The sequence below is a fragment of the Phyllobates terribilis genome, unplaced genomic scaffold (genome assembly GCF_046119375.1).
Source record: "Phyllobates terribilis strain yellow unplaced genomic scaffold, ASM4611937v1 Scaffold_5__5_contigs__length_657084704, whole genome shotgun sequence".
Taxonomy (NCBI): domain Eukaryota; kingdom Metazoa; phylum Chordata; class Amphibia; order Anura; family Dendrobatidae; genus Phyllobates; species Phyllobates terribilis.
The window spans coordinates 60,543,245-60,659,178 of record NW_027362765.1 but is presented as its reverse complement, the minus strand read 5'-3'; the positions used below and the strand labels follow the sequence as shown (position 1 = coordinate 60,659,178).

At 44.2% G+C, this 115,934-nt stretch overlaps 1 protein-coding gene across 1 annotated transcript; it reads right to left on the bottom strand.

The window, feature by feature from the left end:
* Positions 1-35,900: 35,900 nt before the first annotated feature.
* Positions 35,901-103,536, bottom strand: LOC141272043 (uncharacterized). Its single transcript, XM_073682330.1, has 8 exons — positions 103,475-103,536; positions 102,777-102,926; positions 102,531-102,647; positions 102,326-102,449; positions 102,144-102,241; positions 99,459-99,549; positions 82,725-83,554; positions 35,901-37,665 (listed from the first exon to the last, which is right to left on the bottom strand). Exons 2-8 carry the CDS (start codon positions 102,852-102,854, stop codon positions 36,790-36,792), a joined length of 2,214 nt encoding a protein of 737 aa, XP_073538431.1. The 5' UTR covers positions 102,855-102,926; positions 103,475-103,536; the 3' UTR covers positions 35,901-36,789.
* Positions 103,537-115,934: the final 12,398 nt, after the last annotated feature.

Sequence of the window (115,934 nt, the reverse complement as noted above, 5' to 3'; positions counted from 1 at the left end):
TCAGTTAACTGTGAGTACATGAGGAATAACAGTATTACTGACCACTATATCAGTTGTACGACCTGGCAATAATTTTGTACAATTGTTTTTAGGAAAAACAATTGTCATTTGAATTGTGAATGCAGAATTAAAAACCTGAGAATGTCAAAGAAGCGTCACATTAAATCAGCTGTATTTGAACATTTCACCATCACTCAAGATAGAAAACATTATGTCTGTCAGTGTATGACAAATGATCCAGACGAAAACAAATGCTGTGAAGCCAAGATCAGTGCATATTCAGGCAAAGATAAAAATGCTCCTACCAGAGCTTCTAATCTAAAGAGACATTTACAGCGCTTTCATCCAGAAGTACTGAAAGCAGTGGATGAGAAAGACTGCATCCAAACCAATGAACCAGTGCCCAGCTCTTCCAGCCAAACGAAGGAGCAGAGAACTTTGCAGCCATCAGTTGCAAGATATTTTGTCAGTGACAAAGTTACTGTGACAATGACAGTAGATACATTTAAAAAACAGATCATAGAGCTTGTTGTAAAGGATAGTGTGCCTATTTCATTATTTTCACGACCAGCTTTTATGTGTCTGAAAGGGGAAATGGCCCGCAAGCTTGGTGTTTCTCTGGAGAGAGAGAGTATTAGAAAATTAGTAATCGAAGAAGCTTTTAAACAAAAGGTAGAACTTAAAAAAAACTCTCAAGGGACGCTTTCTGTTTCTTAAAATGGATGCCTGCACACGTCACAGAGTGAACTATTTTGCCATCAATGTCCGATTTGTTTGTGACAAAAATGAAATAGTTACCAAGACATTGGCAGTAAAAGACACCAAAGCTCATCACACCAGTGAGTTTCTCCAGGTCTTGGTGGAAAAGGTTCTGCAAGACTATGAACTTAAAAAAAGAGCAAGTTCTTTCTGTCGTAACTGACAATGCTTCAAATATGATAAGTACTATTAAGCTAATGAATGAGAGTGATGATGGTGACCAGCAGCTAGAAGAACATTCTGCGTCCACAGACACAGAAATGTTTGAAATAGAGGAACACAGTATTGTAACTGAGGAGCAAACTGAAGTTGCTTCAGATGAACAGCAACATGATAGTTTAGATCAGGGGTCCTCAAACTTTTTAAACAGGGGGCCAGTTCACGGTCCCTCAGACCATTGGAGGGCCGGAATATAGTTTTTAAAAAAAACTATGAACAAATTACTATGCACACTGCACATATCTTATTTTGTAGTAAAAAAAACAATACAGGAACAAATACAATATTTAAAATGAAGAACAAGTAAAGTTAAATCAACCGGTATTTCAATAGGTAGGTAACTGTACCCAATAGGCAGCATAGGTCCTCAATAGGCAGGTAAATGTCCCCAATAGGCAGCATAGGTCCTCAATAGGCAGGTAAATATCCCCAATAGCCCGGTAAATGTCCCCAATAGGCAGCATAGGTCCCCAATAGGCAGGTAAATGTACCCAATAGGCAGCATAGGTCCCCAATAGGCAGGTAAATGTACCCAATAGGCAGCATAGATCCCCAATAGGCAGGTAAATGTCCCCAATAGGCAGGTAAATGTCCCAAATAGGCAGCATAGGTCCCCAGTAGGCAGGTAAATATCCCCAATAGGCAGCATAGGTTCCTAATAGGCAAGTAAATGTCCCCAATAGGCAGGTAAATGTTCCCAATAGGCAGCATAGGTCCCCAATAGGCAGGTAAATGTCCCAAATAGGCAGGTAAATGTCCCAAATAGGCAGCATAGGTCCCCAATAGGCTGGTAAATATCCCCAATAGGCAAGTAAATGTCCCCAATAGGCAGGTAAATGTCCCCAATAGGCAGCATAGGTCCTCAATAGGCAGGCTGTTTCCCCCTTATAATGCCCTATGCAGGCTGTTCCCCCCTTATTATGCCCCATACAGGATTTCCCTTTCTCCCACCATATAATGCCCCGTGCAAGATATCACTCCCCTGTCTTTATAATGCCCCATTCAGGATGTCACCCCCCCATATAATGCCCCATTCAGGATGTCACCCCCCCATATAATGACCCATGCAAGATATCACTCCCCTGTCTTTATAATGCCCCATTCAGGATGTCACCCCCCCATATAATGCCCCATTCAGGATGTCACCCCCCCATATAATGACCCATGCAGGATATCACTCCCCTGTCTTTATAATGCCCCATTCAGGATGTCACCCCCCCATATAATGCCCCATTCAGGATGTCACTCCCCCCCCATATAATGACCCATGCAGGATATCACTCCCCTGTCTTTATAATGCCCCATTCAGGATGTCACTCCCCCATATAATGCCCCATGCTGGATGTCACCCCCCATATAATGCCCCATGCAGCATGTCACCCCCCCATATAATGCCCCATTCAGGATGTCACCCCCCCATATAATGACCCATGCAGGATATCACTCCCCTGTCTTTATAATGCCCCATTCAGAATGTCACCCCCCCATATAATGCCCCATGCTGGATGTCACCCCCCATATAATGCCCCATGCAGCATGTCACCCCCCCATATAATGCCCCATTCAGGATGTCACCCCCCACCCCCCATATAATGCCACATGCAGGATGTCACCCCTAATATTATGTCCCATGCCTCCTTACATAAAAAAAAATAAAAATCCAATACTCACCTCCCTCCTTGCCTGCTGCCGCTGCTCAGGTCCGGACTCCAGCGTCTCCGGCATCGTCCCTCTCTGCGCTGCCTGTGACGGCGCTCGGGAGGGCGCGGTGTAAAGACGTCACCGCACCCTCTGACCTGAGACGTCACAGGGAGCGCTGACCAGGAAGACAGCGGATCTGCGAAGGCACGGGGAGAGGTAAGTATCGGGCTGCCGGGGCTCTGAGAAAGCGGGGGGAAGGGCGGGCGCTGACACCGCTCCCCTCTGCCCACAGCCCGGCGGGCCGGATAAATATCCTCCGCGGGCCGCATGTGGCCCGCGGGCCGTAGTTTGAGGACCCCTGGTTTAGATGATATTGTTGAAACTGTGTCAATACGTTCTTTCATTCATCACATGCGCTGTGTTGTGCATACGCTACAGCTGGCTATAAGAGACAGTCCGCAAGAAGGACATGCTGCTGCACTGATTGGCAAGGTGAGAAAATTGGCTACTGTTGCCAGAACCCCTAAAGTTGACTCAATTTTGAAGAGACGTGCTGGAAAAGGGGCAATTATTGATCAAGCCACACGATGGGGCAGTACTTACTTAATGATTCAGCACTTGCTTGAACTGAAAACCTTTCTTGTAGACATGGCTAACCCTCAACTGACGCTAAATGAAAGTCAGTGGAATCAGGTGACTGAGCTGGAAAAATTGCTAGAGCACCCATTTACAGTGACTAAAAAATTACAAGCAGAGGACTTAACTCCAGGTATTTTCTTAAAGGAGTGGAAGAACCTGATGTTTCGCCTGTCCCAAAGAGGAGGGTTAATTGCAAGTGGCATTGCTACATCAATGAAACGGAGAGAGGAGCTACTATTACAAAATAACATTCTTTTGGCAGCTGTTTATGTAGACCCAATGCATCGGATTCTTCTAGATGATCAACAGCTAACTAAAGGAAAAGAAGCTCAGTTTGAAATAGCAGTAAGGATGAAAGGGTTGCAGAACAGTCAGGAGGAACAAGAAGAATTTGGTCGTCCTGCCACATCTTCACCCTCATCATCAACTGATGAAGAATTTAATTTCGAAAAATATTTGGATCACAAGGACCGTGCAAAGCGTTCCCGCATAGAAGAAGAGTCATCCCCATCAAAGAACAAAGCCAGTACATTTCAGCAGAATTTTTCATGTGCACTAAAAGAAATTGAGAAATGTGACCGTTCATCAAAAATAACAGTGCAACAAGCGATTCCTCTGTATCCTGTCATTGTCAGTGATGTTGCCCAAGTGGTTACTGCTTTGCCACCAACCCAAGTTAGTGTAGAGAGGTTGTTCTCTGCTCTCAAAATAATTAGATCAGATTTGAGGGCATCCATGAAGGAGGATCTGACAGAGGCAATACTTTTTCTGAGGACAAATTTATAGATTTCTTCTTATTAACTGCATAACAGTGTTTATTGCATATTTACTTACAAGAGTTTAGAAAAGTTTATAAAAGTTATTTGCTATATTCTAATTGTACTCTAATAAATATAGTTTTTGCTCTAAGTGGTCTGATTACTTATATGATGGTGAGAAACTGAATAAGCACGATGTTAATATTTTACAACAGTAAATTTATTGTTACGAATTGGCCATTTATGAAGGAGTCGGAGTCGGAACCTGATAAAATCCAGGAGTCGGAGTCGCAACTGTGGCTTACCGACTCCACAGCCCTGCTTGGAAGAGACGTGGAGGAGGGCCTCATAAAAAAAAATGTTCCCATTAGAAAGGAGCGGGCCTCCTATACTTGTAATGCCCATGCACTAAGTCTATGGGCTGACAAACATTTACCCCTGGGGGGTATACATGAACATACTGTATAAAAAAAAATTTTCACGGGCATCATAAACACCCTTTAAAAAATTATGTGGGTGTTGCATCATGGACCATGATCACCCTGGTGATTTGGTGGTGGAGGATGAGGAGAAGGAGGAGGACAAGATCAAATAGACAAAATCAGGAAGCGTATACCCATGTGTGGGTGTGAAAAGGTGCATGGGAATACACCTCCCAAGAAAAGACACTGGATTTGAGTTTATGTTATGCTGCTATCATTCAGTGGTGTTGAGAAGTCTGGCCCAATCCAGCCCTTGTTCATTTTTATAAGAGTCAGCCTGTCAGCATCTTCAGTTGATAGGTGGATGCGCTTATCAGTTATAATTCCACCAGCGGCACTAAAAACCCGCTCTGATAAAACGCTGGCGGCTGGGCAGGCCAGGACCTCCAAGGCATATAGAGCCAGTTCATTCCACGTATCCTGCTTGGATACCCAATAATTATAAGGCACTGAGGAATCACGGAGGACGTTTGTACGGTCAGCAAAGTACTCCCTCAGCATCTTCCCAAACTTTGCACTCCTTGTGAGAGTACCCCACGCCTCAGGGCCTGTGCGATGGGAGGGTCTGAGAAAACTCTCCCAGAACTTTGACAGTGTTCCCCTGCCTCTGCTGGATTGAAGTTGTGTCTCTCTCGCCTGTACTCCTTGGTTGTCCAACGAAGTGTGCCCTCTGCCGCCAGCATTTTCAGGTGGGAATTTTTTTAATAGTTCCGCAACAAGGGCCTTCTGGTACTACCCCATTTTTGTAGACCTGTCCGCCTCAGGAATGAGAGATATAAAGTTCTCCTTGTAGCATGGGTCTAGAAGTGTCACCAACCAGTAATGACTGTCACCCAAAATTTTGAGAGCGCGAGGGTGATGGGAAAGGCATCATAACATAAACTCAGCCATGCGTGCCAGACTACTAACAGGCAAGACTTCCGTGTCCTCACCAAGAGGGTGACTGACCATGCTCTCCTCCTCCTCCTCTCTGTCCTCTGGCCATCCTCGCTGAACAAACGATATGACAGCTGAGCAGGTAGTACCGTCTATAGTGCATTAAACAAGCTCCTGTCCTTCCTCCTCCTCCTCTTCCACATTGGGATGAGATGAGGCTTGGCTGTGTGTAATCACCCTGTATGGTTCCTTGCTCCATCTCATCGTGCCCCGCCTGCAATGCATCCTCTTTGATTGTGAGCAGAGAGGGTTTCAGAAGACAGAGAAGCGGGATGGTGATGCTAATTATGGCGTCATCGCCGCTCACCATCTTGGTGGAGTCCTCAAAGTTTTGGAAGATGGCACATATGTCTGACATCCATGTCCACTCCTGAGGTCTTATGTGTGGAGTCTGAACTGAATACCGACTGCCTTGTTGATGCTGGTACTCAACAACTGCCCTCTTCTACTCACAAATCCTTCCCAACATCTGCAGTGTAGAGTTCCAACGCGTGGGGACATCACACACCAGTCTGTGAGCCGGAAGCTGCAAACGCTGCTGAAACACTGCAAGGGCGTCAGAAGCTGTAGCTGACTTTCTAAAATGGGCACACAGGTGGCGTACTTTAACAAGCAGATCCGGCAGCTCCGGGTAGGATTTGAGAAACCGCTGAATCACGAGGTTAAGCATATGGGCCAGGCATGGTACGTGTGTGAGCTCGCCTCGCCTCAGAGCCGCCACCTGGTTCCGGCCATTGTCACACACGACCTTGCCTGGCTGTAGGTTCAGCGGTATGAGCCACAGATCTGCCTGCTCTTTCAGAGCTGTCCACAACTCTTCAGCATTGTGCAGTTTTTCACCTAAGCATATTAGCTTCAGCACAGCCTGTTGCCGCTTGGCCGAGGCAGTGCTGCAGTGCTTCCAGCTTGTGACTGATGTGGTCATTTCGGATATGGAGGCTGAAGAGGAGGAGGAGGCTGAGGAGGATGAGGTGCAGGAGCTGTAGACTGTGGGGGCAGCCCTGATTGACCTACGGGCCACAATCCTTGGTGTCGGGAGGACGTGTTCCATCCCAAGGTCCGACTGGGTCCTGGCTTCCACTATGTTAACCCAGTGTGCAGTCAGCGAGATGTACCGTCCCTGCCCACAAGCACTTGTCCACGTGTCCGTGGTTAGGTGGACTTTACCGGTAACTGCTTTGTTGAGAGCACGGCTAATGTTTTGGGACACGTGCTTGTGTAATGCGGGGGACGGCACAACGGGAGAAATAGTGGCGGCTGGGGACCGAGTACCGAAGGACGGCCGCTGCCATCAGGTTGCGGAATGCTTCCGTCTCCACGAGCCTAAAAGGCAACATTTCGAGTGCAAGCAGTCGTGAAATGTGAGAATTTAGTAGTATGGCCTGTGGGGCGTTGGCTGCATATTTGCGCTTGCGTTCCAAGGACTGGGGTATGGACAACTGAACGCTGCGCTGGGACAAGGACATGGACGTGCTTCCTGATGCTGCTACTTGAGAGTGTGCAACGACAGGTGCAGGGCAGGAGGCGTCTTCGCATGCACCATGGACAGGGGATTGGCTTGCATGCACAACAGCGGAAGAAGCAATGGTGCTATCCGCAGACACTGTTCCTGGACCCTGGGGTTCGGCCCACAAAGTCGGGTGCTTTGCTGCCATGTGCCTGATCATGCTAGTGATGATCAGGCTGATCGTTTTGCCACCGCTGCTGATGCTGGCCTGGCAGTTGGTTAAATGGCCTTTTTGGGGTTATCGGCAGAGTCTTTAAAAAACAACCAAACTCGGGAAGACCTAACAGTTGTACTGACAACTTCTTTCGTGTTGGTGTTATGGGGAATGGTTGCCTGCCTTCTATCTGCGGCCACCATACTGCTTCTTCCTGCCTGTTGGGGTGCTCTGCCTCCCTCCCCCTGTGTGCTGCTGTCCTCACTCTGCATGTCCTCCTGCCAGGTTGGGTCAGTTACTGTATTATCCACCACCTCGTCTTCCACTTCTGCACCCTGGTCCTCCTCCTGACTTTCTGGCAATTGTGTCTCATCATTGTCCACCCCTTGTGACACTTTCCGACCGTCGCCCGAATGTATAAATGGAAAAGTGAACAGCTCTTCTGAGTGTTCGAGTGTGGGATCAGTTGTCTCTGGGTACTCGGCATGGTGGGAGGAAGGAGAATCAGGGTGAGGAATATGCGGTCCAGACTCATGGCTACTGAGACTTGATCGTGTGGAAGACAGGGTGGCTAAGTGACTAGAAGCATTATCCGCTATACAACCAACAACCTTTTGACACTGCTCTGGGTTCAATAGTGGTGTGCTGCGGTCTCCTAGAAATTGGGACAGGAAGGTCAGGCGAGAAGATGTGGGTGTTTGTTGTGGTACAATTTCGGCTTGTCCTCGGCCTCTGCATGCACCATTACCATCACGTCCAGTTCCCCATCCCTTGCCACGTGCCTTGCCCATTTTAAATGGAGGACAGTATCTTCCACGCTCACTACAAATGACTGAGTTTGAAGCGAACTTATATGTGATCCATGTGATAGAGAAAACAGAGTTTTAAATACCTGGCCTGTAGTTTGAACAGCAAACTGCGGTGAATTGCTTCAATGACACACTAAAGGAAATTTTTAATGGAGGCCAGAAATGGCAGTATTTTCTGATAACGTATATGTGATCCGTTTGATGGAGAAAACACAGTTTTAAATAGCTGGATTTCTAGCGCTCTAATATGGAAAGGACCTGGCTGTATTCTGCAGTGCCAACAAGCAAATGGCGCAGAAAAAATCTTGTTCTCTGGATTGCTTTTTAAGCAAATAATGAGGATTAAGATCCAGAGAAAAGTATTCCTGGCCCCTGAGACCTAGGCTTTTGTATAGAAATATCTAACAGCAGCAGAAGGCAGAATTGGAATGGAGCCTATTGTGCTGTATGCACCCCATCACTCTCCTTCTTGGTAAAATAGCCCTTACACAGCCTGGAGGTGTGTTTGGGGTCCTGTTGAAAAGTAAATGATGGTCCAACTAAACGCAAACTGGATGGAATAGCATGCCGCTGCAAGATGCTGTGGTAGCCATGCTGGTTCAGTATGCCTTCAATTTTGAATAAATCCCCAACAGTGTCACCAGCAAAGCTCCCCCACACCACAACACCTCCTCCTCCATGCTTCACGGTGCGAACCAGGCATGTAGAGTCCATCCAGTCACCTTTTCTGCGTCGCACAAAGACACGGTGGTTGGAACCAAAGATCTCAAATTTGGACTCATCAGACCAAAGCACAGATTTCCACTGGTCTCATGTCCATTCCTTGTGTTGTTTAGCACAAACAAGTCTCTTCTGCTTGTTGCCTGTCCTTAGCCGTGGTTTCCTAGCAGCTATTTTACCATGAAGGACTGCTGCACAAAGTCTCCTCTTAACAGTTGTTGAAGAGATGTGTCTGCTGCTAGAACTCTGTGTGGCATTGACCTGGTCTCTAATCTGAGCTGCTGTTAACCTGCGATTTCTGAGTCTGGTGACTCGGATAAACTTATCCTCAGAAGCAGAGGTGACTCTTGGTCTTCCTTTCCTGGGGCGGTCCTCATGTGAGCCAGTTTCTTTGTAGCGCTTGATGGTTTTTGCAACTGCACTTGGGGACACTTTCAAAGTTTTCCCAATTTTTCGCACTGACTGACCTTCATTTCTTAAAGTAATGATGGCCACTCGTTTTTCTTTACTTAGCTGCTTTTTTCTTGCCATAATACAAATTCTAACAGTCTATTCAGTAGGACTATCAGCTGTGTATCCACCAGACTTCTGCACAACACAACTGATGGTCCCAACCCCATTTATAAGGCAAGAAATCCCACTTATTGAACCTGACAGGGCACACCTGTGAAGTGAAAACCATTTCCGGTGACTACCTCTTGAAACTCATCAAGAGAATGCCAAGAGTGTGTAAAGCAGTCATCAAAGCAAAAGGTGGCTACTTTGAAGAACCTAGAATATAAGACATATTTTCAGTTGTTTCACACTTTTTGTTAAGTATATAATTCCACATGTGTTAATTCATAGTTTTGATGCCTTCAGTGTGAATGTATAATTTTCAAAGTCATGAAAATACAGAAAAATCTTTAAATGAGAAGGTGTGTCCAAACTTTTGGTCTGTACTGTACACCGCCTGCCTATACACCCTGCCTGCCTGATATCTCTGCAGATGGATTAGTCCTCAGAAGGACTGTTTGTTAAGGATATGTGTAATGTACAGTTTTTCTCCCTACACTACCTAATACACGATCAAATCTCTCCCTGACACAGCAGCAGCTCTCCCTACACTGTCTGATCCGAAGTGACTGTGACGAGCATGGCGGTGCCAGGTCTGATATAGACCTGATGACGCTGTGCAGCCAGCCAATCACTGTAATGCCCACAACCAACATGGCTACAGCATTACAGTGCATGGCAGGCAATCCCTGCATGTTCATTGGCTCTCTAAAGAGCGCCAAACATGCAGGGAGGGGACCCAAGTTCCCGCCCAAGCAACCCAGAAATACTCGGCGAGCGCCAAGCATCTCAAGCAGTGAGATGCTCGGGCTAGCACCGAGCAGTAGCGAGCATGCTCGCTCATCACTAATAGTAACTGAATATCTTGTATAACAATAAAACAGCATTTGTATATGGTTATCTCAGCCTTTCAGGCAGGTGGAATAAAAAGACAGGAAGAAAAGAGATATGTCTGGGGGAGGGGAAGCAATCTCCCTGTCACTCTGTCTTCTGAATTCTCTGGGTCTCCGCTGCGGTTCCCTCTGTGGTTGGGGAAAGTTATCCAGCTCGGGAACTTCAGGAAGACCTGGCAAGTCTAGATTCATCACAGTCTGGCATCCGCCCCCTACATTCAACAGAAACTACACTCATTAAAGTGACCAATGACCTTTTGACAGCAAAACGTAACAGTGACTACTCTCTGCTCATTATTCTTGACCTCTCTGCAGCTTTCGACAATGTTGACCACCATCTCTTACTCTCTATGCTCCACTCAATCGGCATAAAGGACACTGCTCTTTGCTGGTTCTCCTCCTATCTTTCTGACCCCTTTTTCAATTAATCATTCTCTGGCTCCACTTCTTCCCCTCTTTCTCTCACTATTGGGGTCCCTCAGAGGTCAGTCCTTAGCCCTCTTCTCTCTCTACATGGCCCCAATTGGACAGACCTTCAGCAAATTTGGCTTTCAATAGCATCTTTGTGCTGATGACACGCAACTATACACTTCATCCCCTAACCTTACCGCCACTGTACTACAGAACACCAGTGACTGTCTGTCCACTGTTTCCAGCATAATGTCAGTTCTGTATCTGAAACTCAACCTTTCCAAAACTGAACTTCTTCTGCTCCCAACGTCTACTTACTACCTAAATCTGGCATCTCCCTCTCTGTATGTAGCACCACAATAACACTGAGCCAGCAGGAGCGCTATCTGTATGTTGTGTTTGACACCAATCTTTCCTTCACCTCCCATATACAATCTCTTGCCCTGTCTATAGAGATCTATGAGTTCTGTCCAGTTCCAACATGGAGTCAAGGGGTAATCCCAAAATTGTGTTGAACAGGAGACATAGGACCTGATCCAGGACATGTTGCTCTACAGTTTCAGGAAGTCCCCTCTTATGTTATTACATCTATCCATATTTTCAATGTCATCCATTAGTTTTGTCAGATATTCCAGCTGATATAAGTTGGAGGAAACAGCCTGCTTATACAGTTAGGGCCATATATATTGGACAGAGACAACATTTTTCTAATCTTGGTTCTAGACATTACCACAATGAATTTTAAATAAAACAATTCAGATGCAGTTGAAGTTCAAACTTTCAGCTTTCATTTGATGGTATCCATATTAAAATTGTATGAAGGGTTTAGGAGTTTCAGCTCCTTAACATGTGCCACCCTGTTTTTAAAGGGACCAAAAGTAATTGGACAGATTAAATAATTGTAAATAAAATGTTCATTTCTAGTACTTGGTTGAAAACCCTTTGTTGGCAATGACTACCTGAAGTCTTGAACTCATGGACATCACCAGACGCTGTGTTTCCTCCTTTTTGATGCTCTGCCAGGCCTTCATTGCGGTGGTTTTCAGTTGCTGTTTGTTTGTGGGCCTTTCTGTTTTCTGTCTGAAGTTTAGTCTTTAACAAGTGAAATGCATGCTCAATTGGGTTGAGATCAGGTGACGGACTTGGCCATTCAAGAATATTCCACTTCTTTGCTTTAATAAACTCCAGGGTTGCTTTGGCTTTATGTTTTGGGTCATTGTCCATCTGTATGAAACGACGACCAATCAGTTTGGCTGCATTTGGCTGGATCTGAGCACACAGTATGGCTCTGAATACATCAGAATTCATTCGGCTGCTTCTGTCCGTGTCACATCATCACTGGCAGCCATGCATGCCCAAGCCATCACACTGCCTCCGCCGTGTTTTACAGATGATGTGGTATGCTTTGGATCATGAGCTGTACCACGCCTTCGCCTCACTTTTCTCTTTCCATCATTCTGGTAGAGGTTGATCTTGGTTTCATCTGTCCAAAGAATGTTCTTCTAGAACTGTGCTGGCTTTTTTAGATGTTTTTTAGCAAAGTCCAGTCTAGCCTTTTTATTCTTGATGCTTATGAGTGGCTTGCACTGTGCAGTGAACCCTCTGTATTTACTTTCATGCAGTCTTCTCTTTATAGTAGATTTGGATATTGATATGCCTACCTCCTGGAGAGTGTTGTTCACTTGGTTGGCTGTTGTGAAGGGGTTTCTCTTCACCATGGAGATTATTCTGCGATCATCCACCACTGTTGTCTTCCGTGGGCGCCCACGTCTTTTTGCATTGATGAGTTCACCAGTGCTTTCTTTCTTTCTCAGGATGTACCAAACTGTAGATTTTGCCACTCCTAATATTGTAGCAATTTCTCTGATGTTTTTTTTCAGCTTTTGCAGCTTAAGGATGGCTTCTTTCACCTGCATGGAGAGCTCCTTTGACCGCTTGTTTACTTCACAGCGAAACCTTCCAAATGCAAGCACCACACCTCAAATCAACTCCAGGCCTTTTATCTGCTTAATTGAGAATGACATAACGAAGGGATTGCCCACACCTGTCCATGAAATAGCCTTGGAGTCAATTGTCCAATTACTTTTGGTCCCTTTAAAAACAGGGTGGCACATGTTAAGGAGCTGAAACTCCTAAACCCTTCATCTAATTTTAATGTGGATACCCTCAAATGAAAGCTGAAAGTCTGAACTTCAACTGCATCTGAATTGTTTTGTTTAAAATTCATTGTGGTAATATCTAGAACCAAAATTAGAAAAATGTTGGTCTATGTCCAAATATATATGGACCTAACTGTATGTATTCAGTTGTTGAGTAATGGTAACTGTTGCATTTCACTCCTTAACCCTCAACTGGTGAGGTGGGGTTTGCCACACCCCAGGGAATTTTTGTTCGGCTGCCATTCATTGAAAAATACTGGTATGAGGATACGCGTCTCGCTAGCTTCCATCCATTCCTGGGTGTCCTAAATTTGTTATACTCATGTGTAATCAATCGCCAATAAGAGAACGATTAAAACAAATGTGATCTTTGCATTTTCTGTAAAAAAAAAAAAAGAGATTTCTAAATACTGGGGTATAGGAAACTCCACATCACCAGTTGCGTGACAAAAAACCCACCTCACCAGTTGAGGGTTTAGGAAAGCGGTTTCTGCTTTGAAAGAGGATTCCAGTCTGGGGACATAATTTTCCATGTCTTGCCTAGTTAGTATAGCTCAAATGCGGGATCTTAAGTCTGCCCATACTCTTTCCTGTTGAAAGGAGTCTTCTTGTATACTACTTTCTGATTGTCCAGGGTAGGAAGGGCTGTGCGCTACAGATGGAAAATGTCAGATGTGGATGGAATAAATTCCAGGCAATGCTGTGATAAAGAAGAGGTAAGTCATACCTAAGCTAAGTCCATCCTGTCCACTGGAATCACAGGTAAATTGTCCTGCGTAGTGAGTGAGTCGCCCGGGATACTGTGAACTCCCACGGCTTAGCAGTCCATCTCCGCTAGTGGAGGCTGCCCTCTACTTGTGGGTCGTAGTGGCAGAAGTTTATCCATGCTGATTTTTAACCCGCCAGCTGCCGGGGAGTGAGAAAACCATTCCGACACCATGTTTGGTTCCTCTGGCACGAACAGCAATGAGGTCGCGCTTCTGAGTTAGTGAATGACAATTGCCAGACGAGGGACAGAGGACCATATATTTGAAGACAATGAGCTCTTCTTCCTTTTTGCCGGCATTGACAGTTGTTCAATTGAGTTTTGACAGGCCAGGCAGGCTGTAGAACAGGTCCAGGCACAGAAGCAGTGAAGCATGTGACTTTACTCTATAGTAGCGTTGAGAAATATACGGCACTCCTAGTATGTGGAAACGTGCCCAAGTAGGGTTCCAACCCGTAGTAATATAGTAGACAAAACTTAGCACTCAGAAGATTGCGGTGAATGAGAACTTGTTTAATAGGCAATCTTTATGTTAACGTTTTTGTCCTACATTTGGACCTTCATCAGAATTGTGCAAGATATATATAAGAAAATAACAATAGGTGATAGAAAAAATAATATATACAAAATGTGCATACAAGTGCTTCTCACTAAATTAGAATATCATCAAAAAGTTAATTTATTTCAGTTCTTCAATACAAAAAGTGAAACTCATATATAGAGTCATTACAAACAGAGTGATCTATTTCAAGTGTTTATTTCTGTTAATGTTGATGATTATGGCTTACAGCCAATGAGAACACAAACGTCATTATCTCAGTGAATTAGAATACTTTATAACAACAGCTTGAAAAATGTTTTTAAAATCCGAAATGTTGGCCTACTGAAATGTATGTTCAGTAAATGCACTCAATACTTGGTTGGTTAATTTTAAGGTACATATCTTTCATTTTAACTTTTGCATAATACAGCAGATATCCCTGTGTCATTGAGCATTATCTGGTCACTAGATGTTTGGAAAACAGTAACAGTGCGAGCTTGTAGAGTGGAAAATTCCAAATCCAGATTAAGAAAACTAACATTGGTGTTATTTATCAGAAGAAGGAGGGGATCGGGATGTGGTTCCTGGAGAAATTGAACGTTATGGTGAGGAAAAGGCTATAATGATATTGACAATAATGAGAAGTAGTGGTAAGTATATCATCTGTAAGGCAATGGTAGGTAAGAAGGGCTACCACAAGCAGTCTATCACTCTGACACCCTTTGGCAATCGGGTAACAACTACAAATAAGTCTACTGATCCTTGTCTATCTTCTTGTCTGCTATTGCCTTGGAGATGATATACTTACCGCTACTTCTCATTATTGTCAATATCATTATTGTCTTACCATTATTGTCAAAAGCCACGAAGGTACGTCATAGACAGAAGATTTAAACAAACGCATAGTCAGGTCACAGTCCAGGGTCAGAATTCCAAGAAGGTAGCAGATCACGACAAAAAGGCTAGGTAAACGCCAAATTTCCTATAATGAGGCAGATGGAGACACTGTGGACGCCGTCTGGCCTGTGATCCCACGGTGTTCGTCTTTCTATTAGGCGTGCATAAAAGTGCCGTTGGCCACAGTTTTGTGAGCCTCTGAAAAAAGGAAACCGCTGAACAGAGGCCAGATGGAGTCCAGAGTAACTCGGCAGCCTCATTATAGTAAATGGATCCCTCGGGGGTTTCATCTGAATTACGTCACTCGGAGATTTAAATGGAAACCTCAATATCAGTGCTCAGCGTAGAGCACAGGATAAATGGGAACATTTTACATAACATTTTGGATCACAATAAAAGCTTTGACTCAATCCACAAAAAAAGTCCCCTCTCAGGTCCGTCATCTGTTAACGGAAATATAGGGGGCTTCCACATGACTAGTAGCACAAAGGCTCTGGAAAAGCGAAATGGTCATTGCCCCCAAGAGAAATTCAGCAAATTCTGTGCTTCCAAATACAAATGCCTACCTCCCTTTTGAGCCCCACAGTGTGCCTAAACCTCAGTTAGCGTCCACATTTGACATTTCTGTAGCAATGAGAGCCCACCTAATTTACAGGTGCTTCTCTCCAGAAACATGAGCTGGACACAACGTACTGGTTGCTACAACAGCATTTTGCAATTTTCACTCCGACATCCGCTGCTGCTTGTTTCTGGAAAAGACCCAGGGAGTCAAAATCGTCACACCTGTAGATAAATTCTCAATGGGGTATAGTTTCCAAAATGGGGTAATTTGGGTGGGGGGATTCTGCTATTCTAGCACTTAGGGGCTCTGTATATGGAGTTCACATGCTATTCTAGAAAAATCTGCACTCCAGGAGGCAAATAGCGCTCTGTCCCTCCCGAGTCTCGACATGACTAAGCAGTACTGTACAGCCACATATGATTTATTTCTACATTCCGCAGAAATTGTGGGACAAATTTTGGTGCCATTTGTACTCATTTCCCAGTGTGAAAATGTAAAATCTGGGGCTAAAACAAAATTTTAGTGGTAGAAATGTAATTTTTTTTTTCACTGCCCAATGGTATAAAATTCTGTGATCCACCTGTGGTGTCAATATGCTCACTACACCCCTAGATTAATTGATTGAGAGGTGTAGTTTGTAAAATGGGGTCTCTTATGGGGGGGTTCTGCTGTTCTGGCACCTCAGAGGTTCTGCCAGTGTGACATGGCACCCTCAAATCAGTCTAGCAAAATCTGAACTCCAATATGGTGCTTCTTCCTCCTGAGCTTTGCACTGTGCATCAAAAGTATTTTTCAAATACATATGGAGTATCGGCGTACATAGGAAAAATTGCACAACAATTTTTGGTGTCCATTTTCTCCACGTTGTAGAATTCTGTGAAGTACCTGTGGTTTCAAGGAGCTCACCACACATCTAAATAAATTCCTTGAGGGGTCTGGTTTCCAAAATGGTGTCACTTGTGGGGGGTTTCCACCGTTTAGGCACATCAGGAGCTCTCCAAACGCGACATGGCGTCCGCTAATTATTCAATCAAATTTTACATTCAAAATGCCAAATGGCGCTTCTTCCCTTCCAAGCCATGCCGTGTGCCCAAACAGTGGTTTTCCCCCACATATGGGGTATCGGTGTGCTCAGGAGAAATTTCACAACAAATTTTGGGGTCAATTTTTTCCTATTACCCTTGAAAAAAATAAAAAATTGGGTCTAAAATAAAATTTTTGTGAAAAAAAGTTATGTCATTGTTTTCTTCCACATTCCAAAAATTCCTGTGAAGCACCTGAAGGGTTAATAAACTTCTTGAGTGGTTTTCAGCACCTTGAGGGGTGCAGTTTTAGAAAGGTGTCACGTCTGGGTATTTTCTGTCATAAAGACCCCTCAAAGTCAATTTAAATGTGATCTGGTCTCTAAAACATTTTGTTGGAAAAATTATAAATCACTGGTCAACTTTTAACCCTTATAACTTCCTAAAAAAATAATTGGGGTTCCAAAATTGTGCTGATGTCAAGTAGACACGTGGGAAATGTTATTTATTAACTATTTTGTGTGACATATCTCTGATTTAAGGGCATAATAATTCAAAGTTTTAAAATTGTGAAATTTCGCAAAATTTCAAATGTTTTCAGAAATAAACGCCAGACATATAAAATAAATTTTACCACTATCATGAAGTACAATATGACACGAAAAAAACAATCTCAGATTCAGTGGGATCCGTTTAAGTGTTCCAGAGTTATTACCTCATAAAGTGACAGTGGTCAGAATTGTAAAAATTGGCATGGTCATTAATGTGGAAACAGGCTTCTGGAGTAAACGGGTTAAAGGCCCCAATAGTATTTGGCGACCAAACCATAACATTTGCCCTGATTTACATGCGAGATCAGTAAGATGCTTAACGATCTGCGAAAAAGCCCTAATAAACTTTCTGTAATAATTTGCAAATCCTAGCAAACGTTGCAATGCTTATGGTCTGCACCTTCCTAGGAACCATGTTAAACCCTTCAGCCGATACAATAAACCTCAAGAACAATATTTCTTAAACAGAAAAAGTAAATTTGCAGTCCGCAAGGATTTGGATTTCCAAATCACGAAGTGAATTACCTATACGATGGACTACTTGCTAGAGATGGGTTGCACCTTACCAAGACTGGAAAACACATATTTGGAAGACGCCTTGCTATACTCATCAGGAGAGCTTTAACCCCTTTACCCCCGAGGGTAGTTTGCACGTTAATGACCAGGCCAATTTTTACAATTCTGACCACTGTCAGTCACTTTATGAGGTAATTATTCTGGAACGCTTCAACGGATCCCTCTGATTCTGAGATTGTTTTTTCATGACATATTGAACTTCATGATAGTGGTAAAATTTCTTCGATATCATTTGCGTTTGTTTGTGAAAAAATCAGAAATTTGGTTGAAAATTTTGCAATTTTCAAAATTTTAATTTTTATGCCCTTTAATCAGAGAGATATGTTATGCAAAATAGTTAATAAATAACATTTACCACATGTCTACTTTACATCAGCACAATTTTGGAACCAAAATTTTCTTTTTAGTGGGGAGCTATAAGGGTTAAAAGTTGACCAGCGATTTCTCATTTTTACAACAAAATTTACAAAACCATTTTTTTAGAGACCACATCACATTTGACGTGACTTTGAGGGGCCTTTATGACAGAAAATACCCAAAAGTGACACCATTCTAAAAACTGCACCCCTCAAGGTGATCAAAACCACATTCAAGAAGATTATTAACCCTTCAGGTTCTTCACAGAAATTTTTTGAATTTTTTGAAAAAAATTTACATTTAACCTTTTTCACAAAAATGTTACTTTAGACCCAATTTTTTTTTATTTTCACAGGGGTAACAGGAAAAAAATGGACCCTAAAATTTGTTGTGCAATTTCCCCTGAGCACGCCAGTACCCCATATGTAAGGAAAAAACACTGTTTGGGCGCACGGCAGGGCTCAGAAGGGAAGGAGCGCCATTTAACTTTTTGAATGTAAAATTTGCTTGAATAATTAGCGGAACCATGTTGTGTTTGGGGAGCGCCTGATGTGCCTAAACAGTGGAAACCCCCCACAAGTGACCCCATTTTGGAAACTAAACCCCTTAGGGGAGTTATCTAGATGTGTGGTGAGCACCCTGATCCTCCAGGTGCTTCACAGAAGTTTATAACATTGAACCGTAAAAATAAAATTTTCTCATTTTTTCAACAAAAATGTTTTTCAGTCTCCAATTTTGCATTTTCATAAGGGTAACAGGAGAAATTGCACCATGAAATTTGTTGTGCAATTTCTCCTGAGTAAGCCGATACCCCATATGTGGGGGAAAACCACTGTTTGGGCGCACGGCAGGGTTCGGAAGGGAAGGAGCACTATTTGACTTTTTGAATGTAAAATTTGCTTGAATAATTAGCGGACGCCATTTTGCGTTTGGGGAGTACCTGATGCATCCCCACCTCCCGCCAGTGACTCCATTTTGGAACTAGACCCTCAAGGATTTTATCAAGGGGTATAGCGAACATTTTGAAGCCAGAGGTACGACACAGAATTTGATAACATTAGGTCATAATATTGAATAAGTTGTCACTAGTCTTGAGTGCAAGTGCTCGCTATTTGAGTTTACATCGGGTGCTCGGATATGCACCAAGTATTGCGGGTGCTCAAGTGACATGCTCGAGTCCCTGCCCTGCATGTTTCACGGTTATTAGATACCTAAAAAAAAACATGTGGGGATCGCTCGTGCATGGCAGGCAATCCCCGCACGTTTTTTTTTGGCTGTATAACAGCTGCAAAACATTTGGGGCGGAGACTCGAGCATGTCACTTGAACACCCGCTATACTTGGTGCATATACGAGCACCCTATGCAAACTCAAGTAGCGAGCACTTGCGCTCAACATTAGTCGCCATATCGTCGTCATTTTTTTTTCTTTACTTCTGAAAAAGTCCCAACTGTAACCTTAGCCCAACCCTAACCCTACCCTTGCCCAACTCTAACCCGAGCCTAACCCTAAACCAACCCCAACCCTAGCACAACCCTAACCCTAGCACAACCCTAACCCTAGCACAACCCTATTTTTTACGCCGTTCTTCGTGCGGTATAAGTGGTTAGACGTCTTTATTCTTCGGGTTGGTGCAATTACAGCGATGCCAGATTCATATCGGGTTTTTATGATTGACAGCTGTCACACACTAAAAGACAAATTTTTTTGCAAAGACTAGTTTTTACATCGCCATATTTTGAGAGCTATAATTTTTCCATATTTCGGCCGACGGAGTCATGTGACGACTTGTTTTTTGCGGGACAAGTTGATGTTTTTATTGGTACCATTTTCGGGCACGTAACATTTTTTAATCGCTTTCTATTCTGATTTTTAGAAGGCAGAATAACCAAAAACCAACAATTCAGGAATTGTTTTTTTTATGCCGTTCTGCGTGTGGTTAAATTGATAAGGTAGCTTTATTCTTCGGATCAGTACGTTTACAGCGGCACTACATTTATATTTTTTTTAATATTTTGGCGCTTTAGCACAATAAAAACTATTTTATAGAAAAAAGAATTATTTTTGCATCGCTTTATTCTGAGAGCTATAACTTTTTTATTTTTCTGTTGTTGGAGCTGTATTGCGGCTTGTTTTTTGCGGGACAAGATGACATTTTCAGCTGTACCATTTTTATTTACATTCGTCTTTTTTATCGCTTTTTATTCCATTTTTTGTTTGGCGGTATGATGATAAAACATCGTTTTATGTTTAGTTTTTTATTAATTTTTTTTACCGTGTTCACCAAAGGGGTTAACTAGCGGGACAGTTTTATATGTCAGGCCGTTCCGGACGTGGTGATACCAAATATGTGTACTTTTGTTAGTTTAGTTTTTTTTTTTGTCATAAGATTATTTATTTATGGGTACAATATATATATATATATATATATATATATATATATATATATATACATATATATATATATATATATATTTATTTATTTTTTATTATTATTATTTTCATTTTTTTTATATATTTTTACAAAAAATTTTTGTATTTTTTTTTCACTTTCTGACATTTTATTACTTTTTCACATTGTACCACTTTGGGACTTTCACTTTTTGCAGCCTGATCGGCTGCATGGTATAGAGAGCAGCAGATCCCTATGCCATGAAGCCTGTCAGCGCTGCACAGGGAGAAGTTACTTTGGTCGTGCACTGTGCATGACCAAAGCAACTTCCTGCCTCCTGGTGTCCCTGATGTTGTCATGATGACGTCGGGTCACCATGGCAACATCCGGGACCGGACTCAGACGCAGCGAGATGTCGGCAGAGAAGGTAAGTATAGCGCTTACCTCCTCTTGCCACCGGAATGCTGCGATCGATTTAGATCACAACATTTCGGGGGTTAATGTGCAGGGAGCGGTGCAGGACCGCTCCCTGCACATAGCACCGGGTGTCAGCTGTAACAATGAGCTGACACCCGGCGGTGATCTCGCCCGCACCGCTTATGTGCAGGCGAAATCGCCAGGGCGTATTAATACGTATCAGGCCCATAAGGCCCAGGGCACAGATACGTGTTAATACGCCCTGGGCCAGAAAGGGGTGGAAGGGAAGCAAAAGGCCAGGGAAAGCCATACAGGGAACAAATACTATTGAGAGCTCTGCTATTAGAAGTGGAAAGTGGACAAATTTATTTTCCAAAAGGTAGAAGAGAAAACAAAGGGATCTGCTACCTTGGATCTAATCCTCATAAACAGGGAGGAAATGGAGGTAAGCGTGGCTGGAACCCTAGAAGACAGTGATCATGCTATCCTAGAATATTGGATAACTAGAGGAGGAAGACCTGTGAAGAGTCAGACTTCAAGGTTGGATTTCAGAAAGGCAGATTTTAAGGGACTCAGAAAGAGGATGGGAGGAATCCAGTGGCTGGATATCCTTAAGGGTAGAAATGTCCAGGAAGGATGGGAAATTTTGAAAAATTAGATTCTCAAAGCACAACTGTTATTAATCCCTAAAAATGGGAAGCATTTAAGGAAACCAGGATGGATGAACACAGAACTTACCATATTTTTCGGACTATAATACGCACCGGACCATAATACGCACCTAGGTTTTAGAGGAGGAAAATAGGAAAAAAAATTTAAGCAAAAAATGTGGTCATGATGCACTGTTATGGGGGAGGGGTCTGCTGCTGACACCGGTATAGGGGTAATGTCCCCCAATTCTGTTAATATCCTCCTACATGTTATGTATGACCCCTCCTTCCTGATATACGTGGCCCTCATCCCCATCCTGGTATGCATGGCTCCCCTTGAACCCCGATTTTGGTATGCATGGCACCCCTTGATCCTCCATCCTGGTATGCATGGTACCCCTTGATCCCCCATCCTTGTATGCATGGCACCCCTTGAGCCCCCATCCTGGTATGCATGCACCCTCACACAGTGTGACATGCTGTGCTGGAATAGTCACTGCTCCCCACGTCGGGACGGTGTGCGTGGGGAGCAGTGACCATTCAGTCTCTTCAATAGCGCACATATTGTAGCGCGGCTCCTGCTACACTCTGCGGTCAGTGTGCCCGCTATTAAAGACGATGGATATTCACTACAACCCATGGGAGTGGGTTGTAGGGAATATTCATGAACTTTAATAGCAGGCACACAGACTGCAGAGCGGCAGCAGGAGCCATGCTGCGGGTACAGTGTGCCGGCTATTAAGGAAAATGAATATTCATTGCTCTCCACGCCCATGGGCGTAAGGAGCAGGGAATATTCATTTTCTTTAGTAGCGGGCACAGTGTAGGCTGCAGCAGCCGGCTGCTGCCTCCTGTGCCACGCTGATCCCCCGCTGCCGCGACCCACACCCTACCACGCACAGCCATAGTATATAGGTATATAGTATTCGGACTATAAGACGCACCACCCCCACTTTCCTCCAAAATTTTGGGGGAAAAAGGTGCGTATTATAGTCCGAAAAATACGGTAAACACATGTTAAAAAGGAAGAAATAAAATGTTTATCAAATGGAAAGAGGGAGGCATATCTAAAGAAGAATATAATGCTGTCTGCAGAACCTTTAGGACACGTATCAGTTTAGCTAAAGCTGATAATGAATTAAGGCTTGCAAGAGATGTCAAAAGCAGTAAGAAAGGATTCTGGGGTATGATCCTAAGATGCTGTAGGATTTTTACAGGATGAAAATGGTAAAGTGGTAAAAAATTATGCTAAGAAGACCAAACTTTTACATTCCTATTTTACATCAGTCTTCTCTCAGAAAGTAAATGTAACATCAACTGATCTTCACTGTACTATTGAAAGAATAGAAGAATCCACACTTTCAATAAACAGAGAGATAATGAGGTAATACTTAGCTAACATAAATAAATTCAAGTCTCTAGGTGCAGATGAATTACATCCTATGGTACTAATGGTAGACCTCTAGTGCCACCTACAGGAAGTAGCAATCCTAAGAGTCAATAGTGACCCTTTAACGAGCCTTGCATGCCTCACATGACTTGGGATATAAGCCAGAACCAGAAACTCAATTTGCAGTTACTATGCATCGGGGTATTGTCCCTCATTAGCGCAAAGTGTGAATTCTGGTTTGGCTGGCGTCAGGGTAACATTTCTCCTTGCAGAGAGCGACATATTAAGCATGTCACGGTGAGGAGACTTTTAAAGCCTCAATGCTCCTCTGGTAAATATGCAAATTGTCTCTTCAGAGAGGAAGAGGACCGGACCACTAGTGCCACCTACAGGAAGTAGCAAACCTAAATATCCTCTGGGAAATATGCAAATTGTCTCTTCAAGGGTCACTATTGACTTTTAGGATTGCTGCTTCCTGTAGGTGGCACTAGAGTTCTGGTCTGCATCCTAGGGTACTGAAAGAGATAGCAGAGGAAATTATTGAACCACTCTCCATAATCTTTGATAATTCTTGGAGAACAGGAGAATCCCAGAAGACTGGAGAAGAGTGAATGTTGTCCCTATCTTCAAAAAGGGGAAGAAGATGGACCCAGGGAACTATTAGCCTGTGAGCCTTACTTCTATAACAGAAAAGATCTTTGAACAAATTATTAAACAACATGTTTGCAAGTACCTTTATGAGAATGAAGTGATTAACCAGAGCCAGCATGGGTTTGTAACTAAAAAGTCATGTCAGACTAACCTAATTTCCTTCTATGACAGAATCAATGACTGGGTGGATCAGGTTAACACAGTAGATATAGTATATCTTGACTTCAGAAAAGCATTTGACAAAGTATCTCATACCATCCTTATTGAAAAAATGACCAACTATGGAATGGTAAAAGGCAACTGTTAAGTGAATTCATAACTGGCTTAGTGATCGGACCCAAAGAGTAGTCATAAATTGTTGCACAACCAGTTTGAAGAATGTCTCTGTCCTGGGCCCTGTGTTGTTCAACATTTTTATCAATGATTTAGATGAAGGAATTGAGGGTAAACTGATTAAATTTGCTGATGGCACAAAGCTAGGAGGGCTAGCTAATACTAAAGAAGACAGAGAAATTATTCAGAAGGATCTAGATAAGCTTGAACAATGGGCAGTGACTAATAGAATGGTATTTAACAGGGAGAAATGCAAGTCCAACATCTGGGCACAAAAAATGAAAAAAAACATACAGAATGGGAGGAATAGAGCTAAGCAACAGCACGTGTGAAAAAGACTTGGGTATACTAATAGATAACAAACTGAACATGAGTCAACAGTGTGATGCAGCAGCAAAAAAGGCAAACACAATTTTCAGTTGCATTAACAAAAGCGTACAGACTAGATCACCTGAAGTAATTATGCCCCTCTACTCCTCTTTAGTCAGACCTCATCTGGAATACTACGTATGTCCAGTTCTGGGCACCACATTTTAAAAAAGACATTGAAAAACTGGAGCAAGTTCAGAGAAGAGCGACCAGAATGGTGACCTGTTTGCAAATAATGTCCTATGAGGAACGGTTAGAGGATTTGGGAATGTTTAGTCTGTCAAAAAGAAGACTGAGAGGAAACTTAATAGCTGTCTACAAATATGTCAAGGACTTTCACGCTGTAGAGGGATCAGCTTTATTCTCATTTGCACAAAGAAAGACTAGAAGCAATGGGATGAAACTTAATGGGAGCAGATAGAGATTAGGTATTAGAAAAAACTTTTTGACAGTGAGGGTGATCAATGAGTGGAACAGGCTGCCACGAGAGGTGGTGAGTTCTCCTTCAATGGAAGTCTTCAAACAGAGGCTAGACAGACATCTGTCTGAGATGGTTTGGAGAATCCTGCATTGAGCAGGGGGTTGGATCAGATGACCCTGGAGGTCCCTTTCAACTCTTCCTCTACGTTTCCTCTACTCTTCCAACTCTATGTTTCTATTTCTCCAATTTAGTAAACAAAGAAGTTTCCCTAAGCTTTTCTAAAGCAAACCAGACATGTTCATAGTGTGAATCCAAATAAGGGGAAAAAATAGAATGTCATCAAGGTATACCACAATAAACCTTCTAATATTCATAAAGTTTTGAAAATTGTTGGCACATTGGTTAACCCAAAAGGTATGACAAGATTTTCAAATAAACCCTCAGACATTAAAAATGCAGTTTTCAGTTCATTATCATTCTGGATGCGTACCAAATGAGAAGCCCCTCTAAGATCTAGTTTAGAAAACCATTTGGCCTCCATGAGCTGATTGCATAGGTCGGTGATGAGTGGAAGTGGGTAAGTATTTTTAACTGTAATTTTATTTAACTCATGAAAATCTAGGCAAGGACGTAGACTCCCCATCTTTCTTTTTAACAAAGAAAAACCCAGCAGCTACAGGCGAGGAGGAAAGACGGATATGACCCTTTCATAAATATCAGTTTACATGTTCTTTCATGGCGGTACAGTCATGACCCGATAAATTATACAGGCAAACTTTAGGTAATTTGGCATTAGGGATATTAATAGCCCAGTCATAAGGATGGTGGGGAGGTAATATCTCTGCCTCTTTTTCTGAGAACACATTTCTGAAGACTTTCAGGTACCCTGGTAGACCCTCCAGACATACAGAGCAAATTTGAACGAAAATAAGACATATCTTATGACAGTTGGGGCTCCACTTAACAATATCCTTCCAACACCAATCAATAACAAGATTGTGAATACTCAGGCATGGAATCACCAATACCCACCCAGCAGGTAAATTATCCAAAACATAGCAGGAGATGGACTCAGAGTGAAATGTTCCAACTGTAAGTGTAAATTCCATCATTGCCAGCTGGACAAAGTTCTGGAGTAATGGTGTCCTGTCAATGGCAACAATTTGAATGGGTCTTTCCAACCTAACTGTCCCTAATCCTAATCTCAGGACGAGTCCTGAATCAATGAAGTTGGCTGCAGACCCACATTCAATGAAAGATTCTGTTGATAATCACTGGTTTTGAAAAAGTAGCTCCACATCACCAGTACATTATCTGAGGAGTAAAACTGTAACTGGATGTCTGGGTGACTTCCTCGACAATCATTCAAACTTAGGCATTTTCCTGTCGCCTTATTTTCTTGAGGGCATATCGAGCAGTCCTTGAGAAAATGTCCAGCGCAACCACAGTAGAGGCAGAATATAAGATAGTGCCAATGCTACTCTCAATGATCCAATAGCTGGCAGCTCCAACTTCCATCGGTTCCACCACAGGTAGGTAGACCGATTCGAGGAAAATGACCTAAACCTCCTGTCCCTCATAACACCTCTCCCGAATCCTGCAATCGAACCGAATGGCCTGAGTCATGGCCTTCCCCAAGGAATAGGGTGGAGTATGCAGAGCGTCCTTAAGTGTATCTGAAAGGCCTCGGCAAAATTACACCTGAGAGCTGTATCATTCCACAGAACTTCAGGGGACCATTGCCGGAATTTAGTACTATAGTCCTCAGCAGTGCGGCATCCCTGTATCAGGTTCATGATCTTTGCCTACGTGACCTGGATGCTATCAGGTTCGTCATATATTAACTCCAAGCCGCCAAAAAATGCGTCAACAGATGACCATTCTGGTGCTTGGGGGGAACAAAGAAAATGCCCACCTCTGAAGTCCCCTTCCCAGTAAGGACATAATTATTCTCACCTGCTAAGACTCATTTTTTGATGACCGGGGTCACAGGGAACATTCTAAACAGGTCTTTCTCCTCTGAAAATTTGTCAGGAAAGGCCATTACTTGTTAGGGAAAAACCAACTGCACATCAGAGGATACTTACATCACAGCCACTGCCGGTAGTGGTATGCTATGGATACTGACATCACAGCCACTGCCAGCAGTGGTATGCTATGGGAAGTTTTTTTTAAACTAATTATCTGACCCTGCAACTGATATTGCGACAATTCAAGACTCTGGTATTCCTTGGCCAGATCCTGCATCACCTGGTCACAGAGCATGTGAACAGGATTCATACATTGTAATGTGACACTAGTCACTACTCAAGGACAAGACTAGAAGCACAGAGCACACACAACTCTTAAGCAAATATACAAGTGACAGTAATTTAAGGCAGAGAGCTGGCTTACTCAGAACAGGAGACACATGGATGAAGCCGTGGCCCTGATGGACGGTTAAACTGTCACTCATCACTGACAGCTCAGCACACCCCAGCATCCAATTGGACAACTGAGCTGTCAATCAAAATACTGACAGCTCATCATGCTCCTGTCCTAGATTGAATAGCAGAACTGTCATTCACTGTGTCCAGAGACACTGATAGGTGGAATCATGACAGTACTCCCTATTCTAGGAGGGCCACTAGACCCCCAGGTTATCCAGGAAACCTACAATGGAAGGCCCTGACCAGATGATCAGCCTTCATGGAACAAGCTGGAATCCAAGATCTCTCATCGGGTCCATATCCCCTCTAGTGAACGAGTAATTGGAGAGAATTGCTGACCCTTCAAGAATCCATGATCCTCTGCACCTCGTATTCCAAATCTCCATTGACAGAAACTGGTGGAGGTGGAGATAAGGTAGACAACACTGTCGCAACAAACTTCTTCAACAGGGACACTGATACACGGAATCATGACAAATATATTATCAAAATGTTCCTTAGAAGTTTTGACTCATATCATCTAACAGGAGGAAATCAAATTGCACAAGGAACATTCCACTGGCAACGAAGACACGGCTTGTACATAGTTTGTTTTTTTCTGTGGTAACATTCCGGTGCCAAACCTGGACAATAGAGAAACAAGACAGAAGAAGAATCAACATCTTTGAAGTGTGGCGCTGGAGAAGGATGTTGTTATCATTACCTGGATGGATGACGAGAAGAACCAATACATCAATTTTGGAACAAATCAAATCAGACATGTCACTCGAAGCAAGGATCACCAAGCTACGACTTGACTACTTTGGACAAATCATACAAAGACAGCAATTAACTGGAGAAGGACATCATGGTCGGAAGAATAAAAGGAACAAGACAAGAGGAAGGCAAGCAACCTGATGGCTTGATACTATCAAGATATTGGCGAAGAAGACCCTAGTGGACCTATCGAGGCTTGCACTAGATCGATATTCCTACAGATCGTTTACCCATCAAGTTGCTATGGCCTGATATCAAGCCAAAGGCCATTTAAAAAAATCTACAAATTGCAACCCTGTAGGAATCTTAAAGAAATAGATGGATACCACAGAAGAAGAAACCATGTACACTAAAACTAAAGAAAAAACACAGATGCTTCTTCAACCTCAGATGGCTCTGATTCCAGCAGACACAGATCTGATAATTCATCGTTTTCACTCCAAGAGGACTTTTCAAATAGATATTCACTATCTAAAAACGCAAAAGTCAAAAAGGGAGATACCCCCGTTCAGAATCATTATCCTATAAGAAGCAAACAACATTAATTGATGATTCCAGAGAGAGTGCTAAACATGCCTATAATGTTATTGCTCTGTCTCCTTTTGTGTTATTTGACAATTGCAGGTTTTATCAAAGAGTTTTATTTGTATTTCTACTTGCAATTTTTATTTGTTTAAAACTTTTGATTGAGGTTAACTGCTTTGCACGCTTATTAATAGTAAAACGTCATTTAAATGCAAAAAACTTGTGAGCTGAGCAGTGACTATCCTGAAACTACCACTATTACTACTAATGTTTATAGCAAATTATCCTTCAGGGAACAAATAGCATTATCTACTCTAAAGGACTTGTAACTGATATAATTAAAGATGACAAAGTTCACGCTGATCAGTTTAAAATGCTCAATCCAGCATACTAGCCTATACAATCATGAGTTCCTGCACTTGATCAATTTCAAACACTTGCTGGAAAGCAATTTTCAGGCTTATCCAATGCAACCAAATTGGACACTCCCCCAAAAAATACAATCTGAATTATTGTCAATTTGATGATCTTATACAACTAAAAAATAAAAGATCATAATTCTACCTATTACAGCCAATAATTTGTAAAATACCTGTTTTTTTAAAGATAGTTCTGTTGATCTAAGAGCCTTCAATTATTTTCCATTGACAGAAGATTCATCATTGCTGTCTTGTAACATTGTCAGTTTATATTCTTGCATTCTGCACAAACTTGCCCTTATGTCAGTTGAGTACTACCTTGGCTCCTGTAACACCTACAACCTTAAATTACAACAGTTTATTTGATCGCCACCAGGTGTCAGCTGATTCTGATAGCTGACACCCAGCACACAGTGCCAGGTGCAGTGCGTGCACCACTCCCGGCATTTCAACCCCCTAAATGCTGCAATTGATATCGATCGCAGCATTTAGCAGAAAAGCAGAGGGAAGGAGCCCCCTTTGATCTCCGATTGGTGCCCCCGCGACATCATCGCAAGGGACTAATCTTTGCCGTGGTGACCTGATGTCGTCATGATGACATATGGGTCACCAGAGCTAGCAAACTTGCTACACCATGCAGAGGGCATGGTGTAGCAAGTTTGTCTGTCAGTGCAGCGCAGACAGCTTGCAAAGCTTAGCAATACTCCTGCATTGCTATGCTTTACAAGTGATCAGATTGTAAAAGCGAAAGTCCTATAGTGGGACAAAGCAAAAAAGTAAAAAAAAAAGTCCTATAGTGGGACAAAGCAAGAAAGTAAAAAAAAGTGAATTTTTAAAAAATATATATATAAAAAAAATAAAACCACAAAATAATAAAAAAATAAATATATATTGTACCCATAAATAAATATTTTTATGAAAAAATAAACAAAGAAAATACACATATTTGGTATTGCCACGTCTGGAACGACCCGACCTATAAAACTGTCTCACTAATTAACTCCTTTTGTGAACATCGTAAAAAAAACAAAAACAAAACAGGATAAGAACGATGCTTTATACCACCAAACAAAAAGTGGAATGAAACTCAATCAAAATGACAAATGTAAATAAATATAATATGTCTGAAAACTTCTTCTAGTCCCGCAAAAAACAAGCCACCATACAGCTCCGCTCCATCAGAGGAAAAATAAAAGTTAGAATAAAGCGATGCAAAAATATGTTTTTTTTCTATAAAATAGTTTTTATTGATTAAAAGCGCCAAAACAGAAAAAAAATTATAGAAAATCGCTGAAATCGTACTGACCCGACGAATAAAGCTGCCTTATCAATTTTACCACACGCAGCACGTCATGAAAAAAAAAAATCCTGATTTGCTGGGTTTTGTTCATTCTGCCTCCCAAAAATCGGAATAGAAAGCGATCAAAAAATTTCATGTGTCTAAAAAATGATACCAATAAAAAGGTCAACTCGTCCCACAAAAAAACAATTCGTCACATGACTGTCGGCCGGAATATGGAAAAATTATAGCTCTCAAAATACGGCGATGCAAAAAGCTAGTTTTTGCTAAAAAAAAAAAAAAAAAAGCGCCTTTAAGTGTATGATAACAGCCAAACATAAAAACCTGAAATAAATCTGGTATCGCTGTAATCGCAACGACCCGAAGAATAAGGCTGTTTAATCATTTATACTGCACGAGGAAGAGCGTAAAAAATAAAACCCCAATTCTTCACCTGCTGTTGATTTGTTCATTCTACCTCCCAAAGATCGCAGTAAGGCTTGGCTCACATTTATCCTGCGCTCGTACTGAGTGCTTGCTCCATGGTTTTCATGTAAATCTCTGAAATACGTGATTCAGACGGAACCTACAGTAGAAGATTCCCTATGATGAGGCTGATGGAGGCACTGTGGACGCCGTCTGGCCTGTGATTCGGCGGTGTCCGTCTTTTTAGGCATTCATAATTGCGCATTCCGCCACAGTTTTATGCAATTCTGAAAAAAGGACAACGCTGAACAGTGGCCAGACAGAGTCCAGAGTAACTCTGCTGCCTCATTATAGTGAATGGATCCTTTGTGGGTTTCATCTGAATCACGTCACTCGGAGATTTAGATGGAAATCCTGATATAAGTGCTCAGCGTAGAGTGCCGGATAAATGTGATCCCAAATCTTATGTAAAATGTTCCTAACAAAAGCTTCAACTCAATCCACAAAAAAAGCCCCCACTCAGGACTGCCCTCTGTCAATGAAAATATAAGGAGATCCATGTTACTGGTAGCACAAAGGCTCTGAAAAAGCTAAATGCTGTTCTCCCAAATCCAAATGCCCCATTCCCTTCTGAGCCCCATTGTGCCTAAACCACATTCAGCGTCCACATTTGTCATTTCTGTAGCGATGAACGCCCGCCTAATTTATGGGTGCGTGTCTCCATAAGCACAAGCTGGGCACAACGTACTGGTCACTACATTGTACTGATGGCGGCTTGCAATTTTCACTCAGCAACATCCACTGCTGCTTGTTTCTGGAAAACACCCATGGAGTCAAAATCGTCACTACACCTGAAGATAAATTCCCAAAGGCATATGATTTCCAAAATGGAGTCATTTGAGGGGGGGGGGGGGACTCTGCTCTTCTAGCACTTAGGGGCTCTGTATATGGAGTTCGCAAACTATTCTAGGAAAATCTGCGCTCCAGGAGGCAAATAGTGGTTGGTCCCTCCCGAGTCTGTACAGCCACATATGGAGTATTCCTACATTTAGCAGAAATTGTGGGACAAATTTCGGTGCCAATTTTACCCATTTCCCAGTGTGAAAATGTAAAATCTGGGGCTAAAACAAAATTTTGGAGGTAAAAATTTAATTATTTTTTTCTTCACTGCCCAATGGTATGAAATTCTGTGACCCACCTGTGGTGTTAATAAGATCACTGCACCCCTAGATGAATTCACTCATAGGCGTAGTTTGTAAAATGAGGTCACTTATGGGGGTTCTGCTGTTCTGGCACTTCAGGGGCTCTGCCAATGTGACATGGCACCCTCAAACCTTTCCAGCAAAATCTGAACTCCAATATAACGCTTCTTCCCTTCTGAGCTTTGCACTGTGCCTCAAAAGTAGTTTTTGACCACTTATAGGGTATCGGTGTACTGAGGAGGAATTGCACAAGTTTTGGAGTCCATTTTCTCCTGCTATCCTTGTGAAAATGAGAATATTTGGGGCTAAAACAAGATTTTTGTGGGAAAAATATATATTTTTTCATCTTCACAGATCAACTTTGTAAAATTCTGTGAAGCACCAGTGGGTTCAAGATGCTCACCATACATCTAGATAAATTACTTGAGGGGCCTAGTTTCCAAAATGGGGTCACTTGTGGGGTTTTTCCACTGTTTAGATACATCTGGGGCTCTCCAGGCGAGACATGATAATGACAGACCATTCCATCAAAATTTATATTCGAAAAAATCACTCCTTTACTGAGCCCTGTCATGCAGCCAAACAGTAGTATATGGGGTATACTCAAGAGAAATTGCACAACAAATTTTACAGTGAAATTTTTCCTGTTACCCTTGTGAAAATACAAAATTTGGGGCTAAAAATCATTTTTGTGGGAAAAATTAGATTTTTTTATTTTCACAGCTCTACGTTATAAACTTCGGTGAAGCACCTGGGGATACACAGTGCTCAACACACATCAAGAATACATTCCTTGAGGGGTCTAGTTTCCAAAATAGTGTCACTTGTGGGGGTAGTCCACTGTTTAGGCATATCAGATGCTCTCCAAATGCGACATGACACCTACAGACCATTCCATCACGGTCTGCTTTCCAAAATGTCATTCCTTCCTTTCTGATCCCTGCCGTGCGCCCAAACAGTAGTTTTCCCCCACATATGGGGTACCTCCGTACTCAGGAGAAATTGCACAACAAATTTTTGTGTTTCTTTTTCTCATGTTACCTTGTGAAAATAAAAAATTGGGGATTTAAAAACATTTTTGTGGGAAAAATTTGATTTTTTTTGGTTTTCACGGCTATATGTTATAAACTTCTGTGAAGTACCTGGGGGTTCAAGGTGCTCAGCACACATCTAGATAAGTTCTCTGATGGGTCTAGTTTCCAAAATGGTGTCACTTGTGGGGGGTTTCCACTGTTTAGGCACATCAGGGGCTCTCCAAACGCAACAGGGCATCTGATAAGTATTTCAGCAAATTTCACTTTCAAAAAGTCAAATGGCTCTCCTTCCCTTCCAAGCCCTGCTGTGCACCCAAACAATAGTTTGCCTCCACATATTGGGTTACGGCATAGTCAGGAGGAATTGCACAACAAATTCAATGGTGTAATTTCTCCTGTTACCCTTATGAAAATGCAAAATTTGGAGCTAAAAAACATTTTGAGGGAAAAATGTGATCTTTTATTTTCACGTCTCTATGTTATAAACTTCTGTGACGCACCTGGGGGTTTCCTGAGGGGTCTAGTTTCCAAAATGGTGTCACTTGTGGGTGGTTTCCACTGTTTAGGCAGGAGCAGTGCCAGGGCTGGGCAAAACGACCTCCAGCAGGCCAGTAACATCCACCATGTGTCTGCTCAAACTGTCAGACACAGACTCCAAGAGGGTGGTATGAGTGTCTGACGTTCACAAGTGGGTGTTGGGCTCACAGCCCAACATCGTGCTGGGCGATTGGCATTCGCCAGAGAACACCAAGATTGGCAGATTCGACAATGGCGCACTGTGCTCTGCACGGATGAGAGCAGGTTCATACTGAGACGCCGTTGAGAACATTCTGCTGCCTGCAACATCCTCCAGCAAGACCAGTTTGGCAGTGGGTCAGTAATGGTGTGTGGAGGCATTTCTTTGGAGAGTCACACAGCCCTATCTGTGCTAGCCAGAGGTACCCTAACTGCCGTTACGTACCAGAATGAGATCCTCAGACTCATTGTGAGACCATATGCAGGTGCAGTGTTCCCTGGGTTCCTTCTGATGCATGACAATGCTAGGCCTCATGTGGCTGAAGTATGTCAGCAGTTCCTACATGTTGAAAGCCCTGATGCTTTGGACTGGCCTGCCCGTTTTCCAGACCAAAATCCAATCAAACACATCTGGGACATCATATCTCTATACACCCACCAACACCACGTTGCAGACTGTCCAGGAGTTGATTGATGCTTTAATCCAGGTCTAGGAGGAGATCCCTCAGGAGAACATCTGCAGCCTCATCAGTAGCATGCCCAAGTGTTGTAGGGAGATCATACAGGCACGTGAAGGCCACACACACTACGGAGCATCATTTCCTTGTCTTGAGGCATTTCCATTGAAGTTGGATCGGCCTGTAATTTGATTTTCCACTTTGATTTTGAGTGTCATTCCAAATCCAGACCTCCATGGGATATTAATTTTGATTTACATTGATCAATTTTATGTTTTATTGCTCTCAACGCATTCCACTATGTAATGAATAAAGATTTGCAACTGGAATATTTCATTCAGTGATATTTAGGATGTGGTATTTTAGTGTTCCCTTAATTTTGAGTAGTCTATATGGATTTGGTAATAGTGAGCATTGTTATGAACACGCCCGGGCTGACTGGCGTGTGCGTGATTTAGTGATTCCACTGTGCCATGAACCGGAGAGTGCCTGGAGGGGCGTAACTAAGTATCAACCCGATCCGACCAAGGTCGCACGACGACTAACGACGCCATGTACCAGGGAGGAACCGAGCAGAGGGACCAGGTGCTACTCCAGGCCAGACCCCGGACACGGCTGTTGACCCACACCGGGGAATACAGGAACAGTCAGGTTAGGCTGGCACACAGACAGGTGGGTATTGGCAGGCACGACAGGCATGCAGACAGGTGGGCACTGGCAGGCACGGCTGGAGTGCAGACAGGAGGATACTGGCAGGCACAGCTGGTATGCAGACCGGAGGGTACTGACAAATACGGCTGGCGTGCAGACGGGGAGGTACTAGCAGGTTGGAGCACAGGCTGGATAGGGTCCAGGAACAGAACCGCAGATGCCGTAGACAAGCAGAGCAGAGAGGTACCGCCAGAGCGGTGAGCAAGGCAGAGCAGGCAGGAACCGCCGGAGCGGTGAGCAAGGCAGAGCAGGCAGGAACCACTGGAGCAGTGAGCAAGGCAGAGCAGGCAGGAACCACCGGAGCAGTGAGCAAGGCAGAGCGGGCAGGAACCGCCGGATCGGTGAGCAAGGCAGAGCGGGCAGGAACCGCCGGAGCGGTGAGCAAGGCAGAGCAGAGATACACCGCAGGAGCGGTGAGCAAAGGCAGAGCAGAGGGGACAGGGCTCTGTTCACATGGAACAGACTGGAAGGGAAAGGCAGAACCAGATACACACAAGATACTTGCAATGAAGTAGCGAGTGGACTCTAAACTCACAAACGGAAGTACAGCGACAACGAGCAGGAGTTAGGTGCAGGTTCAGACTCTGCAGAAAAAGGGAAGGTACGGACATAGAGAAAAACAGGTAACAGACTAGGAGAGTGTTCAGACAGGAACTGAGTGTTCAGACAGGAACTGACACTGCAGCGAGATACAGGAGTGGATCTGGGTATGCGGCCCCCAGAAGGCGGGACGAACAGGCTAGGAGCGTGTTCAGACTGGCCTGGAAATACAGCCTCCAGGAAGGCGGACATACAACAGGCTAGGAGATAGTTCAGACAGGCCTGGAAATACAGCCCCCAGGTTGGCGGACAGGCAAGAACAGAACAGGACCTGGCACATTCAGAGTCAAGGAGCACACTGAATGTTAGAGTTGCTCAGGCACCAGCTTCCAGGTGGAGCAGGTTTAAATATCCAGTGACAGACAGCAATAGGCTGATGACGCATTAGGGGTGTGCCCACAGCAGCTACAAGAAACAGGAAGTGACCGGGCCGCCGCCCTAAGCAGTCAGAACAGAGACAAGCAGACAGCATGAATAGAAGCCAGACTAGCAGACTGGACCGAAGATCAAGTTTGCGATCTTGCATAGTGGGAGATGGTGCACTATGCAAGCCCGCCACCAGGTATGTTACAAGCATATGTTTCACAATTTTGCACTTTATTAACCTTAGTTAGTCACGCCAAAATACTTATACTATTAGACGCGTGGGGTTAATTGGACCCCAGTTTTCATATAGAAAGTTAAATAAAGTATTAAAGAAGAATTTTTACTTTATTTAGGAACTTAAGCTACAGCAGCTTAGCTAAACGAAAATATAACATTTTCAGTAATCAACAAAATTTAAACATCTACTTACGTACTATGAAAAAAACAAGCAATTATTTGGCACAAGAATCTTCTTATTGTGCTCATTGTACATACATTTCTTGCAATTATTACATTTGGTTGTAGTTTCTCGGTCACTAGATCTCACATACAAATTACATGGACCTTTCATAGGACTTGGGCTACCTCCAGAATAAGAAGGCTCAGTGTCATCATTGAGTCATCTTTTCAGGAAACGTGACAAGGTGGAAATTTCTTCTTTCATACATTTATGAACTCTTACAAATTTCGTTGACAAAAGTGTCAGAAATTGTCTTGGGGTAATTTTAGTATTATTAGTCATATTATAAATAACATATGTATTTCTGATACATTGAAGAGTTGAACAAATGTCACCATTGATGATCTCCTACTGTGCCAAGCGACGTTTTAAGTTTCACACCGTTCGAAGTTTGTAACAACGCCACCCTTGGTTTTATTGTAAAACTCTATCATTTCCGGCTTGTCACCTTCACATTCAAGCTTATCATGATGCATAGTGAACAGTACTAGAAATGCTTTGGATTTTTTTTCACTGTGGAACATGTAGTCTCGCGATACACTGATGAAGAAGCTAGGAAGCTACCAAAATGGATGGTTACCCACCTTCCATACTTGCGGAAAGATGACGAAAACAAACAAAGTCCAACGGGACTAATTAAAGGTTAAATTGCACATACAAATGTTAAATATTTTAAAGACATTAGGATTGTAATTACTTTTTAAGAACAAATAGTCATTGGTAATTATATACATTTTCTAATAATCATTTAGTGCTCTAATATGTTTTCCCTTTCTCTATTAGACAAGTGACTTTATGTGATTATAAGTTTATAACTTGACATTTATTTTTTACATGTTGACAATGTAATGATTTAAAACAACAGTGGCTTCTCCCCTGTGTGAGTTCTTTCATGTTTAACAAGATGATATTTCCGGGTAAAACATTTCCCACATTCTGAACATGAAAAAGGTTTCTCTCCTGTATGAGTTCTATTATGTCTAACAAGGTCATATTTCTTGATAAAACATTTCCCACATTCTGAACATGAAAATGGCTTTTCCCCTATGTGACTTCTCCGATGCTCAACAAGTTCAGATGTATTTGTACAACATTTCCCACATTCTGAACATGAAAATGGGTTCTCCCTTGTGTGCATTCTATGATGTCTAACAAGATCGAATTTCCGGGTAAAACATTTCCCACATTCTGAACATGAAAATGGCTTTTCCCCTGTGTGACTTCTCTGATGCTTAACAAGTTGTGATTTATCTGTACAACATTTCCCACATTCTGAACATGAAAATGGTTTCTCTCCTGTGTGAGTTCTATGATGTCCAACAAGACATGATTTCTTGTTAAAAAATTTCCCACATTCTGAACATGAAAATGGCTTTTCCCCTGTGTGATTTCGCTGATGTTCAAGAAGTTGTGATTTCTCTGTAAAACATTTCACACATTCTGGACATGAAAATGGCTTCTCCCCAGTGTGAGTTCTCTGATGTCTAACAAGATTTGATTTCTGATTAAAACATTCTCCACATTCGGAGCATAGAAATGGCTTCTCCCCTGTGTGAGTTCTCTGATGTCTTAGAAGATTTGATTTTTCTTTAAAACATTTCTCACACTCTGAACATGAAAATGGCTGCTCTCCAGTATGAGTTCTCTGATGTTTAACAAGATTTTTTTTCTTTGTAAAACATTTTTCACATTTTGAACATTTAAATGCTTTATATCCTGTGTGAATTATCTGATGCTTAACAAGATGTGTCTTCTGATTAGAACACATCCCACATTCTGAGCATGAAAATGGCTTCTCCCCTTTGTGAGTTTGTTGATGTGAAACAAGATGTGATTTTATTTTAAAATATTTCCCACATTTTGAACATGAAAATAGCTTCTTCTCTGAGTGACTGCTCTGATGTGAAAGAAATCTTGATTTAATACAGCAGCATTTCTCAGTTTCTGAACATAAAAATGGCATCTCCCCTTTGTGAGCTACTTCATGTTTAACAGTACTTATGTGGTTTTTGTTTTTCATAATTTCCTGTAAAGAAGCAGAAGAAAGGACGGCTTGAAAGGGATCAGATGATAGATTTTTCCTAAGAATGGCTTGAGGTGTATCTGGGATAATTACATGTTCTTCATGTTTATCTGATGTGATACCATGAACGCCTGCTGCAAAATCTGAAAATATCAGATGTCCCGCTGAGCTCCTGGTAAAGCCATCTGCCAAGAATAAAATTATTATTTGTCAATAACACTGCATTGAAATTATATTAATATTTATATTAGTCAATATTTTATACAATTTCCATATAAACTGAAATATAATTCATTTTTAGAATGGTTAAGACAGTAGACTACTACCCATGGACTAGTAGATTATGATGTTAGGCCACCATGTTGTGGTTTTTCAATATTTTCTTTTCTCTGTTGAAGAGGTCTTCACTATGGGTTCTGGTTTCACTTCACCTGTCACCAATCATTTGCAGTTTCTTGTTCAGTGGACCCTCATAAAGTCAACTTTTTCACTTTTCGTTTCATTGCAGCCATTTGGTAAATTCTATAAAGTTCTTTTTTCTTTCTCATTAAAGTACACTCTGCACCCCATCTTGACTGAAAAAAAACAAATGTAGAAATTTTTGCAAATTTATTAAAAAAGAAAAACTGAAATATCACATGGTCATAAGTATTCAGACCCTTTGCTCAGAACCTCATATTTAAGTCACATGCTGTCCATTTCCTTGTGATCCTCCTTGAGATGGTTCTACTCCTTAATTGGAGTCCAGCTGTGTTTAATTAAACTGATAGGACTTGATTTGGAAAGGCCTCACAGCTCACAATGCATGTCAGACCAAATGAAAATCATGAGCTTAAAGGAATTGCCCAAGGAGCTCAGAGACAGAATTGTGGCAAGGCACGGATCTGGCCAAGGTTACAAAAGAATTTCTGCATTACTCAAGGTTCCTAAGAGTACAGTGGCCTCCATAATCCTTAAATGGAAGAAGTTTGGGCCCACCAGAAGTCTTCTTAGTCTTGGCCGTCCAGCCAAACTGAGCAATCGTGGGAGAAGAGCCTTGGTGAGAGAGGTAAAGAAGAACCCCAAGATCACTGTGGCTGAGCTCCAGAGATGCAGTAGGGAGATGGGAGAAAGTTCCACAAAATCAACTATCACTGCAGCCCTCTACCAGTCGGGCTTTTATGGCAGAGTGGCCCGATGGAAGCCTCTCCTCAGTGCAAGACATATGAAAGCCCACATAGAGTTTGCTCAAAAACACATGAAGGACTCACAGACTATGAGAAATAAGATTCTCTGGTCTGATGAGTCGAAGATAGAACTTTTTGGTGATAATGCTAAGCAGTATGTGTGGAGAAAACTAGGCACTACTTATCACCTGCCCTATATAATCCCAACAGTGAAGCATGGTGGTGGCAGCATCATGCTATGGGGGTGTTTTTCAGCTGCAGGGACAGGACGGCTGGTTGCAATTGAAGGAAACATGAATGCAGCCAAGTACAGAGATATCCTGGATGAAAACCTCTTCCAGAGTGCTCTGGATCTCAGATTTGGCCAAAGGTTCACCTTCCAATAAGACAATGACCCTAAGCACACAGCTAAAATAACAAAGGAGTCACTTCAGAACAACTCTGTGATCATTCTTGACTGGCCCAGCCAGAGCCCTGACCTAAACCCAATTGAGCATCTCTGGAGAGACCTGAAAATGGCTGTCCACCAACGTTCACCATCCAACCTGACGGAATTGGGGAGGATCTGCAAGGAAGAATGGCAGAGGATCCCCAAATCCAGGTGTGAAAAACTTGTTGCATCATTCTCAAGAAGACTCATGGCTGTACTAGCTCAAAAGGGTGCTCCTACTCAATACTGAGCAAAGGGTCTGAATACTTATGACCATGTGATATTTCAGTTTTTCTTTTTTAATAAATTTGCAAAAATTTCTATATTTCTGTTTTTTTTTTCAGTCAAGATGGGGTGCAGAGTGTACTTTAATGAGAAAAAAAAACAACTTTTTAGAATTTACCAAATGGCTGCAATGAAACAAAGAGTGAAAAATGTAAAGGGGTCTGAATACTTTCCGTACCCACTGTATTTATAGACATCCACTGAGTGTCCTGTATAAACAGGACTGTGAATACAGACGTATTTCTTCTGCATCAAAAGTGGCATAAACAAAAAGAATGAAAAAGGTTAGGTGCATGATGTGTCATGGTACCAAAAATGTGCCATGAATACAGAGCTATAGCATTAAAAAACAATACTAATTCAGTAACAGAGTGATTTAAAAACTATCAATATCTTTTATCACACATGTAAAATATAAAGTAATAAAAATAGATCAAGTGGAAGGAAAAAAAATCACCATAGGGAAGATGTCAGAATATAAGAACGTGATTGTACAAAAATGAGTAAGGGAACTAAAATCAATTTAAAAGATTTGAAAACAACAGACACATAATGAAAACATCTAATAAGGGGAAAAATATACTATGTAATGATTAGAGTGGGTGGTAGTAGGTTTACAAAAAACAGGATAATATTAGACATTGCAGAAGTCTGCAGTAGATCACCATATAATGTTATAAAGTAATTATCATGTGCCTCAAGACTGATAATGTAAACTGACCAGATATGTGCATGAAATGTCAGAAATTGTCACAAGAATAATCATATATTATTATGTTCACAATCATGGAGCATAAATAAGAAATACCCACAATGGAGGTATGTTCTCTCAGGGATGGAGACAACCACGATGAGCATTTCTGGCACTGGTTGTTTTTTAGGTTACACTCACCTGTGCTGTTATCTGTAGGAATCTCCTCTTTACACCGCTCATTATCCCTCACATATGTCTCTGTAATATGGGGCAGATCTTTACCCTGAAATAAATATTGTAAAAGTCACAGAGAGATGGAGAATTGACATGAAATGATTCAGAAGAACAGAAAGGATCACAAATTAACATGACGATAAAAAAATTGCAGCAGTTGTTATCACATAGCTGTAGATCTCCAGTATAAATCCAACCTCTCGGCTCCTAATAGTAACCAGCAATCTTTATAACCAGAAAATTGTGAGAAGATCCAGACAACTTCTAATATCTACAATAAATTTTTTATTCTAACATCTCCACCAAGTTTAAAACATACACTGAAACGCCACATTATAAGAGATACCAATCTACTGACTTTTTGTTTTCAGAACCTCAGCTATTCATCTTGTAATAGATTCCACTAGAGAAGAATTAATTCTGCAGGAATAGTGGCCCATCCAGACAGGATAGCTTCTTGCAGTTGCCACAAATAAGATGGAGAAACTAACATGTTGTGAACAGTCTGTTGAGATTCTCTATAGGATTAAAATATGAGGACTATGAAGGCCGGGGAAGCAAAAAAATCTCTCTAATGTTCCTGGAATCAATCTATGACTAGTGGACCATTGTGTCATGGCGCATTGTCCTTCTACCGTAGTTTAAACAGCTGCCATGAAGAGATGAACTTGGTTGGCTTAAGTGCTTATGTAAGCCCTAGTGTCCAAACATCCATCCACAGATAACAAAGGACCCAGGATGAGCCAAGAAAAGATCCCCCGCCATTACTCTACCTCCACCAGCCTGAAATGATGACACATGACAGAAAGGATACATGTATTGATGCTGCTTGCATGAAATTCTGACCCACTACTCAGCATGGTGCAACAGAAATCTGGATTCATCTGACTAGACAATGTTTTCCACTGCTCAGTGATGTAATTTTTGTTCAATTAAGTTTTTTCTTTACATTTCCCTCAGAAAATGGTGGCTCTGGAACTGTTCATCTGATGTTATAGCCTACCTGTGCTAAGGACCAACGAGTGTATTTTAACACGTTAATTTGACACCAGTTCTGTATTCAGAAAAAATGTGCAACACTGTGCACTACCTGCTCCTCAGCAAAATTATTGATATCTTCCTCGATGAGTTGTTTAAGTCCACAGGATCCCCTTTCATTATATTTTTTCCTCGCTCACAACATTCTCAATACTTTTGGCAAAAAACTTCTTGAGGTTGGGAGTTTTTCAAGATTTGGGCCTTACCTAGTTGAAGTGCTCAATATTCCCAGTCTAATGTGGTTTCACACTGAAAAATTATCACTTCATTTTATATTACACTCTGGGGTTACAGGTCTAATCTCTATACAGGAAAGTTTCATTAAAGAAACTGACGGGAAATCTCATAACACCTTCTTTCTATCTACCTGATGACCCTGAGGAACATTCGGATTTTCTTGTTTACAGTCTTGTAGAAGAAGAGGTTGGGGACATCTCTCTGGTGTTGTCCTCTTACTGGATAGAACTGGGGGAAACACATATAGGGACTGAATTCATTTTTTAGATACACATAATTATAGGCTGTGTGGATTTAGTTCTATCTATTACCTGGTGATGTGAGGGGCTGGGGAACCTCCATCATGACATTCTTGTACAGATCTTTGTGTCCTTCTAAATACTCCCACTCCTCCATGGAGAAATAGACGGAAACATCCTGACACCTTATAGGAACCTGTCACATACAATGATACCATCATCCCCCTGATCCCTTCATAGTGTTACTGTATAATTTCCCAGCAGTGTCACCTCTCCAGTCAGCAGCTCAATCATCTTGTAGGTGATTTCTAGGATCTTCTGGCTACCGATGTCCTTGTGTATCTGGGGGTGAGGTGGAGGCTCTGTGATTGGGCTCAGGGGTCTTCCCCATCTCTCAGACACAGGGGCCTGACAGCGCTCACTAGAGGTCTTCTTCACTACTGTGTAATCCTGGTTATGGAGAGACACATTAATAAATCTCCCTACAGACATTTCCAGAGTCCTCACCACTCCAGTTCTGTCCATCTGTTATTCCCATAGATAAGAATGATGTAATGTGAGGTCATCAGAATCTCTCACCTCTCCAGTAAACCAGAAGAGGATCTCTAGGGTGAGGTGTATTATCCTCTCTGCCATCTTGTCCCTGTTCCTCTCCATCTTTGACGGGTCAATCAGGAAACTCTCTTATATAGAAGATCTCCACTGAGAGGATCCGATATTGTAGAGACCTGAATGGGGAGAAGATAATGATGTAACATCATAAAGATGCCATGTAAAAAATCTCCGGAGCTGTTACCGGCTTCACATGATCACTACATCCAATCATCGCCCTGTCCTGCCCCCGGTATAACACACAATCAAATTATTAGAGAGATTTAACTCAGAATATCTCCAATCTACCACCAAAAACTCAGAATCCTATTTGAAAAAATCTAATATATCTAATAAATCTTTATTAAATATTTCATAAAAACAAGACATAAAGTTATAAAGTACAAAAAACATCCACAGAGATCAGGACGGCAGAACCTGGGACGTCAGTAACAGATAATGATAGAATATAGAATATTAACCCCTTAAAGACCAATGACGGACATAGCACATCATGACCAGGTGTCAGTTCTCACATCATTGATAAGGCTGTGAGCCCACGATGCGTTTTTCAAGCGTTTATGCTGCGGAATTTCCGCAGCGTAAACGCTTCAAAAATGCTTGGTAATCCGCCCCCCATGGTCCCCAATGACAAGCCGCACTGTCAATGCCCATGCTGCATTTTTTTCCGCAGCATTTATGCTGCGCTCAAAAATCTGCAGCATGTCCATTAATTTTGCGGAATTGCGGCGTAATCACCGCCATTGACTTGCATTGAGACGCATATAATCCGTGTCAGTACATTTGTACTCACGGATTCCATGCGTTTCAATGTGCGGATGGTACCCAGTTCTGGAGGAGAGAAGACTCTCATCCAGACCTGGGTACCATTGTACCTGTAAAAAAAAGAATAAAATAAAAAATAAAGATTATATTCACCTTCCGACGGCCCCCGGACTCCCTTCCGACGGCCCCCGGACTCCTTCCCTGTGCTTGCGGGCAGGACTGAAGGACCTTCGGTGACATCACAGTCATGTGACCGCAGGCCCTTCAGTGCAGTGTCCCGCGCTATCCCGGCAGCCAAGAACGAGCGCAGCTACACACCCTGGGCCATCGGAAGGTAAGTATAGTTTTTTTTTTTTTAAACATTCTTTCGGTCACACTATATAAATCCATGCTGTTTGCATGGATTTATATAGTGTGACTTAGTTGTCAAGCACTTTCCAAGTGATGCTAAAATCGCCTGGAAAGCGCTTGTCAATCCGCATGCGGAAACGCATGTGAATAACGCTTCAAATCCGCATGTATTTGGCAGGAAAAACGCATGTACAATCCGCATGTACAATCCGCATGTACAATCTGCATGCGTTTTTTCTGCCAGGGAGATGCAGAAATGCTGCAGAAATTTTCTGCTTCATTTCTGCATCGTGGGCACATAGCCTAAGAAGGATTTGCGGATAATCTGCACTGCTGGTATCCAATATAATAAATTCAACTCCATACCGAAAGTACATGCAGTTTTTCTTTATTCTGTCAACGCGTTTCTACAGACTTCTTCATCAGGACAAGAAAAGCATAGCTCACACCACAATGCAGTTATAATCTATAAGTCACTATAGATGTAAGTCACTGATGACCCATTGGACCTGCAGCAGCTGGATTTGTAAATGATTGAAATGTTGTGTATACATAACTAAATCAGGTTAGTATAACCTTATTCAAACACCTTTATCTCCCTTGGAAAAAACCCTATTGTGCTGTCTTTTTCCTCCCAGTTTTATTCAGCTCCCACATCATGACGTGCTATGTCCGTCATGGATTAAAACTGTTACTGTGTGAAAACACACAGTGATAGTTCTGTTCCGACAGCGGTCACTGACAGCTGAGCGGCACGGCCATTTCAACTATGTGATTTCTGTGATTGCTGCGATCGGTCAGTCAATATGACTGATCGATCACAGCATGTGATCGACGGGAAGTGCTGAAATATCAGCATGATCACCGCTGGGATCTTGGCTCAGCTGACTGCCGAGCTCCTGCGGTAACAGCCAGGGCCAGTGCTTACAATGCCCCAGGCTGATTAATCCTCTTGATGCTGCGATCGATAGCGATTGCGCCATTTGGAAGGTTGTGAAAGTGGGCTCCCTCATTCACTCCCATAGACACCCCAGCGACAAAATCACAGGGAGCCGATAGTTGTCATGGCACCCGGAGCTCAAACAATGATCTCCTGATGTGCCATATCACAGATCTCATGCATTGCAGTATATCTGTATTACAATGCATGAGACCAGTGATCAGACTGAAAAAGTTAATGTCCCATAAAGGGACTAAGTAAAAAAAGTTAAGAAGATAACTGAAGAGGTTATTAAAAATGAACAAAAAAAAAACACACAAAATAAAGAACAAAAAATATTACACAAATAAATACACATATTTATGTAAAAACAAAAAAGTACACATATTTGGTACCGCCGGGTCCAGAACAACCCGATTTATAAAACTGTCACACTTGTTAAACCCTATAGTGAACGCCGTTAAAATAAAAAAGGTGGCAAAAAACAATGGTTTTTCATCATACTGCTGGAAAAAAGTGGAATAAAATGCGATCAAATAGACCAATGTAAATAAAAATGATATAGCTAAAAACATCATCTTGTCCTGCGAAAAAAACAAGCCGTCATACAGCTCCATCAGCGTAATTTTTTTTTTATAGCTCTCAGCATATAGTGATACAAAAGCAATATTTTTTTCTATAGAATAGTTTTTATTGTGTAGAAGCGAAAAATATAAAAAAATTATATACAGTACAGACCAAAAGTTTGGACACACCTTCTCATTTAAAGATTTTTCTGTATTTTCATGACTTTGAAAATTGTACATTCACACTGAAGGCATCAAAACTATGAATTAACACATGTGGAATTATATACTTAACAAAAAAGTGTGAAACAACTGAAAATATGTCTTATATTCTAGGTTCTTCAAAGTAGCCACCTTTTTCTTTGATGACTGCTTTGCACACTCTTTGCATTCTCTTGATGAGCTTCAAGAGGTAGTCACCAGAAATGGTTTTCATTTCACAGGTGTGCCCTGTCAGGTTTAATAAGTGGGATTTCTTGCCTTATAAATGAGGTTGGGACCATCAGTTGTGTTGTGCAGAAGTCTGGTGGATACACAGCTAATAGTCCTCCTGAATAGACTGTTAGAATTTGTATTATGGCAAGAAAAAAGCAGCTAAGTAAAGAAAAACGAGTGGCCATCATTACTTTAAGAAATGAAGGTCAGTCAATGCGAAAAATTGGGAAAACTTTGAAAGTGTCCCCAAGTGCAGTTGCAAAAACCATAAATCTCTACAAAGAAACTGGCTCACTTGAGGACCGCCCCAGGAAAAGAGGACCAAGAGTCACCTCTGCTTCTGAGGATAAGATTATCCGAGTCACCAGCCTCAGAAATCGCAGGTTAACAGCAGCTCAGATTAGAGACCAGGTCAATGTCACACAGAGTTCTAGCAGCAGACACATCTCTTCAACAACTGATAAGAGGAGACTTTGTGCAGCAGGCCTTCATGGTAAAATAGCTGCTAGGAAACCACTGCTAAGGACAGGCAACAAGCAGAAGAGACTTGTTTGGGCTAAAGAACACAAGGAATTGACATTAGACCAGTGGAAATCTGTGCTTTGGTCTGATGAGTCCAAATTTGAGATCTTTGGTTTCAACCACCATGTCTTTGTGCGACGCAGAAAAGGTGAACGGATGGACTCTACATGCCTGGTTTCCACCGTGAAGCATGGAGGAGCAGGTGTGATGGTGTGGGGGTGCTTTGCTGGTGACACTGTTGGGGATTTATTCAAAATTGAAGGCATACTGAACCAGCATGGCTACCACAGCATCTTGCAGCGGCATGCTATTCCATCCGGTTTGCATTTAGTTGGACCATCATTTATTTTTCAACAGGACAATGACCCCAAACACACCTCCAGGCTGTGCAAGGGCTATTTGACCAAGAAGGAGAGTGATGGGGTGCTACGCCAAATGACCTGGCCTCCACAGTCACCAGACCTGAACCCAATTGAGATGGTTTGGGGTGAGCTGGACCGCAGAGTGAAGGCAAAAGGGCCAACAAGTGCTAAGCATCTCTGGGAACTCCTTCAAGATTGTTGGAAGACCATTTCCGGTGACTACCTCTTGAAGCTCATCAAGAGAATGCCAAGAGTGTGCAAAGCAGTCATCAAAGCAAAAGGTGGTTACTTTGAAGAACCTAGAATATAAGACATATTTTCAGTTGTTTCACACTTTTTTGTTAAGTATATAATTCCACATGTGTTAATTCAGTTTTGATGCCTTCAGTGTGAATGTACAATTTTCAGTCATGAAAATACAGAAAAATCTTTAAATGAGAAGGTGTGTCCAAACTTTTGGTCTGTACTGTACATGTGGTATCACTGTAATCGCACTGAACCGAAGAATAAAGTTGACTTATCAATTTTACCAGACTTTACATTTTCACAGCCCAATGATATACAAATCTGTGAAATACCAGTGGGTTTAAAATTCTCAGAAATTCCCTAAAGGAATTCTTTTAGACGTATAGTTTCCAAATGTGGGGGTTTCTGGTTTTCTGGAACCTTGACGGTTCTCCAAATGCGACATGGTGTCCACAATCTATTCCAGACAATGTTGCACTCCAAAAATCAAATAGCGCACTTGTAGGGTATCCTTGTAGAAATTGCACAACACGTTATATGGTACATTTTCTCCTGTTACCTTTGTGAAAATAAAAAATTGAGGTTAAAACAACATTTCTGCAGAAAAAAACATAATTTTTAATTTTCACTGTCCAATGGTTTAAAATTCCGTGAAGCACCTGTAGGTTCAATATGCTCACCACATCTCTAGATAAATTCCTTGAGGGGTGTGGTTTCCAAAATGGGGTCATTGTGGGATATTCCACTGTTTAGTCAAATTAGGGGCTCTGCAAACGTGACATACAGTAGTATCCGTTATGTATTCCAGACAATTTGGCTCTCCAAAAATTTACTGGTGCTCCTTCACTTCCGAGCCCTGCCGTGTGCTCAAATAGTAGTTTTACACCACATATGGGGTATAGCAGAAATTGCACAACAAATTGTATGATCCATTTTCTCTTGTTATCCTTGTGAAAATGAAATCTTTGTGGCTAAAGCAACATTTTTATGGAAATAATTCATTTTTCCACTTTCACGGCTCAGTGTTATAAAATAATGTGAAGCACCTTTAGGTTCAAGGTGCTCACCACACCTCTAGATAAATTCATTGAGGGGTATAGTTTCCAAATTGGGGTCACTTGTGGGGCTTCCACTGTTTAGGCACATTGGGTGCACTGCAAGCTCGACATGACATCCGCTATCTATTCCAGCCAGTTTTGCTTTCCAAAAGTCGAATGGTGCTCTTTATCTTCCAAGCCCTGCCATTTGCCCAAACAATAGTTTTTGACCACATATAGGGTATAGACTCTCTCATAAGAAATTGCACAACAAATTGTATGGTCCTTTTCTCCTATTACCCTTGTGAAAATGAAAAATTTGGGGTTAAAGCAACATTTTGTGGGAAAAAGTAAAATCTTCACATTTCCTTCCACACTGCTTTAATTCCTGTGATGCATCTGAAGGGTTAATATTATTCTTGAATGTGTTTGTTGGCACCTTGAGGGGTGCAGTTTTTAAAATAGTGTCACTTTTGGGTACTTTATGTCATATAAACCCCTCAAAGTCAAAGGGCCCCTAAGACTTTTTGTAATTACCTTCCATTGCAGATACTGCCTGTGAGCGGCGCTATCACTGGCCGCTCACAGGCATCACGTGACCCCCGGCTGCAGTGGGCGCTGACATCTGCTCATGTCACGACAAGTCCAGGCTGCAGCCGAGGGTCTCTGTCTTCCTGGTTCCACGGTGGATGCCAGGTTGTGGGTGGGGTTACCCCCCCACAAACACATCACACCCAGCATCCACCGAGCGCTCTGCCTCTCCCCATTCATTGGGAAAGCACGCTGTGGATGCTGGTTGTGACGCGGGGGGGTTAACCCCGTCCACAGCCCAACAGCCACCACGGGGACCCCAGCGCTGAGTCACGCCTCACTTGTCGTGACGTCAGTGCGGGATCACGTGATGCCTGTGAACGGCCACCGATAGCGCCGCTCACAGGCAGTAACAGCAGCGCAAAGTATTTACAAAAAGTCTTAGGGGGTATACATTGGGGGAATAATATAAAGTACTGGACAACTTCTTTAAGGTATTAATATCAACATGGAGCGGGCGGACGGCCATAATGGAGACTGTACAGTAACAGAGCAGCGAGCGACGTCAGGAGGGAAGTGACCCAATCTAATCCAATACAGACAGATCCTGATATAGAGACACAGACGGGACCACGTTCTGTCTCCTGGAATGTGACCGCAGCACTGAGGGGGTTAATAGTAATGGGGGATCTCCACATACCTCCACCTGCAGAGCCGCCACCACATATATGGCTGTTCTGTGCGCACAGGACCTGTGATGAGGTCACAGGAGGGGAGGAGTCAGGGGTCACATGATCAGGGGCCTCAGTGGATGCAGGACTCTGCTGTGCTGGTTGTCATGGTGCTGGATGAGGTGAAGGTTATGTGTGGGGTCAGGAGGGGTTTACAGTGTGGATGTAGCGGAGCCGCGTGTGTACGAGGTGTAGGGAGCGGAGCCGCGTATGTACGAGGTGTAGGGAGCGGAGCCGTGTGTGTACGAGGTGTACGGAGCGGAGCCGTGTGTGTACGAGGTGTACGGAGCGGAGCCGTGTGTGTACGAGGTGTACAGAGCAGAGCCGCGCGTGTACGAGGTGTGCGGAGCGGAGCCGAGTCGCGCGTGTGCGAGGTGTGTGGAGCCGCGCGTGTACGAGGCGTACGGAGCGGAGCCGCGCGTGTACGAGGCGTACGGAGCGGAGCCGCGCGTGTACGAGGCGTACGGAGCGGAGCCGCGCGTACGAGGCGTACGAAGCAGAGCCACGTGTGTACGAGGCGTACGAAGCAGAGCCACGTGTGTACGAGGCGTACGAAGCAGAGCCACGTGTGTACGAGGCGTACGAAGCAGAGCCACGTGTGTACGAGGCGTACGAAGCAGAGCCACGTGTGTACGAGGCGTACGAAGCAGAGCCACGTGTGTACGAGGCGTACGAAGCAGAGCCACGTGTGTACGAGGCGTACGAAGCAGAGTCACGTGTGTACGAGGCGTACAGAGCGGTGCCGTTTGTGTACGAGGTGTACAGAGCGGAGCCGTGTGTGTATGGAGTGAAGCATTGTGCGTATGATGTCTACGGAGTGGAGCCATGTGTGTAAAACGGATACAGAGAGGAGCCATGTGTGTACGACATGTATAGAGTGGAGCCGTATGTGTACAATGTGTACGGAGCGGAGCCGTGTACTATGTACAAACGGCTGATAGACCTGTCAGTTATCTGGAGTGGGATGGAGAGAATCTAATTGGGGGCCATACTGGATTATCCAGGTCTCTGTATCGTCTTCGTCCTTCTTTTCAATCTATGGTTTCTCTGAAACACCAGAGCATATCGCGCAGACAGGCTTAGATTCATGCTGCTCAGGGTTCAGGAAATACTTTATGAATTTAAAGCATTTTAATTTTTACTTAATAATAATAATGTAGAGCTAGCAATTTTAATCAACTTTCAAATATACTTTATAAATGAAATCCGAAAGAAAACCTTTCAAAAACCTTCTAGAAGATGTCTCCCTATGCTGTTTCTGAATCAGACAATTTGCTCATTGCCCGGGTAACTCTGTATTCAGTTCCGCAGATACTCAATACGGCTTTCTATGGTTGATTCTCATGCACTGTTTACCAGTGCAGCAGGTTTCCTCAGTCTTTGGCACAGTGCTGAGCTCTGTCAGTTGCTGGTTGTCGGTACACAGGAAGGGAAAGCGGGATAGAAAAAAAAAGAGTAAAAAAAGCAGGGGAATGAAATAAAACAAGGGATGAGAAAAAGAAGGCCTAAGATTATGTAATTAAGAATGGTCGCCTGGCCTCGTAAGGTCTCCGAAAGAATATGTGAGCATCAGGGTGTCCCTTATTTTTCGACTTCAATTTTTTTTAACTCAAACCCTCTTGTTTTTTTCGGCTAATGTCAATACACTTGGAATACACTTGGAAATCTAATGTTGTTTGGTGTATATTAATCCGTGCCGAGTTGTATTTAAATACTTAGTACTTGGGGGGGAGGGAGACATGGAGTCATCTCTCCAAAATTCCCCCCGTTGATCACTAACCCCCTAGCATAGGGGTTTCTATAGTTTCTTTGTCCCCCCTCTCTTTTGTATGCCTTGGGAGAGTGGGGGGGAGCCTAGCACAGGCCGGTGCTAAACAAGATGTGATAGTGGTGGCACAGTCCATCACTTAATTGCTGGACATGTTTCATTCATTCATTATATATAATAAGTGCCTGGGGAGCCAATGAGAGGTGCTGTACTCTTGTTCAGTTTTCCATCTTCTCTACTTTTAGTGGGTTCCCCTTTGGGAGACGTATACTCCCATCCCTAGTTGGTAGTTAAAGAATCTTTCAGGGCACCCTCTCGAATTAATTAGTTTAACGGGTATTCCCTTTTTTCATCTATAGTTTATTAGTGAATACCTGGATAGTTCCAGGGGGTTTCACTTTAAATTTGCCTATTTGTGGGCTCATTTTGTGCTACAGGAGGGTCCCCCTTTTTCTCCAGGAGATATCCTGGGAACAAGTATATAGAACGTAGAATTTGGTGTAGTGTCAATGTGTTTAATGCATATTTTGTTTTTTCGTCAGTGTCTTCCCACTTCCCTCATGTGTCTCCCCTCCCTTCCTTTAATATGCGGGCTGAGGTTTCTTCGTCAGAGGATGGGGGATTTCAGAGACTCCCCAGCACAAAGGTTTCCAGATGGAGAAGGTGTTCGGAAGCGTTCCTTGAGTAGAGGCACATTAAAAGGCACATTCCATACAATAAGATATAAACATGGCACGTATAATTTCACTTAATGTAAGGGGTCTTAAATCCCCTAGAAAGAGGCGTCTCGTGCTTCAGGAGATGAGATCCCTGAGGGTGGATATAGTCTTCCTGCAGGAGACCCACTTTGACAATAAGAGCACGTTCAATTTTGCTTCCCAACAATACCCCACAGTATATTCGGCCCATAATAACAACAAAAAGGGAGGGGTAGCAATATTAATAGCCACTAACTGCCCGATACAGGTGAAGGCAACACATGTGGACCCGGGGGGTAGATACATTTTACTAGAATCCTCATTACAGGGTAATCGCATAATTTTGGGCAATGTTTACGCACCTAGTTCTGGACAGATAAATTTCTTGCGTAGGGTATTTACCCTGATTCATAGACTGCAGCCAGGTCCTGTGTTATTTGGTGGCGACTTTAACATCCCCTTTTCTGAGTCCTTTGATAGGCAGTCTATAGTAGATAAGCCTCCCTCAGTGCAGCTAAGCAGATTGTCCCTGGAGTTTAGTAAACTCATAAGAGCCAATTTGCTGTTCGACCTATGGAGAATAGAGCACCCAAAAGAAAAAGGTTTCTCCTTCTACTCGCCCCCCCATCGCACCCATACCCACATAGATTATTTCTTCGCTAACATTGCAGTTCTCAGGACTATGAGAAAAATTGATATAGGGGCAATTTCATGGTTGGAGCATGCACCGGTGATATTAGACATAAAATCATTGGGCCCCCCAACGCAAACATGTCACTGGAGGCTTAACGAGTTTCTGATTAAAGATCCAACTATTAGGAAGACCCTCGAGTCCCACCTAACATACTTCTTCAATTTGAACATGAATTCAGTATCCTCACCGGCTGTACTGTGGGAGGCCCATAAGGCGGTGATGAGGGGACTTTGTATCAGGGAAGGGGCCAGATTAAAAAAAAATACCCAAATCCAAAAGTCTAAACTAACCTCTCATCTTAAATCTCTAGAAAATAAACTGTCCTCCTCCCCGAATATTAGTATCTTGAGAAAGGTGATTGCAATAAGAGACAAACTGAAGGATTTGACCATTTGTAAGGTGGAAAAACTTCTCCTCTACTCCAAACAGAGGTATTATGAGAAGGGAAACAAGGCTCACACTATATTAGCCAGACAGCTCAAAGATAGACTTACAAACTCAATCCCCCAGGCACTTCGAGACAGAGAGGGCACTACACGATACGACCCAGTGGATGTTTCTAAAATCTTTCAAGAGTTCTATCAGAGACTCTATAACCTCCAGGAGACAGTACCACTGGATCCTTCTCGTAGAGTGACCTTACTTAGCAATTATCTGTCCGCCCTTAATCTGCCAGTGCACCCCCTGGAGGCGGTGGAAGCCCTTAACACCCCAATCTCAGCTGAGGAATTGTGTGATAGCATAAAAGAACTTCCACTGGGCAAGGCCCCTGGCCCTGATGGATAGACATATCTATACTACAAGACATACATAGATGAGCTGTCTCCTCATATGATTAATCTGTTTAATTCTTTCATGGGGGGCTCACCGATTCCAGAAACTCTTTCCCACTCTCATCTCATCCTCATTCCCAAGCCAGGGAAGGACCCATTAGATTGTGATAATTATAGGCCCATTGCTCTACTAAATTCAGATTTGAAAATATTTACCAAAATACTAGCAATTAGGCTTAACCAATGGCTTCCACAAATAATAGATAAGGATCAAGTGGGATTTATCCCATTTCGCCAAGGGGGAGATAACACCAGGAAAGTTGTGGACGTCATAGATGTGGTTAATACCAATAAGACCGAGGCCCTTGTCCTTAGTTTAGATGCAGAGAAGGCCTTCGATCGCCTCAGTTGGTCCTTTCTATTTGAAACAATGAGGGCGTTCGGAGTGTCTGGGTCTTTTATGATGGCATTGAGGGCTCTTTACGAAACCCCTTCAGCATCTATTAAAACCCCCCTTCATACCTCCCCTAAATTTAAAATTTCGAATGGAACAAGACAGGGGTGCCCTTTATCTCCCCTCCTCTTTGCCATGTGGATAGAGCCATTGGCGGCGGCGATTCGCCAAAATTCTAGTATCGCTGGTGTGGAGATTAAGGGGAAAATTTTCAAGATATCACTGTTCGCGGATGACGTCCTAATGACCCTAACCTCTCCTCACGTATCACTTCCCAACCTTATGGCCACACTAAAAGAATATGGGCTTATGTCAGGATACTAAGTTAACACAGCTAAAACGGAGGCATTACCCCTGAACTTTATCCCTCAAGCCCTTGATCACCTGAAATCAAACTACAAATTCCGTTGGAAAACAGATGAAATTAAATATCTAGGAGTCAACCTTTCCTCATCCTATAACATCCTATATGCTAGGAATTTCCCATCCCTATTTAGAGAGCTGAAAAACTTGCTAACAAAATGGAAATCTATTTCTATCTCCATGATGGGGAGAATAGCCTCGGTCAAGATGACCCTCCTCCCTAAATTAATTTATCACTTTGAGACCCTTCCGGTGAGAGTCCCTATGGGAGAACTCAAATCCCTTCAAGCAGCAATAATGAGATTTATATGGAATGATTAAAGACATAGAATAGCCAAACAAATCTTAACCACTCACAGAAAACAGGGAGGTAAGTCAGTACCGGATGTTATTAAGTATTATTGGGCGGTTCATCTCAGAAGGGTCTCCTCGTGGGCTTCGTTACGGGCATACAATAAATGGACTGAAATAGAGAAGTTATGACTGGCTCCCATTCATCCAAATGCCCTGCTTTGGACCAGTAGACCCTTAAAGATAAGTCGTCCCCTTTTGGGTCCTATCAGGTTCACAAGGGAAATATAGCAGACCTGCGGTAAGAGATTTGAACTAACTTCCCCAAGATCGCCAATGATATCCTTCATATATCAACCGCTAATTCCAAATAGCTTGAGCTCGGACATGGTGCTCCCATGGTTAAAGGCAGGCCTTTTTAGATTTGCAGACCTGGTAGATGGAACCTCATTGGAATTACACACTTTTGACAACAATTAAAGCTAACTTTAGAATAACAAACAGGGAATTCTTTCAATTTATACAGATTAAATCTTTTGCAGTTTCTTTGTTTGGGTCATTGAAGGAGTCCTCTCTTACTGAGTTTGAAAAGATATGTAACTCAACAAAGGGTCTGATAACGGACATATATGGTCTAATTAACACTCCCCGGGGGGATCCACCTCCTTAACACTCATACATGACTAAAGGCCCCGTCACACTTAGCGACGCTGCAGCGATCCCGACGATACGACCTGTCAGGGATCGTTGCTGCGTCGCTTTGTGGTTGCTGGTGAGCTGTCAAACAGGCAGGCTCACCAACGATCAGGGGAGCAGCGACATCGTGAAAAGAATCTTTCCACGATGTCCTGCTCCTGGTTACCAGCCTGCTGAAGCGGGAGCAGGCTCATAACCATGATAAACAGCGGGTTGCTAGGGGCACACGCGCACCTAGTAACCCGTTGTTTATCATGGTTACCACTCTGCTACAGTGAGCGGGAGGTTACCGCTCACTTTAGCAGGCTCGTAACCATGATAAACAGCGGGTTACTAAGTGCGCGTGTGCCCCTAGTAACCCGATGTTTATCATGGTTACCAGCCTGATCGCTGCTCCCGCTGGTCACACACAGCGATGTGTGCTGACCAGCGGGAGGGCAACGACCAAAAAATAGTCCAGGACACTTTGCAGCGATCAGCGACCTCACAGCAGGGGCCTGATCACTGCAAAGTGTCACACATAGCGACATCGCTGGTGAGGTCGCTGTTGCGTCACCAAAACCGTGACACAGCAGTGATCTCGCTAGCGATCTCGCTATGTGAGACGGGGGCTTTCGTGGGAGAGGTTTCTGGGAAGGGAACTATCACCGCAGTGCTGGCAGTCCATCTGGGATAAAGCATCCAAAACCTCTCTTTGCACTTTATACAAAGAGAATCAATATAAATTAATGATGTTTTGGTATCATATCCCTGAACTACTATACAAATTAAACCCCTCTATCCCGGATGGCTGCTGGCGCTGTGGAGCTGCTACGGGGTCCCTTACTCACATTTTCTGGACATGCCCGATCCTGACCCCATTATGGGAAAATGTCAGATCCCTCCTGCGGGAAGTATTGTTCACTGAAATCCCTCTAGACCCGGCTATATATTTATTAAATGTTACTCCAAGAGGGATGGGGTAAAAACTCCTCAAAGCTGCTTCTCCACATCCTAACAGCAGCTAGATGCCTCATAGCTCTTCATTGGAAAACCCCCCCTAATAGAGATTTACTAAGTAGAATTGCGGATATACGAAGAATGGAACACCTGACGGCAGTAATAAACGCCAAATTAGATGTATTCAATAAGGTGTGGGGACCATGGGACTATTACTGGGCCCAATTTAATACCTGATATTTGTTCAAGGAAAGGAGAACAGAGTTTACTGCTGAAATCTTCCAGTATTTTGCCTTATTACTCTTCCCCCTCCCCCTGTTCTTTTCCTGTCTGTGTCATAAAGGTTTGTAGTGTTTCTGAAATTGTAAACAAATATAGATTATAGCAAATGATTGAGTAAGCGAGCAGCTCCTACAGTTACACCAACTATGGAAATATTCAGCTCCTCGTATAATAGTGCTTGGACTAAACACTGTTTATTAGGAGTCTGCAAGAAGAACGCAGAGAAGTGTATGATCCATAGCAGATTTCCAACATGCTCTATTAATTTCAGTTTATGCGTTATTTCTTAGTTTCTATTGTTAAACCTATAAATTTTCAATAAAATTTACAGTATTAAAAAAAATTACTTTGTACTTGCATACTTAGGAGAGCGCACTATTACGTGTCCCCACCCATACCTCATAGTTATCGGCTGTTTTTGGTAGAGGACGGATTGTTTTCAGTGAAACATCATGTCAGTAGAATTGCGCAGTTCTTAAAAAACTATATTTCTACTGGGAGACGTAAGTCATCAAATAACGGGGTCCAAACTACCATCAAATCGTCAAGTTCCTCCAGCTTTATTTTACAATATTCGTGTAGTTAAATTAACTGTTAGTGAAAGCGCAAATGTCGCTATTCGTGAGTGTATTATATTTTGGAAAAAAGCGAGGATACCTACAAAATCATTACCTAATTGTGTAAAAAAGTTAGTGAATTTGCATCACGTTTGGACGGACCTGCAAAACAATGCAAACAAAACACAAGATGTATTAGAGCGCCGTAGACAAGAGTTCTTAACCCCTTAAGCCCCGAGGGTGGTTTGCACGTTAATGACCAGGCCAATTTTTACAATTCTGACCACTGTCAATTTATGAGGTAATTACTCTGGAACGCTTCAACGGATCCCCCTGATTCTGAGACTGTTTTTTCATGACATATTGTACTTCATGATTGTGGTAAAATTACTTTGATATCACTTGCGTTTATTTGTGAAAAAAATGGAAATTTGGCGAAAATTTTGAAAATTTTGCAATTTTCAAAATTTGAATTTTTATGCCCTTAAATCAGAGAGATATGTCACACAAAAGAGTTAATAAATAACATTTCCCACATGTCTACTTTACATCAGCACAATTTTGGAACCAAATTTTTTTTTTGTTAGGGAGCTATAAGGGTTAAAAGTTGACAAGCGATTTCTCATTTTTCCAACAAAATTTACAAAACCATTTTTTTAGGGACCACATCACATTTGAAGTCACTTTGAGGGGTCTATATGACAGAAAATACCCAAAAGTGACACCATTCTAAAAACTGCACCCCTCAAGGTGCTCAAAACCACATTCAAGAACTTTATTAACCCTTCAGGTGCTTCACAGGAATTTTTTGAATGTGGAAGAAAAAAATGAACATTTAACTTTTTTCACAAAAATGTTACTTTAGACCCAATTTTTTTTATTTTCACAGGGGTAACAAGAAAAAATGGACCCCAAAATTTGTTGTGCAATTTCCCCTGGGCACGCAGATACCCAATATTTGGGGAAAAAACACTGTTTGGGCTCACGGCAGGGCTTGGAAGGGAAGGAGCGCCATTTGACTTTTTGATTGTAAAATTTGCTTGAATAATTAGCGGACGCCATGTTGTGTTTGGAGAGCCCCTGTGTGCCCAAACATTGGAGCTCCCCCACAAGTGACCCCATTTTGGAAACTAGACCCCCCAAGGCACCTATGTAGATGCATAGTGAGCACTTGCAACCCCCAGGTGCTTCACAAATTGATTCGTAAAAATGAAAAAGTGTTTTTTTTTTTCACTTTTTCATTTTTACGAATCAATTTGTGAAGCACCTAGGGGTTCCAAGTGCTCACTATGCATCTAGATAGGTGCCTTGGGGGGTCTAGTTTCCAAAATGGGGTCACTTGTGGGGGAGCTCCAATGTTTGGGCACACAGGGACTCTCCAAATGCAACATGGTATCCGCTAACAAATTGAATGGAAAATCGGCTCAAATTGTTAGCGGACACCATGTTGCGTTTGGAGAGCCCCTGTGTGCCCAAACATTGGAGCTCCCCCACAAGTGACCCCATTTTGGAAACTAGACCCCCCAAGGCACCTATCTAGATGCATAGTGAGCACTTGGAACCCCCAGGTGCTTCACAAATTGATTCGTAAAAATGAAAAAGTGAAAAAAAAAACACTTTTTCATTTTTATGAATCAATTTGTGAAGCACCTGGGGGTTCCAAGTGCTCACTATGCATCTAGATAGGTGCCTTGGGGGGTCTAGTTTCCAAAATGGGGTCACTTGTGGGGGAGCTCCAATGTTTGGGGACACAGGGACTCTCCAAATGCAACATGATATCCGCTAACAAATTGTCGGCTCACATTGTTAGCGGACACCATGTTGCGTTTGGAAAGCCCCTGTGTGCCCAAACATTGGAGCTCCCCCATAAGTGACCCCATTTTGGAAACTAGACCCCCCAAGGCACCTATCTAGATGCATAGTGAGCACTTGGAACCCCCTAGGTGCTTCACAAATTGATTCGTAAAAATGAAAAAGCTGTCACACACTAAAAGACATTTTTTGTAAAATCTAGTTTTTGCATCGCCATATTTTGAGAGCTATCATTTTTCCAGATTTTGGCAGACAGTCATGTGACGACTCGGTTTTTGCGAGATGACTTGACGTTGTTATTGGTGCCATTTTCAGGCGCGTGGCATTTTTTGATCGCTTTCTATTCCGATTTTTGGGAGGCAGAATAAACAAAAACCAACAATTCAGGAATTGTTTTTTTTTGTTTTTTTTTATTCTGTTCCACGTGTGGTAAAATTGATAAGGCAGCTTTATTCTGCGGGTCAGTACGTTTACAGCGGTACCACATTTATATCGTTTTTCTATGTTTTGCACTTTTACATAATAAAAGCAATTTTATTAGCTAAAACAATCTTCAAACTTTATTTCATATCAAAAAGGAGAATAAAAATTTTCACAAGTTGGCGGTAAAAAAAATCTAAGAGTGTGGAGATGCCTTCCCACTTCATGCTTTTGATGGATTTCTCTGGGGGTCAGCAGTTTTGGATACAGCACTCCACTGAGATGAAGCAGACATGAGATGATATAGTACGGTGAGATTTTTTTTTTTTCAAGGAGTGGATAGAAAACTCCCTGAAAAAGAGGAGAGTGAGACAAAGGGATACAGAAGAGGAAAATCGGCAAATAAAATATCTCTCTAAAGGCATCAATGTCTTCGGCAGCATATGATATTACAAACTTACCTGACAATTTAACTTACAGTTCAGCTGATAATATTGAAAGTTCACAAGATCAGTTGTCAACTTTGACCGTGAGCTCGCAATCTATGACTCTTGCGAAATGAGGTAGGAAAGATTTTGTTAATCTGAAATTAGTAGCAGCTTTCGATAGGTGTCACTTAAGTATAAGAGACTGTGTTTTCATTCTTCAAGCTACAATCGAGGCACTTGGACATAACGTTGAAGATTTTCTGGTAAACAAGTCATCCATCCAATAAATCCAGACACAAAAATGAAAGGAAAGAGCAGAAGCTATAAAAATTGATTTTCAAAATGAGGTACCAGAAGTTGTTACTGTTCGCTGGGATTGTAAATTTTTACCAACTTTAGATGTCTGAAATTTCAAAGAAGAACGTCTTCCTATAGTAATTTTATTTGGAAGTAAAAAGAGACTTATTGGTGTGCCAAAGTTGGATGATTCTAGAGGCAAAGAGCAGGCACAAGCTGTTTGGAATGCGATTACCAATTGGAACCTCGAAGATAAAGTGCAGATCCTCTACTACAACCTCGAATACAGGTTGTATCAACTGTGCTTGTATGCTCTTGCAACAAAAATTTGAAAGGGATTTGCTACTTTTCGCTTGCCACCATCACGTCTATGAGCTTGTGGGGAAAAGTGTGTTTGAAATCAAAATTCACCAAGTTACGACAGGTCAAGATATTCCACTTTTAAAAAAGCTTAAAGAAAGTTGGAAAAACATTGATGCCAATAAGATACAAAGCTGCAAAGAAACCATGGAAGCGCACTTACACTATTCCAAAATTGTCCCATTGCTAAACTTCTATCGAGCCAAACTAAACAAAAATAGCAAGAGACGGCTATTGAGAGTTAACAGAATTCTCTATCATATTCTTAGGTGGAGATGTTAAGCAATGTGACCTGAAAAGCAGACCTCCAGGTGCCATGCACCAAGCTCGATAGAGCACTTTACTCTCTGAAGATATCGCTACTCAGCTCTCACTTCTGACTAACCCAGGAAAGACAAGGCAGTACTGCTAGACCTGAGCTTGTTTATTGTCACATGCTATATTCAGCCATGGTTTCAATGCATTTCTGCAGTAAAAGCACCTTAGCAAGATTTATGCTTCCTAAAGTCAATGAAGGTTTATGAAATTGTGGACGAAAACTTTTGGCAGCACTTATGGTATTTAACTGATGAAGTAGCTGTCTTGTCACTGACTATGAAGTTGACCAAGAAACAAAAGCAAGAACAGTCCTTCCTCGGTCGGAGGGTAGTGGAGGACACCCGATGGTTTCAAATATTGGAAAATGGTATGATACCATCTTTTGTATCTTTACAAACAAAGTCTCCAAATGTGAAAATCAAATGGTTTGAATACTTGCAAATGCGATCCTTTCTATTAGCACATAACCCTAATGTAAATTCGCTCTCAAACTACACCTTCTTTAAAAACATGTACCTTGAGGAAAATGGACCTACTCACGCTATTTCTGTGATCTATAATAATAATAATAATAATATTTTTTATTTATATAGCGCCAACATATTCCGCAGCACTTTATAATTAAGCGGGGACATGTACAAACAATAAATTCAATACAAGGTGAGACAGTTTAACAGTTACATCAGGAGTGAGGTTCCTACTCGCAAGCTTACATTCTACAAGGAAATGGGGGGACACAATAGGTGGAAAGTGCTTGTTATTTCAGGTCAGGCAATTATAATAAGTTGGGATTATCATATAAATCTATGATCCGGTCATCAGCCTTTATGTTCAAGTGCAATACTCAATTACTGAGTGCAGTTATCGTGTGCATGGAGGGTGTAGAAACAGATGAACAGTAGGGGGCAGATTCTGAATAGTATTTAGGAGGTGTAAGGCAGCGCTTGTCATTATCCTGGGGGATACTCGCTTTGCTGCGTCAATCACTGCACACCAGCAACCACTTTGCCGTTTTAGCTGCTTCAGTCTATTTCACACGCCATAAACAGTATTTCCCATACAACATGTCCACGAGCCCAAGTGGCAGACCGGCCCACTTGGCTCTAATTACAGCCTCCCGCAAGGTAATAAAACAATGTCCATGAAAATGTCCATAACATAAAGAGTATTACCTTTATCGGCTTTCAGCTGCTTTTAGTCCGCCACCACTGTGACTCTAAGGCTTGACCACACGTGGTCTCCAGCCCTCCACCCTTTAAGGCTTACTGGCATACTACATATATCCAGGCTTAACCTTTCAGGACGCTTGTGTGGCACTCCGAGGCTTACTGGCATCCCCCACACTCTCACAGAGGGATCCAGGCATCACCTCCACCGGAGTCCACCAGGCCTCACCAGGCCTCACAGGAGCGGTGTTCCCCACACACACAGGGAATAGCCTCGTGCCTGACACATGGTGCCCACACAGGAGCTCCCCACACCCAGGAACTCCTACACACCGGAACACACCCACACAGGAACACACAGGGTTTTTATATCTTGCAGCACACATGCACACATCCACAGATAGGACCTTAACTGATGTCAGAGTCATGTGTCCACACTCTCTGTGTGCATAAGGACCTGTGTGATGTCACAGTCATGTGACCAGTCAATTAAAGGGGAAGGTACATGGTCATTCAAACACACTGAACCATTAAAGGGATGTCTGCTACATCACATATTCCCCCCCTCTGTTCAAACTTGTGGGGTTGAACACATAATATATAAAACAGTCTATATCCCACAGTTCACACTGAGACCATGCACTTGACCCTTGCGTTGTCCAGCCCCTGGAACATTAAACATTGACATTAGTCCACTCCTTAGGGACCCACCATCTGTCAATGTCATCGACTCCGTCAAGTCACATTTCCGGGTCGTCAACTTGTCAGACTTCCGCCGCTCTCAGCGGCTCCCCCGCTCCCAGCGGTCAGTCGTAACCTTGTCAGGTCTCCCCCGCTCCCAGCAGTCAATACAACAGTGTGACTCTACATGGTTCCGTCCTCTATTGGGTCGATTGTATGGGCCACTTAACCCTGAGTCACTGGTGGTCTCACTACCTCCAAACCCACTCCCAGGACATCTTGAAAGGTCCCTAACCTCAGCTGCTCTGATATTTAGGGAGCCCTTTCTCTGTCTGGTCTCACAATTTCTAGACGGCCGCCATCTTCTGCTGCTCAGATGATGCAGTCTATTCACTCTCAGTCTAGCGAGATTCAACTTTTCCACCTCTCGCAGGTAGGTCACTCAGTACTCCACCAGCATGCTCATATCTGCAAGACTTTCTTCCGTTCCTACAGCATAGAACGACACCATGCCGTCTTCATCCGGCATCCAGTCCCGATGATCACGTGGACTGCTTACTTTTACCACACCAGACTTTTTCACCATCATCTGCATGGCTCGGCCATTTCTCCCAATGAGCTCTCTCACCAGAACACGAGGCACCCGGATGACCTCTTCTCGCAGACTGTGAGCCTTTCTCATCAGCTCCAGTTGTCTAGCGGCTGGCTCCGTCTTCAACCGGAGAAACCGCTTTGTGCGAATACATCGCCAATGTATGTCACTCAGGATCACCACCCTCTTCACTGTGACTTCAGTCGTGGACAGGACCACCAGCTGTCTAGCCTCTGAGGTCAAGTACACCTTACAGGCTCCCACGGCCTTCTTAAACTCCTCATGCACGAACTCACGGGTGCATTCTTCCCTCAAGTCCTCGGGTACATCTACGAGGCACTTGTACCGAGACGTTTCGGTCTCATCAGTGGTTTCCAGACGATCAACCAGCTCAGGTTTCAGGGACAACTGACTTCCAGCTTCTTCACCCTGGATGCTTCCCCTGAGCTGACTCACAGCCACAACTTTACAACTTTTCGTCTTGACCACCTCCACTTCACCTTTATCTTCCAACACCATACTCTTAGCTCTCCTCAGGTCCACCTTCTCATGGTCTAAGGGAGTAAGTGCAACTTGTTTGCCTTTTCCCTTCTCCAAGGAGACCTCATTCACCACGTGACACTTTGCTAGGCGACCTTTGAGCTCTAAGACTTCTCCTTCCAACTCAGTTACTCGCCTCTCAGCAGTCCATCTCTGAAGCTCTTCCTGCTTCAACTGCTCTTCCAGCAGCAGAGCTCTCTCAGACGTCTCCGTCTCCAATGCGCCCACTCGGCTCTCCATAGCCAGTCTCTCACGCTTCTCTTGCGTCCACTGGGCTTGTAGCAACTCCTTGAGCTGCTTGATCTCGGCTCCGACATCCACCAAATCCTCCGAGCCCACATCACTCGAGGAGGTATCTGCTTCATACCTCCCATCACCAGCGGTCAACTCCTGGCCCTGGTCTGTGGCTTTTCCGATGGACTCCTCCATCTTCTCTCGCTCAGCTTCCATCTTGCTGACTCTTTCCTTAAGGTACGTCTCTGTCTTCTGGAGCGTACCACAGGACATCTGTAACTCCTTCACCTGAGCTTCCAGATCTAGGGTCTTTCCCCGGAGATCTTCATTCTCCTCACGGATATCTTGCAGAGTGGTCTCAACCACTTGGCGCACTTGCTCTGCATCCGCCTTGTCCTCCTCTAGTTTTCCCTTCACCTTGAGGAGATCCTCATAATCTCTCTTACTCTGTTGCAGTTCCTCATTGAACTTTCCATACCTCTTTTCTGCCTCATGGTCATGAGCAGACACTTCAACTTTTATTGCCTCTTTCAGGGTGGATAGCTCCTGGTCTCGCTGGTACAGAGAGTCCTCCAGCCGCTCCTTCTCCTGCATTAGAGGCTTTACTTGGTCCTGGAACTGCTGCAGCTCCCTCATGAGTTCATCACACTCCTTCTTGGAGTCACACAGCTCCTGACTGAGCTGTTTGCGCAGTTGTTCTAGGATTTGTTCACGTCCAGAAACACCATCCTGCCGCGCCTCCTTCTCAAGTTTCAACTGCAAAACCTCCTCCTTGATTTTGCGGCGGTCCTCCTTAATTGCGTGGAACATCTCCTTGCACTGGACAACTTCCTCGTTGCTTTCCTTTAGACTTCGCTGTAAGTCCTTCACAACCAGGTATACTCTCTGCCGTTCAGACTCCAGGCTCCGCTGGTCTGAGGACACATTCTCCAGGTCCGCTACCTCCTCTTCTGCCTCTGAAGGAGGATCCACCCTTGTAACAACGGCACACACCATTACATTCTCCCTATTTTCACTTTTAGTCAAGACCACAGGAGCAACCTTTTTGTGGCCCTTGCGCCGTCTACGCGAGGTTGACTTTCTCACCTCATCTATCCCCTCCTGACTGATCTCTCCTTCTACTTCCGTAGTGTCACCGTCAGCTACGGGGTCTGTGTCACTCCCCATGATGTTGTGGACTACCAGGTCACCTCCCACTTTGACTTCACCCCCTTCCACTGGAGCTACCCCGTTATCAACGGTCACCTTGTCATTTTTAGGAGGTACCCACCCACCATCATCAACAATTTTCAGTTTTCTACACTCCACACTCTTGTGAAAATCCGCCCCCTTTTTAGACTCCGCTCCCTTTTTAACAACCACACCTGTAAGGGAATTTTTACACAAAACATCAGCGACAGTCTTAGGACTCAGTTCACAAGATCTCTTACCACCTCCCCGGGCACTCTGGGACAACACTGGCGCCCCCGGAGAGTCCATAGAATGGTCCAACGCCGCCATTCTATACGAATGTCCAGTAACAGTTTCTCAAATACCTGCTCCGGTCCCAACCGGCCCTTCAAACGCTCAATAGCTCCAGACACATCTGCTGCTTTGCTCATAGCCATCACGGTACACTGTTCACACTTGAACTTCACCGCTCTCCCCAAAAAATTTTCCGTGGCCCCGCCGAGCCACCGTAACACAGGATTTGAGTGCGATGTCAATCTTCGCAACCCCGCCGAGTTGCAGCAAGATGCTTTAACTTCGTGAGCCCCGCCGAGCCACAGCAAACCAGGTTTGAGTGCGACGACGACCTTCACAACCCCGCCGAGTTGTAGCCAGATGCTTTGACCTTCGTGAGCCCCGCCAAGCCACAGCAAACCAGGTTTGAGTGCGACGACGACCTTCACAACCCCGCCGAGTTGTAGCCAGATGCTTTACCACACTCGTCGACCTGTACAGTTGCTCCCAGCACCCAGACTGCAGATGCTCCCAGCAACCAGACTGCAGATGCTCCCAGCAACCAGACTGCAGATGCCCCTAGCAACCAGACTGCAGATGCCCGCACTCTCAAACCACATGTAAGGCAGCGCTTGTCATTATCCTGGGGGATACTCGCTTTGCTGCGTCAATCACTGCACACCAGCAACCACTTTGCAGTTTTAGCTGCTTCAGTCTATTTCACACGCCATAAACCGTATTTCCCATACAACATGTCCACGAGCCCAAGTGGCAGACCGGCCCACTTGGCTCTAATTACAGCCTCCCGCAAGGTAATAAAACAATGTCCATGAAAATGTCCATAACATAAAGAGTATTACCTTTATCGGCTTTCAGCTGCTTTTAGTCCGCCACCACTGTGACTCTGAGGCTTGACCACACGTGGTCTCCAGCCCTCCACCCTTTAAGGCTTACTGGCATACTACATATATCCAGGCTTAACCTTTCAGGACGCTTGTGTGGCACTCCGAGGCTTACTGGCATCCCCCACACTCTCACAGAGGGATCCAGGCATCACCTCCACCGGAGTCCACCAGGCCTCACCAGGCCTCACAGGAGCGGTGTTCCCCACACACACAGGGAACAGCCTCGTGCCTGACACATGGTGCCCACACAGGAGCTCCCCACACCCAGGAACTCCTACACACCGGAACACACCCACACAGGAACACACAGGGTTTTTATATCTTGCAGCACACATGCACACATCCACAGATAGGACCTTAACTGATGTCAGAGTCATGTGTCCACACCCTCTGTGTGCATAAGGACCTGTGTGATGTCACGGTCATGTGACCAGTCAATTAAAGGGGAAGGTACATGGTCATTCAAACACACTGAACCATTAAAGGGATGTCTGCTACATCACAGAGGGAACAGGGGAAAGTTGGTTTACTGGGTATTTGAGATGGTAGGCTTGTTTAAAGAGATGGGTTTTTAAAGCGCGCTTGAAGACATCGGGGCTAAGATAAGATAAGATAAGATATACTTTATTTATCCCGGAGGAAATTGCGGCTAGGCATCAATCGGATCGTCTGGGGTAGAGCATTCCAGAGAACTGGCGCAGCACGAGAGAAGTCTTGGAGATGGAAGGTAATTTCGATGTTAGGTAGAGTTAGGTTAGTAGAGGGGGGAAACACAAGAAGTTCAGTTTTGGAGAGATTCAGTTTAAGATAGAGGGAGGACATGATGCTAGACACAGCAGACAAACAATCCTTGGTATTTTGTATTAGGGTAGGGGTGATGTCAGGGGAAGAAGTGTATAATTGAGTGTCGTCAGCATAGAGATGATACTGGAACCCAAATCTGCTGATTGTTTGTCCAATAGGGGCAGTGTATAGAGAGAAGAGGAGGGGGCCTAGGACTGAGCCCTGCGGAACCCCGATAGTAAGGGGATGAGGAGGGGAAGAGGAGCCAGCAAAAGATACAGTGAAGGAGAGGTCAGATAGGTAGGAGGAGAACCAGGAGAGAACGGTTTCCTTGAGGCCTATAGAGCGGAGCATAGTGAGGAGGAGCTGGTGATCCACAGTGTCAAATGCTGCAGAGAGATCCAGGAGAATCAACAGGGAGCAGTGACCTTTGGATTTGGCTGTTAGTAGATCATTAGAGACTTTAGTGAGGACAGTTTCAGTGGAGTGTAAGGAGCGGAAACCAGATTGTAGAGGGTCGAGGAGAGAGTTATCTGAGAGATAGCGGATTAGATGGGAGTGGACCAAGCGTTCCAGGAGTTTAGAGATGAAAGGAAGATTAGAGACAGGTCTGTAGTTAGCAGTGCAGTTCTGGTCCAGGGATGGCTTTTTAAGTAAAGGGGTTATGATGGCGTGTTTAAATGAGGAGGGAAAGATACCTGAAGAAAGAGAGAGGTTAAATATTTTAGTCAGGTGAGTGGTGACTACCGGTGAGAGGGACTGCAGGAGATGTGAAGGAATGGGGTCACTGTTGCAGGTTGTAGGCCGAGAAGAAGCGAGGAGCTGGGTAACTTCTTCTGTGACAGGCTCAAAGATGGCTAGTGAGCTTGATCTATGAGGATTGGTTAGAGAGGAGGGAACAGAGAAGCTGTGATATCAGTGAGCATGGGAGAGGGACTTGGGGATTAGTTTGTCCCCTCTTGAATGGGCAAAAGGGTTTCTCTTCACACATAAGTTCACTAATGCTGGGAGTGCACAAGAAAAGAACTATAAAATACTTACACGATGGTATCACTACCCTTCTAAATTACATGCAATATTCCCTACAGTTTCAGAAATGTGTTGGAGATGTGAAGTGGGTTCCATGATTCATATCTGGTGGGAGTGTTCTAGAATTAAACCATTTTGGTAGAAGGTATTTGATAATTACCAACGAAGCACAGGTAACCGAGTAACAAGGTCTCCCCAAATAGCTCTCCTGTCAATTCTCCCTTCTTCAATAGGTACTCAAAAGAAAGATCTACTTTGATTTTGCTACAGCCGCACAGATGGTAATCCCGCGGTTCTGGAAACTTAAAAACCCACCTAACATATTAGATAGGTACAATGAAATGGTTTATTTATGTAGAATGGAAGAACTTTCTGCAGAATGTAATGGAACCAACGATTAATTCAGAAGGGTTTGGAACGAATGGATTCTGTTTCAGGATTCACATGATTTTCATACCCTGTTTTAATAATTTCAACAGATTTATGTGATTGTGCTCATAATTAGCCACATGGGCATAAGGACCCTCCCCCCCCCCTCTCCATCCCTCATCCCTATGTCTATCTCTCTTTTACTTTCTTCTCTTTATATGATTTCTCCAGACATAATTTAGAAGTAACCTCAACATAAGAACCTCTTATTGGTGATTATTACATAAAAAATATGATGTTCAAGGTATTACAATGTGAATTGATATTGAAAGAGGTGATCTCATTTGAACTGTGGACATTTTCCATATTGTTATGTTTTCTTAAAATTCGAATTCAATATATTTTTTGATTTTCAAAATGTATAATAATCAATAATGTTTAATTAATGTGTAATAAAACAGATTGAATATAAAAGCAAGACCAGTTACAAAGTTAAACAACGAAAACTTATCGGCCCCTGGGAAACGATACATGCCATCAAAGGAAGACCTTTGCGGCTCCTTGTATGGTAAGTTCATTGATAAATTTCTTTATTCCCTTACCACTTTCATGCTAACCATTTTTTCTTTTATTTTAGAAAAAAACATGGATGATTTTATATCAATCAAGAGCAAGGATTTGTTCGCCCATCTCAAGATTGATGTTTGTTTTCTCCAAGAGGATCCTTCTTCACCTGAGTTTAAAGCCTCATTTTTGGAAGCCAAAAATAGTGTAGTGAACGATACAGCTGAAAGGGCTGTAAAGTTGATACAAGACTTCCATTCTCTTTTTACTGCAGAAGAGGAACAAAAACAATTTTTGATACGTCGTGTACAAGAACACAGAAAGTTGTATCCTTACTGCAAGAAAGAAACTTTAGAAATAAAATATTCCAATTAATTATTAAGAGCTTTATTTAATGTAAAATAATAATGAAGATTTCAATAAATTTTTGCTTTTTTCCCCTAACTACATGAAATGTGAAATCATAGCTTAGTGACTTAATACTAGTTTTAATATAGTAATTTGACGTCAAGTCGGCACGGGATAACGTTTTCCTAGGGGGATAATACAGTTATATGAAAAAGTTTGGGCACCCCTATTAATCTTAAGCTTATTGTTTTATAAAAATTGGTGTTTTTGCAACAGCTATTTCAGTTTGATATATGTAATAACTGTTGGACACAGTAATGTTTCTGCCTTGAAATGAGGTTTATTGTACTAACAGAAAATGTGCAATCTGCATTCAAACAAAATTTGACAGGTGCATAAGTATGGGCACCTCACCAGAAAAGTGACATTAATATTTAGTAGATCCTCCTTTTGCAAAAATAACAGACTCTAGTCGCTTCCTGTAGCTTTCAATGAGTTCCTGGATCCTGGATGAAGGTATTTTTGACCATTCCTCTTTGCAAAACAATTCCAGTTCAGTTAAGTTTGATGGTCGCCGAGCATGGACAGCCCTCTTTAAATGATCCCACAGATGTTCAATGATATTCAGGTCTGGGGACTGGGATGGCCATTCCAGAACATTGTAATTGTTCCTCTGCATGAATGCCTGAGTAGATTTGGAGCGGTGTTTTGGATCATTGTCTTGCTGAAAGATCCATCCCCTGCGTAACTTCAACTTTATCACTGATTCTTGAACATTATTGTCAAAAATCTGCTGATACTGAGAGGAATCCATGCGTCCCTCAACTTTAACAAGATTCCCGGTGCCGGCATTGGCCACACAGCCCCAAAGCATGATGGAACCTCCACCCAATTTTACTGTGGGTAGCAAGTGTTTTTCTTGGAATGCTGTGTTTTTTTACGGCCATGCATAACGCCTTTTTGTATGACCAAACAACTCAATCTTGGTTTCATCAGTCCACAGGACCTTCTTCCAAAAAGAAATTGGCTTATCCAAATGTGCTTTTGCATACCTCAGCCGATTCTGTTTGTGGCATGCTTGCAGAAACGGCTTCTTTCACATCACTCTCCCATACAGCTTCTCCTTGTGCAAAGTGCGTTGTATAGTTGACTGATGTACATCTGCAGCAAGTTGATGCAGCAGCTCTCAGGAGGTGGTCTGAGGATTGTCCTTGACTGATCTCACCATTCTTCTTCTCTGCCTTTCTGATGTTTTTCTTGGCCTGCCACTTCTGGCCTTAACAAGAACTGTCCCTGAGTTCTTCCATTTCCTTACTATGTTCCTCACAGTGGAAATTGACAGGTTAAATCTCTGAGAAAGCTTTTTGTATCCTTCCCCTGAACAACTATGTTGAATAATCTTTGTTTTCAGATCATTTGACAGTTGTTTTGAGGAGCCCATGATGCCACTCTTCAGAGGAGATTCAAACAGGAGAACAACTTGCAAGTGGCCACTTTAAGTAGCTTTTCTCATGAGTGCATACACCTGGCTCTGAAGTTCAAAGCTCAATGAGGTTACAAAACCAAAAAAAGTGCTTTAGTAAGTCAGTAAAAAGTAGGTAGGAGTACTTAAAACAAGAAAATGATAAGGGTGCCCATACTTATGCACCTGTCAAATTTTGTTTCAATGCAGATTGCACATTTTCTGTTAGTACAATAAACCTCATTTCAAGGCAGAAACATTACTGTGTCCAACAGTTATTACATATATCAAACTGAAATAGCTGTTGCAAAAACACCAATTTTTATAATACATTAAGCTTAAGATTAATAGGGGTGCCCAAACTTTTTAATATAACTGTATTTCATAAATTAGTGTCTAGGACTAAATGGATAAAATTTAGAGGGCATGCTTATCGGATTTCTTGAAAATACATTTTTGACTCATATAAAGGAAGCCCTAATGATTATGATAGCTATATAATTGTATTAACAATGATGGTATTAACAAAAACTACCATAGAAACTGAATACCATACCATAGAAACTGAATATCTTAGATCGCAATAAAACAGCATTATATTGTATATGGTTGTCTCAGCTTTTCAGGCATGTGGAATAAAAAGAGAGAAAGAAAAAGAGATGTGTCTGGGGGAGAAGTAGCAATCTCCCTGTCACTCCGTCTTCTGAATTCTCCTCCGCCGTGGTTCTCTTTGTTGTTGGGGAACGTTATCCAGCTTGGGAAATTCAGGAAGACCTAACCAGTCCATAGGTGAAATAGAGATGGTTGAGATCCCCAATGCTGAGGTGAAAACTGGTATGTCGTCAGGGAAACGGAGAACATGCAAAATTCCACAGTGTCGTACTTGCAGAAGAAAAGAAAACCTCCAGGAGCATAGTATGTTTCATTTTCTTAAGGCCTCCAGAAATGGTCTCAGTGCCTTCCTTTTGTAGGGTATAACGTGATAAATCAGGCATAAGTTGGACAGGGACATCTTGGTAAAGAATTAAGTCCATTTTCCGAGGCTTATTTAGAGTGCTCTCTTTCTGTTTATATCTGTGGACATGGCCTAGTACATCATGCAGCTTTGTGGCATCTGTGAGCCGAGGACCTGGAGATCTATAAGCTCTGTCCAGTTCCAACATGGAATCAAGGGGTAATCCCAAAATTGTGTTGCACAGGTGACATAGGACCTCATCCAGGACATGTTGTTCTACAGTTTCGGGAAGTCCCCTAACTCTGACGTTTTTATGTCTCCCCCTATTTTCAATGTCATCCATTATTTCTGTCAGATATTCCAGCTGAAATTAACTGGAGGAAACAGTCTGCTCATGAGTATTCAGTTGTTGAGTAATGGTGACAATACGTGATTCTGTAGAGATCACCCTCTCTGTTAACTGTTGCCTTTCACCCCTTATGTAGGCGGTTTCTCCAGTCTGGAGACATAATTTTCCATGTCTTCCCTAGTTAATATAGCCATATGTGGGATCTTAAGTCTACCCATACTCTTTCATGTTGAGATGAGTCTTCTTGCACACTTCCTTCTGATTACCCATGGTAGGAAGCTGTGAAGATATTCAAGGTAATCCCCTGTCAATCACTGTGCACTACGTGACGGTGATTACAGAGATCTCCATGTATGATGTAATTTCACACTGCAGCTTGCAAAGGAGGGCACTGACAAGTGTGAGTGACAAATCCCCTCAGCAGCTGCAAGCAGCTGCACAGGATTTGTCCCTTCACATCCCCACGCCATGTGCTTCTATTGTTCAAGAAACTATAATTCAACGGCAAATTACTGGAAGAAGATACATCTGAGTGATACACAAAATAGATTTTTTGAAACCTAAAAGAATGGAGAATCTCGCCATTCCTTTCTTCACCGCCCAGCAAGCAAGGATAGGGAGATATGCGGCACAGACTTTCAGAAGCCCCTAGCGCCACTGTGTTTGGTCTCCACACGTAGCAGGGGCCCAGCTGGGTCCATTGACACCAGAACCGGTTCCCTGGGACCATCCAGTAAGGAGGTATAGCCCATTTTAGTTTTGGGAGTCTCTTAACTAAGAGAGACCAGGGGAGGAGATTTGGGCGTAGCCACAAGACCGGATTGGAAGTAGCCAGAGGGGTTAAGTACTCCAGGAACCCTGACATCATCGTCTTTTTCCTGGGGAGGTTGTGACATCAAGACGTGTGGGAAAAAGTCCATCCACCAAGTGAGGGCCCACAACCTCCCATGAGGCAACCCTTCCTCGGAAAGCCAGGTCTTTCCATCTAAACTGGTAATTGACTCTTAAGTTCTGCTTATACTTGTTGTACCATGCTTTTGTATTTGTAACTCTGACCATTGTGTATGTATAACCTTGGGCTGTTCTTTTATCTCGATCCATGAACCTTATGTCTGTTGTTCGGTCCAACGAACATGCTACCGGGCTGGTTTCTAGCCCGATATAAGTCTGTTATATCAAATAGAAACAGGTGGCGGCTCTACCAGGCCGACAAGGCTCTGCTTCACTGAAGTAGTGAAGGAGTCTCTCAGCCTGTCAGGGGCGTGAGTGAGTGTGGTGCAACGTCAGTGACTGAGTGGACCACCTTTGCTCCCTCCCTGGTGCATCTCTACCTGTGTGAACAGGGGGTGACTGTGTAGAACTGTACCAATCTGACCTTAAGCGTCCTTGAGGGGGGTGCGGAACGTCACATTGGTTTACATAGTTTACATAGTTTATAAGGCCGAAAAAAGACAAGCATCCATCCAGTTCAGCCTATTTCTTGTGCACTGCAGCTATTCCGCAGCGTTGATTGGTGTAAAGGATAGATCCGTATCACGTGCTCCGTCTGGCGTAGTGTGATGTCAGGCGGGTGGCTGGGTGTGGATCCATCACAAGAGGCGGCAACAGCGACATTCTGTGGGGTCACCCTGCTGCCGTTTTTTTACATTAGTGGCAAGCGGTGTGGGATTGAGATAATAGTGTGTGTGAGTGTGGAATGCCTACTCACAGACACTAAGAACTGCCAGTAGTAGCTTTTGCTGCTGGGGTCTTAAGATCAGTGCAGCACTAGACAGTCAGAGTGCAAATACTGTAAGGGGGGTGGGTGGATGCATCAGGTTGCAGTTCGGTGTCAGTGACTGTAGCGTACAAGGATGGCCAGTGGCACCAGGAGCAAATCCAATGAGATGTCCAATGCTCCAGATGGTGTTGAGGAGGTGGAAGATAATGTCGTAATGTCGTTCTAAGAGAAGGGGAGTCCAATCCATGAACCCCAGGGAGAGAGTCGCTAGAGGTTGATCAAGCAGTGGACCACCCACCACCTGCCCATCCCCCCAGGCAGGCTTGGATGACCTTGTGCAAGCTGCATTTGCCCGTCTCATGGCTGAGGACAAGGCCACTTATGAGGCCCTCACCGTCGCCGTGGAACATCGCGAGGCAGCCACCACAGCGGAACGTCAGCGGGAGCGTGAGCACCAGGAGAAACTGCTTCAGCTCCAGCTTCAGGCCCTAGCCACTCGCGAGTGCCCTGAGATCCGAGTCCTGAAGCTATGGGCGGAGGACTTCCCCCTGCTGGACAAAAGAGGGGACTTGGACACGTTATTGCTGGCATTTGAAAAAAACTGCCATCAGTATCATCTGCCTGAGGACCAGTGGGTCCGGTTTTTAACCTCTCGCCTTAGGGGTAAGGCCCTGGAAATCTTCGGGTACCTGCCCAGTGAGTCCACCCTGAGGACATCAAACAGGCTCTGGTCCGGCAGTACAACCTGACCCCTGAGTCGTACCGGAAGCGGGGTCCTGCAGACAGCTGGGTCGATCACATGCGAGCCCTACTGAGAGCCGTTGATCAATGGACCACGGGACTGAAGCTTACCACCGTCCAACAGTGGAAGGAGCTCATTGCGACTGAGCAGTTTCTGTGGAACTGCCTGGAGGACTTCCAACTGTACCTCCGCAACCGGAAGTCAAAGGGGGCCTCTGCAACAGTGACACTTGCTGACAAGTACTCCAACAACAGGACTCCGGAGGCCAAGAAACCTGCCGGCTTGAGGGGCAGTAAGATGAACGCGGTGCCTGCTGTCCCTGCCCCTAGGCCCAAGGGGCCACCCACCCATGCTCTCCTCTCCACACTGGTAGGGGAACCCCGACTGTGTCACCTTTGCAGACACACAGGCCATTTCAAAGCCATGTGTCCCCAGTGCCAGAAGGGCCTGTCCCCGTCCCAGAAACCGTCCACTGTTTTGTGTGTGAGTGGGGGTGGTGGGAGGTCCCTTGACAATCTTCAGTCTGTCACCATAGGCCACGCCAGGGCCATGGGACTGTGAGACACCGGCGCTGAGATGACCCTTGTGCGGCCCGAACTGGTGTCACCCCAGGATTTGATACCTGGGAAGACTTGCCGTCTCTGGGATTGGAGGCATTGAGCCGGCGCTGCCCGTCGCCAAGGTGTATTTGGACTGCGGCGCCGAGAGGGGAGTGCGGGAGGTGGGGGTAACTCCGAACATTCCAACATTCCCGTTAGTGTTTTACTTGGGAGAGACTGTGATGTACTGTGTCCCTCTCTCCTCGGTGGGGAGGAGATTTATCAAGTCGGCTGTGATAAGGCCGTAGAGTGTGGCCAGCCGGCAGGCTGGAACAGTTCGTCCTGTGAGGGTGTCACAGAGGTGACCGACAGGGGGCAAACAGCTGCAGAGGAGGAGCATGCCATGAGGGTGGGGCAGTCCCAGGAGAGGTAGGGCTCCCAGGTATTTCCGCATGGCAGGGTCCCCCACAACTGGGATGTCAGAGGGCCAGAGTAGTCCGTTTGGACTGGAGGCTTGGTCAGAAGTGGAGGAGAGAAGCGGACGCTACCCGCAGTCACAGCTGTCACACGCAGTGGTGGCACCCGGGCCCCAGGGGACCGTCGGGAGTCCGATGGTTTCTCCCCTTCCGACCAAGTGGCTGCCGGGTCAGACGGAGGCCAAGAGACGGGAACTGACAGAAGACGTAGAAGTTTCGTCTATTCTGGCCACGTCCAGTCAGGGTTTTCAGGTGCGCTAGAGACTGACGACAGCTTGAAAGCTCTTAAGGAGCAGGCGGCAAAATATGCAAAGTAAGTATATATTATACCTGTAAACTAACATAGACAGACAGTTAACTGAGGGACTCTATACCATCATGCATCTACTTTGTCTGTAATGTTAGTTTACAGGTATAATATATACTTACTTTGCATACATGTATGTATTTACTATGCATAGCTGATATATTCCCTATGTAACCCAGGATTTATATTGCACCTTAAAATTATAAATTTATTAATCTATATTTATATTCTTGGGCTATTCCAGTTGCTCACCCAGCTGTATGTGCATCATTTTGCCTGTATATTGGATTGTTTATGGTAGTATTTGTTTGTTTTTTATTTAATAAAATTTATCTTCTTATGAATTTTGTTGTACCTTCAGTCCTGGCATTTTTGTGTTTTTTGATATAGATAACTCATAAAGCCTATGCACAAAGTGCAAGGGCTGCCAGAAATAAGAATGAGGGACTGGAAGACAAAAATTGCCGCATGATGACCCTCTAAAAAGTTGGAGAGTTTGCCGCATAATGACCCTCTATAAATTTGGAGAGAGCACCGCATATTGACCATTTAAAAAGTTTGAATGAGTACCACATGATGACCCTCTGAAAATTTGGAGACAAAAGCAGCATAATGACCCTCTAAATATTTGGAGAGAGCGCTGCATAGTGACTCTATAAAAATTTGGAAACAGTGACTATAATGACCATCTAAAAATTTGGAGAGAGTGACGCATAATGGCCCTCTATAAAGATTTGGAGAGAGTGACTTTAATGTCTCTTTAAATATTTTGAGTGAGGACCACCTGATGACCCTATAAAGATTTTGAGTGAAGACCGTCTGATGATCCTACAAAGAATTTGAGTGAGGGCCGCCTCATGACCTTCTAAAAATTTTAAATGAGAGCCTCATGATAACCCTGTAAAAATTTTTAATGAAAGCCATATGATGACCCTGTTGATGGTGGAGGAGAGCCATATACCCATTTTTGGGTGGGAGGAGGTGCATGGTAATTCATAAAAAAAGGAACATTTGAATTGACTTTATGTTCCGCTGCTGTCTTCTGGTGGGTTTGAGACGTTTGGGCCAATCCAGGCCTTGTTCATTTTGATAAGAGAAGCCTGTAAGCATCATGAGTTGACAGGCGAATGCACCTATCAGTTGTTATGCCCTCGGCAGCACTAACAACCCGCTCTGCCAAAATGCTAGCTGCAGGGCAGGACAGCCCCTCCAAAGCATAGAGGGACAGTTCACATCACATGTCCACTAATCGTTGTATGGCACAGAGGAATCACTAAAGACGCTGGTACGGTCAGGTAGGTACTCCTTCACCATCTTAATTTTTTTTTCCCTCCATGTGAGATTATCCCGTGCATCAGGGCCTGGGCGCCGGGAGGGTGTAATAAAACTGTCCCAGACCTTTGATAGCGTTCCCTTGCCTCTGTTGGACTTGGTGTGTGTCTCCCTCATCTCTCCAACTTGTTTGCTCAAGGATCTATGACCTCTGCGCTGACCAAAATGCATATAATGCGAGGTTAACAGGAAAAGCAGCGGAACATAAAGTAAGCCATTTCTGCCGGACTCCCAACAGGCAAAACTTCCTTATCCCTGTCACCACTCCATCTGCTCCTCCTCCCTCTCCTCCTCCTCTTCAGTCCATCCACGCTGAACAGACGGGTTGAAGCTTGTGTGGGTAGTACCCTCAGTAGCGCAAGCAACCATCTCCTGTTCCTCCTCATTATCACTCAATCCGCACTGAGAAGATGAGATGAGACTGGGCTGGGTAGTATCACCCTATGTAAGGGAAAGTACTACATAGAGATGTGCACACCTGGTATATATAATCCAAAAAAGTTTATTGGACAACAAAGGACAAGAATAAAAACACTTAAAAACCAATAAATGGTATACACAATATATCCCCTAGTAAATGCACCCGTATAATAAACAGCAACCTGTCTTAACCAGTCACAAAACGGTTAATGAATGAATCTATACTGAGATCAACACATTATAATACCCCACACATAAAAATTAAGAGCTATCAATGGTAAACATAGGTAACGTGTAAAAAATATATATTTCAGGATATAGTAAAGATACCTCTAAATCATATCATAGCTAGAATTAGCCAATGGGGAAATCATTACACAATAACAGTTGACAAGCATCCTATCGCCCCAGAAGGTACGGGGTAATTATCCTACATTAATAAATCATAGGTTAAAGCAATAATGCCCTAGAAAGCACCTGGTCACTGAGAATGAGAGGTGATTGATATACCCATATGCACGGATAATACACATGTGAAAGACCAGGGGTAAGAGGGGGTAGAGGGAGGATATACAACCTGCTAATACCTAACTAGACACATAGGAGGATGCTGGTGTGGAATGGAGGGGTGTAGGGAAGACACCACTCGTATCCCTGTAACACAGATGGCTTCGTCAATGGAAAGTAAATCCCCAAGCAGTACAATAAACATATATATTGGCACTAAAATTAGCTGAATACTGACTGGTGAGGAGACCAGCAGTGGACGCCCGCAAGACTGGAAGAGGTATCGGTCACGTGCTTGCGATCATGTGCCAGAGGGTGGCGGAGTAATCTGTAAGCTATCAGTGGCTTACAGAGATAAATAGAAAAAGAGAGAGTATCTCGCATTTTTAGGAACTGGTGCACACATGTGACTGACAAGAGAAGCAAGTTCCCCAGAATAATATAGCGCACACATGTGTGAGAGAAAATACAAAAAGTACATATTCAAAGACCTGAGCATAGAGGGATAACCATGAGCACTATACAGTGCTCAAATGTACAGTGTATATTTTAGGACATGATCAGATATGAAAGTCAAAAGTCATATATCAAAGTCACTTATCAAAATCAGTTCTCAGACAGGGTATTTAGCCTCAAACGGACATCATTCTGATGTTTGACTTTGATATCTAATTATGTCCTAAAATGGACACTGTACTGGAGATTTCTTACACATGATCTTTATGATCTTACACTGCGTTCTTCTCCCACATTCAGGTCCCTACAATATCGGATCCTGTCAGTGGAGATCTTCCATATAAGAGAATTCTCCTGATTGACCCATCAAGAATGGATAGGGACAGGGACAGTTGCCCGCCTTTGAACTGACTTACTCCTGAATTTCCTTTTTAAAATTTGGATCCCAAAACTGGATCCAATATTCTACATGTGGCCTTACAAGTGATTTATAAGGGGGTAACAATAAAATGGGATTGCGGGATTTTATCTCTCTTTTTATACTCCCTAAAATCTTCTTTGCTTTTGCAGCTACTGCTTGACTTTGAGTACTGCTGCTTACTTGTAACCAGAATACCCAAGTCCTTCCTCTGTTCTGTAGTCCCGAGTATACTCCCATTTAATGTATATGCAGCAAAGGGATTACTTCATCCTAGGTGCATTACTCTACATTTATCTACATCTACATTAAATCTGATTTGCCAAGTGTTTGCCCATTCAGACATCTTATCCAGATCATTTTGTAATATTGTAATGTCAAGGTCACAGTTTAATATTCTACATAGTTTGGTATCGTCAGCAAAGACTCTTTACTCTCAATCCCATCTACAAAGTCATTAATAAAGATCCCGGCGATACCCCACTGCTGACTATATCCCATTTAGAAAATATAAGATTTCCGACGAATCTTTGTTTCCTGTCTTTTAGCCAATTCCTTACCCATCTCCATATAGTAGTCCCTGCTTCTGTAACTTCAGTATAAGGCTGTTATGAGGTACAGTATCAAATGCGGATGGCATAGAGGATATTACACCTCACCCTAGAGATCCTCTTCCGGCTTACTGGAGAGGTGAGAGATTCTGATGACGTCACATTACATCATTCTTATCTATGGGAATAACAGATGGACAGAACTGGAGAGGTGAGGATTCTGGAAATGTCTGTAGTGAGATTTATTAATGTGTCTATCCATTACCAGGATTACATACTAGTAAAGACCTCTAATGAGCGCCGTCAGGCCCCTGCGTCTGAGGGATGGGGAAGAACCCTGAGCCCAATCACAGGGCCTCCACTTCACCCATTGATACATGAGGACATCAATGACCATAAGATCCTAGAACTCACCTACAAGATGATTGAGCTGCTGACTGGAGAGGTGACACTGCTGGGAATGCCGGGACATTATACAGTAACGCTATGAAGGGATCAGGGGGATGACGGTATCATTGAATGTGTCAGGTTCCTATAAGGTGTCAGGATGTCACCGTCTATTTCTCCATGGAGGAGTGGGAGTATTTAGAAGGATACAAATATCTGTACAAGGACGTCATGATGGAAGTTCCCCAGCCCCTCACATCACCAGGTAATAGGACTAAATACACACGGCCTATAATTATCTGTATGTAAAGAATGAATTCAGTCCCTGTATGTGTTTCCTTCAGTTCTATCCAGTGAGAGGACAACACCAGAGAGATATCCCCGTCCTCTTCTTCCACAGGACTGTAAACAAGAAAATCCCAATGTTCCTCAGGATCATCAAGCAAATGGAGAGAAAGTGTCATGAAATCTTTCCTATGATGTATAAAAGGCTATGAAGGTCTTGCGCTCAGTCTTATTTTATCCACCAGTATTATACACTGAACGGACAATTTATTAGACATATCAAGGAAAACATCAATAATTGTGCTTAGGAACAGGTAGTGCATGTAAAGAGATGAACATACTGTCCACCCCCCCCCCCTTGAGGACAGAGTACTGTTATGATATGTAATGTGTAATGGGACATATGTTAGTAATGATAGTGATGTATTCCATCCGACAATAGGGAGAGTTAGGGATAATGTTTCGGACTAGCTCAGAGTGGGAGGGGATAAAGGGACAGAGACAGTTTCCTGTCAGGGAGAAAGACAGGACCTAGCTTGCAGCTAGAGTAGAACTTTGGTCTGAGTACTCAGCAGAGCTGTATGAGTTGGGTGTCCCCAAATTGAGTGGAGACCGAGACAGAGGATAGCGTGATCCTGAGCAGAGAAAGGAAAAGCAATAGAAGGACAGTGAGCCCAATTAATAATTTCTGGGGTGTGTGTCCCCAGAAGCACAAGCCGGTCACAATGTATGGACACTAAACTGGCATATTTGCAATTTTCGAGAAAAAATTATGGCATGGATGCTACAAAGTGAAGACACCTATGGGGCCTAAATAGTCACAGCAACTGTAGATGAATTTATTGAAAAGTGCAATTTCTAAAATGGGATAACTTTTGTAGTTTTTCTGCTGTTCTGGCACTCTCCTCAAGTGTCACCCACAAACTATTCCAGCAACATTTGTTCCCAAAAGCCAAATAGCTCTCCTTTCTTCACAGCCATGCCATGTGGCCAAACAGTGGTTTCTGAGGACATATGGGGCATCAACACATTTAGGAGAAATTGTGCATCAAATTTTGGGGTCCATTTTCATTTTTTAACCCTTGTGTAACTGAAACATTTGCAGCTAATGAAAACATTACATTACATTTTTACCACTAAAATGTTATGTTTTCACATCCCAATGTGAAAAAAATTCTGTGAGGAACTTGTGGGTTTAAAATACTATACCCATAGATGAAATCCTAAAGCAATATATTAGTGGAAAAGAATCTAAATTTTTCAATTTTTCAATCCACTTTGCCTTAATTCAGCTGAATGCTTAACAAATTTCCTAACCATGTTTTAGAATAATCTGAGGGGTGCAGTTTTTAAAATACTATCACTTTTGGAGGTTTTACGATATATAGGCCCTTCAAAACTGAATAGGTTTGTACAAAATTGGATTTGTAGATTTCCTTGAAAAATTGCTGCTAAATTGTAACCCTTATAACATCGTAATGAAATAAAAGGAAATTTGAAAAATCATGCTGGCATAAAGTAGACATATGGGAAATGTTATTTATTAATTATTTTGAGAGGTAAGAATATATGGTTTAAACAAATAAGCATTGAAAGTTTGAAAATCGCAAATTTTTCATCAAAGTTCAGATATTTTCCTAAACAAAAACATATCGACCTAAAGGTACTGGTAACATAAAGTACAAGGTGTCACAAAGTAACAATCTCAGAATCACCTGGATATACTTCATATAAGCATTACAGAGTTATTGCCAAATAAAGTGTCACTGGTCAGATTTGAAAACTATGTCTTAGTCATTAAGCTCAAAATTGTCCCTGTAACTAACGGGTTAAGGGCTTGAAAAGGGGCTAGGTAAATAATTTTTATTGCTTTAGTGCATTTTTTAGAGTAGAGAAAGGGCTCAATATTTTATTGGGAAGCACTGTGCAGACATCATATTATATTGCAAGGTACAGTCACAGTGTGGGCATCACGAGGTTTTTGGGGACACAGAGGTGGCCTTATTGTATTGGGAGACCCTGTGGGAGCAACAAACTGTATTAGGGGTACAGTGGGTGTATTGTGGTGTATTATGGAACACACTGTATTTGAGGCAAAATGGGGATATCATGCAATATTGGGGGGATGCTGGTGGTTTCATGCCATATTGGGGACATTGTGGGGAGCTCATACTGTATATGGAAGCATAATTGTGAGACACTTTGCAGGGATCATACTGTATTGTGGGCACTGTGAGAGGCATCGTACTGTGTGAGGATACACTATGGGGGAATCATACTGTGAATGTGTGGGCATCTTTGGAGTACTGTGGTAATATCCCTTTGACATACTATGCAAGGGATAATTATTGGTTGTGGGTGGAACCACTGAGGACTGTGTGTGACAGAATACATTGCCCACTTCCCGGTCTTTAATAGTAGGGAGGCATGTTCTTCTGCGAGTACACCTATGTGCCATGAATAAGCCAAATAATTACTTTTCTTTAGTGAGTGTTTTTTTTTTTGGTGGGGTGTTTAAGGGGGTAAGTTAGTCAAATAATAGTTTTACTATACTACGGAGCTCTATGATTTCTATTCTTTCTTAAACATGTAGACAACATATTGTTTTGCATCAGGAAAAGAAGATTGCTTCACCATTGTATGAGTTTTTTTATGTCTACGAAGATCAGAATTCTTGATAAAACATTTCCCACATTCTGAACATGGATATGGCTTTTCCCCTGTGTGAGTTTTTTTATGTCTAATAAGATCAGATTTATTGGTAAAGCCTTTCCCACATTCTGAACATGAAAATGGTCTCTCACCTGTGTGAATTCTTTGATGTAGAACAAGATCAGATTTATTTCTATAACATTTCCCACATTCTGAACAAAAATATGGCTTCTCCCCTGTGTGAGTTCTATGATGTCTAGCAAGAGCTGAATTATTATAAAAACATTTCCCACATTCTGAACAATTAAATAGTTTTTCCCCTGTGTGAATTCTCTGATGTGCAACAAGACTTGATTTAATAGTGTAACATTTTCCACACTCTGAACATGAAAAAGGCTTCTCTCTGGTTTGAGTTCTCTGATATATAATAGGATATTCTTTTTCTGTAAAACATTTTTTACGTTTTGAACATTCAAATGCTTTATCCCTTTTGTGAATTTTCTGATGTTTTTCCAGATGTGATTTCTGCTTAAAACATTTCCCACATTCTGAACATGAAACTGTTTTCTCCCCTGTGTGAGTAATTTCATGTTCAACAGTATTTCCATGACTTTTGTTTTGCATAGTGGTCTGTAATGAAGCAGAAGAGAGGACCTGTTGAAAAGGATCAGATGATACATTTTTCCTAAGAAGTGGTTTTGGTGTATCTGAGATAATTACATGTTCTTCATATGTATCTGATGTGATACCATGATCACTTGCTGCAAAATCTGAAAATATCAGATGTCCCTCTGAGGTCCTGGTGCAATCATCTGCCAAGAAGAAAATAAATATTTTTCAATAACACTGCATTGAAATTATACTAATGTTTATATTATTCTATATTTTATAAAATTCCCATACAAACTGTTATACAATTCACTTAGAGACTGACTCAAACAGTAGACTACTACACAAGGACTAATAGATTATGATGATGTCAGGCCACTGGGTTGTGTTTTTTCAAAATTTCCCTCTCCAGTTGAAGTTGTCTTCTCTATAGGTTCATGCATCATCAATCATTTACAATTACATGTTTAGTGGACCTTCATAAAGGTGATCATATGTCAGAGCTATTAGGGGATGTCTGCCTGATACCCTTCCTTACAGCAGAATTGAGCAATAGATACAAGAAAGGAGAACAAGTTCTTTATACTTTCTATATGTATAGGAAGAAAACACAAAGCATTGGATTCCATCCCGAATATACAAATATGAGAGCACCAGGGGATCTGAAAGTGAATTTGTAGGGAACAGAAGAAGAGTGGCCCTATTGACTTTTGTGGGGTTTGTCTCAGTTCCATTATGCGCCCTCTTTTGGAATGGAAAACAAAGTTCTGCATGACCGTTATAAAATATATATTATTAGTGAGGAGCGAAGTGTGCTCGCTATTGCTCGCTACTCGCCCGAGCATCTCACTGTTCAAGATGCTCAGCGGGTACTTCCGGGAAGCTCGGGCGGGAGCTCGAGTCCCTGCCCCGCATGTTTGGCACTGTTTAGACAGCAAATAAACATGCAGGGATTGCCTGCCACTCTCTGTAATGCCGCAGCCATATTGATTGTGGCATTACAGTGATTGGCTACCCGTATAGCATAATCGGGTCTATATCAGACCTGGTTACCCTATGCTCATCACAGTCTACCCTTCAGACAGGCAGAGTAGGGAGAGGTGCTGCTGAGCTAGGGAGAGAATTGGCAGTTTATTAGTGAGGTATTAGGTATTCCACAGCAATATATACACATCTGAACTAAGAGTCCTTCTAAGGACTAATCCAGCTACATATATTATTACTGGTGATAGCAGGAGTTAGGCAGGCAGAGTTTGTGGAGAGTGTATAGAGCAGAATATGCAAATTGCCTCTTCAGAGAAAAAGAGGACTTGAACTCTATAGCGCCACCTATTGGAAGTAGCAATCCCACAACTCACAATCAACCCTTTAACGAGTCATGCAATATGATATAGGATAATAGCCAAATCAGAATCTCAATTTGCAGACACGGTGTTTCGGGCTGTTGGCCCTCGTCAGTGCAAAGTATGAGAACTGATTTGGCTAGGTGAGATGCTCTGGACTGAGGTCTAAGGGGTAACGTTTCTCCTTGTGGAGAGTGAGAGCAGAATAGGGTCCATTGCACATTCTGTCTACTACTGTTACAGATATCCATAGCCCTAGATATCAGGGCTAATTTTTTTTGCTCTTAATCCTGATTATTTGCTTAAAAAGAAATATAGTACACCATTTTACTGCTCCATTTGGTTGTTAGCAGAATACAGCCCGATTTGGTTGATTTTATTCGCATTACTGTATTGTGGAAGCAGAGAAACTTGTCCATCATCAGACGTGATCCGATATTACTGCCGCAATAATCGTGACATTTTTTTGAGCATGCCAAATATTACACTCCAATTAAAATCTGCCAGTTGTGTGTTGTTCAACCTATTCACACTTGGTCGCTGACCAATACTATATCTATAAGGCCACTGCCTAAAACCGTGGTCAAACGTGATCCGATATTACTGCTGTAATAATCGTGACATTTTTTGGAGAGTGCCAAATATTACACTCCAGTTAAAATGGGCAAGGCGCGGGGAAGTGGACATGATGGTGATGGTGCACGCAGAGGCCGAGGCCGTGGGCAAGCTGAAATTGTGCCTGCTGAGGGAGCACAACAAGCACCCACATTATTTCAAACTACCTTTCTGTCCCACTTTGTAGAAGGCTGCGAAACATCACTATTGAAGTCAGAGCAGTGTGAAAAGGTTGTTGTTTGGATAGCAGATAATGCTTCTAGTCAGTTTGCGACCACCACCAGCCTGTCCTGGACCACATATTCCTCACCGTGACCCTCCTTCCTCACACCATGCCGAGTGCCCAGAGACAAGTGATCCCACACTTGGACACCCCGAAGAGCTGTTCACTGTCCCATTTATAGATTCGGGCCTCTCGCCCAGCCATGGTCACACGGTTTATCAAACAGTACTGTGTGGGGCCATTACTATGGTGTGTGTGGGGCCATTACTATGGTGGGACCACTACTATGGTGTGTGTGGTGCTATTACTATGGTGTGTGTGGGACCATTACTATGGTGTGTGGGGTCATCATACTATATGGGCCATTAATTGTGGCCATCATATTATGTGCAGGACTGTATGTGGAGCCATCATACTATGTGCAGGACTGTATGCGGGGCCATCATACTATGTGCAGGCCTGTATGCGGGCCCATCATACAAATCATACTATGTACAGGACTGTATGCGGGGCCATCATACTATATGCAGGACTGTATGCAGGGCCATCATACTATGTGCAGGACTGTATGCGTGGTCATCATACTATGTGCAGGACTGTATGTGGGGCCATCATACTATGTGCAGGACTGTAGGCGGGGCCATCATACTATGTGCAGGACTGTATGCGGAGCCATCATACTATGTGCAGGACTGTATGTGGGGCCATCATATTATATGAAGGACTGTATGCGGGGCAATCATATTATGTGCAGGACTGTATGCGGGGTCATCATACTACGTGCAGGACTGTATGCGGGGCCATCATATTATGTGCAGGACTGTATGCGGGGCACATCATATTATGAACAGGACTGTATGCGGGGCCAGCATGCTGTGGGCAGGACTGTCTGCAGGGCCATCATATCATGTGCAGGACTGTATGCGGGACCATCATACTATGTGCAGGATTGCATGCGGGGCCATCATACTATGTGCAGGACTGTATGTGGGGCCATCATATCATGTGCAGGACTATTAGGACTTTTGCTATGGCACCCCTCCTTCCTCACACCATGCCGAGTGCCCAGAGACAAGTGATCCCACACTTGGACACCCCGAAGAGCTGTTCACTGTCCCATTTATAGATTCGGGCCTCTCGCCCAGCCATGGTCACACGGTTTATCAAACAGTACTGTGTGGGGCCATTACTATGGTGTGTGTGGGGCCATTACTATGGTGTGTGTGGGGCCATTACTATGGTGTGTGTGGTGCTATTACTATGGTGTGTGTGGGACCATTACTATGGTGTGTGGGGTCATCATACTATATGGGCCATTATGTGTGGCCATCATATTATGTGCAGGACTGTATGCGGAGCCATCATACTATGTGCAGGACTGTATGTGGGGCCATCATACTATGTGCAGGCCTGTATGCGGGGCCATCATACAAATCATACTATGTACAGGACTGTATGCGGGGCCATCATACTATATGCAGGACTGTATGCAGGGCCATCATACTATGTGCAGGACTGTATGCGTGGTCATCATACTATGTGCAGGACTGTATGTGGGGCCATCATACTATGTGCAGGACTGTAGGCGGGGCCATCATACTATGTGCAGGACTGTATGCGGAACCATCATACTACATGCAGGACTGTATGTGGGGCCATCATATTATATGAAGGACTGTATGCGGGGCCATCATATTATGTGCAGGACTGTATGCGGGGTCATCATACTACGTGCGGGACTGTATGCGGGGCCATCATATTATGTGCAGGACTGTATGCGGGGCACATCATATTATGTGCAGGACTATATGCGGGGCCAGCATGCTGTGGGCAGGACTGTCTGCAGGGCCATCATATCATGTGCAGGACTGTATGCGGGACCATCATACTATGTGCAGGATTGCATGCAGGGCCATCATACTATGTGCAGGACTGTATGTGGGGCCATCATATCATGTGCAGGACTATTAGGACTTTTGCTATGGCACCCCATGATTTCTATGTACGCCCTTGGCGGCCGCCTAATCTGCTCCAGACCAGCAGTCAGCCGCAGTGTGTTGTCGTTCCTGCCCCAATCTGCAGCAATCTGGGTCACTGGGTGAGTTTGTCTTCTATCCCTGCCCAGGGACCCATTTAGTAAATTTAAAGGGGTTGTCCACTCTTAACATTGATGACTCCTTAGGATAGGGCATCAATGTCTCATCTGTGTAGCTGTGATACCTGGCACCCCTACAGATTAGCTGTTCTCACAGCTCAGTTATGGCACAGCACAGCTCCACCTACTATATAGTGGCCGCAGCCGGGTACTGCACATTGGTCACCTATTTAAATCAATAAGGGGCGGATGTGCAGTACCCGCTTGTGGCCACTATACAGTAGAAGGAGCTGTGCAGTTCTGTAACTGTGCAGTTCTGTAACTGAGCAGTTCCTGCCGGCACCAAGAATAGCTGATCAGCGGGGGTGCCAGGTGTCGCACCAACACCGATCAGACATTGATGACCTATCCTAAGGACAGGTCATCAGTGTTAAAGTAGTGCACAACCCCTTTAAATATTCATGTTTCCCTCCTCAGGACCAGAACTGGCTGGTGGGTGACTTTTGGGGCTGATGATGATTACATTTTCTCCCTACTAAAAACAGCCAGTCCTCCAGCCAGTTTTGCACTAGGAACTTATTTGTCCAAGAACATACAACTTCTGGACAATCAGTCCCTATATAAATCATATCTTCTTGGCAAAATAAGCTCCTGGTGGAGAATCGGCAGGAACAGGCAGGAACAAGCAGTGGGGTGGCCATAGACACAAGGTGGGCAATTGTTCCCCAGAACACCAACACGAGGGAAGTTGCCAGTCCAACTGTTAGGTCTTCCAAAGTCTGGCTCTTTTTTAAAGACTGTCCAGTTAACCCCAAAAGGCCATTTGCAACACCTGCCATGCCAGCATCAGAAGGGGCAGCAAAATTACCAGCCTGACCACCACCAACATGCTCAGGCACATGATAGCAAAGCACCCGACTAGTTGGGCCAAACACCAGAGTCCAGAAACAGTGTCTACGGGTGACACCACTGCCTGTTCCGCTGTTGTGCGTGCATGTCAATCCCCTGTCCATGGCGTAAGCGAAGATGCCTCCCACCCTGCACCTGTCGTTGCACACTCGCAACCATCAACATCAGCAACCACGTACTTGTCCCAGTGCAGTGTTCAGTTGTCCCTACCCCAGTCCTTGGAACGCAAGTGCAAATATGCAGCCAACCAGCCACAGAACTAAACTGTCACATTTCTCGAATGCCTGCACTTGGAATGTTGCCTTTTAGGCTCATGGAGACAGAATCTTTCCGCAACCTCATTGTGGCGGCCTGCCTTACACAAGCATGTGTCTCAGAACATTACCCGTGCCCATAACAACGCAGTTACTGGGAAAGTCCACATAACCACGGACACATGGAAAAGTGCTTGTGGCCAGGAACAGTACATCTAGCTGACAGCGCACTGGGTTAATATTGTGGATGTTAGAACCTTCCTGTTAGTTTTTTCTATTTTGTGGTCACGTGACCTGCTGCCTATTTATTCCAGCTCCACCCTTCTGACTTTGCTGGACTTCAGTGTTATTTTGACTCTCTATCTAGCCAGGTGCTTTTGTACCTATCTCTCTAGTTCGTTTGGTCCTTTGGACCTCTAAGTACTTTTTGTCTGTTTGTCTTTTTGCTCCGCTACAACTTCTGCTAGGAGGTTTCCAATTTTGTCCCAGTCCCTAGTTCTTTTAGGGACCCCTCCCTTTATTCTATAGGTCTGCGTTCAGACGAGCTGAGGACGAAGGCGGGTGTGTTCACAATGAACAGGTTGCCCACTGCATCGTAGGGAATCAGCTTAGTCTTATTGTAGGGACAGATTCCCTTTCTTTCCTTAGTTCTTGTAGCAGATCATAACAGTGGAAGCTGGGACCCAGTCGGAACACATCCTCCTGACACCGAAGATTGCGGGCCCTGAGTCAAGGTTGCCCCCACGTTCTACAGCTCCTGCACCTCCTCCTCCTCTTCAGCCTTCATCTCCAAAATGACTACATCAGTCGGAAGCTGGAAGCACTGCAACACTGTCTCAGCCAAGCGGCAACAGGCACTGCTGAAGCTAATAAGCGTAGGAGACAAACCGCACACCTCTGAAGAGTTGTTGACAGCTGAAACAGAGCAGGCCAATCTGTGGCTGTCACTGCTGAACCTACAGCCAGGCATGGTCGTGTGTGACAATGGCTGGAACTTGGTGGCAGCTCTGAAGCTTGGCAACGTCGCATACGTACCATGCCTGGCCTATGTGCACAACCTAGTGGTTCAGCAGTTTCTCAAAACCTACCCGGAATTGCCTATGCTTCTTGTGAACGTATGCTGCGTGTCTGCACATTTCAGAAAGTCAGCTACTGCTTCCGCTGCCCTCGCCGTGCTTCAGCAGCGTTTGCAGCTTCCAGCTCATCGACTGGTGTACGATGTCGCCACATGTTGGAACTCATCCTTGCATATGTTGGGAAGGATTTGTGAGCAGCAGAGGGCAGTTGTTAAGTACCAGCTTCAACACGCCTGTCGGTATTCAGGTCAGCCTCCACACATAAAAGCTGATGAGTGGGCATGGATGTCTGACATCTGTGCCATCCTCCAAAACTTTGAGTACTCCACCAAGATGGTGAGCGGCGGTGATGCCGTAATTAGCGTCACCATCCTGCTTTTCTGTCTACTGAAATGCTCACTGCTCATAATTTAAGTGGTGGCATTGCAGGAGGAGCATGATGAGATGAAGCATGGAACTATGCAGGGTGATGCCACACAGTTCAGCCGCATCTCATCTTAAAACGGATTGGGTGATAATGAGGAGGAGGAGGAAGAGAAGGAGGAACAGGAGCTGGTTTCCTGTGCTGCATACGGTACTACCCACACAACATTCATACCGTCTGTTCAGCGTGGATGGCCTGAGGAGAGGGAGAACGAAGAGGAGGACCAGGAGGAGGAGAGCATGGACAGTCATCCTCTGGGTCATGACAGGGAAGTCTTGGCTGTTGGCAGTCTGGCACACATGGCTGACTTTATGTTCCACTGCCTTTCCCGTGACCCTCGTGTTGTATGCATTTTGGATGATAGTAATTATTGGTTGGTCACACTTCTAGACCCACGGTACAAGGAGAACTTTCGATCTCTCCTTCCCGTGGCGGAGAGGTGTAATAAAATGTTGCAGTACCAGAAGGCCCTTATTGAGGAATTATTTAAAAATTCCCATCTGAAAACGATGGCGGCAGAGGTCACAGTTCATTGGACAACCAAGGAGTTCAGGCGAGGAAGACACAAATACAATGCAGCAGAGGCAGGGGAACATTATCAAAGGTGTGGAACAGTTTTCTCAGACCCTCCCAGTGCACAGGTACTCTGACAAAGAGAGAAACATTTTGGAAGATGCCTCTGTGCCTTATAACTATTGGGTATCCAACCTGGACGCGTAGCATGACCAGGCTCTTTAAGCCTTGGAGGTCCTGGCCTGGCCTGCAGCTAGCGTTTTGTCAGAGGAGGATTTTAGTGCTGCCAGGAATATTATAACTGATAGGCGCATCCGCCTGTCAACTGAAAATGCTGATGTCATGAATCTTATCAAAATGAACAAGGGCTGGATTGGGCCAGACTTCTCAACACCCCCGAATGATAGCAGCGGAACATAAAGTGAAATACTGTGGATTTTTTTGTGGGGATCTATTCCCATGCACCTCTTCACACCCAGACATGGGTATACGCTTCCTGATTTCATCTATTTTCTGTTGTCTTTCTCCTCCTCATCCTCCACCACCATATCACCAGGGTGACTGTGATGCAACACCCACATAATTTTTTTAAAGGTGTTTATGATGCCCGTAGGAGGCCTACCTCTAACATTCTGCATGTTATACAGTATGTTCATGTATACCCGCCAGGGGCAAATGTTTTTTTAGCCCATGCACTTAATGCATGGGCATTACCAGTATAGGAGACCAACTCCTTAACAATGTTAACATTTTTTTAATGAGGGCCTCCTCTATATCTCTTCAAAGGGTTATTGGAGTGTGTCCAATGTTTTGGCAGCCCTTGCAGTCACTACATGGGCATTACCACTATAGGAGACCCATTCCTTAACAATCGGAACAATTTTTTTAAATGAGGCTCTCCTCTACGTCTCTTCAAAGGGGTATTGGAGTGCGTCCTAATTTTTGGCAGCCCTTGCAGTCACTGCATACGCAATAACAGTATAGGAGACCCACTCCTTAATAATGAGGACAACAAAGCATAGCCGGCTAATGACCCTCTAACAATAGTGAGGCACGACTGCTGGCCCTCTCACAATAGAAAGGGCTGACTAATAGCCTTGTAAAAATAGGCTTTGTAACTTTCAGAGTCCCTTCTTCATAAATGAAACAGGATGTGTCTGACCATGTCTCATACACCAGATGGCCAGATAAGGTAGTAAAATGTCAAAATTACATGTACTGGTGAATGTATTTTTCACCATTGAAAGCAATGCAAAAGTGCAAAAACGGATCAAAAACGCTACATGTGAACATAGCCCAAGGTGTGGAGGAGCATTTTTATCTTTGATTATTTATTTTGCCTTATGTACAAGTTCCTTAACATTTTTCCAGGAAAATCCATTTTGGCTTAGTTCCCATATCATTTGAGCACTGTTTTGATTTGGCCAGTTTTTAGGCCCTCTCCAGACCTCCAGGGCGGGGCTGCTGGAAAAATGCTCGAGTTTCCCATTGACTTACATTGGGCTCGTTGCTCGGGTCGAGCACCCGAGCATTACGATTTGCTCGACCCGAGCAACGAGCACCCGAATATTTTAGTGCTCGCTCATCACTTTATATTATTTATAAAAATTTTTGTGTCGTTTATAATTACCCCATTTACACCATTTACCGATCATCATTAAATAATGTACTCACTGTATTGTACCGATTGTCACAATTACAGGGACATAAAATATGTCCATGTTTATCGTGGTGGTTTTGTATCTTCATTTTTAATAATAACTCTATAGAAAGAAATTTCTCATAATAACTTTTCAGCAATTATATTTCCTACATACCAGTACATTATATCTGTATATACCAGTATATTCTACTTGTAAAGAAGAATGCTGTTAAGGTTTTTAGGCTGAGGAAATTCTCATGTACATAACAGTGCAGCCTGTGGCTCAAAAGTAATGTTTCAACATTCCATATTAGAGCTCGAGTTTGAATCCAACACTGGCAAACTTCAAAATGATATTAGCCCCTTAAAGACCGCCGATACGCCTTTTCACGGCGGCAGTTAAGGGAAAATATTCCGAAGTGCTGCTGTTTAATGGCTCTGTGTAACAGTGTAGCGCCCCCCAGCTTCGGAAAATCTCTGGGGTCTCAGCTACTGGGGGTAGGTGAGACCCTGGAATACATGATCAGGGACAGTTTTTACGGTCCCCTATCACGTGATCGCCATTATTCACCGAATAACGGTGATAACATAAAAGAAAAAGTCAGAGTTAAAATTCATTTCTCTCTCCTCTGATATGATCTAACATATCAGAGAAGAGAGAAATGGGGTCCCCAAGCCCCCCACCGTACCTTAGATACTGGATCTGTGATCCCCCTTCAGTCTTCTGCAGAAAGAAAATGGCAGGCGCATTTGCAGTGCGCCCGCCAATATCTGCCTCCGTGCACCCACTAGGATTTTTCTTATTGGCAGCACTTGGGCTATGCCTCTCTCTTCTCTTCTTGTAGTTGTTCTGGGAGAGAAGAGAGATACACTACATCTGAGTGCTTCCTTGTCAGAGAAGAAAAAGTAAAAAAAAATCAAATTTCCCCCTCCGTGCCTGTACCCCTAAACCTCATTGATTACCTCCTCTTCTGTGTCATCCCCCTTGTATGATTAAATTTTTTTTTTATCTTTTTTTTTTCTTCATTTTTTGCAGTTAGGGTAACTAGGGTTTGGGTTATTAGGGTTAGGGTTACCAAGGTTAGGGTTAGGCTTGTTATGGTTAGCCTTACAGTTTTTTTCAAAATTAAAAAAGTATATAAAAAAAAATACTAGTTTTAGATTAGGTATAGTAGTGTTAGGTTTGGATCTAGTCGTGTTAGATTAGGTTTAGGGCTAGTCGTGTTAGATTAGGTTTAGTTTTTTTGTTAGGCAGGTATATAAAATAAAGCAATGGCCCGCAGAACATTCAGTGCCGAGCAGGCGTACACCCTGCTTTTCTCTGGCAGTAAAACAGAATCTGCCTCTGAAGCAGAGCAGTTTTCAGACAGTGACGGCTTCTCTTCCTCCACGGGATCCCACAGCTCGATACTAGAGGAGTCAGTCGTCACTGTTGAAGCTTCAGAGGCAGGACCAAGTACTGCAGTGCCTCCACCCCTGTGGTATCACGACAGTTCATTTTCCCCTCAAATTCCCCTTTTTTTTAGCAGCCCCTAGAATAAAATTAAATGTCACCAATTTTATCCCCTTAGCATTTTTCCAAATTGTCAGTGACGCGCCCCCTGGGCCATGTTCAGGGGGATACCCGGAGCCGGATCTGGATAGGGGTAGTAGTCCTTGTGGCGGTGACCCGGTCCGTGCCCAGGGTGTCAAACTGACTGGCAGTGTTTGGCAGATAATGCTGTATGGTTCGACTACGCCACCCGTTGAATGCAGCTATGGAGCTGCCGCTGCAGGGCAGACCGCTGAGGCCGATGGTAGGATGGTGCAGCGTGGATGGTATAACCCCCAACGGGAGGGGTATGGCCTCAGGGCAGCTATTGGGAGTTGGATGAGGGGAGTGATGGTGCGGGTGTCCCAGTACTGAGGGTGCAGGTGATACAACGAAACACGGAGGCTTGAAGTGCAGTTTCAAAGACTTTACTCACTGTTCTTTATCCGGTCGCTTGTGCACAGTAAGGACCACCCGAGTCATGCTGCGTTCACCAGGGCAGGGACTCGGCCAGCTCCGAGGTAGTTCCAGAGCGTGGTCCAGAGCTCCCCTCTCTTCCTTCCTACTGGCCGTTCTCACCAGGGACCCACCTATGTCCGGCTCCCTCGGGCCTCTTGGTGGTGAAACCCTTCCTGGCTTCCCTGGCCCTACGCGTGGTATGCCTTCCTGGTGGATGTGGTGAGGGTCGTGCCAAAGCTTGACCACGACCTCCGGTTCCTGGCTAAGGATGATTAGCCTCTGCCAGTTTGGGATCCGGTACCCTTCTCTGCCAACCCTTCATCCTCTTCGTTCTCCTGTGGGATCTCAGGGTTCCCTCTCTCCTTGCGTCTCTGGGCCTTTCTGTCTCTTTCTCTCTGCTTCAGGCCTGGCCCTGGAGCTGGGCCCAGCCGGAGCCACAGCTCCCTGTCAGCCCCCCTCTGGCTGAACTCCTCTCTGAACAGACAGACCCTGTCTCTAGATGGTGCCCACCTTATATACTCCCTCTATGTGTGAGCCCAGGTGACTAGCACCCAATGGGCTCCTAGCTATACCCAGAGTCCCTCCCCTATCTGCCCCTACACTACAGGGATATTCCTCCCCCCTCCCCACTCCAGCCGGGGACAGACGCTGTCGTACCTGCACATCTACCTAGTGGGAGTACCGTTGTTCTGTCCCCCGGAAATGGGGTGAGTGTAGTGCATGCAGCTATCTGAGCTCTGTCCCACACTCCATCCTTACCCGGGAGTGGAATACCACACCTCTGGGTCGAGGTGCAATACCCCTGTAGCAGCCGAGTCCTCGGGGTGCTACATCAGTATCCCTGAAGTCCTACAGTTGATTGCCCACCACACCAATCTATATGCCCGATAGTATATTTCCCCAAAACCCACATCCTTTCAATCCCATTACTGGATCCCCACAAATGCCCCTAAAAATAAAAAAAAATTGGGCCTTACCCTGAACATGGGATTAGTAAAAAAAAAACCAAAAAACACATTCCGCTCCTACTGGGCAACAAAATCAGTCCACAGTACCCTGCATTTGCAGCTGTCATGTCCCAAGCCAACTATGAAGCCCTGATGAGATTCCTCCATTTTAGTGACAATTCCCAAACCCCCTAAGAATTGACCCAAACTATGATTGGCTGAACAAATTGAGACCACCAATTTCCCTCCTACAACATTAATTTCTTAATTCATGCACCCCAGAGGAAAATGTGTCAGTCGACGAGTCCTTGATAATTTACAAGGGCCGTCTGTCCTTCCACCGATTCATCACCTACAAGCAAGCAAAATACGGCGTCAAGCTCTGCAAAATGTGTGTGAGCACATCTGGATACACATCCACGTTCCTAATATATGAAGGTTGGTGACAGCCAAATTAGCCCCCAAACTTCCCCCAGAAAAACTGGCAACTCAGGTAAACTTTTCTGGGAGCTAATGACGCCCTTTCTTCATCCAGGGTACAACGTGTATACCGAGAACTATTACACAAGCCTCCCCCTATACCAACCCCTACACGCTACAAATACAGGGGCCTGTGGGAAAGTCAGGAAAAACTGAGTGGGGTTTCCGTCACAGTTGGTGTCCAGATGTTTGGAGAAGAGGGCGTCATTCTCACTTGCAAGCGACCAACTTCTTGCAGTGAAGTGGAATGACAGGAAGGACGTCTACATGCTGACTACACTGCATATGGACACCACTGTGATGATCAGAGATAGGGGCGCCACCAGGGACAATCAAAAACCAATTTGCATCAGAGATTACAATAAATTCATCGGTGGCGTTGACCTGTCAGACCAGGTGCTTCAACTGTATCTGGTGAAGCGGAAGTCCAGGGCCCGGTACAAAAAAGGTAGCAATGTACCTCACTCAGATTGCTACATACAACAGTTTTGTCCTGTACAAAAAAAAATCCCAAGGAGCACTCACTTTCCTCCAGTTTCAAGAGAAAATTGTTGAGTGTCTCATATTTGACTTGATGGCACAGAAGGAAGCCTTTGAGTCTAAAGATGTCCGTCATTTTCTTTGCCCCATCCCTGCCACTCCCACTCAAAAGTATCCCCCAAAAAGATGCCGGATTTGTAGGAAACACAGTAGAAGGAGTGATTCCTTGTAATATTGCCCTATGTGCCCATCCCAACCAGGCCTTTGTATCTACCCCTGTTTTGAGACCTCCCACACATCTTACAATTATTAGGGTTTTTTATTAAATTATTTACAGTGGGGAAAAAAAGTATTTAGTCAGCCACCAATTGTGCAAGTTCTCCCACTTAAAAAGATGAAAGAGGCCTGTAATTGACATCAACTATGAGAGACAAAATGAGAAAACAAATCCTGAAAATCATATTGTCTGATTTGGAAAGAAATTTTTTTCAAATTTTAGTGGAAAATAAGTATTTGGTCAATTACAAGCAAGCAAGATTTCTGGCTCTCACAGACCTGTAACTTCTTCTTTAAGAGGCTCCTCTGTCCTCCACTCACTAACTGTAATACTGACACCTGTTTGAACTTGTTATCGGTATAAAAGACACCTGTCCGCAACCTCAAACAGTCACACTCCTACTGTTATCAAATTCTGTATCTTACCTGTGGGTTACAAAAAATGCTCACTATACCCATATATAAAATCCTTGAGGGGTTTAGTTTCCAAAATGGGGTCAGTTGTGGGGGGTTTCTGCCGTTTAGGCATCTTAGGGGCCCTGCAAATGTGACATGGTGCCCGCCGTCTCTTTCAGCCAAATTTGTATTCCAATATTCAAATATTGCTCCTTCCGCTCCGAGCTCTGCCGTTTGTCCAAACAGACCTTTCTGTCTACATGTGGGGTATTATCAAGCTCATATGAAAGTGGGTAATAAATTGTGTGTTTCAATTTTTGGTGTTACCTCTGGAAAAATGTAAAAATTTGGGGTTAAAGCAAGATTTTTGTGAATAAAATGAACTTTTTCAATATGACAACCTAATGTTATCAAATTCTGTGTCGTTCCCGTGGGTTTAAAATGCTCAGTATACCCATGGATAAAATCCTTGAGAGGTGTGGGTTTTTTTCACTGTTTAGGCACATTAGGAGCTCTCCAAACCTGACATGGCGTCTGCTCTCGATTCCATCCAATTTTTCGTTCAAATAGTCAAACGGTGCTCCTTCCCTTCCGAGCTCTGCCGTGCGCCTAAACAGTCGTTCTCCCCAACATATGGGGTATAAGCATGCTCAGGATAAATTGCACAACAAATTTTGTGGTCCATTTTCTCTTATCACTCTTGCGAAAATAAAAAAAATTCGGTCTGAAGTAAAATTTTTGTGAAAAAAAGTTAAATGTTCATTTTATTCTTCCACGTTGCTTTAGTTCCTGTGAAGCACCTGCAGGGTCAATAAACTTCTTCAATGTGGTTTTGAGCACCTTGAGGAGTGCAGTTTTTAGAATGGTATCACTTTTGGGTATTTTCTGTCATATAGACCCCTCAAAGTCACTTCAAATGTGATGTGGCCCCTAAAAAAATGGTTTTGTAATTTTAGTTGGTAAAATGAGAAATCGCTGGTCAACTTTTAACCCTTATAACATCCTAACAAAAATTTTTTTTTTTTTTTTTTTTTTTCGAAAATTGTGCTGATGTAAAGTAGACATGTGGGAAATATTATTTATGAACTATTTTGTGTGACATATCTCTCTGATTTAAGGGCATAAGAACTCAAAGTTTGAAAATTGCTAAATTTTTACCAAATTTCCAAATAAACACAAGTCATATCGAAGAAAATTTACCACTATCATGAAGTACAATAAGTCATGAAAAAAGAATCTCAGAATCAGTGGGATCTGTTGAAGCGTTCCAGAGTAATTACCTCGTAAAATGAAACTGGTCAGAATTGTAAAATTTGACTTGGTCATTGAGAACATAATTGGCTCAGTCACTAAGGGGTTAAGAGACATCCACTGAGCACAGAGTCCTGTGTTAAAGAGGACTGTGAACACAGAAGTATCTCTTCTGCATCAAAACAGACAGAAACAAAAAGCACAAAATGATCGATCTGTTGAAATAATTGGAAAAGGTTAAATGCCTCATACGTCACATGTTCCTAAACAGTGCCACGATTGCAGAACTATAAACTAAAAAAAATTAAAAAGACTTAAAATCATTATCTTTCAACTCACATGTAATATATAAAGTAATAAAAAGAAATTTGATTACTGTACGTGGTAGGAGAAACAGAACTTCACCAGAGAAAATACATCAGAATATAAGAACATGATTGCACAAATATGAGTAAGGGTATGTGCACACAGTCAATACTTTATGCTGCGTCCAAAGAGCAGAACGCAGGTGAATCCGCATGTGTTCGTTGAACCAAGTGGATTCACCGCAATCAATACATTTGCATTGATCAGATTTCTCTTGCGGAGACTAGTGACTCTGCAAGAGAAATTGACATGCTGCGGGTCCAAAAGACGCCAGTCTCCACGGGTGATCCGCAGGTGCATGGAGAAGCCTAGTAGGCATGGGATCTCTTGAAATCCCATCCACTTTGCTTGTAATGTAGAACGCTACGGTTAGCACACAGCGCAAGTGTGCTGCGTCCAATCTGCAGCGTTTCCTGACCGTGTGCACACAACCTTAGGGAAACTTAAATCGGTTTAAAAGACATAAAAAAATAGACACATAACCAAAGTGTCTAATATGGGGCAAAAATATACTATGTAATGATCAGAGTGGAGAGTGGATGGTAGTAGGTTTACAAAAAACAGGGTAATACCGGACACTGCAGAATTCTGCATTAGATCATATAATGTAATTTAGTAATTATCATGTGTCGCAAGACTGATAATGTAAACTGACCAGATATGTGCAAGAGATGAAATTTCAAAACATGTCACAATAATACTGTAATCATATATTATTATGTGCACAATCATGTCACATAAATAAGAAATACCCATAATAGAGTGCTCCATCTGAGATGGAGCCAACCACGACCCTGGGAGGTGATTGTGTTTTAGCTTAAACTCACCTGTGCTGTTATCTGTAGGACTTTCCTCTTTACACCGCTCATCACCACTCACATATGTCTCTGTAGTATTATTATGGGTCCGAGCTTTACCCTGAAACAAAGATTGTCTCAGACAGATGAAGAAGTCACATTAAATAATTTAGAAGAACAGGAAAGATGATTTCATGATGTGACAGCAGTAGTTATAACATATCTGCAGGTCTCCTGTATAAATCCAACCTGTCAACTCCGAATTGTAACCAGCAATCTCTATAACCAGAAAATTGAGAAGATCCAGACAACATCTAATGTCTATGATCAGCTTTATCCTGTCATCTCCACCAAGGATAAAACATACACTGAATGGCCATGACGCGCCCCCTGGGCCGCGTGGGGAACCCGGAACCGGGCCTTTTGTGGGATGCTGGGGATTGTAGTCACCGTGGCGATGACCCGGTCCCATGGCTCAGGGTGGTCAAACCAGTGGCAGTCTATTGATATGGTTTTCATTATTTTCAAATGTCCGACTACGCCACCCGTGGATTGCGGTCAGAATGAACCGCCGCTGCAGGGCAGACCACTGGGGCTGGTGTTGGTGAGCAGCACAGGAATGGTATAACTCCCCACGAGAGAAGTGTAGCCCCAGGGCAGTGTAGGTGGATGATGGGGGTGGTGGTGCGCGGGAATAATGACTTAGAGTCTCTGTAATGCAGTCCAGGATCTTTACTCACAGTTCGTTATTCCACGTTACTCCGGCTGGCTGTAACTTCCCGCATCGGACTATGTTCACCAGGTGAGGGGGCTCGGCCAACTCCCGGATAATTTTGGAGCGCTTCGCAGGACCCCCTTTTCGTGTCCTTCCTCTGGCCTGTCATACCCCACCAGTGACCACGCTTCTGTCCGGCTGCCTCGGGCCTTCTCTGGGCAAACCTCGGCGTCAGTTTCCCGGACCCTATGTGGTGCCTTCCTAGCGGTTATAGTGAGGGGCTGCACCATATGAAATGTCACAGCCTCCAGTTTCTAGCTGAGGGTAGTTCCTCGCCTCCACTAGTTTCGGGGACCAGTCTCCCCCTTGGCCTGACCCCTCTACGCAGGTAGATGGGGGCGTATGGTGGCCACCAGCCGGTCCACACCCCTGGGGTCCTTTCTTTCCTCTGTGTTCCTGGAGCCTCCTCCGTTCTTCTTCATCTCTTCTCCCCAACTCTCTCTCTCTCCTTTCAGTGCTGACTGGGCCTCACAGGCTAGACCCGCGTCCGGAGCAGAGCTCCACAGAGTCCTGCTCTGTCACATCTTCTCTCTGACTGACTTCTCTCCATGAACTCCACATTAATCTAAGATGGTGCCCACCTTTTATACCTCCCTCTAGGTGCACCCAGGAACTGCTTCCTCCCTGCTCCTGCACTACAGGGTTCCCCCTTTCCTAGGTGTTCCCTCCCCCCACTCCAGCCAGGGACAGGTACTGTCGCGCTCTACTTGGAGCATATCGGTCGCCCTGCCCCCGGAAATGTGGTGTAATGCATGCAGGTGTCGGGGTCCTGATCCACACTCCATCCTTACCTGAGAGTGAGATATCGCACATCTGGATGAGATGCAATACCTCTGTAGCAACCGAGCCCCCAGGGTGCTACAGCCACATTGTGAGAAGATCCAGACAACATCTATTGTCTATGATCAGCTTTATCCAGTCATCTCCACCAAGTATAAAACATACACTGAATGGCCACATTGTGAGAAGATCCAGACAACATCTATTGTCTATGATCAACTTTATCCTGTCATCTCCACCAAGTATAAAACATACACTGAATGGCCACATTGTGAGAAGATCCAGACAACATCTATTGTCTATGATCAGCTTTATCCTGTCATCTCCACCAGATATAAAACAAACACTGAATAGAGATGCCCATCTAGTGGCTTTCCATTTTCAGAACCTCAGCAATTAATTGTGTAATAGATCCTACAAGTTGTTGAAATAGTTCTGCAGGAATAGTGGCCCATGCTGACAAGATAGCTTCTTGCAGTTGCCGCAAATTAGATGGAAGTACTGACATGAACTGAACAATCTGTTTTACCTCATCCCAGAAATGCTTTATAGGCCTACAAGCATGGAAAACTCACGTTCCTGTCATTCTACCATAAGACAAAAAGGTGGCCTGAAGTAATGAACTTGAATGGCCAAATTAGATAAGCCCTGGTGTCCAAAAAATTCAACCACAGCCATAAAAAAAACAAGAGTGTGTCCAGAAAACATTCACCGTACTGTTAAAAGTCCTCCTCCATGATCCTGAAATGATGAAACCTGACAGGAAAGATGCATGGATCGCGCTTCATTAGATGTTTTCCCTCAATCCAACATTTTCAATATACTCTTGACGTAAAAGCCTCATAAGGTTGGGAGTTTGTCAAATTTTGGCCCTGACCCAAGCAGTGACAACCATAATTCGTTCAAAGTCGCTCAGATCGCTCAAACTTCCCATTCTAATGTGGTTTCACACTGAAAACTGATCACTTCATTAAAGCTGTATTCTGGGTTCACTGGTTTAATTTCCATACGGGGAAGTTTCAATTGAGAAAGAACAAGTATATCTAATAATTTGACCTTTCAGTGTACAATACTGGTGGACAAAACAAGACTGAACACAAGACCTTCACAGCCGTCTACACATCATAGGGGAGATCTCATGACACCTTCTCTCCATCTACCTGATGATCCTGAGGAACATAGAGATTTTCTTGTTTACAGTCCTGTGGAAGAAGAGAACGGGGACATCTCTCTGGTGTTGTCCTCTTACTGGATAGAACTGGAGGAAACACATACAGGGACTGAAATCATTCTTTACATACAGATAATTATAGGCCGTGTGTATTTAGTCCTGTCTTATTACCTGGTGATGTGAGGGGCTGGGGAACCTCCATCATGACGTCCTTGTACAGATCTTTGTGTCCTTCTAAATACTCCCACTCCTCCATGGAGAAATAGACAGTGACGTCCTGACACCTTATAGGAACCTGACACATACAATGATACCGTCATCCCCGATCCCTTCATAGCATTACTGTATAATATCCTAGCATTCCCAGCAGTGTCACCTCTCCAGTCAGCAGCTCAATCATCTTGTAGGTGAGTTCTAGGATCTTCTGGTCATTGATGTTCTCATGTATCAGGGGTTGACAGCGCTCACTAGAGGTCTTTACTAAAATGTAATCCTGGTTATGGAGAGACACATTAATAAATCTCACTACAGACATTTCCAGAGTCCTCACCTCTCCAGTTCTGTCCATCCGTTATTCCCATAGATAAGAATGATGTAATGTGACGTCATCAGAATCTCTCACCTCTCCAGTAAGCCGGAAGAGGATCTCTAGGGTGAGGTGTAATATCCTCTCCGCCATCTTGTCCCTGTCCCTATCCATCCTTGATGGGTCACTCAGGAAAATTCTCTTATATAGAAGATCTCCACTGAGAGGATCCGATATTGTAGGGACCTGAATGGGGAGAGGATGATGATGTAACATCACAAAGATCCCATGTAAGAAATCTCCGGAGCTGTTACCGGCTTCACATGATCACTACATCCAGTCATGGCCCCGTCCAGCCCCCGGTATAACACACAATCACATTATAGTCACTTACAGGGATTTATCACAGAATATCTCCAATCCAACACCAAAAACACAGAACAAATCTAATAGGAAAATCTAAAATATCTGAATCTTTATTAAATATTTCATAAAAACAAGACATAACCTTACTAAATGCAGACAAAGGCAGCATCTCCTAATTCAATTAAGAAACTACCCAGTTCATAGTTATATAGAAACCGAGGTAAATTTGTGAACGAGGGTAATGGAATATTTGCACGTAGCTGAACAGTGTCCCCAAGATCAATGTTATTAGTGGGCCCTTGACACCTAAGTCCGACACTGAATACAGACATATCCTGATATAGCGACACAGACGGGAACACGTTCTGTCTCCTGGAATGTGACCGCAGCACTGAGGAGGTTAATAGTAATGGGGAATCTCCACATACCTCCACCTGCAGAGCCGCCACCACATATATGACTGTCCTGTGCGCACAGGACCTGTGATGAGGTCACAGTCAGGTGATCAGTCACATGGAGGGGAGGAGCCATTCTAATATTTGAGGTATAGGAGGTGTTAAAAAGCAGCTGTTGTAATCTAAGTATAAGGTATAAGAGATTCCACATTACTGGGCACAGGCGACATTAACCCCTTCGCTACTGAACTATTTAGGTGATTTTTTTTTTTGGGTTGCTGCTCTCCAAGAGCCATGACTTTTTTTTTTCTAGTTATGTATATCACTTCCAACTCTGAAGGACAGCAAACACTGAAACACATCGCACACCCAGTATGACACCGCTCCACTCACAAAAGTGCACTAGCTTTAAAAAGAGTAAAAATGTTCCCCAGTTTCCAGTGGAGATTCCGTCGAAGTCCGGGACATGCAGCCCACCCTCGGGTCCTGGGTCAGCTTCCCAAATCATGGATAACTTTTTACATTTATTGTCGATGCGTCCGTATTCTTTTTTTTTTTTATCAAAAAACGATCTTATTGAGGTATTGTCATGCCAGGTGTGAGTGCAATACAGAGAGTCACGCCAGGTGTGAGTGCAACACAGAGGAGAAAGGGAAGCCCAGACACTAGGGAAAGGGGGAAGAGGTGACCTCCTAATCTGGACTAGCGCCACCCTGTCTCCCCCTAATGTCCCTATATCGCCTCCGCAGCTGTCGCCGATCACGTGCCTCACCTGTTAGAACTCTCCTGTTAGTTTTTTTTTAGTTTGCTGGTCACATGACCATTTTTGCCTATTTAATCCGGCTCCGCCCTCCTGGTCTTGCTGGACTTCATTGTATTTACTACTCTTGAGCTAGCTTGGTGCTCTGTTGTCGTTCTCTGTTAGTTTTGCTAGGTCTTCTGACCTCTATGCTTTTTGTTGTGTGTTTGTCTTTGACTGCTACTATTTCTGCTAGGAGGTGTCCAACTTATCCCAGTCCCTAGTTCTTGTAGGGATCCCTCCCTCACATCTATAGGTCTTCGTTCAGACTAGCCAAGGACTTTAGCGGGTCTGATCGCAGGATCAGGTTCCCCGTTACATCGTAGGGATCTAGTTTAGTTCTATTGTAGGGACAGTTCTCCTGTCTTTCCTTAGTCCCTGTAGCAGATCATAACAGTAAGTCCAGCCCTAAAAGGAAAAAAAAAATTTTCTCTAAGGAAAGACCTCCAGTTTTCCATCATGGTCTCGGTTCAAGATTTGGCTCAACGCTTGCAGGGACTCTCTCTGGAGGTGGCCAAGCTCCAACAACACGTGAGTAGCTGTTCTGGAGCACATTTTGTGGAACCAAAGGTACGTCTGCCTGATTTATTTTTTGGCGAACAAGATTTTTTTTCTTTTAAAAATGCTTGTTTATTGTATTTTCGTTTGAGACCCGGATCCTCTGGTGATGAATCACAGCGCATAGGGTTCATAATGTCACTTTTGCGCATGAAGGAGGGTGATGAATGGAAGACTGCTTTTAACACTCCTGTGGGTCATTTTGAGAATCTGGTTATGCCTTTTGGTCTTACCAATGCTCCAGCATTTTTTCAGAATCTTATTAATGACATCCTTAGACCTTTAATCGGCAAAAATGTGGTTGTGTATTTGGATGACATTCTGATTTATTCGCCTGATCTGGAGTCTCATTGGCGGAGCGTACGTGAGGTATTACAGTTATTAATGGACAATTCGCTTTTTGCTAAGCTGGAGAAATGTGAGTTCGCTGTACAGAGAATTAGTTTTTTGGGTTACATTATCTCCAGTGAAGGTTTTGAGATGGACCCGATTAAAGCTCAAGCTGTGCAGGAATGGCCTAGGCCTATTGGTTTGAAATCGATACAGAGGTTTTTGGGTTTCGCCAATTATTACAGAAAATTCATAAAATTTTTTTCTATTATTGTCAAACCGCTGACCGATCTCACCAGGAAAGGTGCTAATGCGGTTCAGTGGACTTCTGAGGCCATTGAAGCTTTTGTGTTTCTAAAGGAGAGGTTCACCTCTGCTCCCATCCTTATGCAGCCTGATGTGACTAAGCCGTTTTTGGTTGAGGTTGATGCTTCTTCGGTGGGGGTCGGTGCGGTGTTGTCTCAGGAAAACAAGGATGGGGTACATCCCTGTGCCTTTTTTTCAAAAAAAATTTCTGAGACTGAACTTAATTACGATATTGGTAATCGGGAATTGCTGGCGATTAAACTCGCATTTGAACACTGGCGTCACCTCTTGGAAGGTGCTGAATTTCCCATTCAGGTTTTCACTGATCATAAAAATCTGATCTATCTTGATGCTGCCAAGCGCTTGAATGCCCGTCAGGCTAGGTGGGCACTTTTTTTCTCGCGGTTTAATTTTTCCGTTACTTACATCCCGGGTACCAAGAATGTTAAAGCGGATGCTTTGTCTCGCAGCTTTTCTCCCATGGTCGGTGTTGAGGAGGAAGAGGAGAGCATTTTACAAGAAGGTGTTGTGATTGCTGCTTTGGACTCCGTTTTGGAGGATGAGATTCTTAAAGCTCAGGAGAATGCCCCATCTAACACTCCCCATGGGAGGTTGCTTGTGCCTAGGACCTTTAGGAGAGATTTGTTTGTTGAGTGTCATGAGTCTCGGTTGGCAGGTCATCCAGGAATTTCTGAGACCAAGAGACTTGTGGGTCGCAGTTTTTGGTGGCCTGGATGGCAGAAGGAAGTCATTAAGTGGGTGCGCCAATGTACTGTGTGTGCTAGATCCAAGTCTTCGCATGCTCCTGCTGCGGGGTTGCTTTGCCCTCTGAAGGTTCCTAGTGCACCTTGGACACATCTGGCTATGGACTTTATTACTGACCTTCCCCCCTCTGAAGGTTTCACGGTCATCTGGGTGGTCGTGGACCGTTTTAGCAAGATGTGTCACTTGGTTCCCTTCATCAAACTGCCTTGCGCTAAGACACTCGCTAAGGCCTTTGTCAAGGAAATTGTCAGACTACATGGTGTTCCTACTGACATTATTTCTGATAGGGGACCTCAGTTCGTGGCTCGTTTTTGGCGTGCCTTTTGTGACAGGTTGGGAGTTCATTTGTCGTTTTCATCTGGATATCATCCTGAGTCTAATGGCCAGACAGAAAGGAAGAACCAGGATGTTGAGCAGTTCTTGCGTTGTTTTGTGGCAGACAATCAAGAGGGGTGGTCTGAGTTTCTGCCACTTGCTGAATTTGCTCTTAACAACCATACATCCTCTTCTGCTGGGTGTTCGCCTTTTTTTTGTTGTTCTGGGAGACATCCGTCTTTTGGGTCATTCTCCAAATTGGTTTCGGCTGTGCCTGAGGAGGAGAGTTTTTCCGGTGATTTGGAGAGAGTTTGGACGGATGTGCGTGGTAATCTTCAGGAGGCTAACAAAAAATCTAAGAGGTACTTTGATAGGAAACGGCAAGAGGTTTTGTTTGCTGTTGGTGACATGGTTTGGTTGTCCTCTAAGAATCTGCGATTGAGGATTCCTTCTAAAAAATTGGGTCCCAAGTTCGTAGGGCCCTTTAAGGTGCTTAAGATAGTTAACCAATCTGCTGTTAGGTTGGAGGTTCCTACGTCCTGGAAGATTAACCCGGTGTTTCATGTTTCTCTGTTGAAAAGAGCTGATGTGTCTGATGGTGACGCCTCTGCCACTGTTCCTCAGGTGGTGGAGGACGGGGAATATGAAATTTCCCGCATCCTAAATTCTAGACGGTATAGAGGGAGTTTGCAGTATCTCGTCGCTTGGAAGGGTTTCGGACCTGAGGATAACTCATGGGTGAGGGCGGATGATGTTTCTGCTTCCAGACTTGTCAGAGCGTTTCACAGGAGGTTTCCTGGTAAGCCTGGGCCTAGGGGATCCGGAGGATCCTCTTAGAAGAGGGGGTACTGTTAGAACTCTCCTGTTAGTTTTTTTTTAGTTTGCTGGTCACATGACCATTTTTGCCTATTTAATCCGGCTCCGCCCTCCTGGTCTTGCTGGACTTCATTGTATTTACTACTCTTGAGCTAGCTTGGTGCTCTGTTGTCGTTCTCTGTTAGTTTTGCTAGGTCTTCTGACCTCTATGCTTTTTGTTGTGTGTTTGTCTTTGACTGCTACTATTTCTGCTAGGAGGTGTCCAACTTATCCCAGTCCCTAGTTCTTGTAGGGATCCCTCCCTCACATCTATAGGTCTTCGTTCAGACTAGCCGAGGACTTTAGCGGGTCTGATCGCAGGATCAGGTTCCCCGTTACATCGTAGGGATCTAGTTTAGTTCTATTGTAGGGACAGTTCTCCTGTCTTTCCTTAGTCCCTGTAGCAGATCATAACATCACCCTACTATTCCTGCCGTAAGGCTATAGCTGGGGGTGGAAGGAGATGAGCACTAGTCAACCTCCGTTAGCACTCTAAAGAAAAAAGGGGAAGACAACACTGGGGAATTACAACTTAGCTTTAGAAGAACTCCAAGAGGGCACACAGCCTCAAGACTCCAGAGAGGACGTGATGCTGCTTCAGCCAAGTTCCAAGTAGAAATGAGTGTAACCGGCGACGCCTATGTGGCGCCATTGTCTATAGCACCACAAAATGCCTGCATGTATAATATAATTCATATATATTGCCAGCAATGGTGAGGGATAAGTTCTCTGCTGTTTTCATTACTTACATATATTGTTACTCGATCCCATACTGGAGGATTTTGCACTTCTGCCAAATCAGGAATTTGTGCACAATCCCTTAGAGGGGAGGAGGTGCTTAGTTGTAGTTTGTAGTGTGTGAGGAAGAAGCAGCATCATGAAGTTCACAATGCAAGAGAGAGAAGTCTGCTCTCTGCATGTTTAAACAGCACAAGGCAGGGTCCAGTCCCTAGAGCACAGAGACTTCCAGAGTCTGTGCTAAACTGTGAGCCTACCCAGTCTTCATATAACGAGCAGTGAAGTGTTTTCCCGGGAGCTCAGCAACCGCATGGAGTCACAGAGACACTGCTGCAATAGAAAGTGATGGTTCTGACTGGATTCATGTTGCCTGCTCGCTGGAAGGGATCACAGATCCAGTAACTGTTTACCTTGGACCCCTGGGGATCCAAGGAATCATCTAACAGAGGTAAAATTAGCAGCAGGAAGGCTACACAACCTCACAGCCGAGAAACTGAACCCTCACCATGCAGGGCTGTCCAAACCCCTGTATGTGAACTGTACAGAAGCTGTTGGAGCTGTGTGCTGGATTTCAGTAAAAGGTACAAACTGGTTATCACCCTGTCTCAAGCTGATTACTTCCTGCTGCGCCATTCCTGTTCCATCTCCCCTGGGAGCCAGCCCTGGTTGGGAAGGGTTAATCATCTGGCACTGCTTATCTGTCACGCTGTCTCTGTATACTGGAGGTAGGGGGCCTAAGCTGACCCTAAGCTGGGGCCCTGACTAATCCCTCAACCTGGAGGTACTGTTAAAGGTACAGAGGTCCAGGCCGCCAGCGTAACCCCTACCTCCTGAGGATCCCTGCACCTAAGTAATCTAGTCCTGAGAAGGACCCCGATCACAACAAAAGGGGACAAGTAATAATATGCCCACACACAGTACTTAGACGAACGAGACAGTACAAGGGAAAAACCAAAACCACCTTGCATACAAAAACTACACAGCTACAACAGAGGGAACACCAACGGGAAAGGAGATAAATGATAAAGCGAGGAAGGGAAAAAACACTCCAAATACACTTATCTCTGAAACTCCAAATACCACGATCCGCTCTGTTAGTCTGCATGAAATGCTTTCACCGACACTTCCCTAACAGACCAGCAGGCATTTGAAGGAGTCTCACTACAGCAGCATTGATTGCAGCTGGGCGAGGCTGGACCTCGTCTAGCACAGAGAGAGAGAGAATTAACTCCCTCACTGCCGAAAAACACAAAGCACCAAAAAGTCAGCTGCGAGAAGTCAGGCTGTGTAATCGTGACGATCTTCGTGGCGACACACCCGTGACAGTACCCCCCTGTTATGCACACGCCCGGGCTAAGCGGCGTGTGCGTGGGATTGGTAGTGATTCCACTGGACCGTGCCGGAGAGTGAATGCCTGGAGGGGCGTGACTAAGTATTCACCCGATCCGACCAGGGTCGCACGACGGCATACGACGCCAGTGCACCAAGGAGGGACCGAGCAGAGGGACCAGGTGCTACTCCAGGACAGACCCCGGACACGGCTGTTGACCCACACAGGGGAATACAGGAACAGGCTGGTAGGCTGGCACACAGACTGGTGGGTATAGGCAGGCACGACTGGTATGCAGGCAGGCGGGTATGCAGGCAGGGGGGTAAAGACAAGCACAGCTAGAGTGCAGACAGGGAGGCACTAGCAGGTAGGAACACAGGCGGGATAGGACCCAGTACACACCGGGACTCAGGAACAATACAGGCAGAGGGTTACAGGCAAGCACAGCTAGAGTGCAGACAAGGCTGAGCAGGGAGGACAGGGCTCTGTTCACACGGAACAGACAGGAAGGGAAAAGACAGAGCCAGATACTCACACAGTACTTGCAGAGACAACAAGCAGGAGTTAGGTACGAGTTCAGACTCTGCAGAAAAAGGAAGGGAACGGACATAGAGGCAAAACAGGTAAAGGACAGGAGAGAGTTCAGACTGGAACTGAGTGTACGGAGGAGACCGACACTGCAGAGGGATACAGGAGCGGGTCTGGGAATACGGCCACTAGAAGGCGGAACGAACAGGCTAGGAGCGTGTTCAGACAGGTCAGACAAGATACAGGAACGGGTCTAGGTAATCGGCCCCTAGAAGGCAGGAGGAACAGGCTAGGAGCGTGTTCAGACAGGACAGACAAGAGAACACAGAAAGGACTCAGTTCAGACACGGAACTAATACCGAAAAGCAGGAGACATACAGGACTCAGTTCAGACACGGGAGCTGATACCGAAAAGCAGGTGACATACAGGACTCAGTTCAGACACGGAAACTGATACAAAAAGCAGGAGACATACAGGACTCAGTTCAGACACGGGAACTGATACAAAAAGCAGGAGACATACAGGACTTAGTTCAGACACGGGAACTAATACCGCAAAGCAGGAGACATACAGGACTAAGTTCAGACAGGCCTGGAAATACAGCCTCCAGGAAAGGCAGACAAGGAAACAAAGACGGGACCTGGCACCTTCAGAGTGCAAGCACACACTGAAGGAAAACACTATGCTCAGGCCGGGATAGAAGGGAGCTGCTGAGCTATATACCAAGTGACAGACAGCAATAGGCTGAGGACGCACAAGGGGAGTGACCCACAGCAGGTACAAAAGGCAGGAAGTGATCGGGCGCCGCCCTTAAGCAGCAGAAACAGACACAAACAGACAGCATGGAGGGAAGCCAGAGAGACATTCTGGACAGGAGATCAAGTGCGCCCTCTTGCACAGTGGGAGATGGACCACCATGCAAGGACGCCGCCAGGTATGTTACAGTACCTCCCCCCTTACGCCCCCTCTTCTTCAGGCCTGCCAGAATCTTCCGCAGGGAATTCGAGGGCCAGTCGTTCACTGGGTTGGAGGGGGACAGAGACTTAAGGGTAATCTCTGCTTCGAGGTACATCTTGTCAAGCTCACAGGAAGAAATAGACGGGTTATCAGGTACATAATGAGGAAAAGTCACTGTCTCTTTGTTATCTGGTGGTATCCCGGAGGATTCAGGAAACAACTGGAGGTCCTCCGCCGGGTCAGAAGAGTGCAGAGGCTCAGAGAAAACAACTGCTTCAGAGTACACTAGGTCGGACTCACTGGAGGAAGCAGGCGAGGTATCGGGTACCGAGTATAGGAAAGTCTCTGTCCATTCACCACCAGGTGGCACCCCGAAGGGTTCTGGAGACAGCTGGCGGTCCTCCGCCTGGTCAGAGGGGTGTAGAGACTCACGGGTAACCTCTGCTTCAGAGTACACTAGGTCGGACTCACTGGACGAAGCAAGCGAGGTATCAGATCCAGGATATAGGAAAGTCTCTGTCCATTCACCACCAGGTGGCACCCCGAAGGATTCTGAACACAACTGGAGGTCCTCCGCCTGGTCGGAGGGGTGTAGAGACTCAGGAGTAACCTCTGCTTCGGAGTACACTAAGTTGGACTCACTGGACGAAGCGAGCGAGGTATCAGGTACAGAGTATAGGAGAGTCTCTGTCCTTTCGCTACCAGGTAGCACCCCGAAGGGTTCAGGAGACAACTGGAGATCCTCCGCCTGGTCGGAGGGGTGTAGAGACTCGGAGGTAACTACCACTTTGGGGTACCCATTGTCAGGCTCACAGGACGAAGCGGACAAAGTATTGAGTACCGGGTGTAGAGAAGTCTCTCTCCATTTGTCATCGAGTGGTATCCCGGAGGATTCAGGAGGCAACAGGGGATCCTCCGCCAGGTAGTAGAGGTGCACAGACTCAGAGGAAACCACAGCTTTGGAGCATCCTTGGACATGCACACCGGTTAAAGAGAGAGAAGCATCTGATGCCGGGTGCAGGAAGTTCTCCTGTGTGGAGTCTGGATGGGCAGAAGTCTCTTCGGGCAGGAGAACTGGTGCACTACCCACGCACATTACCCATTGGGGTTTCTCCGGGATACAGGGAGATGAAGCTTCAGTAGGGACTTCAAGGTTGGGGTCAGGAGGTCTCAGGGAGGACAGACCCTGGCGTGACGGCTTGCCTCTAAGTCTAGCACGTCTGGACTGCCTCTTGAGGTTGAGAGAAGTATTCCGGAAAGCGTAGTCACCCTGTGAGGATTCTGGGTGGGCAGTAGTCTCATTGGGCTGGAGGACTATTGCGCTACCCACACACATTACCCATTGGGGCTGCTCCGGGATATTGGGAAGTGAAGCTTCAGCAGGAGCCTCCGGGTTAGGATCATCGAAGACCACTAGAAAGGCCACCAGGAAGGCCATTAGGTCCCGGAGGATCGGATCCTGTGTTTCATATAGGGGGTTGATCCATTCCAAGGCATCACCCGCCAGGTAAGACATCATAAAGGCCACTTTAGCCCAATCGGAAGGAAAATAAAGAGGGTAGGCCTTAAAGTGTAACATGCATTGCTCCACAAATGCACGACACTGTCTTGGATCCCCATAGTAACGTGGCGGATCCGCAGGAACGAGAGCTGATAGATCCATCTGGACGGTGCGTAATTCGCCTGGAACTCAGCTAAGGGAAAAAAAATTTATTTATTTATTTTAATGCATGTATTCGCTGGAAAAACTTCTCAGAGAGCGAAGGCCGTGGGGCTCAACGGGAACCATGGCCTGAGCATGCTGTTATGCACACGCCCGGGCTAAGCGGCGTGTGCGTGGGATTGGTAGTGATTCCACTGGACCGTGCCGGAGAGTGAATGCCTGGAGGGGCGTGACTAAGTATTCACCCGATCCGACCAGGGTCGCACGACGGCATACGACGCCAGTGCACCAAGGAGGGACCGAGCAGAGGGACCAGGTGCTACTCCAGGACAGACCCCGGACACGGCTGTTGACCCACACAGGGGAATACAGGAACAGGCTGGTAGGCTGGCACACAGACTGGTGGGTATAGGCAGGCACGACTGGTATGCAGGCAGGCGGGTATGCAGGCAGGGGGGTAAAGACAAGCACAGCTAGAGTGCAGACAGGGAGGCACTAGCAGGTAGGAACACAGGCGGGATAGGACCCAGTACACACCGGGACTCAGGAACAATGCAGGCAGAGGGTTACAGGCAAGCACAGCTAGAGTGCAGACAAGGCTGAGCAGGGAGGACAGGGCTCTGTTCACACGGAACAGACAGGAAGGGAAAAGACAGAGCCAGATACTCACACAGTACTTGCAGAGACAACAAGCAGGAGTTAGGTACGAGTTCAGACTCTGCAGAAAAAGGAAGGGAACGGACATAGAGGCAAAACAGGTAAAGGACAGGAGAGAGTTCAGACTGGAACTGAGTGTACGGAGGAGACCGACACTGCAGAGGGATACAGGAGCGGGTCTGGGAATACGGCCACTAGAAGGCGGAACGAACAGGCTAGGAGCGTGTTCAGACAGGTCAGACAAGATACAGGAACGGGTCTAGGTAATCGGCCCCTAGAAGGCAGGAGGAACAGGCTAGGAGCGTGTTCAGACAGGTCAGACAAGATACAGGAACGGGTCTAGGTAATCGGCCCCTAGAAGGCAGGAGGAACAGGCTAGGAGCGTGTTCAGACAGGACAGACAAGAGAACACAGAAAGGACTCAGTTCAGACACGGAACTAATACCGAAAAGCAGGAGACATACAGGACTCAGTTCAGACACGGGAGCTGATACCGAAAAGCAGGTGACATACAGGACTCAGTTCAGACACGGAAACTGATACAAAAAGCAGGAGACATACAGGACTCAGTTCAGACACGGGAACTGATACAAAAAGCAGGAGACATACAGGACTTAGTTCAGACACGGGAACTAATACCGCAAAGCAGGAGACATACAGGACTAAGTTCAGACAGGCCTGGAAATACAGCCTCCAGGAAAGGCAGACAAGGAAACAAAGACGGGACCTGGCACCTTCAGAGTGCAAGCACACACTGAAGGAAAACACTATGCTCAGGCCGGGATAGAAGGGAGCTGCTGAGCTATATACCAAGTGACAGACAGCAATAGGCTGAGGACGCACAAGGGGAGTGACCCACAGCAGGTACAAAAGGCAGGAAGTGATCGGGCGCCGCCCTTAAGCAGCAGAAACAGACACAAACAGACAGCATGGAGGGAAGCCAGAGAGACATTCTGGACAGGAGATCAAGTGCGCCCTCTTGCACAGTGGGAGATGGACCACCATGCAAGGACGCCGCCAGGTATGTTACACCCCCCTTCTACGAGGGGCCTCCGGACCCTCAGGGCCAGGTTTATCCGGGTGAGTCGTGTGGAAGGCCCGAACTAATCGGTCTGCGTTAATATCCGACGCAGGAACCCACATCCTCTCCTCAGGACCATACCCTTTCCAATGAACCAGGTACTGAAGGGACCGGCGATTAAAGCGTGAATCGATGACCCTCGATACCTGGAACTCCAAGTTACCCTTGACCACCACTGGAGGGGGAGGTAAAGGTGACGGTACCACCGGCGCCACATACCTCTTAAGCAACGATCTGTGGAACACGTTGTGAATTTTAAACGTAGGGGGGAGGTCAAGACGGAATGCCACCGGATTAATAATAGAACTGATTCTGTACGGCCCGATGAACCTGGGACCCAGTTTCCAGGAGGGAACCTTAAGTTTTATATTCCTGGTAGACAACCATACCCGATCGTTCACACTTAGGTCCGGACCAGACACTCTCCTCCTATCAGCCATACGTTTGTATCGGTTCCCCATAGTATTCAGATTCTTCAGCACCCCTCTCCATACTGAAGCGAGTGATGAGGAAAATCGTTCCTCCTCAGGAACCCCCGAAGAGCCCCCCCTACTGAAAGTACAAAACTGGGGGTGAAAACCATATGCCCCAAAAACGGGGACTTACCAGTGGACTCGCTCCGCCTATTATTAAGAGCAAACTCTGCCAGAGGTAAGAAAGAAGCCCAGTCCTCCTGGTTCTCTGACACAAAACACCGGAGATATGTCTCCAAGCTCTGGTTCATACGTTCCGTCTGACCATTGGTCTGAGGATGAAAAGCCGATGAGAACGACAAATGCATCCCCCGCCGTGCACAAAACGCCTTCCAGAACTTGGACACAAACGGAGACCCCCGATCAGACACCACCTCGGAGGGTACCCTGTGAAGCCTCACAATCTCCCCAATGAACACCTGCGCAAGAGTTTTAGCATTAGGGAGAGCCGGAAGAGCGATAAAATGTGCCATCTTGCTGAACCTGTCCACTACAACGAGTATGACCGTTTTACCCGAAGACGGAGGGAGGTCCGTAATAAAGTCCATAGACAGATGAGTCCAAGGACGCTCCGGGATCTTCAAAGGTAAGAGGGCCCCAGACGGACGGGTATGTGAGGTCTTAGAGCGCGCACAAACCCCACAGGACGCGACAAAAGTTACCACCTCCTTATGTAAGTTAGGCCACCAAAACCGTCGCGAGAGGAGATCCACAGTTGCTCTACTCCCCGGGTGTCCTGCAAAAACTGAGTTATGGTGTGCCTCGATCACCTTTTGTCGCAACTGATCTGGAACAAACAGTCTCCCCGGAGGTCCAACAGGGGCGTCCCCCTGAGCCTCCAATACCTCCTCCTCCAGCTCAGAGCATACTGCCGAAACCACCACCCCCTCCTGAAGGATAGGAATCGGGTCGTCCGTATTCCCGGCCCCAGGGAAACTACGAGATAAGGCATCCGCCTTTACATTTTTTGACCCAGGACGATATGTAACGACAAAATTAAACCTGGTAAAAAAACAATGACCACCTAGCTTGTCTGGGATTCAGACGTTTCGCGGACTCCAGATATAGCAGGTTCTTGTGATCGGTGATGACGGTGACCGGATGGACTGCCCCCTCCAAAAAATGGCGCCACTCCTC

What these genes read in the sequence shown, in the direction of transcription:
- LOC141272043 (XM_073682330.1), bottom strand. Translation starts at nt 102,854, where the DNA reads ATGGATAGGGACAGGGACAAGATGGCGGAGAGGATATTACACCTCACC. An exon ending in TCCTACAGATAACAGCACAG is followed by an intron (nt 83,555 to 99,458) that starts GTGAGTTTAAGC and finishes TCTTCTTGGCAG; the next exon opens with ATGATTGCACCAGGACCTCA. An exon ending in ATAAAAAAACTCATACAATG is followed by an intron (nt 37,666 to 82,724) that starts GTGAAGCAATCT and finishes GTTAAGCATCAG; the next exon opens with ATAATTCACACAGGATATAA.